This window comes from Argiope bruennichi, chromosome 11 (assembly GCF_947563725.1).
Source record: "Argiope bruennichi chromosome 11, qqArgBrue1.1, whole genome shotgun sequence".
NCBI classification, from domain to species: Eukaryota; Metazoa; Arthropoda; class Arachnida; order Araneae; family Araneidae; genus Argiope; species Argiope bruennichi.
This window is the reverse complement of record NC_079161.1, coordinates 89,904,777-90,023,616: the sequence shown is the minus strand read 5'-3', so window position 1 is coordinate 90,023,616 and position 118,840 is coordinate 89,904,777. Positions and strand designations below refer to the sequence as shown.

General features: G+C 31.0%; 2 protein-coding genes and 1 long non-coding RNA gene across 7 annotated transcripts; all 3 read right to left on the bottom strand.

Annotated features, from left to right (window-relative positions):
- Positions 1-1,677: 1,677 nt before the first annotated feature.
- Positions 1,678-12,953, bottom strand: LOC129957455 (uncharacterized). The gene is made up of 3 exons (XR_008782768.1): positions 12,514-12,953; positions 10,842-10,943; positions 1,678-2,130 (listed from the first exon to the last, which is right to left on the bottom strand). It is a non-coding gene; the product is annotated as an uncharacterized LOC129957455 (long non-coding RNA).
- Positions 12,954-41,224: 28,271 nt separating this feature from the next.
- Positions 41,225-86,488, bottom strand: LOC129957679 (putative methyltransferase DDB_G0268948). Of its 5 annotated transcripts, none has more exons than XM_056070129.1 (7): positions 86,415-86,488; positions 54,350-54,546; positions 51,920-52,080; positions 48,522-48,738; positions 47,579-47,676; positions 44,055-44,192; positions 41,225-42,934 (listed from the first exon to the last, which is right to left on the bottom strand). In XM_056070129.1, exons 2-7 carry the CDS (start codon positions 54,512-54,514, stop codon positions 42,829-42,831), a joined length of 885 nt encoding a protein of 294 aa, XP_055926104.1. In that variant the 5' UTR covers positions 54,515-54,546; positions 86,415-86,488; the 3' UTR covers positions 41,225-42,828. The 5 variants fall into 5 exon arrangements, with proteins under 5 accessions (XP_055926104.1, XP_055926103.1, XP_055926106.1 ...); XM_056070128.1 differs by lacking the exon at positions 86,415-86,488 and adding an exon at positions 61,741-61,966; XM_056070131.1 differs by lacking the exon at positions 51,920-52,080 and having other exon boundaries at positions 86,415-86,478.
- Positions 86,489-102,116: 15,628 nt separating this feature from the next.
- Positions 102,117-102,755, bottom strand: LOC129956750 (protein NYNRIN-like). The gene has a single exon (XM_056068689.1). The coding sequence runs from the start codon at positions 102,753-102,755 to the stop codon at positions 102,117-102,119; it is 639 nt and encodes a 212-aa protein (XP_055924664.1).
- Between the last annotated feature and the right edge of the window lie 16,085 nt (positions 102,756-118,840).

Here is a 118,840-nt window from a genome sequence, read left to right as displayed (position 1 = left end):
CACTGCGCATGTGTGCATAATTTTTCAAGCCAAACAAACTTTGCATCATTCCTCGACAAGAAGAAGAAGCCTCAGGAACCATAAATGCACAATAAAGCTTCCTATTAATAATGGATGGGGGGGGGGTCCCCAAAAGTAGAAAGAAGCTGGTATTGGCAACCAACTGCCATATCAACGTGTGACTGCTGTCATAAGGATGAGAAAATCCCCCTTATGACTATTAATCAACTTGTGACATTAACTGATTGGACATAAAAATCTGACCAATGTCAGTAGAACTAAAAGAAAAAGACAAATAAATAAATAAAAAAGATATTAAATATATTTTGGGAGATAAAAATATTTTTTGAGATTTTATGCGTAAGAAAGATTGAAAGAACGCATGCATAAGCTATATCATGCGACTAACTCAGTTCATTTTTCAGATTATAAATCAACTCAATGTAGTTTTAAAATTTAAGTCTAAAGTAAGCATTCTCAGTAAGGCTTAAAGTTAATTAATAATCATGTCTCGGAGATATTTAAAACACTCAGTATTGGTGAAGATCCCAGAAAAAATATGGTTACCAACCTTAGCTGCAGTTTCATCATAGTAATATTTAACTAATATAATAGTAATTTTTTAACAGTAATTTTTATAGGGTTGCAAATCATTTGTCATGCACGATGCGATAAGTATGAAAAAAAGGCTGCATCTCCCTAAATTTAAATTATTATATTTTAAAAATAAAGAATGATTTTCGCTTTTCTTTAAGTGATATTTTTAATGCTTTAGAAGCAGCTGTTCAAATATTTAATTTGGGTATTTTCTAATAAATCTTTTTTATACTTTTATGACTTTATTTTCTTACACAAAAAAGTATGCATTTTGCATATAATTTAAGAAAATTATTTTTTTAAATGCAAAATTTTTTCGTAAAATTTTTTAAAAATTTAAAATGTGCCAAATGGCAACATTATGAATTACGTAATACTCCATTGATACAAACCGTATAACGATTCTTCAATAAAAAATAAGCCACTTTTTATCAATATATTTTTTACGAAGCAAAAAAAAAAAAAGTATTTTGATATTATTTTTAAGGTAGAACTATTAATGCAACAGCCATATTGGTATTTTTTTCCTCCAAGTTTCCAATTATATTCTAATACCGCTATTACTGTTCCGTAGCTGGGGTCTAAATCGCCTTGGTGACGGAATTCTACGCCAATTGGCACGCCTTTTTGTGACACTCTCGGCAACGAATGTGGAGTAGGCTTCAACGCTGTAACGCATAACGCTTTAGCAATAAATCTTTTTTCAATTTATTAACTCAACTCAGAACACAGTGACTGACAGATCTTCTGCTTTTATACTAACAGGGAAAGTTCCAGAATACTTTTCTGGAGTCAGTAAGAAAAGTCTAGAACACTTATATGGTAAACTAAAGAAAGGTCCAGAATCTTCTGGAACATGAAATAAAGGAAAACATAAAATCAAGGAATTAAATATTTACATAAACTTTGAATCGCATTGTCTCTAGGTGGATTCGAACTTCCGATCTCTTGATTAAGAGACCAGTGCTATAACCATTCGGTCATGGAGAGTCGACTGCCTCTTTTCAATGTGGCAATATAATATTTAAATATCAAATGACCATTAAAGAAAGAAGACTGTTAATATGTGGAATTGTGATCTTTATTTTAAATTTCAAAATATTTGTTATCTACAAAGCTCTTACATAATTAAAAATATCACAGTCATTGAAGAAAGATTTGTATTTGTGTATAAAATCATAGAGAGCTGAAAGACAGTGGCTTTATTTGCCGCATTATATAAGCTCTACCATTTTCCTTTACATAAAAAAATCAGCTAAAGGTCTTCAGTTTGTCCTTGAGGTGGAGATCGAAATTCGCTCTCTTGTTATATAGGAAATAAAAACAGACTGTATGATATTAAACATCAGCTTGAAAACTTCATTCCGTCAGAATTCCAGAGCCTGGATCAACGATGTTCTGCGGCCATCGTTGCGTCACCAATACATGAGCATGTATCCGAAAACAGTACATGCAAAGCAGCTGACGAAAAGCAGCTCAAATGCTGAAACGAAAGTACATTCAAATGCTGATTCTCCCATGTTAACAGCCGGCCTGAAAAAGAAATTAGTATTAGAGAAATTCTGTGAAAAACAAAACAAGGCTATTCTTCTAAGACGGTCATTCACTCTCACTTTACGCCAAACAAATGGAATAGTGGACCTCCAAAATCCATTGCAAAGCAGCGTTCACACGAGGCCAACTATTGCGCGCAATAGAAGATCATGCTTTTTTCAAGATGTGACCGTAATGGGACAGTTGCAAATAGTTGTCCTGATGAGACAGCAGTTTGCCGTCCTCCCGTTGGGGTCACGTGATGTTCCTGAGGTAGGCGTGGCCTCCATCGTGCGCATTAGTTGGCCTCGTGTGAACTCTGCTTTGCGATGGATTTATACTCGGTCATTTATAAGATTCCAGTAAGTCACACATGCGCAGGAGAAAGATCGCGCCTGTGCTGAAAGAGCGGACAAGTGCTTGTCTGAAATGAACAAGCACTTGCTACTGTACAGTTACTGCACATGCGTGGTCTTACTGAATGGAACTAATTTTCAACACACTATTTAGAATGGCAGTTCAGTTAAAGTATGTGGAAAGAAGGGATCGTAATGTGCCTTTGAAACGAAGCTGGCGTGAAGTGCTCGTGAATGTCTGGCTTAAATGGATAGACTAAAGAATGGAAGGGTGCGATGTGCCACGATTCCATTGGCATTGCTAAAAGGGATTGTGAAATGACCATCTTAAATATGACAGAAATCACTCCATTACTAGATTTAGTAATAAGTCAACCATCTAACTCTCCGACCCGCCCTAAGGCACACGAATTTAAACCATAAAACTGAATGACCAGACCGCCGCTACAGCAATTGGCGGGAACTGTGGTTGAGTCCTAAGGGCCGTCACCGGCCACGGTACAACCCTCCCCGAAGGAAGTACGTCCCGTCATCGATGGGAGGAGCCAGATCCCCCACCTATTAGTGTACCCTCCAGGGTGGCGAGATCCAACCACCATACCGGAAGCATCTCATCCTCATTTCGAGGTGCCCCCCCGAGGGTCAGATTTAGTAATAAGTAGAATTTACAGTATTAAGTTTCAGTGAAAAAAATTATGACCCGTCAAATGAATTTAAATATGATCCAAATATGTATTAAACCAGCAATAGATTTCTACGACATTTTCACGAGTAAATTCCAAATGATCCTAGGAATTAGATTTTATTTTTCCTGTTTAATCTTTCCATTTGTTAATTATTTTTTAATGAATTCTTTCAATGTCCTTAAATTCTTTGTCGCCAAATTTTCTTACAGAAAGATCTTCCCATATTTTTCATTAGATTAAATAGAAACTGTTCAAAATTTAAACGTTTTTCCCCGTATAACTTATAAGGCATATTATAAACCAGCAAGTGAGGCGCTCTCGAAACTTTCTCGTATGCTTTTTATTAAATATATTTAAGTATTATTTACCGTAAGCCATTAAAAACAATAGAGCGAAAAAGCCTATTAGTGTGCGGTTTTTGGAGATTTTTTTTTGGGGGGGGGGATAAAATATGGAAACGTAGTTATACAAATACCGAAAGGCCGAATATGCATTTTATACTTTTTTCCGACCGTCTGAAACCAAAATCTAACAAAAACTAAAATTTCACTACAAAATCACACACCAAATTTCATATTTAAGTCATTACATTTTTTTTTAACTATCGTGTTTACAGCTTGTGAATGTACAGACCTACAAATATTCAAACCCATGACTTTTTTTTAAAAAAAAATATTGACACGCATCTATACTTTAGACATTAAATGTGTGTACCAAATATTACTCATCTAGTTCTTTTCGTTTTGTAGTTATCATGTTAACGTATATTTGAACAACTGGGCAGGCAGACTTCCTTTGAATCGATTTCGTTCAAAATATGACAGAAATTTACAAATTCAGTGAAGTCCATACACCAAATTCAATCCATCTAGCTCAAAGATTTTTGGCATTATCTTTTATAAGTAATTTTGAGATTAAAGATTGAAAGAATATTCACTTTTTAACACAATTAAATTACTTCACTATAAAGTTTGTCACAGTCGCTCATCTATGATAGAGTAAATGTATTATAAAAATATTCGGATCACATTAAATTGTGTAGATATAACTCAAATTTAGAACCAAATCTGTGAAATGGTTGAAACGGTCTGCGGTTTTACAAGCACGTTAGATCACTCAAAACTGAAAGACTTAAAAGCATTACATTTAGCATGTGATTTTGTGACTATAATTGTAGTTTTGTGTCAGATTTTGGTTATAATCAATATGAAAAAATAAAAGCGTCCAAAATGCACATTCAGTTTTCTATTACTTCTGTCAACGATTAATCGCCAAAAAATAAATTTAAATTTAAATTTAAAAAAATTACATCTTCTATTGCAAATTTCCAGTTATCATGCGAGAACATTATTATTTTTTAAGTTATTATTTGTCTTAAATAATTTAAGTCATTTACCAGTTTAAATCGGTTTGAAAGAATCACGAGGCTTCTCTACCGGTCTCTCTCTATGTAATGATATTTTAAACTCTAATTTCAATTTAATTAATTTCCAAGGTTTTATCTTAATTTAGCCCATAGTAACTTCATTCTAAAATACTCTTATTTCCTGATCCAATTCTACTTTCTGTACTTAAATAATTCTGTACTTAATCCGATTCAAAATTGCTGAATCGGCTAAAAACCGACACTTTCCCACACTCCGAGTGAAGGGACAAAATACCGCTGACGTGACAAATTCTTTTTTTAAAGTTCCCTGTGTTTCCCTTGCCTCGTCGGTTTGTGTAGCGAAAATCCCTATTGAAATATCCTTATATATAAGCACTATGGAGAAATATTTTCCCTATCAATATCTCAGGTTATGTAAGACAAGGGATAAAATATTCAAGAGATTTTTCCTCATTTCTTACTGTGTCGTTCTGTGTTGTGTGTTGCTCGTCGTTCCTGTTTGTACATAATGCGTGCTTCTCCAAGATGAAATAAAACGACGTCATGATATCGAGTCTCTTCACTGTCTTCGAAACTGCATGCTGCTTAAGATAAAAAAATGCTTATATATAATTTTTTTTACCTTTCATTTTCAATTTTTCTGGTTGGCAAACAAAGTTTTGGAGCTCGACCGATTTCGAGATGAAAAAAACGCATCGTTTTTCTAAATATCGACGCATGCGTAATCTGATAGTCTCGTGATTGTTTCAAACCGGTTTAAACTGGTTAATGACTTAAATTAAGACAATTCGTAAGAATTCAGAGAATGTATAATTTGGAAATCAAGTTGTAACTTTAGTTGGCGATAAATCGCCAAATGTGACAACCTTCTGCATTATTTTCTAATAACTTTATTTTAATTAGTTGAAATTATCCCTGAACCAACAATCTTTATGTATTAAACAAACAATATTTTAACTTGTTTGGTTTATTTTTTAAAATTGTTGCGCGAGTTGGGCAATAACACTGATTTCCAAGGGAAACACTACAACAGCAGACGACTGATATTTCTAAAGCTGTACTGTGAAATCCGACTCCAAAATAAAAAAAAAAGAGAGATAAATCGCCAATTTGTTGCCTACGCATTTTGTAGCTTCAACAATTTGTTGCCTTCAAATCGCTTCAAAAACCTCAAGCCAAAACCACATGTTATCACATGATAAAGATATTCTAAAAGGCCTAATGCATTTATTAGAAGGTCTGCTAGAAGGTTGGGATGACCACTTCTGCTATTTAGAGCAATAAAAATGAGCTATTGAGTTAAAATATGAGCAATCAAATTATTCATCCACGATGTTAAATATATGTGAAGTCCCTCAACAAATGGTAAAAATTTATGTAATGTAGCCATTTCGCAGAGGTGTTAGTTTAGTAGGTAACATGAACAGTAAGATTATAAGGAACTCGACAAAGAGCAATTTGATGTTTCTTCCACAAATCTCACATTTCTTACCATTGCATAAGATAATATCATTTCACACGGAGAGAAATATCACAATAAAATATGTAATGTTCATTCACGGATTCAAAAACCCTCCGCGCTTTTGTGCATGCGTCAGGATGTGCTTATTTAGTCAAAACAGGGTTTTTAGTTTAGTTCAGTTTAGTTTAGTTATATTAACGTTCAGTTTTAAAGCAGCACTAAGGCTATTTTGGGAACGGATCTCGTAATTTGAACCGCGGTCAGGTGACGAAGATGACACCTAGGCTGGCAATCCCTTCTCCAAACTTCCACACCACACCAGCGGGAGGACGTATGGCCCCGACGGATTTAGAGTGCTCTAGACCGGCTTAACGACGGTTCTTCAGTGGAATCGGGTCTCGAACTTGTAGCCCATCCGTTCCGAAGTCGAGATCTTACAACCGGACCATCTAGTCAAAATTGTTATAAGAGGAAATAAGAAAATGCGTGCATTTAGCAATTATACTGAACTCGGATTAGTTCCTGATTTAGAAAGTGAAAAAAGTTACTGATAATTCGTAATATTGCGGAAAATAGATTCTAATTGGCAATAAAATGATTTAGAGCAATTTTCATTTACTGCAAGGTGCCTAAACATTAAATTATGAAGAATAAATAGAAGATTTCTATTCTTAAAATATGATTATACACTTCTTTTTACAAAACAATAATTTATGTAAAAACTATGATTATTTGTTATTGAATTTTTTGATAACATTTTAAAGTTAAAACGGTAGATAATCTCGGTCATAGTAATCTATCTATCTATCTATACTTATATAAAGCACAATGTGTGTGTGTGTGTGTGCGTTGGCACTCTACAGGCCAGATCGTTCGACCTACAGCTACCAGATTTGGCACATGCATACCTTGGAAGTCGGGAATGTGCCCCTAGGGGTCCTTTTTTGAATTTTTAATTAGAATTTTAATTATTAATTAAAAACTACTTTCCCGCCCAAAAAAATCTTTTCATTTTTCCCACCGCCAAATGAGTAAGGCTTCATTTTTTCCTCCACGCTAATGAGGCTTGGCTTAACATTTTTCGGCCGAATATTTCAAACGTTTCTGTTTATTTTCTTAATGTTTGATGCATTTAAAATCAAACATTGTTAATTAATCGATCTTTCCGATTCATGAATTAAAATGAAACAGATGAATTAAAATAAAACAGAATAAAAGAAATTAAAAATTTCTAATCTGCATAGCGTTACCCCAACATAGCGTAGAAAATTCAAGAATTTGCTTTACCATAACTGGCGTTGATAATTCACGCATGAGCATTGTGTGTCCGGTTGTTGACAACTATTTTCAACGGATGAGGATTTCATTTAAATTATTTTTAGGTTAGTTTTATGCTTTTGTAATTAAATTGTATTTATGTTAGTCATATTTTTTGTATATGCTTATAGCTTTAAGTACATCGTTTTGTTTAAGTAGTTCTTTGAAACTGTTTTCGACCGATTATTTCAAACGATTCTGTTTAATTTCTTGGTGTTTGATGCATTTAAAATCAAGCATTGTTAATTAATATACCTGCTCATGATGATCTGAGAAAATTTTGTTGACAAATTCTTGAGATATTACATAAATTAAGAAATATATTCTTTAGTGCCCATAAGGTTTAAATACTCTGCAACTTTGTTTTCAGTAATCATATTATTAAAAAAAAATCCTTTGTTTCAGTAAAAAATCTAAGATACAAACGGTGTTTGTGTTCGTACTCCTCCGAAACGGCTCGACCGATTTTCATGAAATTTTTTTATGTGTATTTGGTAGGTATGAGAATAGGTCGTAAAGTATATTTCACAACTCTAGGTAATTAGAGTGTTCCTATCCACGTTCACCGTACACTGAGGAGATCAACGCTTGCTTGAAATCATCGCCACTGTGACGTAATGTTGAAAAAGTCCAGCTAAAAATAAACACGCGCATCCAAATGCTACAAGATCCATCTGCTGACACATTCTCGGACCAATTTTTAGATATCGGTGTTGGAAAAGCTGCTGTCTGAAAATACTGGATGCATAAAATTGCCCACTCATTTCTGCACTATCGTTGGTTGATTCGCAAAATGCTCTCATTGACCGCATATTTCCCGATGTACGTACACAATACATAAATCATGCGTGGCTGGCAGAAAGAGCTATTTTGGCAGCAAAAAATGTGGACGTCGACGATTTAAACTTCAAGAGACAGCAATCGTTCCCAGGTGACTTGGAATCATACAAATCGATCAATGCAGTTTGCGATGCTAACGGAGCGAGCTGTAAATTATCCATCATAGTTTTTGAACTCACTGGATTTGCCAGGCATGTTACCACACCTTCTACGACTGAAAGTTGGATCCCCCGTTATTTCACTTCGGAATTTGAACCCACCACGGCTGTGCAATGGCACGCGATTGGTCATTAAAAAATTGAGGAAAAACATTGTCAAAGTCACAATTTTGAATGGCAAATTCCGAGTCAAAAATGTATTGCTGCCACGAATTCCAATGATTCTCCCAGACGTGCCAATTGAATTCAAACGCGTTCAATTTCCTATTAGATTGGCCTTTGCAATGACAATCAATAAGACGCAAGGCCAAATAATGTTTGCGGCTTAGATTTGGGCACACCATGTTTTTCACACGTGGCATGTTTTCGCGTGGGCAAACTATCGAGCTTATTTGTGTTGGCTAAAGACGGACTGACAAAAAAAATCGTACACTCAATGGCTCTTCGAAATGAATATTGTTTTTCTTTATTTCATTTTTACACTTTAGGACAAGAAATATATTACTATTTTCACTTTACGTTTAACTTTTAAGAGATCAAACAATTTATATGTTCGTTACGTTAATGAAACACATTGTATTGAGAAAATGAATGGTTGGTGTTTTTTAGTTTTTATCGGCGATCATCGTCTACAGTGCTCCATTCCTCTTTCTGTCATAGATCCCATCCCTACACACTTACAATACATTCTTGAACAACCAAAATATTCAATAAAAATAATTTATAAGGCAGAACAACATTTGCCGGGTCAGCTAGTATTATTATATTAATTGCAGATTAATCCTTTCCACTATAATTTAAAGCATAAATTCTACGGGAGCTAACAGAAAATTAGAGAGAAACATATCACGTTATGACTGAAGGCCTTTATAATATTATGAGTAAATTATATGACTATCAAAATTTGAAGTTTTAAAATATTTTAATTAAAGTAGGAATTACATAAAATATTTAATTATTAAAATTTTAACAAACATTAGGATTGGCAAACCGGCTGGTCGTCAAAGGCGGCTAGCATTATATAAGATATTCTTTGTGAAACACCTGGAAGCATTTTTTGCCACTTAAATTATCCGTATAAGCAGTCAATACGCAAATTGGAATTAAAATAGCACAGTCAGAAACGACACTCGCATACATATGGGAAAAAATGAACGATAAAGTATTTAATGAGGCGGAAATCAAGGTCAAAGAATGACGAATTCCGGAAGTGCTCCTTAAAGTGGGTTCTATTGCGCGCAATAAAAAGTCACACCCACTTCAGGAAAATCACGTGACCGCAATGATACAATAGCACATAGTTGACATTTGCCATTGTTCCACCGACGTTGTCTCAATTGTTCACCCGAAGACAATACAGGGACAACAGCAGCGATACAACAATTGCGCGCAATAGTTGGCCTCGTGTGAACTCACCTTTAGAGAAATAGAATCGTCGAAAAGTGCTATAGTCTGTGTATTTTCTGTAGGCGGTTCAAGGTCACATTTCTACCTCGTTATTGGTTGTCTTGTGGCAGTAACGTGATAGAAAATACAGACTATAGTCTGGGGATATTGAAACGAACAATACAGTAGAGGCAAGTTTATTTTCATGGAATTCGGACGTGACTAGTGAACCAACAAAAGATTAAAGGAGTCTTAAGGAGTGGGGGGGGGTGAGAAACCACCTCTAAACCAGTTCTCACATCAGCCGGACAGAAGGGATTTACTGAAAAGCAAGTAGTTAACCGGACTTGTGGACTGAACAGTATAGAATCGCCGGGTGGATACAGGTGGAGAGGTGACCTTGGTTGCAGGTGGCCTTATATAATTGAAGGTTAGAAACGAGTTTCGACCCGGAAGGATCGATCAGAAAAAGATCAGAGAAAAGACGCTAGACAAAATTGGGCATACGAAACAATATCTTTTTGGTTTGCACATTAGTTTAAATACGCGATAATTCATTCATAAAATATCATAACAAAATGTATTATAACATGAACCGCAAATGTAATGTTAGTCGAATCTCGCATCGCTGTAAGAACTATAATTCATAATTTCCATACAATAAAAATATATTTATATGCAAATCGTAGAATTTTTTAAAGGTTCTCTCTGGTGAAGCTATTTTGATTCTTTGATCAAATAATTTTAAATAAGATCTATAACATAAAATAATATCCTTGCAATTACAAGCTATTGTTCTTTCTTGTTACAAAAACAATATTTTAATCACAAGCTTTCTCTCCAACCAACGATTAATAATAAAATCTGAAACTTGAAATCGATATTTATACCCAATTTATGGATTTCAAAAATAGAATCTTCTGCCTGTATTTCATACATTTATTTTAAAGGAAAAAAATCGTAAGAGCATTTTAAATTAAAAATATTTTTTAAAAATGTTTTTCAAAATTTAAATATAAATTGTAAAAACATAGAAACTATACATTCGAAACAATTTTAGTCGAACAAATTAAATTTTTCATTCCAAACAATACTTCAATAAAGAAAAGAATTAATTACCTTGAAGTTCTGATGTTCTGGTTTTTATTTCTAATAAAATCATTTACACAACTGCTGAACGACAATCTTTTCATAATGACGTCACTTCACAGAAATCGTTTTCTGAAAAGAATAAAAATATTGTTAATCGTGGAAACTTGCTTTTATTCAATCAGAAAAAAAAATTTAAATGGATGCGTTCGGCAAGAAATGCATCTGCTATTACTCAAAATAAGCAAACAAAAAAATTGTTTTTTCTATTATGTTTCTTTTTGCTCATTTAAAATCTGTTTTCAGATTAATATCATAAAAGAACTTATTAAATAAAACTTATTTAAATAGAATGCTAGAAATATTACACAATATTTTTATTTCTGTTTCTAGAAAACTGACAATTGTTTAAGAAAATTAATCAATTTCGAATAGATATGTAATTAATTTTTAAAAAACAATTTTAATGTTAGCTAGCAAATTACAGAGATATGATTTTTGAAGGAAATGGATTATTTCAAATACGGATTACACACCATTTAATTAACAAAGATTTGAAAGTAAAATAGATTTAAATGTCATCAGTTGAGTATTTAATTTGCTTTTATTTATTTCATTTTTTTTTTCTTGAATCCAATTCGTAAGCTATTAATGAATAAATTAGTAAACGAAAATTTTCATTTACTCATGTATGTGATATTTGTTTATATTACTGGTATAATCTACTCATTTATTTATAAGAGAAAAATTAAAGGCGTTTCGAATCTTTTATCCAAACGCTATAGCAGGGTAATGTTTTAAGATTGGAAGTTACGCCTTCGAATATTGCTTTTAAAAGTTCCTTCTTACTTTTAGAAACGATAACTTGCAAACTAAAAATGCATTTAGGCTTAAAAATACATTTAAAAATTTATAAGAATTAGAAGAAAAATCGTTTGGAAGTAAACTTGAAATTTCTGAAAAATTGTTTTGAATTTTGATATGATACAAAAATGATATTAAGCGATTATATGCTTTGGAGTTATTGAGAAAAAATTTTTAAACGCCAATTAATTTCTAATTAAAAATCTTTTTAAAATTTTGAAAAGTCTTTTCTCATTCAGTACTAACTTCTCAAGAAGCAATGATTAATTCCAAAGTTTGTAGCTCTAAATCAGACAGACTGCAATGCTGAACTTTTTTTGGACGATTTTTAAACATGCATGTTGGAATTTCCAGATAGCATGCCTATTTAAAAACATTATATTACTTTCAATTCGATTTATGGTTAATTTAATCTTATACAAAGCTAAATATAAGAATATTTACAAAAGTAATTTATTAATGAATGAATAAAATAATACTTTGAAATTAGTAAATTCTATTGAGTCACAAATATAACGAAACCATTTTTTATTTGCGATTCTAATTCTGAAAGAACTGGTTCAAATAATTGAAAATGTATGTGAAATTTTTTTTCATTTGGCGTAAATAAACATAAATAAATTCTAAAGAATTCAGAAATCAATTAATCCAAAAACGTGCAAGAACACGTGTTTCTACTTTGATAAAAGCATTCTTATCAACATAAACAGAATAGTATTTCGGTCAATATGAGAATATTATCTAATAAAGCATTTCAGTTCCTAAGAAACAGAAAACTCGGATACAACATGCAAAAAATTTCGAAAAGAAAAAATATTAAATAAGTAATAGTACTTACTTCAGAAGACAGCTGCCCAACGTTGTTCTGTCGTCCTGAACAATACCTGCACCTGCGCAGTATTTTGCAGCCCTTCTTGAAATGACCTTGTCCTGGACAATCTTGTTTACTAGATAAGTACAAAACTAGTTTAACTGTAAGGGGAAATTACGACCCATCCCCGGTTTCGTAGAACTTTCCCTAGCTTTGAATAAATATTTGTCATTTATCCTGCATAAGAGGAATAAGATACACAAGATATTCAGTCTGTTCCAATGAATGTTATACGACGAAACGGCGAATCTTAATTTCAAACTCCTCGCATTTGGAATTAGAAATCCTATTTGAAGTATATATCTCAATTGTGTATTCGAAATTGCGTCGGTACATGCTCTTGTGAAAAATAATAAATGAAAGAACAATGGAAATTTAATTTCAGAATCGTCTGCGCTTCTTGCAGATGTGAGATAATCGGGCAGATGGCATGAATTCTGATATTTGTATATGAATGTCATGTCACGTGATTTTCACTTTTGCAGATACTTGATTGATGTATTTTCAAATTTTGACTATAATTTTCTTGGATAATTGCGCCCCCCCCCACTCTTTGAGATATAACTATTTGACATGTTGATTTGTTAAAAAAAAAAAAAAAAAAAAAAAAAGAATGAACGCATCTTTCAACATTTTCAATAATCAACAGTTAAGTTGTTTAAGAAAAATAAACCAAATCAAAGAATTGAACCTTTCATTAATATGATAGTGTTTATAGATTTTAATTCTAGTAATTTATTGCGATATTCTTGCTGAAATAAATCGTTAAAAACGCTTCACAGAACAGACGATTTAGCCGAATGCTACAACACTTGATAAAAATCATTTCTTTGCTAATGGGTCCCACCAGAAAAGGACATTACAGAATTTTAATTAAAAATGAATCCAAATTTTAATGTTTTTACTTGATAAAAAAAAGAGCATATTTTTGCACATATATATAACTTTTTAATTCAGGAAATAAGTTTATTTCTATTAATATCAGTTTTATTTCTCTGAATTTTTTTTTAATTTTCATAAATTTTAAAATGATATCCGAGCATATTTTTTATTAACTCTTTTCCTTGTTTTAATTATTGGATTTATACTTAGAGCTTTGTGCCGATGTTAAATTCATTTGTTGTGAGCATGTTGTCAATGCAATTTAATTAAGATCAAATTTTAAATTTGGAATAACAGCTGACGAATCAAGTCGAACACATTATTAAGCTAGGATGTTTCGGGTTAGAACATTTTAACATTTTTTTTTTTTTTTCAAATCTTATTCCCAATACTGTTCTGTTCGAGATTCTCATTTTATTATGTTATTTATGAAAGTTTCATAATTTTTTTCAAATTAATCACAATCAAAATTACCTGAAAAATTTAGAAAATCCTTTAATTTACTCGATATGAAGCAAATAAGAGTTTACATTAAGTAAATTGAGATTAAAAATGGATATTAAGAGAGATTTAGATTTTTTTCCCCCTTAAGACGAAGTTTTAAAAAAAGGCCTTAGCTAAGCTAAATGCGATTGGATAAGTTAACCAGTAATCTCTCTAAAACTTTCTTGCATATTCTCTAATAAATCCCTCATGCCAGATAATACCTTGTACGACAGTGGGGTACAATAGTTAAAAAAATATGAACCTTTGGCGTGAATTCAGCATTTTTATTGAATATGTCGTGTCATCCGTGCAGAGACGTTTGGCGATCAATTGCTGGCATCCAATTAATAGTATTTGAAAATCGAATTCGTGTTTTAGACAGTTTCTCCCATCCGATTGATACCAAAATTTGACACAAAATCACATTTAAAGTCACAAAATTCCATACCAAATTTGATATATTTAAGTAGCTGCGTTTTCGAATTATAGAGTTAACATGTTTCTGAAAGTGTAGACGAACAGACAGTCAACCCATAGTTTGATTTGACTCAAAATTTGACGTCTACAATCTAAATTTGTGCACCAAATTTTATCTATCTAGCTCTCTTCATTTTGTAATTATCATGTTGACTTATATTAAACAGCCAGACAGACAGAGAACTTTCTCTGAAAATATTTTACTCAAAATTTGATAAAAATCTGCAAATTTGGTGGTAAATTTCAATCTTTTAGCTCAAAACTTTTTTGAGTTATCTTTGTCACAGATAGACAGAAATTTTCCAGAAATGTGTGTTTCGAACTCAAACGTGGAGATTCATCAGAATCTCGAGTTCGAATTTTCTGATGATTACTATACTTTCTCTCTATTACGTATAAGAGAAAGTAAAAATGATCGTATGTCACATCTTTCTCTCGAACGGGAGAACTTCAGTAATTGTAGCAAATGATATTCATAGCAACTAATCACCGTATCCGTGACTCTTTTTGAGACTATTTGCTCTATGTTATGCAAGAGAAGGTATAATATACTTACTTTTAATACGTCGCATAGTTTTCGAATTTTAAGAATACAATTTAAAAATGTCCAGGAACCTCAACTCTAATTAATAATAATTTATTAATTACTACTTTACAGATTCCAGATAAATAATATTCTTAATAATATCTTTTGGTGCATTTTGTAAAGTTTATTTAGAATATTCAAGCTATACAAATACAATGCAGGCAATCCACTCTAGAATTTGGTAGCATATAGTATGTGGCCGTAGGAGAAATATGAAATTTCTAAGTTGATACGGACAACTTTAAGAGGTTATATTTTAACTTGATTTTAACAATTTTAAGAGGAGACGGCCTGAAAGATTCTTTGGTATAATATACTAATTGATGATATTTTCGTCCATTTAATACTTGATATAATAAAACATGTAGATGTCCTAAAGTTTAGTTTAGTTATATTAACGTCCTGTTTTCAAGCAACACTAGGACTATTTTGGGACGGTCTTCGTAATTTTGAACCGTGGTCAGATGACGAGGACGACATCTTAACTAGCACCCCCTCTCTCCACACCATACCAGCGGGAGGTAGACGTCCTAAAATAACAGCTTCTCATTAAAAATAGAATTCCAATAATTACAAAAGTTATATAACTTTCAAGTAAATTTTCACGATTTGAGATGTAACATGAGCTGCACGAAATGCATGAAAACAATCATAAGTTTTAAAAATAATTCTCTAAGTCTGTATTAAATATTTATAATTTCGTGCAGATTTTATGGTCCGCATTCGCCTCCATATTATTTTTGGAAGCGTAATATTCAAATTTTCTTTAATGTTTGTTCAAATATTCATAATCCATCGACCAAATTTTGAGCCCCGATGATACGACATTAATAACAAACAAAATAATTTTTTTTTTTTTTAAATCCTGAATTTTAGATCCTACGAAATTGAAAAGGGATTAAAAATCTGCATTTTGTGAAGGTGAGAAAAAGGTTCCCATGGACGATATGTTTTTAAAACTATGATTTTGTAACCCGTGCGATAGAGTACATAATAATTCAATAAGAACCGAAAAAGTTATGAAAAGAAAAAAATGTCATTCAATGAGTTTAAACAAAAACATTAAATATATGTCAAATGGGTTCATTAAAAAATTGAAAATGCTAATATATGATACAAAATTAAATAAAAAAGTAAAAGAAATTGCAGTATTTTCAAATGATGGCACGAAAAATAAATTACAGTGCCCGTATATTCAAAGATGCTTAAAATAATGTCCGAAGAAAGCTACTTACTATTAACATTGGCTAAAATGAATAAGTGATAGATGCGATTAAATGATAAAACAAGTTTAATACCTCGAGATCAAAGGCCATGTTACAGGTTATGTTTAAATCTATTTTGAGAAATGTATTCAAATTAAAGAAGGAATAATTTGGAACCATTGGACTTATTTTGAACCATTGGTGTTACCGAAAAGCTAATTTTTTTAATTCTTAATTCAGCAGTTAATATTTCAAGGGGATAGAAACATGCCCGTCATGTTTCGTTCGAATCCGTCAAAGATATGGAATTGTCTTAAATTCAAACAAACAAGCAAATAGACATTCAGCGTTCAATATTGCCTATATATAGATTTTAAAACCATTAGTTAAATGAAGTTTATGATCTCCCCCCCTCTCCCCACAATAAGGAGTGTTTCCATGTTCGGAATCATCGCGCAGTGAAAAAAACAGATCGAAAATGGATTTTGATCTTTTCCTATAAGCATTTGGGTCCAAAAACTTCTATAGCTCTACGATTTTGATATTAAAACGACAACCAAAACAAACTTTTCTAGTTTATTTCGTTTGTGAGTTATCATATGCGCGAATAGACAAAACAATCAAACAAAGAATAGATTCGATTTAATATATAATCCAGATTCGAAATTCTGGTTTTAAAAAAAAAACGTACTAACTTATATTAATCTAGATCCTAGCGTTTATGAGTTCCCATTTTTCCATTTTTAGAAAAGGACAGATAAAATCTGACTCCATTGATGAATTATTTCCAAACTGTTAAAGAAATCTGCATTTTTTGAATCATTCCATTCATGGAGAGAGCAACAGACACACTTCTAAAAACGGTATTTTCAGACTCAGAAAAATCTAAAATGTGGAGATTCATAAAAATTAAGAAGTCGAATTATCGGGTTATTAGTATTATTTGAATATTTTGTGACAAAGAAAGTAATGAGTGGGAGTGGTCTACTAGACACCTTCTCGTAATTTTTTCGATAAAATTATTGTCTGCCCCCTCCCCGCATAAAACTGTGGAACGTAGGCAAGGCCGTAAACACCGCAAACACTTTTTTTTTTTTAAGTCTCCCTCTTGGAAACTGCCTGTTTCGTAATACAGTTTTTAAAAAAGCGATATTTCTGCAGTAACTGCATGTCATCGGCGTAAAATAGATACAAAAGAATTTTTAATGCCGGCATCCTGGCATAGGGATAGCGCTTCTTCCCCATGATCTGGGCGTCCCGGGTTCGAGTTCCGGTTCGGGCATGGTTGTTCTTCTGTACTCTATCGGTGAGATGGGTGAGTGTGCTCCCCTCCCCTATAAAAATGGGTTGTGCAAGCGAATGTGACGCATGAAGTAGCTAAGACGTACTCTTGGTCCGAGTTGGCGATAATGAAAAAACAAGAGACGCACTCTCGGCTTAAATCGCTGACAGATAATTTTCAGTAGGCTTGTTAAGTGCCATAAGTCACAACAACACACAGAATTTTTAATATCCATTGACCTTTGCTGGCTATTTATTGGTGTTAAATTATTGGCATGCGGTTAATACACAGGTACCAGGAAAACAAATAAGCATTTTGGACGGCTTTTGTTCCAATTTTTGACGATTACTATACTTTTTCCATAATACACGAGAAAGTATAGTAATCGACAAAAAATTCGAACTCCAATGAATCTCCGCATTTCAGATCTCCCTGAGGTCGAAAAACGCATTTTTAGAAAAATGTACGTGTTATCTCTGTGCCTGTGACAAAGTTAATTTAGAAATGCTTTGAGTTATACAGTTGAAAACTGCTTTACTGTCTTTACACCAAAATGGCAGATTTCTGTCAAAGTTTAAGTAAAGTCCGTTCAGAGGAAATTCGTCTGTCCGGCTATTCAAAACTAAGCTAACACGATAACTATAAAACGAAGATAGCTGTATAGATAGTGTAACATTCCCCGTTTCCCAGTATTGATAAGACATTTACAGCCAGCTGTGTCGTCGCTGTTACTTACTGAACTCCTCGAAATAGCCAGATGGTGGATCTTTTCACCTAGGTGGTCTCGCATCTGTTCATTAGCGACTACAGTGAAAGACCACATGTGGAATTCCTCGTCCAAGAGGTATTGATAGTACCTTCGAAGAGAAAGGGATGTCCAAATATTTGGATGATAGATGTTTCTCTTTGTGAAAGAACTTTCCCACGACCCACTGGCGCCGCTGCGAGAGCATATGGCTGAACCCCGATTGGCCGAAATAGAGCTCAAATGACCAATGTAAATTAAGAGGCGGAGATTGTCGCCGAAATAAAGTGCGGAGATTTTTTTTTTTTAGGAGGAGAGAAGAAACGAATTAAAGGCGGAGTGTTGGACTACCCTCACGAGTGCGGAGTCCGAGAACCAACGGAGTTTCAAGAAAAACCTTCGACTTTGACTGTTCTATCTCCTACTACAGGTGTAAATAACTATTTATTTAACCAAGATTAGAACAAGTTGTTCTTTGTACATATAGGGCTGTAAAATAAAGAATTGTCTGGAAATTCTGCTTCGTTATTTGATCAGTTTAGATCAGGACATTACAATAGGTTTCAGTAAACAGATTTATCACCTATAGTCTAGAGACGTTCCAAATTTAGATCCAAATCCAACAAGGAATTGACCAGCAAAAAATATGTCCGTCTTTACCTTCAGATACATGTAAACGTGAAAACTGAAAGACTCATCGACTTAATTATATAAAATTTGGTATGGGATTTTGTGATTATAAATGCAGTTTTATGTCAAATTTTCGTTTCAATCGATTGAATAAAACGTGTCTAAAACACAAATTCGATTTTCGGATAATATCAGCCACATGTCACGGATTAATCGCCAAATATATCGCCAAGCATGACTCGATGGAAACAATAAAAATGTTAAATTGATGCCAAAAGTTACTATTTTGTAACTATTGTACGCCAGAATCCGTATTTAATGATTGATTCTTTCTGTGGCAACAAAAGTCTAGTATTTTACAAAATTGATAACAATGCAATACGATTTTTTTTGTAAAAATAATAATAAAAAAAAACTTTAATAATCCACATATAAACTCCGAATATTTTCAATTGTAGCACATCTTTTTCCCCTTGAGCAGAGAGCGCCCCTGGTGGCGTTTACAGACAAGCAGTTGAACGGGAGACCTGCATCCTGAGGTCGACTTTTTCCTATGCGCAACCCTTGATCTAACGCCGAATGCTTTCGGTTGGAAACGGTGGAATCCCTCCACCATACTGTTTACTTTAACCTAATTGTCTTTGTGTGTTCGTAAATTTTGTAGTGTAGCTGTGTTTGTGTAGATTAAAAATATTATATATAAAAAAGGGCAGTTCATTAGAAAATCGCCACACACCCACTATACAATGTATTTTACAATGATATTTCTGCCTGAATGTTTTCTTTCTTAACCGTTTTGTTGATGAATTATTGAAAGAATAATTTTTAAAAGAGCATTTATTTTCTCATATACAAAATATTCCAAGATAATGTTTTGTAAACGTCGAAAAATTTAGTCTGAGATTGGCAAATTTTAATGTTTAAGATTTTCTTGTAGCCGAAAAATATATTTTTAGAATTATGTATATTTGTTGCGCTGCCTATAAAAGCGAAAGCTGAAAAACACCTTGAGCTAAATCTGTGAAATTTCATATGTGGCCTTTAAACCAAATTCAAATATTTTTGCCAAATTTTAAATATACTGTGAAAGTTTTTCCGTCTTACACAGCTTCATGCCCCTACAACTATAACCTTCTGGTTATTTAAACAGTGTTACGTCTTCCGAATATAAATAAGTACGATAATTATGAAATGCAAAGACCTAGATAAATCAAATATGACATACAGTTTTAGCGTCTAAAGTATAAATCTGTATCAAATTTTTAATTAGATCCGTCACAGAGTTGATTGTCTGTTAGATAGCAGATTCTCATCCATGGCAACTCAAAATCACAACAATTTTGGTAAATAAATTTGGCTTGTGATCTGGTCACTAAAATTGTAGTTTTGTGTTGTATTCTGTTTGCAAACGGACAAAAAAAGCCTCCAAAATACATATTCGGTTATTTTTACTATTTTTTCGAATCACAAAACACTTTTGTTCGATTCTGGAAATAAATATTTGAGCAGATACAATTACAAAAATGAATTTTTCGGACTCAGCGAAATCAGAAACGTAAAAATCCGTCAATTTTTGGTCGTCGATTACAATATTTTGAATACTTCGCCTCGAAAAAGAGAAAATTTATTAAAATTAGAAAACAATCACAGAAAAAGGAAATTAATATCATTCGAAATGTAATTTTTTTAAAAAAAATTAATGTTTTGCAAAAATAGTTTTTGTCAAAAAATATGCTTCCAAATTGTTCAAGAAATATTTAGTTATTTTTCATTCATAATCGAATGAAAATTTTGAAAAATATTCTTTAATGGATATTTACTATCCATTAAGTAATTTCCTGCCAAATTTGTAATTCTAAGTTCAACGATCCATCCTGTAGATTGCTTTGCATTATTTTTAATAACTTATATCATTTTGTTTGTTTGCAAATAGTATGCCAACCTAAAAACATTATTCTGATAAAAATTCATAATATTTAGCACATTAACCATGCAATAGAAATAATTCTGTTAAAATATATAATAAGCATTATTTGTGCCGAAGAAATTACATTACTTATTTATTGTCGTGCTTTTATTTATTTATTTATTTTTCTATTTATAATCCAAACAGGATTTTTTTCTTCCGAAGCTGGCAACGTTTACTGTTCTTGATTCAGCTCACGAGAGTGTCAAAAATAAATCGTTTGGAATTTTATATTGTTTGTTAAAAATATTCTTATTTCAGTTTTCTTGTTTTTGTCATACTTTGTTTATAAACAAATAGTTATTATTGCTATTTATATTAAATAAAAAAGTATTTTTGTTTATCAAGAGGATTACGTCCACAGACACATATTATAGCAGGAATTTTCCTAGTTGATTCTAGCATGTTAATTCTTTTCCTTTGTTCTGACCATAATTAAATTGAAATGAATTATAAAAGGGTGCCTTATTTAGAAACTAAGAAAATATCTAATCCGGATAAAATTCTGCAGATTTTTTAGTCAGGCTAGAAAGTTTAGTAAACATAGCATTCTATCATCTATTTTGAGCTCCATTAGTAAACGAATGTTTAGCATTTTCTCGCGTATTATTTAAAAACAATGTTATCTGCTTTCCTATGGAAGAAAATTGTGAACCTTAGGAAAGGCCGTGAGCATTACGAGTGCTCAGATTTTTATTTTCAGAGTTCCGTAAATGAAAGTTTTGTGCCTCGTAGGGGAAAAAAATGCATTTAAGGCGTCTTTTTTCCCCGATCATTTGTAATGCAAATTTTAAATTGGTCTACAGTTTTAGCAAAAAGATACTTCATATCTTAAAACTGTATTTGAAAACTTATTTCACTCTTTTCGTTTTTTAGTTATCGCATTTATATGTAATCGGATAGAAAGATTTATTTTGGAGAAAAGCCAAGAAAATGTCCAGAACTCGCCAAAATGGCTGCGGTGAAAAATGCTTTGCTAAAATACAGATCAACTTACCAGTTTTTTTAGCCTTACTGATTAAGATGACAGCTTCAGGATCCAACAAAGATTCTTCAATTATACGACGTTTTACACGATTAGGTCATATGTCCGAAAATTTTCAACTCTGTCAAAAAGACACGAGGACATTTGTTATTTATGCTCTTAATCTATATAAGATGAATTAAAGGAAGACAATTTCATCCGATTTAGAAAAGCATCCTCTTTAAAAATATGTAAATTGCATTCGCATAAGAAACCTTCTACATAGTATTTATGTCTGTATATTCATAAATGGCAGATTTCCAACTAAATGAACTAAGCATCCGAATAGGATCGCTAGTTTGAGAAGAGACCGTAAGCATAGTAAGCAAAAATTTTATTTTCCTTAATCTATACTTATAATAAAGCTCAATGTGTGTGTGTGTGTGTGTTGGCGCTCTACAGGCCAGGTCATTTGACATACAGCTATCAAATTTGGTACATGTATACCTTAGAGGTCGGGAATGTGCACCTGGGGTCCCTTTTTTTGAAATTTTAATTAGAATTTTAATTATTAATTAAAAACTAACTTTCCCGCCAAAAGAATCTTCCATTATCCCCAGCGCCAAACGAGAAAGGCTTCCGTTGTTTTTTTCTCCCAACAGTAATGAGGCTAGGGTTAAAATTTTTCGGCGGATTAATTCAATCGGTTCTGCTTATTTTCTTAATGTTTGATGCATTTAAAATTAAACATTGTTAATGAATCAATCTTTCAGATTCATTCTGAAGTACTTTTGAATTAAAATAAAACAGAATAAAGGAAATTAAAAATTTCTAATCCGCATAGCGTTACCCCAACTGGCGTAGAAAAAATCACGTATTTGCGTTACGTAACCGGCGAAGAAAATTCACGCATGCGCATTCTGTTCTGATTGTTGCCATGACAACATGTATATGCTTATAGTTTTAAGTACAACGTTTTTTAAGTAGTTTTTTTAAAACCTGTTTTCAACCGTTTATTTTAAACGATTCGTTTTATTTTCTTAGTGTTTGATGCATTTAAATTTAAACATTGTTAATGAATCGATCTGCTCATAATGAATCTAAGAAAATTTTGTTGACCAACTCTTGAGATATTACATAAATTTAAAAAGATATTCTTTAGTGCTCATAAAGTTTAAACGCTGAGTGACTCTATTTTCAGTAATCAGATTATAAAAAAATGCTTTGTTTCAGTAAAAAATATTATTATATTAATTGAAGATAAATTCTTTCCACTTTAATTTAAAGCATAAATTCTACGGGTGCTAACAGAAAATGAGAGAGATACATATTACATTATGACTGAAGGCCTTTATAATATTATGAATGAATTATATGATAATCAAAATTTGAAGTTTTAAAATATTTTGATGAAGAAGCTATTAAAGTAGAAATTGCATAAAATATTTAATTATTAAAATTTTAACGAACATTAAGATTGGCGAACCGGCTGGTCGCCAAAGGCGGCTAGTAGTCAAATAAGTTTGTAAAGTATAAAAATTATATTAATTAAAAAATGTTGGAATAATATTAACATTTATGAAGTGTAATTCACTGAGCTCCAATATGTTTCATTATGCTTACTTAGTTATTAGGATAGATATAAAATCGAATATTTGGTTCAATTATATATCTTCTATGTAGCGTTCTATATTTTCTACTTATCACACGGCCAAATACCGTCTACACTTTCGTGGACAAACGCGCACGGAAAAATGTGTGTAGTGACGTCACGTGGGGATTTGCTGTATGGTAAACCTAAAACACAGGTGTACTTTATGGCTCATTTATCGCTCTTTATTCGCTTTTTCTGTTTGGTGAATATCTGTAGTTTACACATTTCGTTAGTGGGATTCCTGTTCATACATTCCGTACATTATATCCTGGGATATATTGCTGTTCCATCAATTTTGTTCATTTTTCAATAATAATGATAGGTTTACGTACAAAAAAAAAATCTAATAATTGCATAATGTATCTGTATTGGTATTTTATAGATTAAATTGTGAAAATCAAATTGAACACAGAAATATGCTAAAAAAAACGATTTTGTGAGTTGGATGTGCAATTCATTTTAAAAATAAAAACTTAACTATTATTTATTAATTAAAACATTAAACAATAACAGAATCATTCATATTCTGCAGTTCCCTCAAATGTACTATATAATGTGCTGAACAATATTTCAACGGCAAGGAAATGAATTGATCCTTATTAACTTTCACAACAGCAAAGAATTAAATAATTTTTTAACTATATGGTAGATGTTAATTACATATTTTAGAAATTCAAAAATTATACCATTATTTAAAAAAAATTAAAGATTTAATCTGATCAAATACAGTTCACAAAAAAAAAGACAATTCACATAAACATTAATATTTTTTTTTTAATTCTGAAAATAAATTTTCTTGGTTTTGATGACTATCTACGGGTGTCAACATCTCTTCATCTTCTGATAATTATTGTACGAATTTCTTCGTGTAACATTTTTCTTTAATAATGAATATTCAGTGGATTCCAAATAGTCAGCTTTTCATGAATAAAGTCGATCAAAACCCATTTTTTATCACACGACCCTACAACATTTTTTGCCGTCTTTTAGGGAGTGATTCGGAAATGTGTTTACAAATTAGTTTCATATTGGTGTCAATCACGCCATTCTTGGCAACTACGTCACTATCAATGCCATGCACGATTGGTTGAATTTCGCTTGCAAACAATCTTTCCGTCGCTCCCAAATATGGGGGGGGGGCGACATTAGCCACTAACATCAAGAGGTTGCAAGTTTTTCAAAACAGACAACTGAGGAAAATAGTTAACGCACCCTGGTATGTCAGAGGAAAAATAATACATAACGACCTCAAAATTGAACCTGTTTCGGAAGTTATTAAAAGAACATCAATTAAGTTCTTTGAAAAATTACCCCAGATTCGCAACGAGTTACTGAAATTACCAGCACATGATCCAACGTTACCCAGCTCTAGGAAAAGACCTAGAGCTGCAATTGATAATGTTTACATTAATTTCCCAGCCGTAAAAAAGCTGAGAACAGCCTAACTCTGTTGCCAATCTGGTGGCTTAAAATTCTCAAAATTATTACTGTTTAGGCCTTAGATAGCTACGATGTGCTACACGCGTGAATAATTTTCTGTCATTTTTTATTCAGCCCAATTAAAGTCAGTCCCCATAGAAAAAGGTACGTGCAACGTAAATCCATTAAAATTATCTAGTTACCCCAGAAATAATCTCTCATTATTTTAATTAAATAAATTGTATCAAATTTTTAAATATATAAAAATTAATTACCAAATTTCATGACGTTAGAGCTTTACTGTGCTCGTCTAAACTAGTTTCAATTCATTTTAACTTTCCTTTAACTAACAAATTAAAGTATCTATTCCAAATGATGATGTGGAGGTGCTCATGACCACTTTGTCACATCGCGGAACTCCGAAACATCACAACGTTGCAGTTGCCGACTATCGTCTACAAGCCGGTTGAAAACAGTCCATGATGACGAAAATCCTGCATGACCGGTTGCCTGCGGGTAAAAACGGAAAACTATCCACGAAAGTGTAGACGGTATTTGCCCGTGTGATAAGGCCTTTAAACGTGTGATCTATAGGCATAATACAGTACTGTGCAAATTAATTGGGACAAGCATATTTTTTAAGAAAATTGTTCCTTTCTCGGAGATTTTCTGTCTCAAACCGGTTTCAACTACATTTTTTTACAACGTGCGACTGCCCTTGACTAGTCTAAACCAGTTTGACCACGTGATCATGACATGTCGGAAATTCTTCCCTTCAGTTGCTGTAAGAAGTGATTGCTTGTGTGAATTGTCTCCTTCTGGCGTGTATTTAAAAAATGGATATCACTCCCAGGAAAAGAACTAGAATTGTTATCCTTAGTCAGCATACTTCTATGACGTGAGAGATATTGCTGCAGCAGTTGGAGTTGGAAAATCTTGTGTTTCTAGGATTATTAATCAGCAAAAGAATTTTGGGACAGTCTCTCCAAAACGGAAGAGTAAATGCGGACGCAAACGCAAGATCACACCTCGAACAGAAAAATTTCTTGTACGAAATAGTACAATGTATCCTTACAAAACAAGTAGAGATCTTCAGAGAGAATTGTTAGCTACTGGTAGGAGAGTGGATTCATCGACAGTTCGACGAAGGTTTATTGAAGCTGGGAGATTTGCAAGAAAACCAATCCGAAAACAGTTATTAACACCTGCAATGAAGAAAAAACGTTTGGATTGGACCAGGAAATATCAATCCTGGACTGCACAAGATTGGAAGAAGGTTGTATTCAGCGATGAAACGCATTTTCTTGTGCAAGTGTTTCGACCTCGATTTGTCAGGCGTAACAGTGGAGAACCCATCAGGGAACAAGATATTATTCAAACAGTTAAGCACCCTCAGAAACAGATGTTTTTGGGTTATTTTACTTTCTGGCGGACCTGGCAGCTTAGTACCAGTTGAAGGGATGATGAACTCTAAACAATACATTTCTATAATAGAAAGTAAAATTGTGCCTTTTATGAAAAAGTTCGCTGGTGGTGTTGGTTGCTTTAAACAAAATATTGCTCCATGCCATACTTCTAAGCTAACAACGAATTTTTTTTCAAAAACAGAAAATAACGGTTTTGGATTGGCCTGGCAATTCTCCTGATGTAAATCCCACCGAAAATTTGTGGAGCATTGTAAAGAGACGTTTGAGTAAAGTGGACTGCTCAACAAAGAAAACAATGATTGAGAATGCTGTAAAAGTTTGGTTTCGTGATGACGAGATCAAAAATTTATGTTCTAATTTAGTGGAATCCATGCCAAACCGTGTACAGGATCTCATTCAAGCTAGAGGAGGACATATTTTGTATTAGATTGCTATACCGTGCATGCAAGTTAACCTACACTAATTAAACAACATTTGTGAAAAATTTTGTGTTTGTCCCAATTAATTTGTACAGTACTGTAGATAAAAAATAAAAACAAATATATATTTAAAAATTTAACCAATTAAAGCAGTGGAAGTAGTCTCCCCCAAACTTTCTCGGTCACTCTCTGATAGACTCGTTACGTCATAGGATGAATTGCATGACACTAGCGTATAATAGTTAAAAAATATTACTTTTTGAAGTGGATTTAGCATTTTTACTGAATCTATCTTGGCGAGTTATTTGGCGAATAATCCCTATGCATTAATATGCTTTAAAAATGTTTTCTTCAACCGATTGAAAGAAAAAATTGGCACCACACTGCATTTGTAGATACAAAATCCCATACCAAATTTGATAGATTTAAGTCTTTGCTTTTTGGAATGACAAGTTTAAGTCGCTGTGTTTATATGTTCCTGAAGTTACAGACCGGCAGACAGTCAACCTGTTGATGGATTTGGCTCAAAATTTGACAGGTATCTACACTATAGAAGTATCTGGATACCTAATTTTTATCTATCTAGTTCACTTAGCTTTGTAATTATCGTGTTAACTTATAACCGGACAGACATATTACAATCAGACAGACTCATTTCCTCTGTACAGATTTTACTCAAAATTGGACAGAAATCTTCAAACTTCTTGTAAGGAATGTATACCAAGTTTCATACGTCTAGCTCAAAGCGTTTTTGAGTTATGATTCCCACAGACAGACAGACGGACATTCTTCAAAAATGTATTTTTCGAACTCAGGGACGTAGAGATTAGTCAAAATCTCGAGTTCGAATATTTTGAAGATTTGACTATGCTTTCTCTGTACTACGTATACGAGAAAGTAATATTAATCTAAAATAAATAATTATCATATTAAAAACCACGAAGCTAAAATGCTTAACTCATTAAAAGCTTCATAATAAAAACTGCTCAAGGCCGCAAATTATTAAATCTGTCACTGATAATTTTCTAATTTTCCAAATAAACGTCTTATTTTTCTTCTTTTAGTTGATTCTACGTAATGAAATATCCTCAGATATAAAACTAGACAAATAGGCTCAAAATAACCAGAGATATACAAGAAAAAAAAACTTAGGGGCTGATTCAATATCTGCAAATGTAAAAAATAGGTCGTTTCGTTAGAATTTTCCTTTATTCCAGTTTTCACTTCAGTCATTAATACGGTAATTTCGCTCTGAGAATTTTTTTTATATATTTACCGTTATTAGCAATAAAGCAAGAAACTAAATAAAAAATTGATATCCTTGCTTTTATTTGTACATTTAATTACAATTAAATGAAAGATAAACAGTATTTTCCAGTTGTTTTGTTCAAAATAAACAACGTTTTTTGGATAAGTTCAACAATTAATAGTAGTAAAAAAATAAGCTTTCGTTAAAAGTTTTTGGAGCAGCTGTAAAATAAAAATCAGAAATTTGTTTTCTGAAGTATTCAAAACTTTGCTTGAATCAGATATTTGATATTTGCTTGATCAGATTTCTAAGAAACTATAATTCAAATTATTTTTATGAATTTATTTTTATACTCTTTTGTCTCTCTCTTTCTCTCTCTCTTACCTGAAAGCTTAACCTCCGGGGGGGGCACCTCAAAATGAGGATGAGATGCTTTCGGCATGGTGCTTGGATCTCGCCACCCTGGAAGGTACACAAATAGATGGGGGATCTTATTTTTTACATCGATGACGGGACGCACTTCCTTCGGAGAGGGTTGTACCGTGGCCGGTGATGGCCCTTAGGACTCAACTACAGTTCCAGCCAGTGTTGCTGTTGCGGCGGTCCTGTCATTCAGCCTCATGATTTGAATCCGGGTGCCATTGTGGCTGGTCGGAGAGTCAGTTGGTTGACTTACCTGAAAGCTTATTAACCCTTTCGGTCTTAATGGATATATATATACGTCACAGAGATTCGACTTCCTTTCCTATTTGGTAAATGAATCCTAATATTATATGTGTTATCGTAGAAGAAAACCATTTTTACAATAGATTTAAAACTACAATTTTGCAAAAGTCAAGTCGAAAGGATTAAATTTTAGAAAAATTATCGAAACATTTATAAGGTAATAAAAAATACCTGTTATTATATTTAGCTGTTATTACATTTAACTACAAAACATGATTTTGATTTTAAAGTAAAAAAAAAAAAAAAATGACAAAAGGCATTACTCCAAACTAAATTATTCTGGAACGAATTTTACCTTTTCAGATTATCCGCAAACGAAGGTAGTTAACCCTTTCTAGGGCCGTGGGAAGTATGCTTCCCACCAAATTTATCAATCTTTGTATGGAATTATGTAGGCTGACATCAGTTCTGACACATTTTTTTAGAAAGACCGAAACTTAGATGCTTCAGTTCTTTATCTTACACAAAATGATTTGTCATTTAATTATTAATGAACCCAATTAATTAATTAATCAAATTAAATTTATCTAATAAGCTAAATGAATCCCTTTTCTTATTCTAATTTCAAGCCTAAAATTATTTAAACATAATATGACTAGAAAAAAATGGCCCTTTAAAGGGTTAATGGCAACTGGAATGTGAAGATTGGTTGAAAATTGGCCTCTTGTTACAACGCAATTATTTTCTTATGGGGCAATTTCTGCATGGAAAATAAATTGGTCATTACTATGAATATTATCCTATTACATAAAATCCAGTTTAGCGACTGGATTAGGAAAAAAAAAAAATTAATAATGAACAGCATAAAGAAAAATTTGGAATCAGAGTCTGTAGCATTTCCAAAAATTTTACTTAATATAAAATAATATCAGAAACTTAGTGGTAGGAAGTAGATAAACAACTTGTGTATTTCATTCAATGAAATACATTATTTTCCTTTCAAAACTGATTGATCCTTTCATAGAAAGATTGAATAAAAAATTAAATTAGTTTTTTTTTAATTAAAGCTGAAAGCTACTCTGAGAACAGTTTTCTAATTTTGAGGTGTGTCGAACAAGATATCTGAGCTAGTATTGTTAAAAATAAATTACCATAATAATCTAATCCTGTTCTCTTTTTCAATAGGAAATCCACTAACGAGTCTATTTCATTGTTGCCTACCAATGAGATCGGAAAATCTTTACCTTCAAGTATACATAGTGTTACGGAATTTCCGGGGTTTGTTTGGATAGTGGGAGTTATATGGTGTGGAGAACACTCCATCAGCAGGCGGCAGTAGAAAATGAAACAACGACGTTTATTTACACGAAGACACACAGGACAGCACAAAGACGGCAACTATATACAGCACACAATTATCTTCAGCCGAGACTTGCAGCATACAACAGTGTACACAGCAGCTCTACTCCGTCGCTGCTCCGCTAGTCCCTGGACGACGAGTTCTTCTCCGTCGCTTCCGACTACTTTTCGACTCCACTGGTCCACGACTCCATTCACCATCGGTTCACAGCTACGACGACTCCACTGGTCCACGACCACTCCTCTCTGTCGCTTCCGACTACTCAATTCACCACTGGTTCACCACTCAACTCACCGTCGGTTCACGATTACTCTTTGACTCCACTGGTTCGCAACCCAATTCACCGCTGGTCCACCAACTCGGCAGCGGCAGGACTGCTTCCTTTTATAGGCATCAGGAGGCGGGGCTAGAAGCCTCTCAACCAATCAGGAACGTTCGAGGCGTATCTCCGTTCCTACTGGGCGGATCGGGAAAATTCTCGATGTTTCGGGTATAATCTATTTTGGCTCCAAAGTCGCCAAATTCGTCGCCAAATGGTCGCCAAGCTCTGGGACCTCCTATGGAACCGACTATGCTGGGAAGCCGCCTCACAGATTCGTAACAATAGTATAAAGAAAGTAAAGAAATCGTCAAAAAATTAGAACACGAGATTTTGACGTATCTCCACGTTTTAGATCTTCCCGAGTTAGAAAAACACATTTCTGGAAAATGCCCGTTTGTCTGTCTGTGACAAAGATAACTCAAAAGTGCTTTAAGTTAGATAGCTCAAATTTGGCATACAATTTTTACATAAAATATGCAGATTTCTATTAAATTTTGTGTAAAATATGTTCAGAGGAAATCCGGCAGTTCAAATATAAGTTAACACTATAATTACAGAATATAGAAAAGTAGATAGATAAATTTCGGTACACAAGTTATCATCTATAGTGTAGGCACCTGTCAAATTTTGAGCCTAATTCAACAAGGGTTTGACTGTCTGTCTGTCTGTACTTTCAGAAATAATTAAATGCTATAATTCGAAAACGCAATGACTTAAACATATGAAACTTTAAATGGGAATCAGTGATTACAAGCGCAATTTTGTGCCACATTTTTGTTTCAATCGATTGAGAAAACGTATCTAACGTATCTATCTTTTCGGATACTATTAACTGCATGCCGGGGATGAATCGCCAAATAATTCGCCAAGAATGACATGATAAATTCAGTAAAAATGTTAAATTCCTGCTCAAAGTTAATATTTCGTAACTATTGTACGCTAGTGCCATGTAAGGCGTTCTCTACAATGACAAATTTATTAGAGAATATGCGAGAAAGTTTTGAGAAGACTACTCCCTATGGTTTTAATATTACAAACAAATTCCCTAAGTTGAATCAACTCTAGTAGACTCATACATAACGTAAATTTGTATAAAGTTAATTCAGAAATGAGACTTATACTCAGTCAGTACCATAAATAATCCTAAATAAAGCACAAGATAAATTTTCTGTTTTAGCTTTGCTCTTGAGTTTTCATTAGAGAAATATATGCATATGTACTGGATTTTTGTTTACACAGAATATCTCTGTACCGATATTAAAATTTCTAGGTGGTGCAGAATACATTTAGAGAACTCAGAATCCCAAGCAAATGCTGGGTCGGAAATCCTTGCCTCCCGCGGTAGATGGCATTTCACGTACGCAGGATTTTCAAGCGTTTCCTTCATTTCACTTCAATATTCCATGGCAAGATTCTGTGATCACAACCTATCTCGTCATAGTTTTTCACATTGAGCAAAGCATGGCTATTGACTTATGACGTAGAAATAATGTCAGAATTGACGTGAGCAGATCAAAAACGTGTATTTAATATCATTTTTTTAAAAAAAGCCTTTACAGTTGATTAAAAACACCCCGTACACTTTGATGTAGACGATAATAAAAATCCTGATTGGAGAGATTCACTGCTCAAATATTTTCCCCAATTAAAAAAGTAATAAAGAATGAGAACGAGCAAGCGGACATCAAATTTTTTTCTTTTAATAAAAAAAATAATGACGTTCTTTCACTCAAACACATAAATGCAGAAGGAATAGGTTTTTTTCCACACATGAAATAGGCATATTGTATCTAAATTTTCAGTTCCCTTGACGTCAGCTGTGATTCCTAGTCATCTAAGTTCCCCTTGTAATGTCTTGATTCAGACTGATAAAAAAAGGAAGAAGAATTTCCAGACAATTATTTATTTTACAGCCTATATATACAAAGAACAACTTGTTCTAATCTTGGTTAAATAAATAGTTATTTACACCTGTAGTAGGAGATAGAACAGTCAAAGTCGAAGGTTTTTCTTGAAACTCCGTTGGTTATCGGACTCCGCACTCGTGAGGGTAGTCCAACAGTCCGCCTGTAATTCGTTTCTTCTCTCCTCCTAAAAAAAAAAAAAAAAAAACCTCCGCACTTTATTTCGGTGACAATCTCCGCCTCTTAATTTACATTGGTCATTTTAGCTCTCTTTCGGCCAATCGAGGTTCAGGAATATGCTCTCTCAGCGGCGCCTGTGGGCCGCGAGAAGGTCCTTTCTCAAAGAGAAAATCTAGCATCCAGATGTTTGGACACCCCTTTCTCTTTGAAGGTACTATCAATACCTCTTGGACGAGGAATTCCACATGTGGCCTTTCACTGTAGTCGCTAATGAACAGATGCGAGACCACCCAGGTGAAAAGATCCACCATCTGGCTATCTCGAGGAGTTTAGTAAGTAACAGCGACGACACAGCGGGCTGTAAATGTCTTATCAGTACTGGGAAACGGGGAATGTTACACCCTTCTACAAGTTTGTAACCCTAGTGCCGAGACCCCCTGTATATAAATCGTAAATCTACAATTTAAAAAAAAAAAAATTTCAATATCGATATGCGCATTTACAAAGTGGAAACATAACTGAACGCGTATAAACTCGTTCATTAATGTAGTGAAAGAGTTTAATCCCTGCGTTACTCGATTTCCTATTACACTGATCATATTCCCAATCGTATTCCAAAGATTTCAGACAGAAAAATGTACAATGATACTGTTATTGTTTTACTTAAATATTCTTTAAAGAGCAAACAGTAAAACATTCTTTGCAGATCATTTATGGTTCTTGAATTCAAAATGACGATGTTTTTTTTTTTTTTTCCTTTCCCTTTTCCCCTTTTTTATATTCTGATTTTTTCCCATTCATTCCAGTGTAAAACTAATTTTTGTAACATTGCAGGTTCATGTTAATAAATTAAATAATTAATTATGTAAGGAGATAATATACTAATTAATTATGTTGCCTATTATAAATTACATAACTATGACATAGTTAATAAATTACATAATTAATTAATTAATTTACCTGAAATCACAGAGGAAAATAATTATCACCATGCAATTTAGTTTTCTTCAAGCAAAACTTAAAAGCATTGTCATTTAGATTTTACTGAAAAAGAACATTGAAGTTAGAAAGGCAATCATTCTATTTTTATAAAATAATCTATTATTTTGAGATATATATCCAGTAATGGCAATTATATTGTGTTACGTATTTTCTGATAAAAATGAAACAAAAACAGAAATATTTACTGTCTGTTTTCAGGCACAGAAACCTTCTGCCTTTGCGCTTCTGCGCATGCGCCATTTGGTTATAATTTCAACTACACAGGTATGAGATGAAGTTAGAAAGGTATGTTTAGTTAGTAGTTATAAAGGATATATTTATTTTTTACAAAGCAATACATCAAAAAAAATTTTAAAGTCAAGATGTCTTACCAAAATTCAAAAAGAAACTAAAAATCAACATCGGAAAATAACAACTAAAAGGAAAACCTGCCTAACTTATGCTGCAATATATCACTGTTTATTACCTCCGACCCTTGTGAACTAAAAAAGTTTAAAAGACTTGAATTTCTTAAAAAAACAGTACGTTTGTCTTGATATCACCAAATGACAATATTTAAGCAAAATTAAAAATTTAGAGCTTTATTACAAAGGAAAATACAGGGAGTCCCATTAGATATGCAGCGTCTAATATCTATAGATTCGGATAAAACACGTCAAGACGAGCATTTTGATGTATAACATGTGGGGTCCCCGAAGTCCAACTACACAAAAAATGTTAATTCTGAATCCGACAGTTTGTATTCCAAATTATGAAACATACGACGATTGCCCAACATGGAAGCTTAACTAGGTGATTATGCAAATTCGCGGCAACCAATAGAAAAGCGTGTCTGCAAGAGAATATGCAAATTCCTGTAGCTGCATATAAGGCTAGAAAAGAAATTTGATTAAAATGATTCGCTATTTACACGCTAAGAAATTACTGTGTACTGTACGTAATCGTTGTAGTTCTAAAATGAGCTGAACTTCGATTCCAGAAATTCGTCATGCCATTTGTCCGAATGGCCGATATTTTGAAAATCTGTTGTATTGAAAGTTCTCAATAAATATTGATTTTCACTTAGTTTTTTTCTCATTTCTTGAAGTTTTTCATAACACAAGATTCACACATTAATTAGACTATGACGCTATATTCAAGGACCCAACATGTTGTATATCAAAATGTTCATCTTGATGTGTTCTGTCCGAATCTGTTAATATTGGACGCTGCATACCTTGTGGGACACCCTGTATTTTCTTTTGTAATAAAGGTCTAAATTTTTAATTTTGCTTAAATATTGTCCTTTGTTAATATCAAAACAAAAGTACTGTTTTTTTAAAAAAATTCAAGTCTTTTAAAATTTTTCAGTCCACAAGGGTCGGAGGTAATAAACAGTGATATATTGGAGCATAAGTTAGGCAGGTTTTCTTTTTAGTTCTTATTTTCCAATGTTGATTTTTAGTTTCTTTTTGAATTTTGGTAAGACATCTTGATTTTAAAATTATTTTTGATGTATTGCTTTGTAAAAAATAAATATATCCTTTATAACTGCTAACTGAATATACCTTTCTAACTTCATCTCATACCTGTATAGTTGAAATTATAACCAAATGGCCCATGCGCAGAAGCGCAAAGGCAGAAGGTTTCTGTGCCTGAAAACAGACAGTAAATATTTCTGTTTTTGTTTCATTTTCATCAGAGGATACGTAACACAATATAATTGCCATTACTGGATATATATCTCAAAATAATAGATTATTTTATAAAAATAGAATGACTGCCTTTCATGTAAACGTTTGGAGCTACTTAAGCATTGGGAAATCGATTTGCAAGGAAAAAATATAGTTTAAATTTTCATCCGCCGAAACAAAATGGCTCTGAAAATTTAATATAAAGAAGCAAAATGGTCATAAAAATTAAATAAGGAGAAATTTTATATGATTCGTGAATTTTTAATAGCACTATTATCAAAGGAATAAATTTTGATCAGTTACATTTCATTTTTTTAAAGAATGAATTGATTTTTTAAAACAAATTTTTGTTTGTTGACTTTGAAAGTCGCAACTTATTTTCGAAATCTTTATTTCTTCTATTTCATAATTTAGTTTACAAAATAAGTTCCTTTGGAACTTCTTCTTCTTGTAACTTCTTGGAACTTGTAACTTCTTCTTCCATTGAAAATGAAAAATACTATCGACTGCAGTTGTGCTATCGATTAACTGCATGCAACTCTACCTGACATGCAATGCTAACTTTAGATGCTAAAAAAAATAAAATGTAAGGATTATCTGTACATCAGCAGTTCTAAAATTATTTTTAAAGAGCATTTGTCGCATTTCAAATATAATTAGTAAGCAAAATAGGAATTTTGTTAAATGGAAGATTCTTACCACTAAATATTTCGGAATAAACACTATATGTAAGACGACTGAAAGCGGAGTTGCAATTTCTGGACTCTTAAGATATTCTTTTCACGTAGAGGCACCTAGTTTCTTCAGTGCCTGTTATTGGAAGCTTCTTGATCGTGTTTTCCTTTAAGCTCTCATTTTTCTTCGTAAAACAAAATCCGCTAAAGGTTTGATTTCGATGCTGAAACACTGCAAAGAACGAAGTAAATCTTAATTGGATTTGGCGTGCTTTAAGGCATTTTCTTCCAGTTCCGTGATGCCATAAGAGACAAAACAATAATTCCTATAATTGGTAGACATTCCCCGCTTTTCCTCAGCAACAAAGTCAGATTATACAAGTAAGTTATTCGGCCTATCCTAACCTATGCAATTCAAATTGGGGCCTTGCAGTAAAAACACATAGGAACCGAATCCAAATACTGCAAAACAAAATTCTAAGAACGATAACTAATGCACCTTGGTATGTTCGTAACGACGTCATTCGTAATTATCTTAATATTGAGACCTTCATATCCAAACCGTGGCGAGATGTGATGAGCGAGGATATAACCCAGTGGTTCGCAGCCCAGTAACATGACAACAATACAAAAGCAATTGCTCGTGCAGTCACTAACTGGCTTATAAGCTTTCACCACAAAACTATCCAGAAACATGTTTTCGAAAATCACATATCTCGCCAATTCTACAATTGCACAACCAACTTACTACGCACATTGCAATAGCAAATACAAATTCCCTTATGCTACCATTCAAACCACCTGAACGCTCTTGTCTTTTCACCTGGTGTTTTTATTCACCCCTTCTTGCTCAATCATTTACCCCATCGCAACTATTTATACGTATATCTACATACCATCGTCACCTCTCTCGGTCCCATGACCAAATCTAAATCGCTTTAAGCTCTTTTTCCCAGGTCTCGCCAATCAAGTTCCATAATAATTCTCGCACTGAGTAGAAGTGCGCCAGCATTGACATTCAATAAAACGATCTAATATCAGTCAGTAGAGGGAAAAAATGAATTTATATCAACTGTTGTGTATAATTATGTTTAGTTTTAGATATAATCGTCGTATATCAAGCGTCAAGATTCAAGCATTTGTCATACAGGAGGGCCAGATTTCTTAACCCTGCCTTAAAGAACATTGCCCTATCGAAATGAGATGGGCCTGAATGCTCCTCAATTGTCTGGTGGAAGTTCTTTGGATTTTCTTTTGAGAAAGCAATATGGAACAGGAATGTCTAGACATTCCTGATCAGCCAGGTCATAGCTTGGAATTACAATATTCACTGTCTCTTTCAAGTCATTTGATCAGCACATTGAACAAGGTCTCCCTTTGCGACAGTTTTGAGCTCTTGTCCACCTTTGTGGAGAACATGGCTTAGAGCCGAGTGATTTTCTTGTGTTCCCTCATTTGAAGAAACGGCCAGGCAGTCAAGACTTTAAGACTAACGAGGGACTTCAAAGGAATGTTACAGCTTTTCTGCATCACTTTCAGAAACATTTTTACTTTTTCATATAAGTTGCATAAAGATAATATGTATATCATATAAGTTGTATATAGTAATTGTCAAAAAAATCGAACTCGAGATTTTGACGACAACATTTTAGATCTCACCAAGTTAAAAGGAAAAAAAAAAAAAAAAAAAAAAAAAAAAAACGTAGTTTTGAAAAATTTCCACCTATCTGTATGTGGCAAAGATAACTCAAGCACAATTTCAGCTAGATGGTAAAAATTCGGTTCAAATTTTTTCGCACTAAAAAAAAAATGAATAACTTAATTTCTAGAAACGAGAAGTGAATATTTGTGTTCAACATGCATACGATAATTTTACAGAAGACTGAATTATTTTTTATCTTCACAAATAATAAAGATGGATTTTTTTTTTACTTTTTTCTGCCTTATTAATAACAATAAATTGCATCGTCGCCATGAAAATAAAACCGTTTTTTATGATTTCATCAAATATTTAGTCCTGTGAAGTCCTCTAGTTGTCCTCTAGTTTAGTCCTCTATTGTTGAACCCTGAAGAAAAGAAGAAGGAGTTTGTTTAATGCTTGGATAATTTGTAAATCGAATAAAAAATAAATATAAAATATTATTAAGTTTAGAAGTTATACGAATCATACATTTGCTTTTTTATTAGTGCTATGATGTCATGGGACTGGTCTTCATTACAACTTTTCTTGTACTCAATGAATTGAACATCTGTAAGACAATCAAAATAGCAAATTTGTTATCTGATAATTTAACGAAATCACGGACCTGAAGTTTAACGATCTGAATGAAGTTAAATATAATCAATATCCCTAAACAACCAGCTCGTCGCTAAAGGCCACTAGTACTCTATAAAAATTTTAATAAACTCTGAGCATTCATTCTACGATATATTTTTTACCAGCCTATATATTATTTGAGATTTCACCTTAATCTGATGATTAAGTACTCAAGTAATATTGAAGTTAATTTTGCTTTGTTTTCTGAATGTAGATGTTACATAACAGTAGTCAGCTGGTGAGAGCTTAAATCGGAACTTTCAATGTAAATTGACAATATTAAGAGTTTTAAAATATTAAAAATGTAATTTATTTTCAAATTGTTGCAATTTTTAATTCTTCATTACAGTGCTGATATTCTTCAAATTTTTGCCGTGATCAAATTCGATCCTCTCTAAAGGACTAAAAAAAATTTTAATAATTTAATATTTATTCTTATTATTGTTGTTGTTTATAATGGCACTTGCCATTATAAACTCCTTTTTCGTTTTCAATAATTAACGACCCCCTGGTTCATCAAATCGGCATGTTACTTACATGAAAAATAGCCTTTAAGAATGCGCTTTCACTTAAAAAAAATCATGTTTGAAACAACATTTATTATTTTTTTATTAATTTTTTACAGTTTCCAACAGTTTTCCGACTCCCTATATTTTTGCGATTTTCACCCCTTAAACGTCGTTTGGGACCCTATGTTGTTTGGGGATTCTTTATCCTCTTGATGCCTGCTTTCACCCCTCTGAGTTTGTCGGTCGAATTCAGCAACAACCTGTATATATACAGATGTATACTGTTTTCATTTTAGCATATTGTATTGTATCTTATTTGAATTTGAAATCTGGCACCCTAGTTTGAGTTCCATTATGTTCATGCCGGGTTTACATTCAGCTAGTTATAAGACGGCTAGTAGCCAGCACATGCGTAGAAAAGTTGAAAAATGCTGTTCGATAGATGGCAAGTAATTGTCCCAATGAGACACCAATATGCCGTTGTACTGTATTTTTCTTTCTTACTGCACATGCGTTTGTGGAATTTGGATTTTTTTTTTTTTTTTTTTGGCGTGAAAAAATTGATCACTTATCATAGATTAATTTTGACATTTTATGCTCTTTGTTCTTCCTGACGTGAGGTTGTGTTTTTTTTTTTTTTTCATTTTATTTGCCATTTTTTTTTTCTATTTTTTTCCAAATTTAGGTATGTTGACCTATTTTTTTTGTTTGTTTTATCTTGTTTCTTTGGGTAAAATATTCATCATTTTAATACGATACGCAGTGGAAAATTCAGGGATGCCAAAATGGTAATTTATAGCCAAACATGGAATGCCTGAATTTATCTTATAAAATTATGGTAAACATAAATCAGTTCTTTTCTGCACGTGCGCTGTCTACTGGCCATCTTATAATTGGCCGATTGTAAACCCAGCATTAAGTTAAAGAAAAAAAAAAGAGAGATTAAATATTCTTCTTCATGAATCGATCATTTTATCAATTTTTGTAGACTTTATTTGTAAAATCTGATCAAACTTTCTATCTTCTGCTGTAAAATAAATTTATTTTAAAACGAAATTAGAGTTCTGAGTGATACACTTATAACTATTTACTTCCAATAGTTACTTTTTACCTAATTTCCCAATGTATAAGTTAACAGTAAAATTTGATTATTTTTTTAATATCATCTAATTTAATAAGCTTTTTGCAAACGATTTTCGTTGGTTTGCTTATGCAGTTGCGCTATTTTCAAAATATTTCTTTAAAAATATAATTTTTTCATATTGGATAACTTTGCAGTCATTCCATGATTGTAATTTTATATTCGTTCATACGATAATTTATCACCAGCTATTGAAATAAAGAATGGAAATGGAAATTTATAAATAAACGTATATAGTTTAAACCTGCTTATTTTTGTAACCGCATACTTGCCCTAACACCACATAAAACTTGCTCGTTTCAATTATCCAGAGGTAACGAAAATAAGTGGAAAATTAGGTAATAATTAAATAGCAATGTAAATTGAATGGGAAAAATAGATTCGATATTTATTTTTTCTGAAGTTAATATTATTTAGACTTCAGACCGCGGCAGAATCTCATAGAAAAGTTTATAAAAACGACGTTATTTGTAAATTGCAATAAATTAATACCAGATTTGACAAGTTATTGCTTTCAAAAATTCTCCTTCGGTTTCTATACCGTGCCTTTACTATTAAAGGCTAGATTTAAAGATTTAAAAATTTATTACTATTGATTTAGTGTATCTTGTTTGCATAATTTTAATTCTAATGAGGCAGCATAATTGAACACAATAATCATTCACTTCATAAGACTCCAAGTTCAGAGAGAAATATGAATTTATTAACTAAAATATTTTAATGAAAGTAACATCAACATATAGAAATTATAACAGATATAAAACAAGGAAAAATCAAGGGTGCTTTTATGGGCTGTTTCAGGAATTTGCATACGAGTCATGTTGTTCCAAAAATATAATTCATCCAGCCAGGAGCACTGCATTGTTGAAAGATTAATGTAAATTAATGTCACATTAATGTAAATATCTAAGCTATCGTCCCAAATAACACAATATTGTATATATTACTGAATATTTGTATATTAACAACATTCCAGCGAATAATATCCAAAAGAATCACCAAAGATATCATCTTTATTGCAACCAGCGATTACTAAAAAAAAAAAAAAGTCTCTAAAGATATCATGTTAGTCATAAGAGATTCTGTTCACCAATTTCATCCGGTTAAACCATATGTTCACCGGTGACTTACTATTAATATAAATATACTTAATAGTATAGAATTTGGAAGAACAATATTGTATTTTACAATGTTAAAATAGAATAAAATATCAGAATTTTTGAAATATTTAATATTGCAAAAAATAGTTTCAGGCATTCAATGAATGAGTTTTCTGAATCTCTACTAATAATAAATATGAATGTATGTAACTTGTGTGTGTGTTGCGCTCTACATGCCAGACCGATTAACCTACAGCTTCAAAATTTGGCATATATATATATATATATATATATATATATATATATATATATATATATATATATATATATATATATATATATATATATAATTTAATTCTATATATATATATATATATATATATATATATATATATATATATAATTTAATTCTATATATATATATATATATATATATATATAATTTAATTCTGATTAATTCCCCAATGTTTATCCTTATTTAACCCATATTAACTTAATTCTGAAATTTTTTTCTTATTTCCGGATCCAATTCTACCTTTTTCGATTTAATTCATTCAACACGAGCTCTGTAAAAACTGATGAAATCTGCAATTCCCACACTCCGAGTGAAGGGATAAAAATTTGTCCATCTAACACATTCTTTTAAAAGATCCCTATAATTCCCCTTACCTAAATTGACACCTGTAAAGAAATTCCTATCAGAATCTCATGATATATAATCACCGGGAAAAATATTTCTATCGCTCTTTTCGCTTGGGAATGGACGCCAAGTTTTAAATTAAAAAATTTAATTAATTTAAATCAAGTTTTAAAATTACAAAAATGTCTTCGACCACGAAACTGCTCAAAAATATATGTGCTTACGTATACATGTAAAATGAAATTCTTTCTAAAACAAAGATTTTCTTTTTAAGCTTTTAATAGTATAAACATAATAATTTTGGCATGTTTTATCTATTGTAAAAATAGAATGGAGAATTTATTTCAAAGGTAATTATTTTACATCTGTATCTATTTTTATTTTATTTAAATAATTTTCCTTATATAGTTTTTTTATTACTTTCTATCATTAATTTATTTTATTTTAAATGAATATAGAACAAACTAGGGCATTTAATTAAAAAAATAAAAAAATAGGACAGCGATTAAAAACGAAATATTTAGAAATGTATCCAGATCGTCTGATCACTCCAGATCAAACAAATAAATTATTTTATTGCATTTTTAAATGCAAAAATTGATGATAACTTCCTTCTATGATAGAATTTACGACATAGTTTCCACAGCATTACTCAAAGTTGTTCAGTGGCGAAATTTTAATACTGTTACCGCAATATTGTAAACCATTATATAATATTTGCCTTTCAATAAAAAAATCATTCCAATAAGTTTTTGGAATGAAATTCAATTTAAATGACTTATTAAGTTAAAACTAATGCTTTTCCATCAGAGAGATATGTAAGAATGCTTTTAAAAATTTCGGTGAGTTTTGAATATTGCTTCGTGTTGATACGGTTTTCGATATTCATAATATTATTCAATATTTTCCAAAATATTGCACAATAGTGTGATGCTACTAGGGTTGCGAGTTTTTATTTCAAAGCTATTTCATATAAGTTTGAAGTGTGGAAATTCATTTATCGATTTCTGTTTCTTCTTGAAATTCAGTAAATCAATAATTTCTTCAAAGCTCTAAATCAACTATATATACATATATATATAAGTATACTATAAGATATAAGCCAAAGCAACGCCAATAAGCTTCGAAGAGTAATTTGCAAACAAATAAAATAATTATTGCAAAACAACTAGGTAATATTTCTGTTGAAATCTACATTAATATGCCCTTGGAGTTATCACCAGTATGGTAACATATCATTAATAAAAAAATCGGTGGGAGTTTTCTAGAAATCTTGTTGCTGATTTGTATACTAATTTTATGCCTCGTATGCACATAAAGCTAACTTGCACTCTTGACTTGCATGTGAAAAGAAAATTAAAGTACATTTCAAACAGAATATTTTCTTTTCATTATCATTCCTATTATTTTCGTTGTGCTCTTTTTCGACAGAGTATCAAAAAATATTCCTTCTTGTAGGCTAACGTTGTGCTTTCGGGACTAGTGTTGACGTTCAGGATATCCATAATGCTAAAAAATTGGGAAAAAACATCAAGTAAGTAACAAGCAAAATATACAACACATTATGTAGATATATAGATACATATTCTTATTACAGCTCATTTATGTATTTTTGAAATTTCTTTTTATTAAAATGCTAAATGAGCAATACGTTTTGCTTCCTAAATTAGATATAGACTTTTATTAAAAAACATTCGTGAATCCCCCCCTGATTTTATTTCACTTCATAGGATTCCTATTTGTGAGGAAAGAATTTTGCAACCGACTTCAATTTTTTTATGTGCTAGAGATTTAAGATTTTGTACAGTTTTGTGTTCTCGATGACCATATGCTATTTTAATATTTTCATTCTTTAATTAACAATTCATCAATTAATATAATTTAATTTGGATTCTACACATGGGACGCTATCAGACAGTGAATTACAGAATAAATTGTAAGAATCCGTAACTTTTATAACGATGAATTATAAATTAATAAAATAGGTAATAAAGCATGGTTAAAATATGAAAACTTCAAAATATTTGATGCATTAATAAAAGTATTTTTAATTGTTTTGATTTTGATCAACACTCAATCAGAAATTTCCAAATGCAGTGGATTTTTACAGACGCCTTCGGGAACCATTTCTTCTCTTTAGGAATGCCAACCAGCTTTTATGAACTTTATCTTATCACACCAAATAAAACGTTATTATAAGTTATCCTTACACAATAAACATAGAGAAATCTAACAGATTACCTAATCACATCAAGTGACGAAATTTTTTTGGCGAAATCCATCCAATTGCTGAAGCTGGGGTTGAAACAAGATTTTATTTTTCGATATCTTTAGAAAATAGAGGTCGAAAGGAGACAGGCTAAATTGATAACAAAAACTTTCAAATAAAAAAAAATTGGCGTAATGGGTACAGTGATGAGAGGTGGAGAACTCTTCTGGGACTTTTGCTCACAAAATACATAACGAATTAAAATTTTAAAAATTTGTTTCAAAAAATGGGGATGGATTAAGGGACATAACATGATATCTTTGTTAATATATCTAGGAAATATAATCTTTCATGTGAAATAAGAATTCAGTTTCTTCATCGTAATTACTTTTTTAAAATCCTTTCTACTTTAAATCTCACCTGTTCTGGTATTCCTGAACTAACTTGTCTGCTCTTCGGGAATCGGCCGCACAGAAAGTCTGAAATGAGGACGTGGACTGAATGTATCCGATAGCGTCTGCTGCTCTTCCCCAGTATGTCTGACTGATGTCTTGGACCCTGCGTAAATTATAAATGAAAAAAATCTTTATCTTTATCCTCACGTACATGAAGTACAGAAAGATTAATTATTGCAATCATTAAAAAGGCTTAACAGGAGATGTTGGCATATTTTAGACATGAGACTTTCGACACCATTAATGGAATTGTATATGCCAGTCGGTCAGTCTACCTGTCTGTATGCGAACGTCAAAACTGAAAAAGGAGTAAACTGTTTATTATCTCTGAGCTAAACTGAATGCCTCATAGTAAACTAACATACAATCTCACTTAACTCAATTCCGTTCAAGGGAATGAGCGAGGATAGAACCTGGGACCTTGTGGTTTGCAGTCCAGTAACATGACCACGATACAAAAGCAATTGCTTGGGTAGCGTAGTTGTTAACTGGCTTATAAGCAATTCACCACAGACTCTCCCTCCAGTGAGTCGGTGGTGAGACGAACAATATGACTATTGAGTGGTGATGTATTAGCTGTTGATTCTAATGCGCCTGTACCCCTTTGAGCAGCCCCCAAGCGTTATGGCGAGCGTGTGTGGATGAGTGGTTGCTGATGCTGTTGCTGCGTCAAGTGAGTCTGACGACTTTGGTTGCGGGTAGATGGCGCCACAACAGTTGTCGGAAGGTTCATCGTCCTAGGTCACCAATGTGGCGAATTGGAATGAGCTAGGATAGAACCTGGGACCTTGTGGTTCGCAGTCCAGTAACATGACCACGATACAAAAGCAATTGCTCGGGTAGTGTAGTTGTTAACTGGCTTATAAGCTATTCACCACACAGTCACAATCATCATTGAGTCGCACCCATCATTAGCAAACGAATAAACAAAGGAACTCATCACTGCAGTTTTTTTATCACCAACTAATACAAACAAACGCACAGCAATCACCGCTAATGAGCAGGCAGAAACCAGCTTGAGTTGTCTCATCAAAAGTTTCTCATATACCATCCAACTAGTTGTGCCAGAGAATGCCACGCATAACATTGGCGTACAATAGTTATGAAATATCAACTTTTGGCGCAAATTTACCATTTTTACTGAATCTATCGTGTCGGCGAGTTATTTGGCAATTACTCCCTGGCATGCAATCAAAACTGCACGAAAATCGAATTTGTGTTTCAGAATAAGTTTTTTCCCAATCGATTGAAAAGAAATTTGCCTTAAAACTACACTTGAGTCACAAAGTCTACTACGAATTTTGATCTGTCTAACTCGATGCGTTTTCCAACTATTGCATTTACATGTTTCTGAAATTACAGATCGACAGACGATCAACTCCTCGTTGAATTTGGCTCAAAATGTGATAGGTTTTTATCCTATTCATGTTAAATCTGTGTACTGAATCTTTTTTATCTAGCTCACTTCGTTTCGTAATTATCGTGTGAACTTGTATTCAAACAGCTGGACAGACGGACTTCCTATGAGTAGATTTTACTCGAAATTTAATAGAAATCTGCATATTTGGTTTGAAGATTACATACTGAATTTTACCTGTATAGCTTAAGGCGTTTATTATTATTATTATTATTTATCTTTCTAACAGACAGACGGGAGATTTCCAAAAATGTATTTTTTTAAACTCAAGGAGGTCTAAAACGGGAAAATTCATCAAAATCTCGAGTTCGATTTTTTTGACAATAACTATATTTTCTCTGTGCTAGACATATAAGAAAAAGAAAAAAGAACTTAGCTCTGAGCAGTATTTATCGACAGCGAATTAAAGAAAAGAAAAGAAGACACCCAAAAGTCTGAAATGCAATTTTAATAGAATATAAATCTTTGATGTATATGCATGCATGCGTGTGTGCGTGTGCGTGTGTGTGTGTGTGTGTGTGCGTACGTGCTTGTGTGTGTGTGTGTGTGTGCGTGTGCGTGTGAGTGTGCTGTAGCTCAATAGGATAGACCTTTAGAACTAAAACTACAGAATGTGATACAAATAAATTTTCAAAGGAGAAAATGGATCTTGAAATAGAAATTTAATTAATTAAAAATTAACCCTGATAGAAGTTTGCAGCAATCACTTCAAAAAAATATTATAGCACAAAAGTGATTTTTAAGTTGTTTTTTTTTAAATTCAAAAATTTATCTATTCTGTGATGCCAATTTAGCTACCATGCATTTTTAATTGCATAATTTTCAGCAATACATCTCATTAACCCTAATTAATAACTATTAATTGATTATTACACTAAAGCTTTGAAAAAACAAAAATTTTTAGCTCCTCTGCTTGGCCTATAACAAATCTATAAAAAAATAACAAACAAATCAAGCAAAATTGAATCGTATTCATTAAACTCAAGCGAAAAAAAAAAAGATGATAAACCAACTAAACGCATTAAATTTTTTTAAAATTACTCAAATATGAGACAAAAATTATATGAAGCATTTAATGAAATTACAGTAATTTTGCAAGACAGTCAATTACTGTATGTGCATTTTGAAATTTTTGCTTCTATTCGTCATATTAAAAAATAGAACTAAAAAACTCATTAACATAAATAAATATTAACATTAGTAAAAAGCTCCCGAATGACATATTTGATTAAATAATGTAATAGCGTTTCAAATTTCGGCATAAAAATGGAATTGATAAAAATTAAACTTAAATTACCTTTGAAAAGGGATTAAAATAGTGAGGTGTAAAATAGTTCAGCGATGAATTTTACGTCATGCTAAAGAGCTAATTTTTTTGAATTTTAAGATGGAGTAAAAATATTTTTGTCCAATGATTTGTTTAAAAATTATAGCAAAAAAAAAAAAAAAAATATCATTTCTCAACCGCCATTTCAGACAGTCATAGAAACTTTTTAACAGCGTCAATCTTCCTTATTGCTAAGGAACAATTACGCCATATTTTTTTTTAATCTGTCAGTTATTGTGAAATTTATAAGGTTCAAACAACAAACGGTCTTCCAATTTTATATCAATATCTTTAATCGCGTAATTTTTTCATTTTTGAAAGATATGATAAAAAGATCATCTTTAATATCCATGCACTTTAAATGAGGAAGAGAAAAGTGAAATTATAGCACCACGAAAGTAAACGAGCAATTAGAAAACCTATCTTAACATCACACGATTGACTCCACTAGGAATGCACAAAACAAGCAGAACAGCTGTAAGTTTATTAAAATAACGGTTCTTTTTGTGTCCATTTCGATTTTACAGGGCAACGTAATCATGAACATCAAGAATTTTTCAGGCAGACCAACAGACAACGTGGCGAACTTGCAGCGAGTCAAAACATACATCACATAATTTAAACGAACCGCATGTTATAATTACAAAGACTTCACATTATAATTTATTTAAACAACACTGGATAGTGATAGTAATCCAGTGATGTGCAAAATATTATTATGAATATTGCTAATCCATGTACTCACCTAGTGACTTCATCAAAAGGGAATTCGATGTTGCTAAATCGATCCCTTACTTGTTGCAATTTGGAGGACATGTAGGGTGCCAGGTCTTTGCTGAGAAGCTGAAAAAGATAATCAATTGATCGATACAACATGAAAATTTAATTAAAAGTCAGATTCTTTTTTTGAGTATCTCATTTAAGGGGAATTTTATTACTCCGGAAGTATGTATATAGTTCGAATATAGCAGGAATTTTCGACATTCGAAATTTCTGGATTTGTAGACATGGTATATTTCTTAAATTCTGATATAGAATGCTTATAAAATTATGAGATTATTTATGCGGATGATATTATGACAGAACAATGCCTCCCACATATTGGATTAATTTTCAGATGTTATTTATTGACAATCAGCATTAATAAAAACTAAAAAGTTTAAAAATTCTTTTTTAGAGATCTCAAGTGTAGAAATATTTTTTTTTTAATGAAACATCTTTAAAATCATCTGAATGCAGCTAAAGATCTCGCATCGCATCTTTCTCCAAAGATAGAATTCTCCACTTGCTCTAACTTCTCTATATACCCTTTATATAGGCTCGTTGACAATGTATCAAAAAGTTTAGAAGGACAGGCAACTCTCAGGTCCTAATATAGATAACGCCTTAATTCCTGTGTTTTCGAGAACCTCCATTTCTTCTTTGCTAAATTTGTTATCAAGTCAACAAATGGCTCCTTATATTTCCATGAAGGTCAGAAATCACTGATCTGCCATCCAGTCAGCACTTATTTTTTTAAAAAAATATGTCAATTTTTCTTTCTTATTATGTGCCTAACCACGCAAGTAAGCAATAATACAGATTGTTTTATATATTAGCTAAATTTAACAATATAAATTCTGATAAATTTAATTTAATATAACCCAGATAAATCCTATTTTTGAATGATTCCAGTTAATGTTTCTTACTTTATCAGTGAGGCACTTGAGTTGGTAGTTCTTTTCTTCATCTTCGGACACCGGGTAGTTGCTATTGCTGCTGTAGATAGCCAGAACCCCATCGGGAGCCAACACTCTGTCTGCTTCTTTAAAAAAGACTTGAGCATCAAGCCAGTGCAAGCAAGTGCCCGCTGTCAGCAGCTGAGTGGAGAGATCAGCAACAGGCAGATTCTCAGCTGGAGAAATACTGGAAAGCAGAGAAATCATAAGTGACAAGTGAACACCGGAAAAGATTTCAGAACATGCAAAGAGAGTGTTGCAATTAAACCGGCATTCTTCAGAGTCATCTGTAACTCTCGCTAACGACTTTATTAAGTAGAAAATGAAGTGATAGGAACTAGCAACATAAGTGAATAAAAAGAATTTAAAAAATCTTTCACTTTGTGTAACCACGTTCTAAAAATATAAATAATGATTTGAATAACATAATTTATAATTATTTTAACACATTCTAACTATTTTAGTCAACATAATTTATAAGGATACAGATGATTTTAATGCCAAAATTTATAAATATACCAACGACTTGTATAGCATATTGCTAAACATGCTAATAATTTTTTTAACGTAGCAGATTCCAATAATAAAACTTAAAAAAAATAGTAATTATTTATGTTCACATAATTTCTAAATACACAAATGATTTGCATTATAATAGCAGTATCTGAAAAAACATAATTTATAATATACTAACTATTTATATCCATCAATCTGCGATAACATAATTTATATACATTCTAATGAATTTTTATAAAATTACTCATAATTACCTAATAAATAAACATGTTAAAAATTTTCAACAGTATATATTCTAACGTATATATATATATATATATATATATATATATATGTATATTTCATACAATATTATTATTTAACGTATACATACAATATATAAACTTTATGTATATACACAGCGTAAAAAAAAGTAAGACAGTTGTTTCCTTCAAATTTTCTTTCATATTTTTATCCTGATTAATAGATAATTATGTAGATTTTGTTTAACAATGTTTTCTTTATTTTCATGTAATAATGAAATTGCTAACACAATTTATAATTAGAAAAACGAGATTGTATGATTTGCAGTGTGTAAAAAATGTAGATTTACACCTACTACGTTTTTTTTATTTAGAGGAATATGCGTGAGTAGAAAAGTAAGTGTATACTTTTTTTAAACAGTTTTTTCTCAGGAAAACGTATTTTGTTAAAAATTTCACTGATGCTTAAATTTCAGAATGCCTAGTGGTATGCCCTCAAAATGATTTTGAAATGGGTCAAATTGTTGCATATAAAAATGAAGGTAAAGGTATTAGAAAGATCGCTCGTATACTGCCACGTCAGCCCAATACAGTTTCTAACTTTATTAAAAATCCAAAAAGAAACGGAATACAAAAGAAGACTGGTAGGCCTAAAAAATTAACGCCTCGTAATGAAAGAAAACTTGTTCATAAGCTTCAAAAGAGTAGTGGAAGTGTTTCAAAAGTTAGAAATCAAGCAGGACTTATACTTGTGTCCAAGCAAACAGTATACAACTACATCCAAAAGTCCAAAAGATTCGTTTTCAAAAAAATGGAGGCATCATCTAAAGTGGAAACAAACACATATTAATAATCATTTGTCTTGGGCTAAGGAACACATGTCATGGACCACAGAATGGACTTCTGTGATATTTTCAGATGAAAAAAAGTTTAACTTAGATGGTCCAGACGGTTATCAATACTACTGGCGTTGTCTGAAGAATGCGGAACAATATTCATTTAGACAAATGGGAGGAAAAAGTTAGATGGTCTGGTTAGCAGTTGGTTATGGAGGAACAACAAATTTAGTTTCTCTCAATGGTAGACAGAAGCATACAGACAGAGCTTCTTCCTTATGGCCCCGAATTAGGAAGAGAACGGTGAATGTTTCCACAAGATGGAGCCTCAATCTACACCGCCAATGGAGTTAAAATTGGTTCGCTGCAAATAATGTACAGGTTTTACCATGGCCAGCTAAAAGCCCCGATCTGAATATAGTAGAAAATATCTGAGCAATGCTTGTTCGTCGAGTATACGCTGGTGGGAAGCAGATTGAAACGCTCTCCGAGCTTCGAGTGGCATTAAATACCTCATGGCATAATTTTTGTCAAACAGAGATCCAATTTTTGTATGATTCACTTCCAGACAGAATATTCGAAGTCATAAAATCTAATGCAAAGAGTATTCTTTACTAAAACCGATTATATATTGTTCTTTTTTCTTTCTGCCCTTCTACTTTTTTTACACGGTTTCAAATGAAAGGAATCATTTTTGTTGTCATTTATACTTTATTTTTGAATATCATGGTAATGATACTCATAATTTTTCGGTGAATGATCTAAACAATAATTCTTATAAAAATAACTGCAGTAAAAATTTTAAAAAATCCTTATTTTTTTTTTTTTTTAAATCTAGTGTCCTTCTACTTTTTTTACACAGTGTACTAACGATTAGTATTGGCATGGTAATTGGAATAATGTAATTTCTGTATGTTTGCACTAATATAACGATCTGTAATAACATTATATATATATATATATATATATATATATATATATATATATATATATATATATATATATATATATATATATATATATATATATATATATATATATATATATATATATATATATATATATATATATAATGATATTTTAAACTCTTAATTTAAACCATAGTAAGACATTCTCCTATTTCGTGATCCAATCCCACTTTCGGTTTAATTAATTCCTCTGTAAAAAAATAATGCGCCATCAGAACTACGTTTCAAATGAAAGTGATGCTTCGGTATCCTTGAAAAGGTATCAAAGGTCACCACGTGTATTGAATTGGCGCCTAGCCAGAAATCCTATGTTATGTAAGACTAGTGATCATTTGTTCCTCCCTTTTTTGCCTTCTGCTTACTTCTGCTTTTGTGTCGCGATGCGCCTTCCTGTAAAAAATCATGCCTTCTACTCGGAATATAATAAAACGAAATTAAAGATACCAAGTCTCGTCTATGTCTTCAACCAAAATAATGTTACATATTATTTAGCCGGCAGGATTCGAAAAATTCTTTACATATATATATTCTAACAATTTATATAATTAAGCGATTCTTCATGACATAATAAATAAACATGTTAAAAATGCATAACTCTAAATAAATTTGTTTTTACTTAAACTTTAAGAATGCTAACTATAGTGACTTTAAAAGTATTTAGATCGATCAAATATACAAACCTCCAACTAAATATACTTAAACATTCAAATAATTTGCTGATCTAACACAGGAAATGTCAGCTATATTGAAATCAAAGTTCTTGATAAATTTTTCACACTTTTTATGAAAAATTTACATTACAATACCTATAATTAATATTTCTGGCTTTCCTGTAATATGCAGCTTCTTTTAACTGAGATTTGCTGATGTCACATCCGATGACAGAATTGAAATAAGGAGCCAGTACAATGGTACTCTGTCCAGTACCACACCCCACATCGACAGCCAAGTCGAAAGGCTTTGGGAACTGAAAAGTAAGCAGGGCCGTAATTCGTGTGCATGTACGTAAAAGAATAAATTTTATATATTTAAAGGCAAATTGAAAAACTTCTATAATATTATAGAAGCATTATTCTATAAAGTTATATATCAAATTAAATTTCAATGTATACAGCTATGGAATATGAAAAATCGTCAGACGTTTTTTGATATGCTCTGTAAATGAAAAATAATAGCTGATACAGTTGAAATTTTCAAAGTTCCAATATCCAAAATATCGAATAGAAACTGATATCGATAGAAAATTAAAATGAAAAAATAATTTTAAAGGAAATCCAAAGTGAGCAGAATGGGACAGTAGTAAACAAGGGAATTAAAAAAAACAGAGGCTTTTTCTGATTATCCCTGTGTGAAAGAATGGGGTTTTAGCATCTATAGCCCAAATAAGGATATAACATCTTATTGGGCTAACCCATTGCATTTGAGTGAAATAGAAGGAAGAATTTTTTTTTCGAACTCTATCAAATATTCTTTTTACCTTTAGAAACCTTCGGTCAAATATCGGGGCCTCCAGAACGAAAAGAGCAATAACAGTTTTATGGGCCTGGAACAATGACCCTTTCCACCATTACCATTTTTGAGTAAGCGATGGACTGTCTTCAGCTTTGGTCAGTTGCTGTCCATCGTCCTTAGAGCCCGTTCGTTTTTGATTGTGAAGATTTTTTGAGTATTTTTTACATAAAAATTCTATGACATCGCCTCTGGATTAGTAAAACGAAATACCGTATCATATGTGATTATCATGTGAATAATTATGACTATTTATTTTTCTTTAATAACAGTTTTTTTTTTCGAGTTATAAGATTTAATGTGAAATATACATTAAGCCTAGAAGAGAAAGATTCTTCTCGGAGGCCCTGCAAATACCCCCTGACAACTGAAAAGTTCCCACCTTTGAGGGGGAGAATGTTTTCCCTTTCTCTTGCAGGAGATATAGAAAGAGATAATGAATCTCTAGTGGTGTGTGTGTGTTGGTGCTCCACAGACCAGAATGTTTGGTCTATAATAACCAAATGTGACACATATATACTTTGGAAGGTGAGAAAGTCCAACTTGGAGCGACTTTTTTTAAAAACTATAATTAGAATTTTAATTGGTTAAAAATTAATCTGAATTTCGGGTTTTAACACCAATAAACCTTTGAAAATTTTATCGCAGAAAAAATAAATATGATGCCGTTTTAAAATTTTGAAAATTGTCTTCTTAATTCTACTAGCATTCTACTTAATTAATTCTACTAGCATGTCTTCTTAATTCTTCTAGCATTTTTAACAGTCGAGTATTTTTTTTTTTTTTTGAATTTGGCAAATTTTTTAAAAAGTATTGTTTTGTCTGATTGCTGACAATAGACATATACATACATATTTAGGAAAAATCATAGTTGTAGCTTGCAACTTGCTTTACTATTTTAGCAATTTTGCCAAGTCTACGAAGTTTTAGCATACATTTAGAAACTCCTGTTGACCTTTCAGCTTTTGATGTGATCGTTTTTAACTTCTAACCATATGCATGGCGCAGTTTAGCCAAACAAGGCTCTTGCGCCAACCCCCCCCCCCAAAAAAAAGCAAAATTCAAACCACAGTTGTAACTTGTTTCATAAGCAAGATATAACCATTTTGAAATTTAAACTTTTTCCCATTTTAATGAGGATATAAATGGAAAAGCTCTCTCCTCAAAAATGGAAGCTTTTCTGTTGTCAATTCCTGGAAATCAAAGGAATTTCTGACCAAAGTTTAAAAACTTTATGAATTTTTTTTCTCCAATTTCTCATTTTTCTGTCTAATTGCATAGACAAATGGATTCCTAGTGAATTACGCACTGCTAAAAACCATTCTGAGCTTCAGTAAGAGACTGTGGCGGTAACTTCATAAGTCAGATAACAACCTCCGGAAAGGAGCGTACACTTTTGTCTAGTGGCTTTGTTACTCGGCTATGAACCCTAACGTTGCGTGTTCAAACTTCAAATTTTCCACACATTGGTGACCCGGACGTGATCTAAACACGCAACCTTCTGATAAGTTTCTGAATTTAAAAAACAACAATACCACAACCTTGCGGTTAAAAGATGTGATCAAAATATTTTCTTTATTTTTAATTGCATAAGATAATCGAACATTTTTTCGGAAGAATCTTCAGATGTTGCAAATAAAGGAAGAAAGACGCTTTATGCAATGTTAATGCAAGTTCCTGCAGTTTTGGACCCCTATTAGAGTCTGTAGTGCATAAAAGAATCTTACCTTCTCACTAAGATATCTGATGATGATATCCAACAACTCTTGAGGTGGCTCTGGCCTGTATCTGCTGTAAGCCCTTGCCTGATTCGGCTTGTCGTAGAGTTGGTTGCAAGTCTTCGTTTTTCTTGGATTCCGTAATATATCGTTGCATTGTATAACATCAGCCATTTTATGCAATGATCTATAATCAGGGATTATTCCTGTTCAAGAAAAAATTGATGAAACCAGATTAATTCATTATGTATAACAAGTGATATGTCATTAAAAAAGAAAACCCGTGAAGTGGTGTCCCCAAAACTTTCTCGCATAAACTCTAATAAAGGTGATATCCCAGAAAACGAATTGCATAGCATTGGCGTACAATAATCACGAAATATTAATATTTGGCGTGGATTAAGTCTTTTTACTGAATCTACCGGGTCATCTTTGGTGAGTTATTTCGCGACTGATTCCTGATCTACAGTTAATAGTATCCGTAAATCGAATTTGTATTTTATATGCATTTTTTTTCAAACACATGAAACCAAAATTTGACTTTAAACTACACTTGTAGGTACAAAAACAAATACCACATTTGATATATTTATGTCATTGTGTCTTTGAATCATAGCATTCCTGAAAGTTCCAGACCGACAGATGATCAAACCCTTGTTGGATTTCGGTTCAAAATTTGATAAGTGTCTATACCATGCATGTTAAATTTGTCTATTGCATTTATCCATCTAGATCTCTTCGTTTTGCAGTTATCGTGTTAAATTATATTCGAACAATCGGAAAGACAGACTTTTTTCAGAGGATTTTGCTCAACATCTGACAGAAATTTACAAATTTGGTATAAGGAGTGTATGCCAAATTTCAACTGTCTAGATCAAAACCTTTTTTGGTTATCTTTGTCACAGACAGACAGACCGGCGGACATTTTCCAAAAATGTGTTTTCCCAACTGAAGGAGGTCTAAAATGTGGAGATTCGTCAAAATCTCATGAGTTTGAATTTTTCTGACGATTTCTATATTTTCTCTATACAACATATACGAGAAGATAAAAGTTATTGAATTCTTTTTTACTTTCTCCTATATGAAGCATGAAAAGAGGAAAAATTGTAATCGTCAAAAAAAAAAAAAAAAAACTGAACTCGAAATTTAGACAAATTCTCAACGTTTCACACCATCCTAAATTCGAAAAACAGATTTTTTGCCATTGTGTTTGTTTATGAACACAATAGATGCTCTGACATAGAAGGAAAAAATTTGGTATATGGTCTTAACGGATTAGACCAAATTATTTGTAGATTTCTATCAAATTTTGAACCAAATTCTTTCAAAGGAAACGACTGACAGATTTCTGAATATAAGTTAACACGGTGCAAAACAAAATGAAGAGAGCTAAATGGATAAAATTTGGTATATGGTCTTAACGGATTAGACCAAATTATTTGTAGATTTCTATCAAATTTTGAACCAAATTCTTTCAAAGGAAACGACTGACATATTTCTGAATATAAGTTAACACGGTGCAAAACAAAATGAAGAGAGCTAAATGGATAAAATTTGGTATATGGTCTTAACGGATTAGACCAAATTATTTGTAGATTTCTATCAAATTTTGAACCAAATTCTTTCAAAGGAAACGACTGACAGATTTCTGAATATAAGTTAACACGGTGCAAAACAAAATGAAGAGAGCTAAATGGATAAAATTTGGTATATGGTCTTAACGGATTAGACCAAATTATTTGTAGATTTCTATCAAATTTTGAACCAAATTCTTTCAAAGGAAGCTTGACTGACAGATTTCCGAACATAAGTTAACACAATGGCAACAAAATGAAGAGAGCTAGATGGATTAAGTGTGTTACACAGGTTTAGCATCTATAATGTAGATTCTTATAAAAATTTTGAACCAAATTTATCAAAAAGTTGATTTTCTGTTCGTTTGTATTTTTTCGTTCGTATTGTATTGAAGGCGCAATAGCTCAAAAATGCGATGACTTAAATAAATAAAATTTGGTATGCCATCTTGTAACTAGGAATGTAATTCTGTGTCAAATTTTGGCTCCATCGATTGAAAAAAAAAAAAAAAAGATGACAAAATTACATATTTGGTTTTTCAGTACATGTTTTTAATTTCAAACCAATTAATTTCTTCAATTAATACAATAAAAAATATCAAATTAAAAAATTCGATATTTACTAAAGTTCAATAAAATTTTCAGATTCACACCAAGGATTAATATTTCATAATTATTGTTTCTCCAGTGTCATTCAAGGTATTCGTGGCCTTACCCAAGATCAAAAATTTTATGCGGGAAAAGGGGTTGAACACCTTTATTGAAGCGAAAAGGCTTTGCTTAGACTTCTCCCCTTGGTCTTTATTAATCCCTGATAAAATTAAAGTTGATATGAGCTGTGTTTGCATACAATTCAATTACATCAAGTAGCAAGAAATTCTATGAAAATCTTTTATTAATAGTTGAAAGTTACAGAATTTCTCAAAATTAATTACTTTATTATCTAGTTGAGAAGTAAAAAAAAGACTTTTTTATATAGTGTCCAATCATCACTCCGAAACGACATTCTATCGAATCTGAGTTTAAAATATGATATATTAATTTTAGTCATATTGTATAATAGTATAGGGTTAAGCAATAAAGTTTCAATTTAGTATATTTTTATATTTCCAGTATCGACCGACAGATATTTTAAAGTTGTTGAAATTATGCGTGAACTTTCAAATAACTGCATAATATTTCATAGTAATTGTGGCATTTTCATTGGAATAGTCTCTCTGGAATTATCATTAAAGAATTTTTTTCTTCTTTAATTTTTTTTGCGAAACAAATAATAAAATATAATCTACATTATCGTATATGTATAAATATTTCAGATAAATTTATCATAATAGAAAAAAAAATGACTGTTATTCTTTTCTTCTTCTGCAATTTTTTCGAAGGAAATACTCGAATTATAGGCACGTTTCGAAAAGAATTCTGTTAGTCTTGTCTGACATCTGATTTTATTTAGGGCTTTTAATTAAATGACTGGGAAATGGATTTATATAATTTATTGTTTAGTATTCCGAAAGAGAACAATATATCACAATGGATATCTTTGATGTCTTATTGACAAAAGATAAATTCCAGTATCTTTTTTTGCTCAAAGATTTCATTCCAAAAACATTTTTAAAAATTGCCATTAACTTAAACCGGTAGCCTATCCTAATGCCCTAATGTTAAATTTTGAGTCACAGAATACCTAAAAAAATTAGTTCAGTTTAGCTATATTGCCACATTTATGGGAAAAAATTATCCAATTTTCTCTACATCATTAAAGTTATGGAATTAAATGCACGTCGTCCTGATTCCTAATTTAATTAATTTCTTTAAGTTATTTCGAATTCCAATACAAGAGTATCGGCTCGTTGCTTTCTCGACTTTTAGTCGCTTTGGATTATAAGACTTGGAGCTCTTGCAGACACAAAAGTTTATTTTCACATTTAAGTTGAAGACGGCACAAAAAAAGACAGAAAAATATGCCTGCATCACAGTGGATATAGAATTTTTTAGCGCAACAATGTTGCCATTCCCAAAGAAACAAACTCATTAAATAAAATGGGTTGCTAGATACAATAGTATAATAAAATAATAACCAAATACACTGGGACAACACACAAAATGAAAGTAAATATTATTAAAATAACAAATATATTCAAACACAGACTCTATAAATTTATCATCACGTTTCAACATACAAACAGGAAAACGTGGAAGGATTAAATACCTTAATGCAAACAGCTTAAAATATTTCTCAAAATAATATGTACATATATTCCTAATGTAACATACCTGATATATTAAACATATCCCTATATTACACACTGAGCAAGAAATAGAAGAAAATTCTTCGTTACCTCTACACGTATCACCAAAGCTATAATAACGCCAAATCTTCTGAGCCGTTTTAACTTACATAATACACTTTATTACCACTACAGCAACTTCAATGATATTGATCCTATCTTATTGCTCTACAAAAAGGTTTGTTTACTGCAGAAACAGGCGAAAGTGCTTCTCCGCTTGTTGTATCACATTTCATTCAAAGATCGTTGGCCATTTTCACAGATATTAAATCTACCTTTTATGTTTAGTAGCAACAGTTAAATTTTTGAGTGTCTCGTAACAGTAACTGCTTTGGGAAAAAGAAAAAGACTGGCATTTTTGCCTCATCGTTTCAAGAGATGGCAGGATTTAACCTTTTCTAATCAAAGCTTCCTCTGAGTAGAATGGGAGGTAAATTATTTTGATAAGTATCTCTATTTGGTCGAATTTGATTCCGACATTTAAACTTGTCACCCCCTTTCCCCAAATAGGTTAAATCTTTTCTCTAGTCAAATCCTCGGGATGATAATCATCACCATTTCCTGTTTCAACCCATCAAGACATTTAAATCGATTGAGATAAGTCATATCACTGACTCTCCGACCCACCCGAAGGCACACGGATAAATAAATACTGAATGACCGGACGCCGCAACAGCAACCACTGAACTGTGGTTGAATCCCAAGAGCCATCACCGGCCACGGTACAACCCTTCCCTAAGGAAGTACGTCCCATCATCGATGGGAGGACCCAGATCCCCCACCTTTTCATGTATCCACAGGGGTGATGAGATCCACCCGCCATGCCGGAAGCATCTCATCCTCAGTTAGAGGTGCCCCTCGGGGGGATGATCGATTAAGATAAATCTGGTTTGTACGTATCAAACGGCCAAATAAAAAAAGTAGTAACCATCAACCTTCAGATGATGAACTGATCCATTAAGATGATGAATGGATGGAGAATACTCATCATCAAATTCTCCAGATGATGAGTATTCTCAACCCATTTTTCTATGTCATTTAACTGTTTCAAAGAGGCTATGAAGATAAAACTTGATTCCAGTTTTTCAACTTGTTGAACTTAAAGCATGATGAGGTTAAATTTTTCTGTTAAAGAAATTAAGAATTATTATCCTTAAGATAAGAAGAGATATTTGTTCTTAAAAGCTGGATCGAAATTTTTTTATTACATTTTGATTGTATGTTAAGTGTTTATTGGATATCTTAAGTCTGTTGTGTTTGTTTAAAGTGAGCTGCATTAATAGATTTTTTGTACTTAATTCATAGATATTTACAAATTGAGAGACTCAAACGTTTAAACACATTTTTTTAAGAAGTTACATCTATTCCATTTAAGTTACCTCTATTTCGATGATTACTTTCAACTCATCATCGCCAGCAAGTTTTGAAAGATTAATTTATTCTTAAATAATTTCCACAAGAAAAAAATTGAAAGATGATAGTCTCATCGTCCTATTAAATCAGCTTTGGAACCCTTCATCTTCTTCATATTTTTCCGAATGCACTCACAAAACTCAGTTATCCTATTTGAATTATTTTCATAGAGAACATGTGCTCATATAGGTATGTAGCTTTCCACTTTAAATTACTTCAAAATATAATGACATTATTCTATAGAATTCTATTGGAAAATATCTTTTTTTTCTTTGAAATCTTTCCTATAAATAAAACCTAAAAAGATGTCAGTGAAATAAGAATTCAAAAAGCTTGTATAACAGATGCGCCCACTCGCGTTTGCTAATACCATATGGGCTCATCATTATGACTGCAAGTATGTTTAGCTTTAAATCTCAGTTTCAGTGATGTGAATATCTAAACTAATAATATGACTGGAAGTATGTTTGACTTTAAATCTTGGTTTCAGTGATATGAATACATAAACCAACAAAAAAAAATCGAACTTAACTTATTTATAAATAGAAAATTAGTGCATTGCACAGAAATTAAAGTTCCATTAGAATTAGAACAGAAAATTCCATTACAATTACCATTTCAGAATTAAAGCTTCATTAACGAGAGTTCTATTGGAATATCTTAATGGAAAAAAATAGTTTGATCTTTTAGAAATGTTTGACTGCTAAAAATTATTACTAAAATGACAAAAATAAAAAAGGTTTACCGTATTTGAACCACTTAATTTTTTTTTATTGAAAATAATAAAAAACTCATTTTAATAACAAAAAAGCAATAAATTTTCTTGTAATTCGTTTTTTTAAAAATAATAATTCTAAAAATATTCATCAAACCTTATTTTCAAAATATTTTAACAAAGTTATTATAATAAATTGTTGCCAAGCGCGTTTCCCCTCTGAGAATATAATTTACAAGCTGAGGTTTTATTGCTTATTTCCAAGCAGTGCAAAAACTATTGTTAAAATGTTATATATATATATTAGTGATAGTTCGCCAAGTCACCAAAGAATGCATTCAGTCAGAGGAAACAGATGTAAAAGAGATCAAGAATTAGGTTTCAAACAAAATATTCAATTAAGCGCAAATATAGGCTTAACCATTGCCAGATAAGTAATCCTGGTAAGACTAGATTAGTGTACCAGTTTTCTCGCCAAGCACATCAAAATCGCGCCAATCGTCCAAAATGTCTGTTAAATTCTGCAACACTGAGTGTATACAGAAATACTAACAATTGGCTTTTAAAGTTGCAATAAAAAATTGTCACGATTTTATTTGGTGAGCAATAGCTCACCAAATTTCTTCATTTTTGGAGACAGTATATTAATCTTAGTCTAGCCATAATCGTTTGATTTGATACTCATATCTTTTAAAACAATTATCTTACAAAAATGCTTTATCTTAAGACTAAAAAATTTTGTTTTTAATTATATACATTTCATTTTCGTACAATTTTTCATTTAACTTTGATAATATTTTTAATTCCATTCGATATACTATCTGAAACAATGTTTTTTTGAGGGATTCAAACTTTCCGTCAACACATTCAGGCACGTGCTTTTGCCTTTCATTCAAACTGTAGTAAGATTTCCATTTGTTATTTGTAATGAACTTTTTTAATCGAATTCAAATGTTTTAGATGTATCAAATTAAAAAGTGAAATTTTTTATTAAAAGAAAGTCATCCCTATTAATAATTTAACAATCTAAAGAGTCAATAATTTGTACGAACAAACTGGTCATCAAAGACGGCTAGTTAATTATATCTAAATATAAATTTTTTTCTTAATGCAGTCTTATAGCGCTCCCCCCGAAAAATGATTCCACAAACCACACTTACATCATTGTGCTAAATTTACAACCTAAATATTGAATGGAATTCAATATACGTTAAGCCAAATTCATCATAAAGGTCCAAATTCAATGACTCTCCGCTATCGACAAGAAATCAAGAAAAGGAAAATATAAAATAAAATACAAAATAATTATAAAATTATTAGACATACATTTATTACATGAATTTTAAAAAAATAGCATAAAACCATACACAAAACTTTTAAGAAAATAGATAGTAATTGCCAATACTTTACCTTTGAATAAGACACTAGCTTCTGGCACTGTATCAGAGAATCAAGCGTTACGCGTAAATGTTATTAATAGTCGGATGTTGATTACATGTACATGGGTTGATGCATTTCAGCATGATGTGAAAGAATCTCATTCCGAATATAGTATGCGCATATCTGTTTGAACAGGTTTTTTTTCCTTAAAATAATGTAGCCTGTTATATATAATTTTCAAACCGACACTTTCGAATTTTAATCCCGAGCAGTGCAGAATATGTCAACTAGGTAGATACAGGATGACACAGAAGAAAAAAATATGATAACCGTTTATTTTCCAAAATGTTATACTTAGAAATACATTTTCATTTACAAAGTTTCATTAAATAAAGTTGGCAATTAAATGAAAGGGCGTTTGCTCCCTTCTGTGATAAAGTTTAAAATTTTAGAGTTTAAAAAAATTTAATTAAATTTTATAAATCCCCCATTTCGTAAAAGTATTATTAAAATGTCTCTCTTACCTGCTCTTATGCACACACAAAGTGTCATGCATTCACCTATAAAATCTGCTGAAGTATGCATGTTTTAAACTTTAAAGAGGTTTATCACAAATGGAAACATTTATTACATTCAATTTTCAATAAGACTCTTTGTTATCTCGGCATTGAACATTTAAAGTTGGCAACTCATTATTCAGACATTGAACATTTAAAATATTAGAAGTAGAACACCGAAATAATAGAGAAATATTTTGCTTTCAATTGTGTGCGTGATATTCAGATTTCCAAAAGAATGATATATTTCAGAAACGATAAACGTTTTGAAATGCTGATGCCTTATATTTTAAGTAATCGTTAATACTGGCCTTGAAAGAATATTAACTTCATTTTCTAAATTTCTAGAAAAAATGTAGAAAATGTATTTCCAGAACGATTTCGATTGCAAATTACAAGATTCTTACATCCCCAGGAATGACGAGACTTTATAGAAGTGATGAAGAAATTGGTATTTCAACTTATTTATCTTTCAAATTGCACTCGTGTTAGCATACGAATTGTCGATTCAAAATTCATTATTCTAAAACGATAGTGCAAAGAATACTTTAAAGTAATATTTAGCATTCATATATTATTCACGGAATTCATGAAGATCTATAACCAAATCAGAATCTGAATCTATGAGTTTTACAACTAGGCCCAGCTTGAAGTGGAATCAAAATTTTCATTTATGAAGAATGTAATTTGAACATATGAACATGACATTAATCGAAATGGAATAAAAAACTATCATTTTTTTAAATGGAAAAAAAATTGCTTTCTTCATACAAGATAATCATTATCAATTAAAAATTAATAAAAAAATTAATAAAAAAATAACAATTAGTGTTACAACTACGAATTTTTTTAAGGGAAAGCACATTCTTAAAAGTTTTTTTTTCATGCTGGTAACATGTGGATTTGATGAACTAGGGGGTCGTAAATGACTGAAAACAAAAAAATAGTTTAGAACCCATATTTGCAAAAATGTTAAAACTTGAAGAAAAATAAAATCTTGAAAATGTAAGGAATTTTATAGCCTATGATTTGAGATAAGCGTGCAGAGTGAGAACTGGAGAGTTTTTAAGATATTTAAGAAAAACTAAAATGAGAACCAGAAAACATCGCTGTAACATCAGTACCGATGTTCGCAGAGAGCGTTGTCAAATTCGAAAGACAAATTCAGAGCAAGGATAATAGGCGTTAAGTAGATGAAAAATTACGAGAAAAAAATAGGGCTTCAGATAACGTTTATTCAGTGTAAATCTCAAAAACAGACGTCGAAAAAACAATGAGTATAGCTAAGGAAAAAGGCCCTATGAATGCGAGGATTAGGAATAAGGTAATCGAGAAGAAGCCTTCTCGTATGTAAATTTTTCAGGCATTCGTGAAAAATAAAAGCAGCGAACAAGTATTCATTAATGATCATTGTAGAATTGTTTTTCGTTATACTTCATTCGCAAACAAGTCAGATTTCACGAATGTAACTAAACTGCACTGGGGCTCCATCATGCATTAACCAAATTGTCGGTGTTCCCTGCAGTAAATCCGGAGGAACGTGCTGGAAGAAAACAAGGTACATTTTGCCGCTGAGAGGTTCGGGCAGAAGATACGCTCCAAATAGATGACTCTGCCCAGATGTTAATATCAAACTTGAGCTGCACGTTCGAGGAGATAGTGATGTGGGGATTTTCGAAAGACTGAATAATCGCGTTATGTGTATTGAAGAGATCTTATCTCATAAAGCAGGCTTCATCTGAGAATAAAACTCTAGCAGAAAAGTGTGCATCTTCCTGTGTGGCATTAAGCATCCACGTGCGAACTCCACCCGATTCGTGATTTTCATTGAGAAACGTTACCTACGACCCTATGTTTTATGGTAATTTTTCATCTACTTAACGCCTATTATCCTTGCGCTGAATTTGTCTTTCGAATTTGACTGCGAACATCGGCACAGATGTTGCAGCGATGTTTTCTGGTTCTCATTTTAGTTTTTCTTAAATATCTTAAAAACTCTCCAGTTCTCACTCTGCACGCTTATCTCAAATCATAGGCTATAAAATTCCTTACATTTTTAAGATTTTATTTTTCTTCAAGTTTTAATATTTTTGTAAATATGGGTTCTAAACTACTTTTTCGTTTTCAGTAGTTTACGACCCCCTTGTTCATCAAATAAACATGTTACCAGCATGAAAACAAACTTTTAAGAATGTACTTTCCCTTAAAAAAATTCGTAGTTGTAACACCATTTTTATTTGTTTATTAATTTTTTGCAGTTTCCAACAGTTCTCCGACTCCCTATATTATTGCGATTTTCACCAATTAAACGACGTTTGGGACCCCATGTTGTATGGTGATTCTTTATCCTCCTGATGCCTACTATCACCTCTCTGAATTTATCGGTCGAATTTGGCAACACCCTGCATATTATATATATACATATATATATATATATATATATATATATATATATATATATATATATATATATATATATATATATATATATATATATATATATATATATATATATATATATATAATTTCAATTCTAATTAATCTCCTATTTTTAGCTCAATTTAGCCCATATTAAATTCATTCTAAAATTTATTTCCTGATCCAATTCTACCTTTTTTATTTCATTAATGCAACAGAAGCCCTGTAAAAATGCTTAAATCTGTACTTTCACACACTCCGAGTGAAGGTATAAAAAACTGTCCAGCCAAGCACATTCCTTTAAAAGATATCTTAATTCCCTTTACCAAAATCGGCACGAGTGCAGAAATCCCTATCAGAATCTATTTTGTCTGTCTTGCAACTTTTTACGCTCCTCCGCTGTTGTGCCGAGTTGTGAACAGCCTTATGGTTCTCAACGTGTGATGTGATAACTTCTCATTCTTTCAGCATATTCCTTATTTCAATGGAAGATTGTTGTTCTTTTCCATTCATTATATCTTCCAAACCAGATCAAATCTCCACCGCAGGTCTTTGCTGTGACACAGAATGAAGTTCCGTAATTTCTTTGGTAGTTCTGGTATATTCTTCCGCCATTTCATCGATGTCTTGCTCTTCACATTTGGCCCCAAAATCTTGGTTAGGAACACAATCTTGTTGATTGAGTCTCCACAGGCATTTGCCCAGCCCCTGGAAATTACATTCGACAATACTATCCAGCGAAAACTTCTTCCGTGTAGACATAACTGTTCTTTCCAAATAAGTTCTCAACACAGAGTGATCATGCCAATCCAGCACAAGACACCCCCGCGTGTAGCTAACACTTTTTCTTCAAAACATCGCTCGCTAAGAGAGTCTTTTTTTTTTTTCATTTTATTTTGATCATTATGTGAATTATTCATTATACCAGGTGCTCGTTAAGGAATGTTTGACTGTACTTCTACAAAGTTAGTCGCAAATAAATGGTACTCTTTCAAATCATATTTTATATGTAAGACGATAGTTGGCTGTTGAATTCCTTGAGTTTGGCTAACAAGGATAGGCTGAATTTCCTACTACATCACCTGATTTGACATCTATTGACTTTTATGAATGAGGTTACTTACATTCTTCCATTTATCATTCATTTCCTGTAAATACAGATCTTTATTAACGAATTCATTAAGTTTGTCTTGATATTACAAGTGATGAACTGAATCGCGTATACGCAAGTATTGTTAGAAGCGTGCAACCTTGTATAAGTGTCCAAGATATTTATTTTGAACAATTTCTTAACCATACTTTACCAATAAGAAGTTTTCACCAATAAGAGGGTTTTTTCCATACTTCACCACCAATAAGACGATGGTTGGCTACGAAATTCCTTGGTATGAAGATTGGCTAACGAAAGTCAGTTGAATTTATCACCTGACTTGGCGTCTATTGACTTTCATGTGTGGGGTTACTTTCACTCTTCTATGTATTATATATCTCCTGTAGACAGTAGCATAGCTTTACTGACGAATTCAAGAAGCTTGCCTTGACGTCACAAATGACGAACTGATTCGCATGTATGGTATTGTTTGAATAATTCAACTTTGCACAGGGGTCGAAGATGTTTATTTTGAACAAATTTTTTAAGTACTTCGATTAATGTTTCCTTTGACCATTTTTTGAAAATTTAATGATAGTGTATTATGATGCAAATGTATTAAGATTCCGATTTTTTAATAACCCTTTATGATATGCATATTATCCCTGAAAAAAAGATTACCGAAAACTCTCTGAAACATCAGTCTGATTGAACTGGATGGCGGGAATTCAATGGGCGCAAGATACATACATTTGACTATACTGTGTCGAACATACTGTTAGAAAATAAAGAGAATAACTTTAAATAGAGTGTTTCAAAAAGCAAAACATGATTAAATAAGCAGCTGAAGTAGTCTTCCAAAAACTTTCTTGCATACTCTGTAATAAAGATGTCACTCCAAAAAATGCATTGCCATCAGCATGCAATAATTATGAAATATTTAGCTTTGGCGTGAATTTAGCATTTTTGATGAACCTATCATGTCATCCTTGGCTAGTTATTTGGGGATCACTTCCTGGCATGCCGTTAATAGTATACAAATTTTGAATTTGTGTTTAGGACATGTGTTTCTCGCCCGATTGAGACACAAAATATGATGCCAAACTTGATATATTAATGTCGTTGCATTTTTGAATTATCGCGTTTACATGTTTGTGAGAGTACAGACGGACAAACGGCGGTCACCCGCTTGTTGGAATCGACTCAAGCTTTTATGAGTATCTACCATAAAGATGTTAAATCTGTAAACTTAAATTTATCCATCTAGTTCTTTTCATTTTGTAGTTATCGTATTAACTTATATTCGTACAGCAGGATAGACAGACTTTCTCTGTACGGATTTTGCTCAAAATTTGATAAAAATCTACTAATATGGTCTAAAGATCATATACCAAATATCATCCGTGTACATCAAATCGCTTTTGATTTATTTTTGTCACAGATAGACGGACAGACATTTTCTATAAATATGTTTTTCGAACTTGGTAGATCTAAAAAAAACTTGGGAGGTCTAAAACGTGGAGATTTATCGAAATTTCGTTTTCGAATTTCTTAACTATTACTATACTTTCTCTATATTACGTATATGATAAAACAAGAATTGCAAAACAATGACTTAACAATGTAAGCAAGAAGTTAAAAATTAGGGCAAAGTGAAATCTATACTTATATAAAGCTCAGTGTGTGTGTGTGTATGTGTGTGTGTTGGCGCTCTACAGGCCAGGCCATTGGACCTACAGGTACCAAATTTGGTACATGTATACCTTAGAAGTCGGGAATGTGCACCTGAGATAACTTTTTTTGAATTTTTAATTAGAATTTTAATTATTAATTAAAAACTAACTTTCCCGCCAAAAAATCTTCCATTTTCCCCACTTTTTCCCTTGGTTAAGACCCATGTGGGTAGCTATTAGTAGATAATTCTCGGGTTCCACCATTTCACCAACGATGTGCTTCGTGCACGGTATTAAGGTGGTAACTCCGTACCTTAATGCCAAACGAGTAAGACTTCAATTTTTTTTCCCCAGCAGTAATGAGGCTAGGGTTAACATTTTTCGGCCGATTATTTCAAACGATTCTGTTTATTTTCTTAATGTTTTATGCATTTAAAATTAAACATTATTAATGAATCGATCTTTCCGATTCATTCTGAAGTACTTTTGAATTAAAATAACACAGGAAAAAAAACCTGAAAAGGATGTAGACTAAACTCTGGACATTCAATTAAGATGTGACTAACTGTTATGTTCATCAGGCATCTCAAGCAAGTAGGGGCTTGGTCACCGAATGAAAAATGTTTACGCTTAAAATGGATGTCGCCATTGCGGAGTACTTAGATTTGATACTTAGCTCTCACACTGAAAAACAAGGCCAAGATGTAATAATAGGTTTTACGGTTTGCAGTTTATTATTAATCCGATTATTCCATAATTCTTGCCATAATAAGTAAAGACAACACACAAAAGAAGTCTTCGCATTCGCATCTTTGTATGGGATGCCTCGTCCAAAGACCCAAGATTTCTTGGCAAGATTAAAAGACCCAAGATTTCCTTGGCAACTGGATAAATCTGATTATGAAAACGGGAAAATATTTTCAATGAACTCATGTTGCGAGTATCCGAACAAAATTTCCGATCAGAAGAGAGCGAAATCCTTTCAAGAGCATAAAAAAAACTAATAATAATTCAGTAGATAAAGCAGAATGAGATGTATCAAGATAATGTAGAATAGATGTATCAAGATAATGTAGAATAGATGTATCAAGATAATGTAGAATAGACGTACAAAACAGAATAGACGTATCAAGATAATGTAGAATAGATGTATCAAGATAATGTAGAATAGACGTACAAAACAAAATAGATGTATCAAGATAATGTAGAATAGACGTACAAAACAGAATAGACGTATCAAGATAATGTAGAATAGATGTATAAAACAGAATCGATGTCTCAAGATAATGTAGAATAGATGTATAAAACATAATAGATGTCTTAGGATAATGTAGAATAGATGTAAAAAACAGAATCGATGTCTCAAGATAATGTAGAATAGATGTATAAAACATAATAGATGTCTTAGGATAATGTAGAATAGATGTAAAAAACAGAATCGATGTCTCAAGATAATGTAGAATAGATGTATAAAACATAATAGATGTCTTAGGATAATGTAGAATAGATGTAAAAAACAGAATCGATGTCTCAAGATAATGTAGAATAGATGTATCAAGATAATGTAGAATGGATGTATAAAACAGAATAGATGTCTCAAGATAATGTAGAATAGATGTCTCAAGATAATGTAGAATAGATGTCTCAAGATAATGTAGAATAGATGTCTCAAGATAATGTAGAATGGATGTATAAAACAGAATAGATGTCTCAAGATAATGTAGAATAGATGTATCAAGATAATGTAGAATGGATGTATAAAACAGAATAGATGTCTCAAGATAATGTAGAATGGATGTATAAAACAGAATAGATGTCTCAATATAATGTAGAATAGATGTCTCAAGATAATGTAGAATAGATGTATAAAACAGAATCTATGTCTCAAGATAATGTAAAATAGATGTATAAAACAGAATAGATGTCTCAAGGTAATGTAGAATAGATGTCACAAGATAATGTAGAATGGATGTATAAAACAGAATAGATGTCTCAATATAATGTAGAATAGATATCTCAAGATAATGTAGAATAGATGTATAAAACAGAATCTATGTCTCAAGATAATGTAAAATAGATGTATAAAACAGAATAGATGTCTCAAGGTAATGTAGAATAGATGTATCAAAATAATGTAGAATAGATGTATCAAGATAATGTAGAATAGATGTATCAAGATAATGTAGAATAGATGTATCAAGATAATGTAGAATACATGTATAAAACAGAATAGATGTATCAAGATAATGTAGAATAAATGTTTAAAACAGAATAGATGTATCAAGATAATGTAGAATAAATGTATAAAACAGAATAGATGTATCAAGATAATGTAGAATAAATGTTTAAAACAGAATAGATGTATCAAGATAATGTAGAATAGATGTATCAAGTATATCAAGACTGAGTGAATTGACATCAAAAACTATACAAGAGCCAACAGGACCATTTGACTTATTCGAATTAACCTGCATAATAATTTTTTATATATAAAATCTTGGAAACCATAAAATTTAAATCAGATCTTCAATAATGTTGACTAATATTTTGCAAAAATTCTAAATTTTTGTCATCTATACTTATAATAAAACTCAGTGTGTGTGTGTGCGTGTTGGCAGTCTATTGTCAGACCGTTTGGCCTACGAAATTCGGCACATATATACCTTGGATGTTGGAAATGTGTCCCTCGGAGCGATTTTTTTGAATTTTTGATTAGAATTTTAATTAGTTAAAAATTAAGCGAAATTTTGGCGGGTTTTTTTGGCGAAATTTTGACGTATAACTTCCGAAATTATTACAGTACAAAATTAGTTTTTACATCATATTGAAGATTTTTAAAAAATATCTTTTTAATGATACTGTATTTTTAACCAACAAATTAGAATTCTATTTTTAATGAATTTTTAAAAAATAATTTAGTTATATTTTTCAACAATTTATTTCGCATAAAAGGAAAATTTAACTTCCACGAGCACATTATGAGTGTGTGGGAAAAATTAGTTTTTATCCACTTGTTGCCATCACATTTATGAAAGCTCAAATTAAAAAACAAATTAATGGTTGCTGGAAATTAAATCTAGAAAAGTGTAATTTTAAACACGTTCCTATATGGAAAGAAATGAATATAAAAAATGATGTTTTCTAAAAAATAAAGGCTACAAAAACTTTTTCCACGACTTTTTATAACATCTAAATTATTAATTCTATAAATCAGTTTTAATTCAGGCAGATATGGTTTATTATATACATTATATCCTCTCTAATCAGGACCCAGCAGCTGTTTTTTAACTTTTAATAATAGCCATAATCTGTTAACAAAATAGTCTAAATAAAATAAATAATTATTTTTATGTAACTTCAGTCAATAAATGTTCTTATGAATTATGAATTTTAAAGTTTTATACAAAGCTTGTTCTGTGATATATATTTAATAATATATTCTTGAGACACTAATTTTTAAAAAAAGTTACATTCTTTTACAATGAAAATATATTGAGTTATGAAAATTTGAATATCTCTATCCTATAAAATCGCGCGATTTTAAATCTCTCTATCAACCGTCTTGAAGAAAATAGCTAACAGCGCTTGGAATTTCCGGAGACTGATAGTCTAAAATAATGAAATTGTTGATTATCCTAAAATAATGCTTTATAGCGCGAGTTCGCAAATTGGACAGACTAACTCTATGGCAAAGGATACCGACGTGCTCTGATTGGTTTAAGCCTTGGCATCGTTTTGGCAATATTTTGCACTCATAGTAGTGTAGTTATCGCTTATTTGGCTCAAACCCTGCAAAGTTTTGCCAAACTTTTTCCGATCTTTGTTGATATTCTCGAATCCATTCCTAAAATATGTGTTCCAGAAATGCAAGAAATAAGTATTCAAAAGAAATGTATAAACTGTTTATATATTTATAAATCTTAATATTGTTAATTACAAATATCAAGATTAATAATTAGATTGTTAATAAGTATATGAATCTAAATATCTTAACAAATATAGCACATTTGCAGATAGACATCTTATGGTAATAATTTGAATACGAAATTAATAAATATCTCCTTGTGTTATTTTATTTTGCATGAATATTCACTAAGAATTATAATGATTTCTATTCCGTTTAATATCATCTAAATATCATAATAAATATAGTATATTTGCATATAAATATTTTATGGTAATGATTTTAACATGAATCTTTAATTAAAAAAATTGGCATATCATTTCCCGTAAAAAAAAAGTTTAATTTTCAAGTCTTATTTTAATAATACTTCACAGAAAAATTGCTACCTGTGCTAATTCTTTATTTACAAGACCTGAAATACGAAAAATAGCTCTATTCTCATCAATCTCAATTATTTTATAATTGTATTTCTCTGGAAGATTTAATTCCTCCATTTTGAAAAATGGCAGGCAAAAAAGTACGTAGAAACTAAACAATGCAACAGGGTTGCAGCAGCTACAGCATAGAAAGTCTGGGCAAAAGAAATCGACCAATCAGAGCACGTCGGTATCCTTTGCCATAGAGTTAGTCTGTACAATTTGCGAACTCGCCTTTATAACGCGATAAAGTTTGATCGCAGATGATTGAAACATTGTATCACCATGATAGTTTTACTGAGTGATTCATAAAATTGAAGGACCGCATAAACTGTAGATTTCATAACTGTTTTCAGAAATGCATTTACTGTTTGATATAAAATACCGCGTTTAAATCTTTTTGAAAGTAAAACTGAATTTTATGACAGAGAAACTTTTATTGAATAGTTCTTTGAAACGTTGGAAAAATTATAAAAAATATATATATATTATGTTATACAAATAAAATTTCATTGATGAAAGAATCAATTTTCTATAGATATATTTTTATGTTTGATTTCAGCAAAAAAAAAAAAAAAAAAAAAAGCTTTCGTGTTTATAAGAAATTTATCTTATCCATTTCAAATTCAAATTCAAATCTTAAGGTAATTTATAGCATATTAGAGAGATATACGATGAACAAAATATCGTAAACCTTCTATAATAATATGAATTATGTGATCAACGAAATTTGAAGACAAAAAATATTATGTCGAAGAAGCTATTAAGAGACCAAGGTACATAAGTATTTAACTGAAAATGTTTGAGACTGCTATTATTCTTAACGAAACAGCTGGTCGCCAAAGGCGGTGAGTACGTATAATAAAGCTGAATTGTGTGTGTGTGTGTGTGTGTGTGTGTGTGTGTGTGTGTGTGTGTGTGTGTGTGTGTGTGTGTGTGTGTGTGTGTGTGCTGGCGCTCTACAGGCCGGACCGTTCGACCTACAGCTACTAAATTTGGCACATGTATACCTTGGAGGTCGGAAATTTTCATCTTGGAGCGATTTTTTAAAAATATTTAATTAATTAAAAATTAAGCGAACTTTCGGCGTTTTTTCGCGATAACTTCAGAAAAAAATTATCGCGCAAACATGATTTTTGCCTGAAGTTAAAGTAACTGTTATCGTTAAAATTATCTTTTTATTGATACCAATGTTTTAACCTATAAATTAGGTTCCTTTTTTTAATGAATTTTTCTAAAAAATATTTTATTCATATTTTTTAATAATTTGTTTCGCACAAAATAAAAATAAAATTTAATTTACACGAGCACGTTACGTGTGCGTGGGTAAATAATTAGCTTTTATCTTTTTATGTTATTGCCATCACATTGACAAAAGCTCACATTTAAAGTTATAATATTACTGAAAACCTAGAAAAGTGTAATTTTCAGCCCGCGTCTGGATGAAATGAAATAAATAAGAAATACAATATTTTCTAAAAAGTAAATGCAAGACAAAATTTTCTATGACCTTTTACAGTATCTTCATTAGTAATTCAAAAATTCAATTTTTTTTTAAAGCAAACATGGTTAAATATATATCCTTTCAATTCAGGGCCCAACGCCTAATTTTTAAACCTTTAATAATAGAAATGCATGTATTAAAATGGTCTAAATGAAATAAATAAATATATTTTATGTATTTAAGTCAATAAATGCTCTAATAAATTATGAATTTTTAGCTTTTATCTAGGTCTTCTGCTCTGTGAATCATATTTAAAAAATATTCTTGAAATACTAATATTTTAAATAAAAATACTTACAGTCATTAAAACTGGCTAATTTATGAAATTGAGAATATCACTATTTAATAAAATTGGACGATTTAGAACACTTCCTCGACTGTCTCAAAGACGATACCCCAATCAGCGCCCAGGGTTTGTCGAGACTGATTAGTCAAAGATTATGAAAATGTTGATTGTTCTAAACAATTCTATTCAAAGCTTCATAAATCGATCAGATTTTGTAGCAGAAGATAGAAACGTACATTTATTTATTTAAAAGTTGAAGTGTCAAGAATATTTTCCAGGATATGATTCCTTAGGGACAAAATGTTGTATAAAATGTAGACTTCATAATTTTTTGAAGTACCGGGTGCTGCATAAATTCGTGCAAACTTCAAAAAATCATAATAAAAAAAGTAATGCTCGAAAAAAATTGCGGTTTGCGGGATTATGTTCAGCCTTTCATATGTAAGAGCCTTTGAATTTTGTTATTTCCATTAAAAAATGTATTTGAAAATGACCGATAGATGGCGCTAAATTGTTAATGAGCTAATAAGAGAAACTGAATAGAAAGAAACAACAGCTTGCGTGAATTCTTTTCAAGTTCTTAGTTTATGGTTTAAAGTTCAGAATTAGAATTGGAATTTTCGGATGAATTCCATAAATATTCTCCTTCTTGCTATTTTTTTCTTCGGTTGTAAATGATTTTTCACATTTTGTACATTTTTTGTTCTTTGTTTTCTTGTGCGGTACTTACTTGTTTCATTAAATATCAAAAATTTTTTGTCCTTTTATTAAAATTCAGAAGTTTCCAATTATATGGTACAAATATGACTTTATCCTGTTTTTTCAGATGTCATATGGTTTATTTTTTATTTTGTAAAGAACAAAAATATAGAAAGTTCTTTCATTTGCAGCACATATAATACATGTGCTAAATTACACAGAGCCTCTTCAGCTATAATAGCAGTGCCATTCTAACCTCGTTAATGAAAGACAAATCCTCAAGTAAATCAGATTGTTTTTAATCGTTTCCTTGAGTCCCCGGATTTAAAATTTTAAATCTCAGATGTAAAAAGGAGCTATCAAATTATTTCTTTTTTAAAAAACTTGCCATGAATTAACATTTCTGTAACCTTTTACTTTTTCGTATATTTAGTATAGAGAAAGTATAGTAATCGTCAAAAACTTCAAACTCGGGGTTTTGACAAATCTCCGCGTTTTAGACTTCCTTAAACTCAAAAGACACAGTTTTGGAAAATGTCTATCTATCTGTCTGTCTGTACGTGACAAAGATACTCAAAAACGATTTGAGCTAAATAATTGAAATTTGGCATAGGGTCTTTACATCAAATTTGAAGATTTATATCAAATTTTAGGTAAAATCTGTTTAGAGGAAATCCGTCTGTCAAACCTACTGCTCGAATATAAATCAAAATGATAATTACAGAAAGTAGAGAGCTGTCTGTAGACATCTGAAAGTAGACACCTGTCAAATTTTGAGCCAATACAAGAAAGAATTGTGTTAGTTAATAAATGAAAATTCTGAGGACTAAATGAAGGAAAGAAACAATATAACATGGATAACTTGAACATAAGTAGTCTAAATATAGTGGAAGAAAATGTTTTATCATATGTATCAGTTTTTTTAGCAAAAAAGTTTTTGGCTTCTCATGAATGTATTAAATGCAGAAAATTACTGGTAAATGATGAAAAAAATGTAGATAATCATACATTTTTTTTGTATTTTAAAAAATATGACAAGTGTAAATCAGCATTAAAATAGGCAACTGAATATTTATTACAATATTTTTCTAAATTACATGAATGTTTTTCTGATAATTTTAGCCTATTTTTCCAAAGAGATGGTATAAATCAGAAATTTAAAACTGTTTTACACCAAATTACTTTAGAGTTTTTTAATAATCACATAGAACACAAAAAAAAGCACAGTTTTTTTAATTTTTTCTTTTATACGGATGGTAATTAAACATGATATCAAAAAAAAAAAAAGAATAATGAAATAACAACCTACTATTCTCGAAAAAAAAATTTAAAAATGTTTTACATGTAGTTTTTTTTAATTTTATTTTTTGAAAATTAATAAGTAATAATTATGTCAGTTTGTTATTTTCAATTTTCCATTTTTTAAATTTACCATCTGAAGCATGTTAAAAATGTGACTCAAGCCAATTGTATTTTTATCTTGTAAAATTAGCCTTTATTTTTAGCCTTTATTTAATTTTAGAACCTTTTTCTCATAGATTTTAAATTTATAAAACTAATAATTCCTCACTTTTAATTGAAATTTCTTTTTCAAATGAGTTTATATTAATATTTATATTAATATTTTTTGCCATGTAATATGTGGATTATTTTCAATTTTTTTTTTGAATAAAATAAGACAACATTATTTGGGTTGTTTGTTATTTATTACATGATTATTCTGTGATATTAAATATATGTATTTAATTTTATTAAAATTTGTAAAAAATTTCTGAAATTAATTTTCATTCTTAAAATAACTTAGGTGAAATTAAATTAGAGTAGCCAAACCTGATATATGACAGTGATTAAATCTAGCATAAATACAGAGTTAAATTAATTAGAAGTGATCCAAATTGGAATAAAATATTTTAAAATTCATAAATTGCCGTTTAAAATATACTGATATATATTATAATGAATAGAAATTGAAAATTAATAATCAATAATAGAACTTAATATAATATGCAATTCATCCACTGTAAAATTTCAAATTGGTTCTTCAAATAGCCAAAAGCAAGTATTTACCTTACATATTAACTTTATAAAATCATTTCTGATGGAATAGAATTTTGTTAAATGATTTGTTGGAATTTCATAGTGAAGGGTAAATGTAATTTAATTAATCTGAAATATGGTAATAAGGCATCTGAATTTCACTAGTACTCAACAAACAGAGATGAAATTTTTTGTTTTTATATAAGAAGGGAGAAAAAATTGGAAAAAAAAATCCTTTCAGATAATAGTTTATTAGGGGATATTATCCCGAGGTTGAAATTTGGCCGAGAAAAGTCAATATAATAAATGCAGTTGCTTTGTTGACATCCGTATCATGACGTCACGAAGAAAGATGACGTCATTCCACCGCGCAATAGTTCCAAGTCGCAAGTATCAACAGAGATGGCGCTACTGTCTATGTGAATGGACATGTTAAAAAAGTTGCCTTTAGTGTCTATGAGAGAGACCTCTGGATCTCCTCCTCTGTGTCTTTGGCATTTTAAACATATTTGAAGGAATTAATTATCGTTTGCAAATATTGCTCTTTCAATTAAATGCAAACAATTAATTTTTATGATAAAAAGTACGAATTTATCATTTGATTTTTCATTTATATTGGAAAGAAAATATCACCTGCTTTTCTTAATTAATAGTTTCATTAAGATCTTTTATGCTGCGCATTTCAATATTTCAATTATGACTATTAACTAGAGTAACAGAAAATTTACTATCATTTTTTAAAAATATTCTTGGGCATTTTAGTATTTATTAATAGCTGCATGCTATTGACAAACTGTTCGCATAGCATTGGCGAACATAGTCAATCTTTGCCAATCTTTTTTGGCAATTAATTGCAATTAGTCGGTTAATAAAAGTATCCATATTTGGGTTAAAGCTATGATGATTATTTTATACTATTGCAATATATTTATTTTTAAGCTGAGCTACATAATGTTGCCATTAAATCTTTCTCTTCTTTAATTTAATTAATTTTATTCAAGCTTTTAAACTTTACTCCATGTGCATTTAAACTATTTAAAACTATGGAAATGGAAGAAAAGTAAAAGACTTATGTCATTTTTTTCGCAACATAAATTGTTGATGTTAGAAACTGACAAAATTAGCGCTTGAAAAACATTTTTTAACCTTTAACTTCTAAGGTATTGTAGTTATAGAAAAACTTTAAATACGGAAGTTCGTCTTAGTGAGGTGCTAATTTGATTTATTTCTGTAACTTCAGTATTGAGGAAATTATATCGGAAGTAGTTGGACAGTGGGATCAACCCCCACTATCCCCTCCATGAACTAAATAGCCCATCTACGAACTCATCCGATATTTTTACATTTCTAACAACATATCCCAAAACAATTAAAATCCAAACAAAATTACTCTAGCTATCTTGTTTACAAGATAACATGGGCAGTAATAATATTTTCGGTTCTAGGGACCATAATAATCGAAGAACAAGAAATTTTCCCGAAGTCATGCCATGAGAACCATTGCAAAAGGTAGTCTTTATATAAAAATCTACTTAATAAAAGAATCAATCCCAAATAATCACAACACGAACAATGAAATTCCATTAAATACAACATTTTACCATTAATAGTTTTTAATTATTTTAATAGAAACTCAAATTTCTAAAATGTTTAAGTAAATGTCGACGTCAATTTTATACGCTTCTCTAAATTATACCAATTAACTTTTTTTTAAACACGAAAATTTCGTATCATTATCAAATGTTTTCAGAGATCATATTTACATGACTTAGAATGTATATCTTACGAATGACGGCAGACTTATAGATTTAAAACAAACTTTGATAAGGATCTTGAGATTCCCAAATTTCTATTTATCTAAATCGTTCACTTTTTAGTTATCGCGCTTAAATGTAGGCGCATGGCGCAAACATACGTGAAAGCATAGATCGAAAGATAGATGGGCAACAGCATGGCAAATAGGTTCAAAATTTGATAAGCATTTACACATCAAATTTCAAAAAGTATTCTGAATTTCATTAATCTAAATAATTTCATTTTTTTTAATGACGCCGCTTACATATTTGCAAACGTATAAATAGATGGCTAGCACTGTTCCAGATTTGTCTCAAAATCTGATAAGGATCTACACTGGAGATTCTAAAAAAATATTCCGAATTTCCTTAACATAAACAATTGCGTTTTTTTCAATTATGGTGCTTATATATATGCGAAAGTACAAATAGATGGCTAGCACTTTTGAAGATTTGGTTCAAAATATGATAAGAATCTACACTTCAGATTCCAAAAAATATTCCGAATTTCATTAATCTAAAAAATACCATTTTTTTAATTACGCTGCCTACATATATGCAAATGGCTAGCACTTTTGAAGATTTGGTTCAAAATCTGATAAGGATCTACACTTCAGATTCCAAAAAATATTCCGAATTTCATTAATCTAAAAAATACCGTTTTTTTAATTACGCTGCCTACATATTTGCAAATGGCTAGCACTTTTGAAGATTTGGTTCAAAATCTGATAAGGATCTACACTTCAGATTCCAAAAAATGTCCCGAATTTCATTAGTCTAATCAATAGCGGGTTTTTTTAGTTAATGTGCTTACATATAGGCGAAAGTATAAATAGATGGCTAGCACTTTTGAAGATTTGGTTCAAAATCTGATAAGGATCCACACTTCAGATTCCAAAAAATATCCCGAATTTCATTAATCTAAAAAATACCGTTTTTTAAATTACGCTGCCTACATATTTGCAAATGGCTAGCACTTTTGAAGATTTGGTTCAAAATCTGATAAGGATCTACACTTCAGATTCTAAAAAATATTCCGAATTTCATTAATCTAAAAAATACCGTTTTTTTAATTACGCTGCCTACATATTTGCAAAAGTATAAATAGATGGCTAGCACTTTTGAAGATTTGGTTCAAAATCTGATCAGGATCTACACTTCAGATTCCAAAAAATATCCCGAATTTCATTAATCTAAAAAATACCGTTTTTTTTAATTACGCTGCTTACATATTTGCAAAAGTATAAATAGATGGCTAGCACTTTTGAAGATTTGGTTCAAAATCTGATACGGATCTACAATTCAGATTAGAAAAAATATCCCGAATTTCATTAGTCTAATCAATAGCGGGTTTCTTCAGTTAATGTCCTTACATATAGGCGAAAGTATAAATAGATGGCTAGCACTTTTGAAGATTTGGTTCAAAATCTAATAAGGATCTACACTTCAGATTCCAAAAAATATCCCGAATTTCATTAATTTAAAAAATACCGTTTTTTTAATTACGCTGCTTACATATTTGCAAAAGTATAAATAGATGGCTAGCACTTTTGAAGACTTGGTTCAAAATCTGATCAGGATCTACACTTCAGATTCCAAAAAATATTCCAAATTTCATTAATCTAAAAAATACCGTTTTTTTTAATTACGCTGCCTACATATTTGCAAAAGTATAAATAGATGGCTAGCACTTTTGAAGATTTGGTTCAAAATCTGATAAGGATCTACACTTCAGATTAGAAAAAATATCCCGAATTTCATTAGTCTAATCAATAGCGGGTTTTTTTAGTTAATGTGCTTACATATAGGCGAAAGTATAAATAGATGGCTAGCACTTTTGAAGATTTGGTTCAAAATCTGATAAGGATCTACACTTCAGATTCCAAAAAATATTCCGAATTTCATTAATCTAAAAAATACCGTTTTTTTAATTACGCTGCCTACATATTTGCAAAAGTATAAATAGATGGCTAGCACTTTTGAAGATTTGGTTCAAAATCTGATCAGGATCTACACTTCAGATTCCAAAAAATATCCCGAATTTCATTAATCTAAAAAATACCGTTTTTTTTAATTACGCTGCTTACATATTTGCAAAAGTATAAATAGATGGCTAGCACTTTTGAAGATTTGGTTCAAAATCTGATACGGATCTACACTTCAGATTAGAAAAAATATCCCGAAATTCATTAGTCTAATCAATAGCGGGTTTTTTTTAGTTAATGTGCTTACATATAGGCGAAAGTATAAATAGATGGCTAGCACTTTTGAAGATTTGGTTCAAAATCTGATAAGGATCTACACTTCAGATTCCAAAAAATATCCCGAATTTCATTAATCTAAAAAATACCGTTTTTTTAATTACGCTGCTTACATATTTGCAAAAGTATAAATAGATGGCTAGCACTTTTGAAGACTTGGTTCAAAATCTGATCAGGATTTACACTTCAGATTCCAAAAAATATTCCGAATTTCATTAATCTAAAAAATACCGTTTTTTTTAATTACTCTGCCTACATATTTGCAAAAGTATAAATAGATGGCTAGCACTTTTGAAGATTTGGTTCAAAATCTGATAAGGATCTACACTTCAGATTAGAAAAAATATCCCGAATTTCATTAGTCTAATCAATAGCGGGTTTTTTTAGTTAATGTGCTTACATATAGGCGAAAGTATAAATAGATGGCTAGCACTTTTGAAGATTTGGTTCAAAATCTGATCAGGATCTACACTTCAGATTCCAAAAAATATTCCGAATTTCATTAATCTAAAAAATACCGTTTTTTTTAATTACTCTGCCTACATATTTGCAAAAGTATAAATAGATGGCTAGCACTTTTGAAGACTTGGTTCAAAATCTGATAAGGATCTACACTTCAGATTCCAAAAAATATCCCGAATTTCATTAGTCTAATCAATAGCGGGTTTCTTCAGTTAATGTGCTTACATATAGGCGAAAGTATAAATAGATGGCTAGCACTTTTGAAGATTTGGTTCAAAATCTAATAAGGATCTACACTTCAGATTAGAAAAAATATCCCGAATTTCATTAGTCTAATCAATAGCGGGTTTTTTTTAGTTAATGTGCTTACATATAGGCGAAAGTATAAATAGATGGCTATCACTTTTGAAGATTTGGTTCAAAATCTGATAAGGATCTACACTTCAGATTCCAAAAAATATCCCGAATTTCATTAATCTAAAAAATACCGTTTTTTTAATTACGCTGCTTACATATTTGCAAAAGTATAAATAGATGGCTAGCACTTTTGAAGACTTGGTTCAAAATCTGATCAGGATCTACACTTCAGATTCCAAAAAATATTCCGAATTTCATTAATCTAAAAAATACCGTTTTTTTTAATTACTCTGCCTACATATTTGCAAAAGTATAAATAGATGGCTAGCACTTTTGAAGATTTGGTTCAAAATCTGATAAGGATCTACACTTCAGATTCCAAAAAATATTCCGAATTTCATTAATCTAAAAAATACCGTTTTTTTAATTACGCTGCCTACATATTTGCAAAAGTATAAATAGATGGCTAGCACTTTTGAAGATTTGGTTCAAAATCTGATCAGGATCTACACTTCAGATTCCAAAAAATATCCCGAATTTCATTAATCTAAAAAATACCGTTTTTTTTAATTACGCTGCTTACATATTTGCAAAAGTATAAATAGATGGCTAGCACTTTTGAAGATTTGGTTCAAAATCTGATACGGATCTACACTTCAGATTAGAAAAAATATCCCGAATTTCATTAGTCTAATCAATAGCGGGTTTTTTTTAGTTAATGTGCTTACATATAGGCGAAAGTATAAATAGATGGCTAGCACTTTTGAAGATTTGCTTCAAAATCTGATAAGGATCTACACTTCAGATTCCAAAAAATATCCCGAATTTCATTAATCTAAAAAATACCGTTTTTTTAATTACGCTGCTTACATATTTGCAAAAGTATAAATAGATGGCTAGCACTTTTGAAGACTTGGTTCAAAATCTGATCAGGATCTACACTTCAGATTCCAAAAAATATTCCGAATTTCATTAATCTAAAAAATACCGTTTTTTTTAATTACTCTGCCTACATATTTGCAAAAGTATAAATAGATGGCTAGCACTTTTGAAGATTTGGTTCAAAATCTGATACGGATCTACACTTCAGATTAGAAAAAATATCCCGAATTTCATTAGTCTAATCAATAGCGGGTTTTTTTAGTTAATGTTCTTACATATAGGCGAAAGTATAAATAGATGGCTAGCACTTTTGAAGATTTGGTTCAAAATCTGATAAGGATCTACACTTCAGATTCCAAAAAATATTCCGAATTTCATTCATCTAAAAAATACCGTTTTTTTAATTACGCTGCCTACATATTTGCAAAAGTATAAATAGATGGCTAGCACTTTTGAAGATTTGGTTCAAAATCTGATCAGGATCTACACTTCAGATTCCAAAAAATATTCCGAATTTCATTAATCTAAAAAATACCGTTTTTTTTAATTACTCTGCCTACATATTTGCAAAAGTATAAATAGATGGCTAGCACTTTTGAAGATTTGGTTCAAAATCTGATACGGATCTACACTTCAGATTAGAAAAAATATCCCGAATTTCATTAGTCTAATCAATAGCGGGTTTTTTTAGTTAATGTTCTTACATATAGGCGAAAGTATAAATAGATGGCTAGCACTTTTGAAGATTTGGTTCAAAATCTGATAAGGATCTACACTTCAGATTCCAAAAAATATTCCGAATTTCATTCATCTAAAAAATACCGTTTTTTTAATTACGCTGCCTACATATTTGCAAAAGTATAAATAGATGGCTAGCACTTTTGAAGATTTGGTTCAAAATCTGATCAGGATCTACACTTCAGATTCCAAAAAATATTCCGAATTTCATTAATCTAAAAAATACCGTTTTTTTAATTACGCTGCCTACATATTTGCAAAAGTATAAATAGATGGCTAGCACTTTTGAAGATTTGGTTCAAAATCTGATCAGGATCTACACTTCAGATTAGAAAAAATATCCCGAAATTCATTAGTCTAATCAATAGCGGGTTTTTTTTAGTTAATGTGCTTACATATAGGCGAAAGTATAAATAGATGGCTAGCACTTTTGAAGATTTGGTTCAAAATCTGATAAGGATCTACACTTCAGATTCCAAAAAATATCCCGAATTTCATTAATCTAAAAAATACCGTTTTTTTAATTACGCTGCTTACATATTTGCAAAAGTATAAATAGATGGCTAGCAGTTTTGAAGACTTGGTTCAAAATCTGATCAGGATTTACACTTCAGATTCCAAAAAATATTCCGAATTTCATTAATCTAAAAAATACCGTTTTTTTTAATTACTCTGCCTACATATTTGCAAAAGTATAAATAGATGGCTAGCACTTTTGAAGATTTGGTTCAAAATCTGATAAGGATCTACACTTCAGATTAGAAAAAATATCCCGAATTTCATTAGTCTAATCAATAGCGGGTTTTTTTAGTTAATGTGCTTACATATAGGCGAAAGTATAAATAGATGGCTAGCACTTTTGAAGATTTGGTTCAAAATCTGATCAGGATCTACACTTCAGATTCCAAAAAATATTCCGAATTTCATTAATCTAAAAAATACCGTTTTTTTTAATTACTCTGCCTACATATTTGCAAAAGTATAAATAGATGGCTAGCACTTTTGAAGACTTGGTTCAAAATCTGATAAGGATCTACACTTCAGATTCCAAAAAATATCCCGAATTTCATTAGTCTAATCAATAGCGGGTTTCTTCAGTTAATGTGCTTACATATAGGCGAAAGTATAAATAGATGGCTAGCACTTTTGAAGATTTGGTTCAAAATCTAATAAGGATCTACACTTCAGATTAGAAAAAATATCCCGAATTTCATTAGTCTAATCAATAGCGGGTTTTTTTTAGTTAATGTGCTTACATATAGGCGAAAGTATAAATAGATGGCTAGCACTTTTGAAGATTTGCTTCAAAATCTGATAAGGATCTACACTTCAGATTCCAAAAAACATCCCGAATTTCATTAATCTAAAAAATACCGTTTTTTTAATTACGCTGCTTACATATTTGCAAAAGTATAAATAGATGGCTAGCACTTTTGAAGACTTGGTTCAAAATCTGATCAGGATCTACACTTCAGATTCCAAAAAATATTCCGAATTTCATTAATCTAAAAAATACCGTTTTTTTTAATTACTCTGCCTACATATTTGCAAAAGTATAAATAGATGGCTAGCACTTTTGAAGATTTGGTTCAAAATCTGATAAGGATCTACACTTCAGATTCCAAAAAATATTCCGAATTTCATTAATCTAAAAAATACCGTTTTTTTAATTACGCTGCCTACATATTTGCAAAAGTATAAATAGATGGCTAGCACTTTTGAAGATTTGGTTCAAAATCTGATCAGGATCTACACTTCAGATTCCAAAAAATATCCCGAATTTCATTAATCTAAAAAATACCGTTTTTTTTAATTACGCTGCTTACATATTTGCAAAAGTATAAATAGATGGCTAGCACTTTTGAAGATTTGGTTCAAAATCTGATACGGATCTACACTTCAGATTAGAAAAAATATCCCGAATTTCATTAGTCTAATCAATAGCGGGTTTTTTTTAGTTAATGTGCTTACATATAGGCGAAAGTATAAATAGATGGCTAGCACTTTTGAAGATTTGCTTCAAAATCTGATAAGGATCTACACTTCAGATTCCAAAAAATATCCCGAATTTCATTAATCTAAAAAATACCGTTTTTTTAATTACGCTGCTTACATATTTGCAAAAGTATAAATAGATGGCAAGCACTTTTGAAGACTTGGTTCAAAATCTGATCAGGATCTACACTTCAGATTCCAAAAAATATTCCGAATTTCATTAATCTAAAAAATACCGTTTTTTTTAATTACTCTGCCTACATATTTGCAAAAGTATAAATAGATGGCTAGCACTTTTGAAGATTTGGTTCAAAATCTGATACGGATCTACACTTCAGATTAGAAAAAATATCCCGAATTTCATTAGTCTAATCAATAGCGGGTTTTTTTAGTTAATGTTCTTACATATAGGCGAAAGTATAAATAGATGGCTAGCACTTTTGAAGATTTGGTTCAAAATCTGATAAGGATCTACACTTCAGATTCCAAAAAATATTCCGAATTTCATTAATCTAAAAAATACCGTTTTTTTAATTACGCTGCCTACATATTTGCAAAAGTATAAATAGATGGCTAGCACTTTTGAAGATTTGGTTCAAAATCTGATCAGGATCTACACTTCAGATTCCAAAAAATATCCCGAATTTCATTAATCTAAAAAATACCGTTTTTTTAATTACGCTGCTTACATATTTGCAAAAGTATAAATAGATGGCTAGCACTTTTGAAGATTTGGTTCAAAATCTGATCAGGATCTACACTTCAGATTCCAAAAAATATTCCGAATTTCATTAATCTAAAAAATACCGTTTTTTTAATTACGCTGCCTACATATTTGCAAAAGTATAAATAGATGGCTAGCACTTTTGAAGATTTGGTTCAAAATCTGATCAGGATCTACACTTCAGATTCCAAAAAATATCCCGAATTTCATTAATCTAAAAAATACCGTTTTTTTAATTACGCTGCCTACATATTTGCAAAAGTATAAATAGATGGCTAGCACTTTTGAAGATTTGGTTCAAAATCTGATAAGGATCTACACTTCAGATTCCAAAAAATGTCTCGCGTTTCATTTATCTAAACCATTGCGGTTTTTTTTTTTTTAAGCTACGGCGCTGCTTACACTTATATATATGCGAAAATACAGATCAATAGAATTTTATACGGATCTTCACTTCAGCTTCATTGTGAAATATATAATTAAATAAAAATATTACTACTGATCCAATAATTTTATCTGCAAGGTATATAGAACGACCATAACGAACGAACATAATTAAATTGTGCAATAAATGACTTTTTAACAATAAATTTGTGTATTTTCCCAGAATCTTATTCATCTCCATTTGTATTCTTGTTCGTGATGCCTTTAGCGTTCGTTCAGAATTCTTATGTATCATTAATAAAAATAAATGGATGGTTGATTACTGAAATGGTGTTATATTATTAAGATCCTAGTTTTCTTTCTACGATTTGGATTTTAATAACTTTAAACATTTTCAGGACAATGCGGATCATTTTGAAAAAAAAAAAAATTACAACTCAAAACACAATAACTTACATACACGAATACATAATACATATACACGAATATTCCTTTTACATAGAATAATAGTTTAGAATACTCACCTCCAGTAGCAGAATTGTAAAGAACAGAATGTCTTGCAGGAATATAAATAGGTTGTACATGATTGTTGACAAAGAATAAAACAGTTTAGGAATGCTTCATATAAACGAAAACATTTTAACGTATTTATAACCTTTTACTTATCTTATAGTTTTTATATTCTAATATTTTATATGTTTTATCGTTTAATCAGCTTGAGTACAGTAAGAAAAGTTATCACAGATTAAATAAAAAAGTCATCAAATACATTTTTTAAATGAGCATCTTCTAGATTTTGTTTAACTTGAATTAACAGCCAAACGTAGTTAAGCTGGCTATGACTGGTTTCAGTATAGTTGCGTTATAAACTAAATTTCTGACAATTGAATCAGACATGTGAGGAAGTATGTTTATGATCGATATAACCGACACATACATCTTTCAATAAAATAAAGAATGATAAATATTCACAATAAAACTAAATTTAACAGCTTCTCTTATTTGGAGTCTTGCTTGAAACGGAAGGCGACAGATAAGATGTAAATAAGCCACCTAGAAATCGCATTAACTTTCATTCATTGAAACCTCTATTAATAAAATGGAAATTATAAGCAACAAAAATCTATATTGTCATTTAAAATAACGTAGATGTAAAAACCAATTTACCACATAACTTTATTTCTTTACTTTTAAATTATGTGAAGCAATTCTGCTGATTCTTTTAACAACAGCAACATCAAGTTCAGAAAATTTTTTAGTTAACTAAAGCTTATATTTTCAACCTCATAATTTTAGTCTGATATAAAAAAAACGATAAATTTAAAAGGGTTTTTTTTCCATCTTTTCTTTAAGTAGAAACGGACTTAATAAAATTATAAATATCTTCGTATCGACAAAAACGGAGAGAGCGAATTTATAACATTTACGATATTTAAGCCATTAAAATTTTTGTGGAATTAATTTATTTCTTTTTATATATAATAAAATATTTTTTCTAAAATTATAACAAACTGCAATTTTACATGTCATAGACAAATTAATAATCTGTTACTTTTAATTCAATTTTGAATTGTCTCTTGAGTTTTCGTATAATTGCATCTTTTTTTTAATTCATGTTAAGCATTTTAACTTTGTCACAGAATGATAGAAATATTATTAAATGTTATTTATTGTATATTTTATTAATAAATTTAACGATATTCGTCAAATAATTCTTCATGTTATTATAGATATAAACTTAATTACCAAGATCTTCTTTTTAACAATTTTATATTTCTTAGCAAAGGATTTTACATAATTATATATATAATAATATAATATATTAAAAGGATATTTCTTAATTTAATAAGAAATATCATTATAATAATTCATATCATTATCATGTTATACTATCATTATAATTTAATTATACTAATATTTCTTAATTGATAAAAAATAGGAAATTAAGTCCTAAATAATTTCCTATTTTTTTTTATCTTCACTTAGCCGATATTAATTTCATTCTAGAATTTTCTCTTATTTCTTGATAAAATTCCCACTTTTTATTTAATTAATTCTACACGCGCTCTGGAAAATTGGTGGTCTCAGCATTTTCTTACTCTCCGAGTGAAGGGATAAAAATTCTTAATACAACATTCTTTCAAAGATCCTAAAATTCCCTTTCCTAAATCGACACGTATCAAAGAAATCCCTATCAATTCTCATAGCAAAATGACTGAAGGGAAAAGTTTTGTTCTCTTCTGCTTCTTTGTGCGTTAAAGTGAAAAAGTGAATACAAAAATAATATAACTTGATAAGTGAAAAAGTTATATATAAAAGACATCAGTTTTTATTTTTATTTCTCTTATGTATTAAAATTTGTATACTAAAACAACCATTTGACTTTTCATTTTTGCCTTATTTAAATTATTAAAATTAGAATGGGGAAAATTCTCTGTCTAAGATTAGCATAAATCTTTCGAAATAATTTTAATAAATCAAAAAATCATTTATTTTCCAAACATTTTTGAAATATTCTTATGATACATCTTATATTCAAGGGCTGTCCATTACTTAACGTGTGAAATCATTGTGAAATTATTTGTAATGCTAAAATCATATCAGTTACAAAATACCTATCTATTAGATAAAAAAAATTATGCAAATATTGCGTTTTATTCGATTTGTGATTTGTAAATAGCGAGTCACCTGACCCACGACATTTGTGGTTTGTTTTGCCAGTAATGTTTGAAATATTTAATGAAAATTATTATTACGCCGTAGTAAGAATTTATATTGCACTTGACGGTGAAATAGGGGGGGGGAAGGGAACATAAAGCTTTAATTAATGAGGATGATATTAAAACGATAATATTTGCCAATTTTTCTTTCAGACACAACGTTTGTGGCAACACTAATGAATAGCTTTCCAGTTAGTTTATTTTTTCGAGTAACGGAAATTGCTCGTCTCTCGGCTACGATTGCAATATCTCTTCTACACTACTATTAGGATGAAGTAAAAATGAAATATTACACATCGAAACAACCATAGGGAATGTTTATATTGCTATGGAATAATTATTAAGTATTTAATGAAAAATGAAAATATCAAAGTGCAACTATTATTAAAAAATAATGTACAAATCTAGGCTTATAATTGAAAAACTTTGCATTTTTTAGCAAGTGCCAAAAGTTCGTAATATTTGGCAAAAACTGGAAATTTATCTCTGTATTTTAAACATATTTAAAGAAATTAACTATCTTTTGCAAATATTGCTCGTTCAATTAAATGCAAATAATAATGTCTTCTGGTAGTAAGTACGAATTTATCGTTTGATTTTTCATTTATAATAGAAAGAAAAAATCGTCTGCTTTTCTTAATTAATATTGGAATTAAGATCTTATAGTTGTCCATTTTAATATTTCAATTATAATATTAATCGGAGCAAAGGGAAATTTATCGTCAGTTTATAAATATATATATTCTTCGTCATTTGTGTAATAATTATTAAATGTATACCACTGGCAAATTTAAGGCTTAACCGCATGTCATTGACGAATTTAGTTAATAGTAGAGCATAATTAAGCATAGTGTAACATTAGTAACGTGATATCTTTGGGATTTTTTTTTATGGTTCGGCTAAAGCCTTTATGATTGTCTTTTATCATTACAATATTTTTTTAATACAGTATTCTCTCAGAAATACAGCAAACACTAAACTAAAAGATCACCATATTAACAATTATTATTATTGAAATGGGCAAGTTGGGATTTTTATCAGAAAAGGCTGTCATCTCCTTTGAGAATCGGAGTTAATAAATATCAAAAGACTTCAGTGAACGAAGAAAAATTTGAAGAAAGCGCTCATGGAAAAATAGCTTTTAGGATCAGAATTTTAAGAGACGAAATTTATTAGTGACTGATTATGAGCTTGCTCCAAAGGTATGTTATTTGAGTTGAATACCTCGAAAAGCGTACAAGAATATGTCTTGGTTACAGGAGAGACAGTCAGGGTTATTATAAAGTCCAAATTTATTCAATGGAGCTGGGGTGATAATCACCCGATTAATTAGAGGTGCTCTAATCACATCTCCTTTGCAATTTTGAAGCCATGAAGTAAGGAATATCGCCTAGAGCTTCTTGGTACCTGCTATTTCGTTAAATTTGGCGCATATTTCGAAGCGAGGTTTCTTTTATAATAAGAGATTAATTCTTCAATAGCAATCCACTCAAAGATATGAGTACGACTCCGTGTCCGTTTTTGCGAGATAATCTGCCTTTTCATTCCAAGTAATGTTTGAATACCCTGGAGTCCATACCAATACAATTGATCAAGATTAGTTCTAATTATAATTTTTTTGGCTGTTCTATAAACAATTTAATAATTTTTTTAATAATTTTCAAGTTTTGAAGAACAGAAAAACCATCTGTTAACAATAACGTAATTAAGAACAGTGTAGATTATTTTATTATAGATTATTTTTTTTTATCATGCGCGAACATGATGTTGCTTTGGTTTGGGGTTTTTGAAGCCTCAAAAAATCCAGGCAGAAAATAAAGTTGCTTCACAAAAGCGGAAGTGGGGAAGAAAAACGAAATAAATTATCCTTCGTCTTATATAACCTGAGATTTTGATAGAGAAAATATTTCTTCATAGTGTTAAGATGTTAATAAGATTCTGACAGGGATTTCTGACGCATGTCAACACATGTAAAAGAAACACAGGGAACTTTTAAAAAAGAACGTCAGCGGTATTTTATCCCTTCACTCGGAGTGTGGGAAAGTTGGGCTTTTAGCCGATTCGGCAATTTTATAAAGCTACTCTTGAATTAATTAAGTAGAGAAAGTGGAATTGGATCACGAAATAAGAGAATATTTTTAGAATGACGTTACGATGGGCTAAATTAAGATAAAACTTTGGAAATCAATTAAATTGAAATTAGAGATAAAATATCACTACATATATATACTTTTTTAATATTCATTTTCCATTAAGTTTTAAAGCTCGAATAATTTTAAGACAGGGAAAGAAAAAAAAAAAAAAACCATCGATTTTCTAGAAGTTAACTGTGCCATGCAATAGTCACGTGATCAGTCATTCCAAACCAGTTTTACCGGATTAATAAACAGGAATGACGTCACGATATATATATTTATATAGAGATGTTAAATATGATATAAAGAGGAGTACTTTTATCTTTGACGTAATTTTATGATTCGTTGATTCGATATGTTGAAATTGGAAAAAAAGAGTGAAACATCCATATATCAATGAAGTTGGAAATAAAATATATATAATAAACGCTGATGTGGAAATTGATTTTCAATAAAAAGGCATTTTTTAAAAAAAGAAATCACTGAGGGGCACAATGGTGTAACATGATATTATGATAATAATCAATTTCAGTTTAAATACAAGAAACTATTGACATTATATTTTTCACAATAGAAACAGCTGCCTGACATAAATTTAACTTGGATCCATCACAAATCAGTATTTATAAAATCAGTAATAATGCCTTCTGGAGCCTTCCATTTCATTTCATCATTATATTGTGATAGTATTGATAATTCACATTTAGGCAACCATAAACAAATACAAAACAAGGGAAATTTGACGACCGGCTTTGCTATCAAAATATCAATTTGATTGCTCAGCAATGAAAAGTTACAGTTAGTAAATATGGCTGCAAATGATACAATTGTTACAAAAATATGCTAAAAAATTATTTTTTGACTAATGTAATAAAACAAAAATGGAAATTATAAGAGGAAAAACACTAATTTTTTATTAGACATGATTACTTAGCAATAACTAAATAATATCAATTACTAAAAGATTTAAAAAAATCTTTAAGGTTCATAATACAAAAGTAGAACTTCATAATGCATTTTATTATAATACCAAAAACTAAAAATCATATACAAAAATTATTTGACGTTATTTAATAGTATTTGAAAACTACACAACACGCAAGTAATAAAAAATACGTAATGAGCATTATACAAACATGCATAAGGGATAGCCACTATAAAATATTTCTACATTTTAATTCTTGAAATAGCTCTTTCCTTTGTATCTTATATATTATGTATCTTTTGTATAGCTCTTTCATTTGATATCTTACATTTATCAATTCTCTGTATTCAATGACATTAAACTGAATACAGTCCTTTAAAAATTTAGGACATTTCAATTTATATCCTAATTTTTGTAGTTCCTGCTCAATTTGGAAACCTTTATCTGCCATCACAACATCATTCGGTTCTAATACATCCATCAGATGGTTTTAAATAAAAAGTTCCTCGTCAGATTTGCTACCACAGTATAATGAAGAAATGAAGCTGACAGCTCCTGAAGGCATTGCGACTATCATATCTTTTAAAGTATTTGTTTCCTTATAAAAACTGAACCGTCCTCGTCATCTGATCGCGGCTCAAAATGACGAGGTCCGTCTTAAAATAGCCCTAGTATTGCTTTAAAACGGGATGTTAATATAACTAAACTTGTGGAATGTTGTGAATGCCTTGCATAGCACTGGCGAGCAATAGCTACGAAATAAGCACGAATTTTTACTGAATCTTTGATCAGAATGTGTATTTTGGACGCCTTTTGTCTCACCGATTGAAATTCAAATTTTACACGGACCGACAGTTGTTGGCATAAGATCACATATCGAACTTTATAGATTTAAGTTATTGCGTTTATGAGTTCTTGCGTCTAAGTGCATGTGAAACAACAGATGGTCAACCCTTCGACATGTCTGATGGAAAATTTTGCAAAAATCTGTATTTTAAATGCTAAACCTGTGCATCAAATTGTATATGTCCAGCTGTTTACTTTTGAAGCTGTCGATTTCCCTTTTACTCATACAGCAAGGTTTACTCTGGATAGATTTTGTTCAAAACTGGACTTAAATCCAAATATCTAATTTCATCTGATCAATTTCAGGGCGATTTTGAGTTATATTTCAGGGCGATTTTGATTTATATCTTTATTATCACAGACAGACACAGGTTTAGCATAAAAATCTGTATTTTAAATGCTAAACCTGTGCATCAAATTGTATCTGTCCAGCTGTTTACTTTTGAAGCTGTCGATTTCCCTTTTACTCATACAGCAAGGTTTACTCTGGATAGATTTTGTTCAAAACTGGACTTAAATCCAAATATCTAATTTCATCTGATCAATTTCAGGGCGATTTTGAGTTATATTTCAGGGCGATTTTGATTTATATCTTTATTATCACAGACAGACACAGGTTTAGCATAAAAATCTGTATTTTAAATGCTAAACCTGTGCATCAAATTGTATCTGTCCAGCTGTTTACTTTTGAAGCTGTCGATTTCCCTTTTACTCATACAGCAAGGTTTACTCTGGATAGATTTTGTTCAAAACTGGACTTAAATCCAAATATCTAATTTCATCTGATCAATTTCAGGGCGATTTTGAGTTATATTTCAGGGCGATTTTGATTTATATCTTTATTATCACAGACAGACACAGGTTTAGCATAAAAATCTGTATTTTAAATGCTAAACCTGTGCATCAAATTGTATCTGTCCAGCTGTTTACTTTTGAAGCTGTCGATTTCCCTTTTACTCATACAGCAAGGTTTACTCTGGATAGATTTTGTTCAAAACTGGACTTAAATCCAAATATCTAATTTCATCTGATCAATTTCAGGGCGATTTTGAGTTATATTTCAGGGCGATTTTGATTTATATCTTTATTATCACAGACAGACACAGGTTTAGCATAAAAATCTGTATTTTAAATGCTAAACCTGTGCATCAAATTGTATCTGTCCAGCTGTTTACTTTTGAAGCTGTCGATTTCCCTTTTACTCATACAGCAAGGTTTACTCTGGATAGATTTTGTTCAAAACTGGACTTAAATCCAAATATCTAATTTTATCTGATCAATTTCAGGGCGACTTTGAGTTATATTTCAGGGCGATTTTATTATCACAGACAGATAACAGACATACTGACAAAAATATGTTTTCCGGATTTAGAGATGTTTGAAACAATTTTTTTAACACTTACAACACTTTCTGTATATTTCTTACTAGTCGCCCTTAGCGACCAGCTAGTTTGCCGAGGATATTGATTTTATTTTAGTTAAATCATTTAGATTCATTTTCTTGTCTATGATTTTCTAAATGTACAATATTTAGGCATCAAATTGTTAGGCAGCAAAGACGTATTATTTTAACCACTTGCCTGCTGCGGGCGTATATATACGTCTCCCTAAGTCAATGTGTTAACTGCCCCTGGCTTATATATACGTCTCGTAACTATATACATATATATACGTGGCACTGGAGATCGAATCTCACAAGTTATCCTCAGCAGGTAAGGGGTTAATAGTCTTACATATGCTATGTTCGTTGTATACATGACTGTTCCTAATGGAGACCAGTCTCATGCGATTCTTATAAAGTGCCTTATGGTCATGTCTATCTTATAAATTTCACTGTATTGCAACCACAATTTTATTCGTCTTGTAGACTATATAGATATTAAAAAGAATTTATCCTCTTATAAATAAAGAATAAATTGTTGTTATACTAATAATTTTTAAGATCTATCATCCTTTAAAGGCCTGAATTACCTGGTTGGTAGGGCATTGGATTCGCCTCCCTTGGGTTGTGGGTTCGAACCCGCCAACCAAAGACTCTCCGTGTGTGGTGGTGGCCGGCGCACGTATAAATCGGTCGCGTTCACAAAGTTCTCCATGTCGAGAGTAATAACACTGGGGGTACTGGATCAGAGGTGATCGTTCTCTGGTTCAGGTTTAAATTACGACCTGTGGTTGAATGAATGAAATGCATGAATGAAGACCGTCGCGTAAAAAGGGTTGTGACGCGTGAGTAACTAAGTCGTACTCTTTACCCTAGATGGCACTACTAAAAAACAAGAGACGTAAAATTTTCTGCTTAAATTCTCTAACTTAGTCAGCGGGCTTGTCTATGACAAGTGCCATCAGAAACAACAACAACAACAAAGATATACCCTTACTTATGTTGCTCAAATTCGGGAATTTGTTGCTAAAACCACCCGAAACAAAATTCAAGTTTGACAAAATAAAATAGTTCGAAAAATTTGCACAGCTAACAAATTAGAATCGTAAAAAAGACAATTTTTTAAAATTTTTAAGATGCTGTAAAAATAATTTTTGTGTTGTAATATTTTCAAATGTTTTGGACGGAAAGCGTCAATATTTCACTAACTTTTTAAGTAACTAAAATTATTATAAAAATTTCAAAAAATCACTCCGAGGTACGCGTTTCGACCCTCTATATATGTCGTATAAAGTGAGAATGTATACCTCGGTCGCATTTCCACCTATACGATGATCAATGTGAAACATTCTAAAAGTAGGAATTTGATTATATTACACACACACAAATATATATGTTACGGCCAAAGCCCGAAATCGGCCAGATCGCGAATTGGCCGGCCAATTCGCGATCTGGCCAACGTTGCTGTAAACTTACCGGCCAATGTCCGATATTTTCTTGATTTCGGGCTTTGGCCGGCCAATTCGCGAAATGGCTGGGGTCGATCGGCCAAAGTAGAAAGAAAGGCATCAAGAGCACATTGTTTTACACCCTGTTAAAAATGAAGTATTTAAAAATGAGTACTTCTGTGTACTGTTTTTTTTTTTAAGTGCAACTGTTTCAGAAACGAGTTCAAATATAAGTGACACCTCCGAGTTAAAAATAAGCTTGTAATATATAAAAATATGATCTCGTGTTATTCTGTTCTCATATTAAAGCCATAATAGAAATTATTCAGTGAACGTGTATACTTTAACAACGTGATAGCGTGAAGATTAGATTTGCGCCCTTCAAAATGAAATAATTATATCTTGAGCAAAGGCGTTGCGTATCATGTATGAATACAAAGGCAAATTGAGTATTCAGTTTGCAATTACCTTTAAGGGTGATCCTTAGTCTTTTTCTGCTCCATGGACCTAATGTTAAAGATCCCAGATCACATTGTCTCCCGAAATGTCGCTTCAAAAAATATGAATTTTTTTGCAAAGGCAAATAACAAAAATAAGGGCTAATTAAAACAAATATGAAGGACAAATAGTTTTGTTATTAATATCATTTAAAGACATTTCTTTGTTGGCGCCATCTGTCCAATTTCACCTACAACATGTCCTTATTTATATTTTATACATGAATGTCATTATATTTATTTACCACTAGTCGCCTTTGGCGACCAGCCGGTTCACCAGTATTAATGATCGCTAAAATTTTCACTTAATGTAAATTGCTCTCTTAGTAGCTTTTTCTGCAAAATATTTTTGAGCTTCATATTTAGGTAGTTATATGATTCAGTCGTACTTTTACGTAGGTCTTAAACAGTTCTGTTTCATTGTACTACTTTCCCTAATGTTCTGTCAGTATCCATAAAATTTCTACTGTAAACTAAAGTGGAAATGTTAAACTGCAATAAATATAAAAGCTTTTTATATTAAAGCTAACCATGTCTTTTTTTTAAATATGAAAATTGAAATCAGAGTCGTCCAGCAGTGAAATCTGACCGATTTATGAAGTTTTTATGCATCATTTTTATAATCACAGGCCAATCATTGTCTAGAAACCCTGCAGAGGATTAGCGTATCTTCATTGAGACAGTCGGTGAAGTGGTCTAAAATCGCCAGTTTTTATAGAAGTGTGATATTGAAATTTCATAAATCAGTCAGTTTTAGTGATTGATTTAGTTGGTTGGAGTTCAACAATTTTTATTAAAAATATTGGTGTCTCAAGAATATTTTTTTAAATATGATTCAAAGGGTAGAGGACCTATGTAAAAATTTAAAATTCCTGATTCATCGGAGCATTTATTGACTATAGTTATATTAAATATAATTATTTAGTTCATTTAGACCATTTTGTTAGCAAATGTATGCCCCAAATTAGCTGATGGTAGCTGATTAGAATGATTATCCTAAGTATATTAAACTTTGTTTGCCTTAAATTAAATTGTTTTATTGAATTAATAATATAGGTATTGTCAAAGCTCATAGAAAACTTTTCCTCCTTTTAATTTCAGAAAATATCTTATTTCATTTTTTTTTTTTTTTTCATTTTATACAGACACCTGCAGAAAATTACAATTTTGTTTATTAAATTTGCAATAATAGTTGATTTATTTTTTAATTTTAACTTCTATCAATGTGATGGCAACACGTTGATAAAAGATATTTTTTTAATTTGACGTGCTCGTGCAGATTAAATCTTAGCATAATTTAATCTAAGCATAATTTATAAATTAAAATTTAAGCTTTAATTAAAAAAAGCTTTAATTTGATGCAAAAATCGATTTTGTGCTGTAATATTTTCTGGTTATAGGGATAAAACGCCGAAATTACGCTTAATTTTTAATTAAAATTCTAATTAAAAATTTTAAAAAATCGCTCCAGGGTGTACATTTCCGACCTCCAAGGTATATATATGCCAAATTTGATAATTGTTTGTCAAACGGTTTGGACTGTAGAGCGCCAACACACACACATACACGCGCGCGCACAACATACATTGAGCTTTATTTATAAGTATAAATTATGACATCGGGCTTTGGCCAAGGATGTCCGGCCACTTCGCGAAATGGCCAGCCAAAGTAGAAAATACAATATTAATTGCAAGGATTTCGGACTTTGGCCAAACCTCTTGGCCAGTTCGCGAATTGGCCGTATTTCGGGCTTTGGCCGTAACACACACATATATATATACCAAGATTGGAAGCTACAGGTCAAATTATCTGGCTTGCAGAGAGGAAAAACACATGCGTAAAAGTATCTTTAAAACTTTATATTAAAAGGAAAGAAAAAGAATTGCTTGAAATAACATTGATTTCATACAAAAACTCTTCACTTTTTTTTGTAGTTTTAAAGTGCAGTGAAAATTATTTGAGTAAAATAATATGTTCTGAAGTTATTGAGGAAAAAGTTAAAATTTCGATTAATACTTAAGTAAAAATTTAAATAAAACTTTAAAAACCTTTTCATAGTGGAAACCTATTACCTAAATAGTAGCCACATGCCAATTCAATGGTTTTTATGCCCACCAAATTGCTTTATAGGACATTTCGGATGCTTTTTCATTACACATGACGGAATTTACAGATAGAATGATAGTCTATAAATATTATTACATTTAAAACATGCTGTTTTTTTAATTATTTAGTAATACATTCTGCTGCTGCTGCTGCATGCAATCATGCGTTCTGTGCAACGAAAGCTCTTTCTTGAACAGTCATTAATGAATTCCCTAAATTTGCCTTATTGCTGATTCGACGATTTCTACTGTATAATTAGAATTATTACAAAAATGAACAGGATAGAAAATGCATTAAAAAATGTAGATTCGAACAAATAGAGCATTTAGATTATGAATGCAATAAAAGTTGACCAATCCAAATATCGTAACATTATAAAAGGTAATATTTTTCAGAAGGAACACGATTTTTGTTTGAATACACTTTTTTTAAGTTAATTTTTTTTTTAAATATTAAAAAAAAAAAAAAAACAGCAGCACCAATTAATAAATATTTAAAACCGATTGACTCAGGCAACAGCTGATTAAACGGGAATATTGGTTACATTTGATCGCATATAAATCGTTTGGATATAATTTCATGTCCATGATTCCGTTACTACTTCCGTCTGATAGTAAAGACGTGTTATTATTTTACGTTTATTACTTACTTAAGCTCTGTTTATTGTGTACATGGACTTTTTTAATGGATATTCTTGAAATATAATAGCGCTATTAAAAATGTAACGATACAATTCATCTATTTACTGAGTTTCACAGTGTTATAGTTTCACTATTTTATTTGTCTTGTAAACATACATTGAACACTCAGGAGGAATGGGACCAATTCACGATCACGTGCAGGTACCAAACAAACCGCTTCTGTTCAATTTTCAACCGTTCTGCGCATGTCGGGATGTCTGCCGATAACGTTGATGAAAGCAATGAAGTTGAACGTTATGCTAGCCGAATAATTATTTAAAACTTTTGGGTTTTTTTATAAATAAATTAATATTTTGAATTATTTTCTCCAAATTTTCGTAGTAATTTTATTTTGTTTCTGATATTAAAATTTCAATTAGTATTTTCAATGTAATTATTGTTTTTGCATAATTAATTAATATCATTTTTTAATTAACTTGGTACTATTTTATTCTTTACTTCCCCATATCCTGTTTTTTTTTTTTTTTTTTTTGTCCAAAAAATACATTTTGACAAATGACTATGGAAATGTTTTTGAAAAATTACATTTTTACATATTATTTAAATGTTATTTAATGTTGAATTTTATGAATATATTTTTTAAGTAATTATAACTCTTAGATAAGTTAAGGTTTTGAAGCTTACTAATAAAATTATTACTTTTTTTCTTATGCAATGATTTTTATTGAAATTGAGACTTTGATGTTTTTAGTTTGCTCATGAGGAAAGAACATGAAACTCAAATTTGTATATATTGAATAAATAATTTCAAATTTTGAAATATAAAAGGTATATATACCATTTTTTAATCTATTCAACTTATGAATCTGTTATTTCATTTTAATTTGTAGAAATCATTAAAGGACAAGAAAATAAAATGATACCTCCATAATTTTTATTTACACATTACAAAAAACATAGATAAAATACATATGATAATTATTTGAAAAAACATGATAAAAGGGATGTTTCAATGTACTCAAACTCAAAAACTTTTTATCAACTTTTGTTTTTCTAGACACAATGAGCATAAAGAAAGCAGGACAAGAATGTCAATGATGAAATCAGTTTTATTTAACAGAAACATCCTAGATACTAAACAACAATTGTTTTAATCACCAATAAAAACATAATGTTGAGCTCTTTTTATATAGAGGAAATAGCTCTTTTTACTGTACCCCCTACACTGGATACCTTGGAGTTATTAATTCTTTCAAGCAATATTAAACTAAATAATCCTTTAAAAATTTATGATATTTCAATTTATATCCTATTATTTGTAATTCTTGTTCAATTTGGAAACATTTATCTGTCATCACAACATCATTTGGTTCTAATACATCCATCAGATAGCTTTTAATGAAAAGCTCCTCGTCAGATATGCTACCACAGTATAATGGTTGATGGCTCCTGAAGGCATCATATTGTTACAAATCTGTAATTTTGCTATCCGGCACGGCGTGCTGAGCTTGGCGACCATTTGGCGACTTGGCGTTGAATTTGGCGAGTTTGGCGACTAAATGGATAATACCAGAAAGTTCGCGAAGTTTCATGATCCATCCAGTAATAACAGAGATACACCCAGGTACGCCCTGATTGGTCTGAAGATTCCAGCCCCGCCTCCCGGAACTATAAAAGACAGACCTCTGAAGCTGGAGAAGTAGTCGTGTGGATCGTCAAAAGTTGTGTGTGTGAGAGTGGTCAGAGTCGCCGATGAGTAAGAGGTCTTGAAGGATTAGACAGCAAGAAAGCTGCTGAACTATAGCAATTAAATGTGCTGCGTCATTACGATTGATAGACGGTATTCTGCTGTATAGAAAAATTTTGAAAGATTTTGGAGGCACCGGCGAGATTCGAACTCGTGATCTCCTGTTTTACAGATTTGTAACAATATCTTTTAAAGTATTTGTTTTCTTACAAAAACTAGAAGTCATTTGCTGTTCTACTGGATTGCTAGGTTTCTATATAGGAAATTCAGTGCAGTTAAGAATGACTCTGGAGTCTTTATTTTCAGAACCAAACTGTTTTATCAAGGTTTCTATAATTAATGACTTTGGTGTAAATATAGTTTTTTCATAAAAAACTGTTGTTACAAAATTAAAATTCCTTGAAACAGCAGAATGTGAAATTTCAAACAAAATAGATGATAATTCTTATTATTAATTCCAGTCCTTAACTTAAGAAGGAACAGAACATATAAATCAACTGGACATTTCAACAAATTTAATTTTTGAAGATCTGATTCAAAATTCAAAAAAGAACATATATAGAGAAAACCTTTCTTTAGTGAAACATGTCAATGCACTCAGTTTAATATCATCAACGGTATTCTCTGGAATGAATCTCCATCATTCTCACAGAATCCTGAAATTCTTGCAGCTCATTTTGCAAATTGCTGATCTGGTCGATTGTTTTGCTTAGTAATCAATTCTCTTGCATTTATATACTTAATTAAATGACATGTGTTTTCAATATATATATATATATATATATATATATATATATATATATATATATATATATATATATATATATATATATATATATATATATATATATATATATATATTTCTTATATGTAGCATTCAATTTATCAAATTAACATCAATTATAAATGCTGATAACATTCAATAAGAAAATTGGATTTTCAGTAGTTAGTAAAGGATTCACTTATTAAATAAATCTTTAAGAAATTTATTCACTTCCATATAAGTTTGGCACTATATTTTTTAATTTTAGGTTAGGAGTGATATTTTTTTGCAACAGGTGTTTGTTTACTTACATCAATTAAATTTAGATAAGATTTTGCAGGTAAAATGTAATAAAATATTCATGTAAACATTTTAAAACCTTTTAAGCATATTCAAAATTATCAGAAGCTTCATCAAGTGTCAATAAAATAAATTAGAAACGCACTCAAGATTTTATTTGATTGCCCCCATTTGTTTTTGATGGCAAATCGCTTTCCGATTTCTTTTCTTCGAAGGGCTTTTCTAAAAATTACTGGTACAACTTTGAGTTTAAATTTCCTATATTTGGTAAATGGACACACACTAAATGAATTCTTCAAAATGATCGGAGCATATCCCCGACTTCGAAGAAGGCGTAAAACCTTCTAATTCAAAGCTAATAACCCAAGTCACCATTGTTGAAAGGCAACTAAAGAAAACGTTTTATCAAGACAATCACTCTTGTGTTTCGCATTAGAGCATCCAACAGCACACCAGTATTTCATTTTTTAACATATAATAAAAGGAAAGAAAACGACTCAAAATTATAACTTCAAATGTAAACAAAAAATTCGCTTCATACTTGGCGGAGAACGTTAATGGCAGACTGATAGATGAAAGCGTTGCGGATGAAAACTCAAATGTCATGCGCATAAGTTCCTGACATGTGACTTTTACGTCACATGAATTAACCCCATTATAAAAGCAGGTTTCAGACGGTCTATAGAAATGGTATGAGAAGCTCCCTTGATCTAGAGATCAAGCTTTCTGTCGCCTGAAAAGAACTTTGTACGGTCCCTCATATGGTGCTTGTAGGGGTTTGCGTACACCGTCATGTCTCATAAATACATGTGAACACACGTTGAGGTGAGGATGCACAGAGATTGTTCTTTGTCCATGACAGGAAGTTGGAACTGGCCTCACCATTGCGAAATGGCGTTTTAAGTCCTCCACGACCTGCTTGGGTGATGCGTCTCCAGGTGTTGGATCTAACAATTTTCCCAGTAGTCGCATACACTTGACATATACCGGCTCAGCTGTCGTCTCTTGTAGACCCTCTTTGAAGACGGACCGGAACCCGAGAAACAAGGTGGGTAGTGCTGCAGACCACTGATCCGTGTTGTAGGCTTTCAAAGCTGCCTTTAATGGGCGGTGGAACTCTTCGATCAGGCCATTGGCCTGAGGATGATAAGGAGAAGATCTGATCCTTTTAATTCCGAGTAGCTGAGAGAGAGCACGGAATAAATCACTCTTAAACTGTCTGCCTTGGTCAGTAGTAATTCTTACAGGACAACCAAATCTGGCTAAACAGTGCTTAAAAAAGTTTTGTTCTACTGTCTGTGCCGTTATGTCTGGAATTGGTACGGGTTTTGGCCATCTCGTGAACCTATCTATCATTGTTAAATAGTAATAGTTTCCTTGAAAAGGAGGTAGAGGGCCTACAAGGTCCAGGTGTACATGCTCGAACCTCTGTGATTGGTCTACAAATTTTCTTACTGGGGTCTTAGTATGGCGAATTACCTTCGATTTTTGACACAGGATGCAATGCTTAGCCCAATTGTTGCAATCTTTTTGAATGGAATGCCAAAAAAAAAAAAAAAAAAAAAAAAAAAACGATTGGAATAATTTTGAAGTGCTGCGAATGCTAGGATGAGATAAATTATGTAGTGATGCAAAATTTGTTGACGAAATGATTCAGGAATAAAAAGTCGAACTGTACCTGTTGATACATTACAATAAATGAGCGTTTTACAATTTAGAAAAGCAATTCTTTTAAACTGTAATGTTTCAGAATTATCGATTAATTTTTTTAATTCAAAATCAATTTGTTGCTCTTGTGCAATTTCGTTATAATCTATTTGATTTGGCATGGTTATAGCGTTTATCATCGAAAGTGCATCTGCTAATATATTCACAGAGCCCTTTATGTGGTTAATATCGGTGGTAAATTGGAATATAAAGTCTAATTGTCTAGCCTGTCTCAGAGAGCATTTGTCCAAGCTTTGCTGGAAAGCGTAAGTTAATGGCTTATGATCCGTAAACAAAGAGAAATTTCTAGCTTCAAGCATATGCCTAAAGTGTTTGATGGCAGAATAAGCTGCCAATAACTCTCTGTCGTAAACGCTATAGTTTCTTTCTGCTGGGGAGAGTTTCCGAGAAAAGAATGCGAGTGATTGTAATTCTTCATCTACTAATTGAGACAATGTCCCTCCGATTGCAAAGTTTGAAGCATCGACTTGTAAAATCAATGTGGCATCTGGTTTTGGATGTGCTAATAAAACAGCATTTGCAATTAATTGTTTGCAATTTTGAAATTCTTCTTCCGATTTATCTGACCAATCCAATTCCGTTTTATCATTCTTTTTCGCTCCTTGTAAATATGAAGTTAAAATGTACCTGAGGTTTTGCTATGTTCGGTAAAAATCTACGGAAAAAAACTTTAAAAAAAACCCTAAAACCTAAAAATTTCTGAAGATCTTTTACTGTTTTTGATTGTGGATACTTGAGAATCGGTTCAACTTTATGAGGTAAAGGTTTAGTTCCCGAACTAGTAATTAAATGACCTAAGAAAAGAATTTCTGAGACTCCAAATATGCATTTTGAAACATTTATGGTTAGTCCATATGTGTTTAATCTCTCCAGTACGATTCGAAAATGAGCTTTATGTTCTTTTTGGCTGGCACTAAATATTAAAATATTATCCAAATAGACATAGTAAAATTTAATATTCCCAAGGATTTCATTCATGAATCACTGAAAAGTGTGTGCCGCCCCACATAGTGCAAAATTTAAAAATGGGAACTCAAACAGTCCAAATGACGTACAAACTGCGGTTTTTTTGTATATAATCCGGATGCACTGGTATGTGAAAATAAGCGCAGACTATATCACGTTTCGAAAAAATATTTTTTCCGTGGAGTGCATTGGAAAAATCCTGGATATGGAGTATGGGGTAACGGTCCGGTACAGTACAGGCATTCAATCTCTTATAGTCACCCACAGGACAAATGCTGCCTGAACTTTTGAAAACGACATGAAGAGGAGATGACCAAGGTGATTTTGATGGCCGGCATATGCCTTGGTCATCATGAACTGAAACTCTTTTTTGACGGCGTCATACATTTCTGGATTTAGTCTTCTAAGTTTACTATGAAAAGGCGGGCCGGTTGTTTCAATAAAATGCACCGTATTATGTTTAATAGGTTTTACCCCAAATGTTAATTTTGTTAATTCTAGGAATTCTTCCAAAATTTTATGGTATACTGATTCAACAGAAATAAGTTTTAGAGACGCATAATCTGTTGATTTTGAAATTATTTCGGGTTGGGTAAATTTAGTAACATTATCAGTAAGTTTGCGCCGTTTGAGGTCTATTAATAGGTCAAAGGTTTGTAAAAAATCCCCCCCCCCTATAATGGGAACAGGCATATTAGCAATTAAAAATTTCCATGGGAAATTTCACCTGAGACCTAAGTCTACATCTAATAATTTAGATCCATAAGTATGAATTTTGGAGTAGTTAGCTGCAAAAAGTTACAGAGAATCAGGCTTTAGATTTTTTTTTTTTTTGAGCGGTATGCACGAAACATCAGAACCAGAATCTATCAAAAATTTGAAATGGGACCGCCGATGTAGGTTGATCGACAGCCTCTATTGCGAGTTTTCCTGGTCCGTATTAGTTGGGTACGAACACAGCGAGCGGCACTTCAGTGCCTTTTCTCCGAAACGCGAATGAAAATAACAATATTTTCTCCCACGATCACCGGGATGCCCGCGTGAAAAACTGCGCTGTCTATCTTTCCGGTGGAACGGGCCTGTGCTTCTGTCGCGGGAAAGCCATTGTACCTGCTTACTTAAAGCGGCGATTTCGCTTCGGAGTGCAGTAAACTTATCCAGAGTGGAAGCTTTCCGAATAGCGGTACTTTCTGCGCCTTGGCTGAAGGCAAAGACGCTGTTATCTGTTGAGGAAATACGGACCTCGGCAATTTTGTCAGCCAAATTGTTCAGGGATTCAGAACTTGTGGATAAAATTGCCTGCATTTCTGACGGCAGTCTTTGCAGTCATAAAGTTTTGAGGAAATCGTCTTTTATACCTGTGCCACCACCGAGTTCGCGCATCTTTCGGAGTAACTGCGATGGTTTATCGGCGCCTAAATGTAGTTCAGAAATATAAACTTAGAATACTATTCAGGATTACTGAATATTTTTCACCAATATTGAAACTGAGTTATTGAATTTTTTTTAAAGTTCCAGTTGAAAAATCTTATTCAAAGACTTTCATCATGTATTTAGAGATTTGTTAAACTCTTTCAATTTGTTCAATTTTCTCTTAAATAACTTTTCCCATTTCATTAGATCATTTTAGTAGTAGTGAAAAATTTCTGACAATGCTGAACAAATGCATTGGCCTATTTTTAACGCTGCACTTAATTATTAAATCTTTATCAAAATTTATAAAGCATTTCCAGAAATCTGCACAATCAGTTTTGCTTGTACAAAAAGGTTTTAAAAGATTTAAAAATGCTTTCAAATTAAATAAAAATTTATGCAAAATATTCAGCACATCTGTTAACAAAAGAAATATGATCTCTATATTATTAGAAAATAAAATTCAACAAAAAATGGAACTTAAAATAAAATGAGCATTATAATATTTAGGAAGACCTCTTTTAGGAAGACTGAAAATCCTACCAAAAAAATTCTTTATTTGCATAATTTATTATTTTATGAAAAGCTTAGATAATATATATATATGTAAACATATAATTGTTGAAGCAGAGTCGCGGCTTAAGGAGAAGAGCAGACACTTTGAATTTTTAAGTTCGTTTTATTTCCATCCCAGGAGACATGATTTATGAACAAGTTGAAGCGATGAGCACAACACAGAACAAAAACGAAATGAGGAAAAGCTTAAAGAGAGGCAAAATATTTTTCTTCAGTGCTTATATACTGTCAGGTTTTGATAGGGATTTTCTACACACATCGACCACAGGCAATCATAGGGGTCTTTTTAAAAAGAGTGTTGGAACTTGTCGGCTTTTAGCTGATGCAGCAATTTTAGAACTTGTGTTGAATTAATTAAATAGATAAAGTGGAATGGGATCAGGAGATAAAAGAATATTTTAGAATGAAGTTAATATGTGCTGAAGTATAAAGAATTAGGAAATTAATTAGAATTGAAATTAGATTTGAAATATCATTATATATATATATATATATATATATATATATATTGTTACGAATTTCCTGCGATGTGCTTAGAGTAAATTCAATAAGCAGAATCCTTTTAAAAAAATAAATAAAGCTATTTATTTAACGAAGACTACAAGAATAACACTGCGCATTCAATAGCTCAGTCACCAGCCTACAGCTTGCTTGCTGTCTAAGGCTCCAATACAACTCCTATTGATGGTTGGGTTGACGGGGCGCCAAGCCCCGGCAGGGGCTTATCCCCGGTAAGGAGAGACTTCACAGTGCTTTGCTGTCTATACTTTGCCGTGGCCGTCTTCGACGAAATTTGGAGATGACGAGTGTCAGGACTCATTGTGATTGTCTGATATTAGGGTGAGGGTGGGGTGGGGGGGTACGCTGCCGTTGGGCTTAGTAAGTTTTTACTGCTTGTGAGCTAGAATTGGCTATTGAGATACTGTTTAGTTTGAGTTTGAAAAAATAAAAGTTAGGAAGAAAAACTAAGGGGCTGAGATAAATTAAAGTAGTATATTACGGGGTCTTCTAGAGTTTGTAGATGGTTTATATTTAGGGATTTTAGCTATTGCTTCATTTTCATTCTTATCCATGTTTTTAAAGAAGTTAGTGGCTAGATTTTTAATGAATTTTTTAAGAGGGGGATAGTCTAGGCATAAGTACATATTTGTATTGGGCATGTAGTATTTCATATTGCAGAAATTTGTAATTAAGTTATTTTGCTGGCGTTCAATAAGTCTAAGATTAGTCTTGGCAGCATATCCCCACACAGGGCAGGCATAAGTTAATACTGGACGCAAGTAGGCAGAGTAAATAAGCATTTTATTTTGTCTACTCATTTTGGAGTTTCGAGAAATTAAGGGATAAAATTTACGAGTTAGGTCTCGAAACTTTTTAGCTGTGTAAATAAAGTGGGGTTTCCAAGTTAATTTACTATCTAGAATAACACCTAAATATTTGCATTCCTTAGACCACGGGATAGTTTGATTTTTAATTTTAATTGGGGAGAAATTCTTTTTACAGTTATTTTTATTAAAAACTATAGCTTCAGTTTTACTAGCATTTATTTCAATTTTCCATTCGACGAACCAGTCCTCAAGAGATTTAATATGTCGGTTTAAAGCTATGGTAATGAAATTTTGATTTTTGTTTCTAGCTAGTATTGCAGTGTCATCAGCGTACATGCACAACATAGTGTTAAATTGCTTGGGGATATCATTAATAAACAAGGAAAATAAAATTGGCCCTAGTTTAGATCCTTGAGGTACACCTGCAAGAATAGGTTTTACTTCCGAAAATTCATTGTTTATCTTGATTTTAAAGGATCTGTAACTGAGGTAAGAAATTATAATTTTGATAAGGTTTGGGGGTATGTTGTAATTAATTAGCTTGTATATAAGACCATCTTGCCAAACTCTGTCAAAAGCTTTCTGAATGTCAAGGAAAACCGCTGCAGTTTTTTGTTTATTTTCAAAACCTTCCTCAATGAATTCTACTGCTCTAATTAATTGGTGGGTTGTAGATAGGTTACGGCGAAATCCAAATTGTTCAGGTGTTAGTATATTATGTTCTTCTAGGTAATTATTTAATCTATTGAGAATTATCTGTTCAGCAATTTTGCTGACAGAAGAGAGTAGGGATATGGGTCTATAACTGCAGGGATCAGTTGGGTCTTTTCCTGGTTTTAATATGGGGATAACTGCAGCTGTTTTCCATGACATGGGAAAATATCCTAATTTGAGAATGCTATGAATTATATTAATTAAAAATTTTAGGTAATTGTCCGGAAGTGTTTTTAACATTTTGTTGTTAATACTGTCAAGGCCAGGGGCTTTTTTGATATTAAGTTTTTTAATATGATCCTTTAATTCATCAGTTGAGGGAGGGGGAATATCAATAAATTTTTGTGGCAATGAGTCGAGAAAGCCTTTGACTGTATTATTTACATTATGTTCTGTGGTGAAATTGCTCAATTCATTAAGTTGAAATTGTTTCTCAAGGCTAGCCGCCAGGCAGTTTGCTTTTTCTTTATCAGTTATTGCAATACTAGCAGGGCATTTAAGGGCCGGAATTTTTTGTTTTTTACTTTTAAAAGTTTTGACAAGTTTCCAGATTGAACCGTCTTCTGTGTTAACACTAATTAATTTGTGTATAAATTCATTGCTTTGGATTGTATTGTTAAGTTTTTCAATTTCCTTATTAATTTGGTTCATTAGTCTCTTGAAGACTGGGTCTCTGGTTTTTTGAAAAATTTTCCTGGCAAAGTTCCTGTCCCTGATTAGGTCTCTAATTTTAGGGTCAATAAAATTTTGACTATTTATAATGGGGGTGGAGGCTAGATTTTTTGCATTAATAATTTGCGATTCGAAGATGTTTACAAAATGGTCAAGTTTATCTGGGTTTGTAAATTCATCAATGTTTGGGGTTTCTGATTGACTGAGGGTTAATTTAAAATTATTCCAGTTTGTTTTAAATTTATTAAGATTATTGGGCAGGGAATATTTAAAGAAAAAATTTAATAAGATGGGATTATGGTCAGAGCTAAGTTCAGGTAAGTAGTGAATTTCATATGGGTACAGGAAGTCTTTAATTAAGGTGAGGTCTATTGTATTGGCTGACTGAGGCCCAAATCTAGTGGGGGTGGACGGTGCTATAATGTCTAATCCGGCCTGAAGGGCGAATGATTTTAGGGAATTACCTTTTGGGCAGTTACGCTTACAATCCCAGCTAACGTGGTGAGCGTTAAAGTCTCCGCAAATTATTTGATTAGGTCCTGTTTGCATCAGGATTTCGATGTCGAAAATAAAATTGGAATTATCTGCACTAGGGGGGATATAAATAGAGATTAAGGTTATTGGATCTTGATTTTTAAAATTTAATTTTACCACGCTAGCTTCTACATGTTGTAGTAAAGGTGGGGGGACCTCACTGTGAGGTAAACCATTTTTAATTAAAATTGCAGTACCGCCGCCAGCCTGGTTAGCTCTGTAACTGTAATATGAGAAATAGTTTGCCAGGAAAATTTTTCTTTGTGGTCTAAGGTGGGTTTCTTGCAGTAGGATTACATCGGGGTTATACTTATTTACAAAATTACGAAGGTCAATTATTTTATTGTTAATGCCATTTGCGTTCCAATAGACTATGCGAAGGCTATTGCAGGAGAAAACTAGTTAGTGACAGGTAGACTTGGGTTATCGAATGCCTTCATGAATATATCCAGTTTTTCCATAACAGTGTTTGCGGTTTTTAGTTTTTTAAGCTGTGAAAAGAGTAAAGGGTACTCGGTCGTTAGCTTTTTCAGTTCTTTCATTGCTTCTATAATGTCAGCGAAATCATTGCCTTCTAAAACGGTGTTGTTGGCTTGTTTGTGACCATAGGTTTGTGGCGCCAGCTCTGGTGGGCTTGTGTGGTAAGAGTGTAATGGAGGCGCTATCTCATGATGGCTTGTGTTTTTAAAAAGACCTGCAAAACTGACATTTGGCCTGATCAGAGCTTGATTTTTGTGAAAATAGTTGTCCCTATTTTTTCTCGCAGACTGAATTTTTGGGAAGGCCTCGCAGCCGCGGTAAGATGCTATGTGCCCTTGTTTGCCGCAATTGATGCAAGTTGGCGTTTCAATTTTTTCTTTTATCACGCAAGCATTAGTTTCGTGGCTTTCGCCACACTTCAGACATCTGGGCTTTATGTTGCAGTTATTCGCTGCATGGTGAAAAAAGTTGCAACGATAACATTGCGAGACTAGGTTGCGACCTCTGTAGGGCTCTACTGTGATACTAAGGTAATCCAGATGTTCTATTTTAAAGATTTCCTCGGCTTTTTCAGTTTTATTAAGTTCAACCATATAAAATGGAAGAGGTCTCTTAGTTCTTAGCTGGGTAAGTTGAACAACCCTAGTCACTGGGAAACCACTATCAACTAGGTTTTGAGCTATTATTTTTGTGTCGTATTCATGGGGGAGCCCTTTGATGACTGCTTTTAATGGTATTTTGTTTTGGGGGGTTATGATATAATAATCATAACCCTGCTGCCTGCAGAAATTTTGAATGGCTTTGTGTTGATCAGCCGATTCTGGGAATATTTTTATGAACCCTTTATTCAGTTTGTTGACAGTTTTGCCGCAGGTTTTGGCAATTTGGGATAAAATTTCATTAAAGTTATCTGCATATTTCAACATTATTGGTGGTATTTTATGTTCTGCAGTGTTGGGAGTTTCATTTTCAACTGGAATATTATTGAGGACTTGAAATTTATTGCTTATGTTAATTACATTTTTAGGGGGTTCCGGTTTATTTCTGGCAAGTTTCCTCTTTGTAGGAGAGACGAAATTATCATTACTCAGGTTCAGGGAGGGTTCCTTAGAGTGTTCACATTTCGAGTCCTGACAAGAACTAACAAGGTTCATCTTACCCAGAAGGGTCTCCATCTCCTGAATCGCTTGTTTTCTTCTAGACTCCATGGCTGCAAGATGCGGGTGAGCATAATCAATCTGCTCCCTCTTGGCATGCCTTGTGGCTTGGTTGATACCTTCAATTTCAAGTCTTAGGACTTTTACCGCATCGCGGATCATCAATCTTTCCTTGCAATGGATGCAAGTGTATTTCTCTTTAGTTTGAGGCAGATCACTATGATTGCCATCAATGATCATTTCTTCATTCGTCTCCGCGCATCTGCGCTTTCCACCTTCTTCGCAAACGCTACCGTTCATGACGGAAGCTAACACGAGAATGAGAATCAATACAACGAATACAAGAACTCAATACAACTCCTAATCTTTCGTGCTTGTTTTTATATGCTCTCTGCCGGAAGTGACGTCACTAACAGGAAGTTATGTCATATTAGAAAAATCCAGAACCTTGGAGAGAATTCAAGAAATCAGGATCCCTCTAGAAAATTCTCTCTGTCGCCAAGGTTTCCAACTTCCGTCGCCAAACTTGGCGAAATGGCGCCAAATTTGGCGACAAAAATTAGTTGCCTAAAACATCGCCAATGAGCCAATATCTCGGAAATTTGGCGACTTGCTATTGAAATACAATGGGATACATATAACATTCATTATCATAAGACAAATTACACCAATTTACAGAATTCGTAACATTATATATATATATATAATGAGCCAACCATTCATAATTATTCCATACTAAAACGAAGAAGTCAGGGCACTCTAAATTTGCTTGTGAAAGTGAAAGCAACCAGAATTGGACTAGTGAGATATAGAAAGTTGAATATCAAATCCAGCTCCATTTTCCATGATACCATTACAAATTAGTATTCAACGAATGTGGCCAGGGAGGTAGAGAAAGACAATTTGCAGTGTACTCTGGCAAGGTATTCATCGAGGTGATTGAAGTAACCTGGCATGAAATGCTTACAAATGACAGGCTTAAATAGATAGGCTAAATTAAGAAATTTGTGGTCACCATTCCAATGGTGCATTATAGATTTATTTTGAGTTTTATGTTTTTAAGGGTTTTAAATAATTTATTATTATAAGCTTTCCAAAAATTATGATCAGGCTAAACAGATTACCAAAACTGTTTATAAATATCTTATTGAAATTAATTGCATTCAGTACTTGGCAAATTTTTGAGACATTCAAATGGAGTTCAATTGCATATGCTTTTACAGAAAATGCTAAGGAATAATTTTTTTTTCTTTAAAGAGAGAATTTTTATTAGCATTGTCATTGTTACCATCATATTTGTTTTTCTTTAAAGAGAGAATTTTTATTAGCATTGTCATTGTTACCATCATATATTTTTTTTTCTTTAAAGAGAGAATTTTTATTAGCATTTTCATTGTTACCATCATATTTGTTTTTCTTTAAAGAGAGAATTTTTATTAGCATTGTCATTGTTACCATCATATATTTTTTTTTTCTTTAAAGAGAGAATTTTTATTAGCATTGTCATTGTTACCATGATATTTTTTTTTTCTTTAAAGAGAGAATTTTTATTAGCATTGTCATTGTTACCATCATATATTTTTTTTTTCTTTAAAGAGAGAATTTTTATTAGCATTGTCGTTGTTACCATCATATTTGTTTTTCTTTAAAGAGAGAATTTTTATTAGCATTGTCATTGTTACCATCATATATATTTTTTTTTCTTTAAAGAGAGAATTTTTATTAGCATTGTCATTGTTACCATGATATTTTTTTTTCTTTAAAGAGAGAATTTTTATTAGCATTGTCATTGTTACCATCATATTTGTTTTTCTTTAAAGAGAGAATTTTTATTAGCATTGTCATTGTTACCATCATATATTTTTTTTTTCTTTAAAGAGAGAATTTTTATTAGCATTGTCATTGTTACCATGATATTTTTTTTCTTTAAAGAGAGAATTTTTATTAGCATTGTCATTGTTACCATCATATTTGTTTTTCTTTAAAGAGAGAATTTTTATTAGCATTGTCATTGTTACCATCATATATTTTTTTTTTCTTTAAAGAGAGAATTTTTATTAGCATTGTCATTGTTACCATGATATTCTTTTTCCTTTAAAGAGAGAATTTTTATTAGCATTGTCATTGTTACCATCATATATTTTTTTTTTCTTTAAAGAGAGAATTTTTATTAGCATCGTCATTGTTACCATCATATATTTTTTTTTCTTTAAAGAGAGAATTTTTATTAGCATTGTCATTGTTACCATCACATATACTTTTTTTCTTTAAAGAGAGAATTTTTATTAGCATTGTCATTGTTACCATCATATATTTTTTTTTTCTTTAAAGAGAGAATTTTTATTAGCATTGTCATTGTTACCATCATATATTTTTTTTTTCTTTAAAGAGAGAATTTTTATTAGCATTGTCATTGTTACCATGATATTTTTTTTTTCTTTAAAGAGAGAATTTTTATTAGCATTGTCATTGTTACCATCATATTTGTTTTTCTTTAAAGAGAGAATTTTTGTTAGAATTGTCATTGTTACCATCATATATTTTTTTTTTCTTTAAAGAGAGAATTTTTATTAGCATTGTCATTGTTACCATGATATTTTTTTTTCTTTAAAGAGAGAATTTTTATTAGCATTGTCATTGTTACCATCATATTTGTTTTTCTTTCAAGAGAGAATTTTTATTAGCATTGTCATTGTTACCATCATATTTGTTTTTCTTTAAAGAGAGAATTTTTATTAGCATTGTCATTGTTACCATCATATATTTTTTTTTCTTTAAAGAGAGAATTTTTATTAGCATTGTCATTGTTACCATCATATTTGTTTTTCTTTAAAGAGAGAATTTTTATTAGAATTGTCATTGTTACCATCATATATTTTTTTTTTCTTTAAAGAGAGAATTTGTATTAGCATTGTCATTGTTACCATGATATTTTTTTTTCTTTAAAGAGAGAATTTTTATTAGCATTGTCATTGTTAACATCATATATTTTTTTTTTCTTTAAAGAGAGAATTTTTATTAGCATTGTCATTGTTACCATCATATTTGTTTTTCTTTAAAGAGAGAATTTTTATTAGCATTGTCATTGTTACCATCATATATTTTTTTTTCTTTAAAGAGAGAATTTTTATTAGCATTGTCATTGTTACCATGATATTTTTTTTTCTTTAAAGAGAGAATTTTTATTAGAATTTTCATTGTTACCATCATATATTTTTTTTTTTCTTTAAAGAGAGAATTTTTATTAGCATTGTCATTGTTACCATCATATATTTTTTTTTCTTTAAAGAGAGAATTTTTATTAGCATTGTCATTGTTACCATCATATTTGTTTTTCTTTAAAAGAGAATTTTTGTTAGAATTGTCATTGTTACCATCATATATTTTTTTTTTCTTTAAAGAGAGAATTTTTATTAGCATTGTCATTGTTACCATGATATTTTTTTTTCTTTAAAGAGAGAATTTTTATTAGCATTGTCATTGTTACCATCATATTTGTTTTTCTTTCAAGAGAGAATTTTTATTAGCATTGTCATTGTTACCATCATATTTGTTTTTCTTTAAAGAGAGAATTTTTATTAGCATTGTCATTGTTACCATCATATATTTTTTTTTCTTTAAAGAGAGAATTTTTATTAGCATTGTCATTGTTACCATCATATTTGTTTTTCTTTAAAGAGAGAATTTTTATTAGAATTGTCATTGTTACCATCATATATTTTTTTTTTCTTTAAAGAGAGAATTTGTATTAGCATTGTCATTGTTACCATGATATTTTTTTTTCTTTAAAGAGAGAATTTTTATTAGCATTGTCATTGTTACCATCATATATTTTTTTTTTCTTTAAAGAGAGAATTTTTATTAGCATTGTCATTGTTACCATCATATTTGTTTTTCTTTAAAGAGAGAATTTTTATTAGCATTGTCATTGTTACCATCATATATTTTTTTTTTCTTTAAAGAGAGAATTTTTATTAGCATTGTCATTGTTACCATGATATTTTTTTTTCTTTAAAGAGAGAATTTTTATTAGAATTTTCATTGTTACCATCATATATTTTTTTTTTCTTTAAAGAGAGAATTTTTAGTAGCATTGTCATTGTTACCATGATATTTTTTTTTCTTTAAAGAGAGAATTTTTATTAGCATTGTCATTGTTACCCTCATATTTGTTTTTCTTTAAAGAGAGAATTTTTATTAGCATTGTCATTGTTACCATCATATATTTTTTTTTCTTTAAAGAGAGAATTTTTATTAGCATTGTCATTGTTACCATGATATTTTTTTTTCTTTAAAGAGAGAATTTTTATTAGCATAGTCATTGTTACCATCATATATACTTTTTTTCTTTAAAGAGAGAATTTTTATTAGCATTGTCATTGTTACCATCATATATTTTTTTTTCTTTAAAGAGAGAATTTTTATTAGCATTGTCATTGTTACCATCATATTTGTTTTTCTTTAAAGAGAGAATTTTTATTAGCATTGTCATTGTTACCATCATATATTTTTTTTTCTTTAAAGAGAGAATTTTTATTAGCATTGTCATTGTTACCGTCATATTTGTTTTTCTTTAAAGAGAGAATTTTTATTAGCATTGTCATTGTTACCATAATATATTTTTTTTTCTTTAAAGAGAGAATTTTTATTAGCATTGTCATTGTTACCATCATATTTGTTTTTCTTTAAAGAGAGAATTTTTATTAGCATTGTCATTGTTACCATCATATATTTTTTTTTCTTTAAAGAGAGAATTTTTATTAGCATTGTCATTGTTACCATCATATTTGTTTTTCTTTAAAGAGAGAATTTTTATTAGAATTGTCATTGTTACCATCATATATTTTTTTTTTCTTTAAAGAGAGAATTTTTATTAGCATTGTCATTGTTACCATGATATTTTTTTTTTCTTTAAAGAGAGAATTTTTATTAGCATTGTCATTGTTACCATCATATATTTTTTTTTTTCTTTAAAGAGAGAATTTTTATTAGCATTGTCATTGTTACCATCATATTTGTTTTTCTTTAAAGAGAGAATTTTTATTAGAATTGTCATTGTTACCATCATATATTTTTTTTTTCTTTAAAGAGAGAATTTTTATTAGCATTGTCATTGTTACCATGATATTTTTTTTTCTTTAAAGAGAGAATTTTTATTAGCATTGTCATTGTTACCATCATATTTGTTTTTCTTTAAAGAGAGAATTTTTATTAGCATTGTCATTGTTACCATCATATTTGTTTTTCTTTAAAGAGAGAATTTTTATTAGCATTGCCATTGTTACCATCATATATTTTTTTTCTTTAAAGAGAGAAATTTTATTAGCATTGTCATTGTTACCATCATATTTGTTTTTCTTTAAAGAGAGAATTTTTATTAGAATTGTCATTGTTACCATCATATATTTTTTTTTCTTTAAAGAGAGAATTTTTATTAGCATTGTCATTGTTACCATGATATTTTTTTTTTCTTTAAAGAGAGAATTTTTATTAGCATTGTCATTGTTACCATCATATATTTTTTTTTCTTTAAAGAGAGAATTTTTATTAGCATTATCATTGTTACCATGATATTTTTTTTTCTTTAAAGAGAGAATTTTTATTAGCATTTTCATTGTTACCATGATATTTTTTTTTCTTTAAAGAGAGAATTTTTATTAGCATTGTCATTGTTACCATCATATATACTTTTTTTCTTGAAAGAGAGAATTTTTATTAGCATTGTCATTGTTACCATCATATATTTTTTTTTCTTTAAAGAGAGAATTTTTATTAGCATTGTCATTGTTACCATCATATTTGTTTTTCTTTAAAGAGAGAATTTTTATTAGCATTGTCATTGTTACCATCATATATATTTTTTTTCTTTAAAGAGAGAATTTTTATTAGCATTGTCATTGTTACCATGATATTTTTTTTTTCTTTAAAGAGAGAATTTTTATTAGCATTGTCATTGTTACCATCATATATTTTTTTTTTCTTTAAAGAGAGAATTTTTATTAGCATTGTCATTGTTACCATCATATATATTTTTTTTCTTTAAAGAGAGAATTTTTATTAGCATTGTCATTGTTACCATCATATTTGTTTTTCTTTAAAGAGAGAATTTTTATTAGCATTGTCATTGTTACCATCATATATTTTTTTTTTCTTTAAAGAGAGAATTTTTATTAGCATCGTCATTGTTACCATCATATATTTTTTTTTCTTTAAAGAGAGAATTTTTATTAGCATTGTCATTGTTACCATCACATATACTTTTTTTCTTTAAAGAGAGAATTTTTATTAGCATTGTCATTGTTACCATCATATATTTTTTTTTTCTTTAAAGAGAGAATTTTTATTAGCATTGTCATTGTTACCATCATATATTTTTTTTTTCTTTAAAGAGAGAATTTTTATTAGCATTGTCATTGTTACCATGATATTTTTTTTTTCTTTAAAGAGAGAATTTTTATTAGCATTGTCATTGTTACCATCATATTTGTTTTTCTTTAAAGAGAGAATTTTTGTTAGAATTGTCATTGTTACCATCATATATTTTTTTTTTCTTTAAAGAGAGAATTTTTATTAGCATTGTCATTGTTACCATGATATTTTTTTTTCTTTAAAGAGAGAATTTTTATTAGCATTGTCATTGTTACCATCATATTTGTTTTTCTTTCAAGAGAGAATTTTTATTAGCATTGTCATTGTTACCATCATATTTGTTTTTCTTTAAAGAGAGAATTTTTATTAGCATTGTCATTGTTACCATCATATATTTTTTTTTTCTTTAAAGAGAGAATTTTTATTAGCATTGTCATTGTTACCATCATATTTGTTTTTCTTTAAAGAGAGAATTTTTATTAGAATTGTCATTGTTACCATCATATATTTTTTTTTTCTTTAAAGAGAGAATTTGTATTAGCATTGTCATTGTTACCATGATATTTTTTTTTCTTTAAAGAGAGAATTTTTATTAGCATTGTCATTGTTAACATCATATATTTTTTTTTTCTTTAAAGAGAGAATTTTTATTAGCATTGTCATTGTTACCATCATATTTGTTTTTCTTTAAAGAGAGAATTTTTATTAGCATTGTCATTGTTACCATCATATATTTTTTTTTTCTTTAAAGAGAGAATTTTTATTAGCATTGTCATTGTTACCATGATATTTTTTTTTCTTTAAAGAGAGAATTTTTATTAGAATTTTCATTGTTACCATCATATATTTTTTTTTTCTTTAAAGAGAGAATTTTTATTAGCATTGTCATTGTTACCATCATATATTTTTTTTTCTTTAAAGAGAGAATTTTTATTAGCATTGTCATTGTTACCATCATATTTGTTTTTCTTTAAAAGAGAATTTTTGTTAGAATTGTCATTGTTACCATCATATATTTTTTTTTTCTTTAAAGAGAGAATTTTTATTAGCATTGTCATTGTTACCATGATATTTTTTTTTCTTTAAAGAGAGAATTTTTATTAGCATTGTCATTGTTACCATCATATTTGTTTTTCTTTCAAGAGAGAATTTTTATTAGCATTGTCATTGTTACCATCATATTTGTTTTTCTTTAAAGAGAGAATTTTTATTAGCATTGTCATTGTTACCATCATATATTTTTTTTTCTTTAAAGAGAGAATTTTTATTAGCATTGTCATTGTTACCATCATATTTGTTTTTCTTTAAAGAGAGAATTTTTATTAGAATTGTCATTGTTACCATCATATATTTTTTTTTTCTTTAAAGAGAGAATTTGTATTAGCATTGTCATTGTTACCATGATATTTTTTTTTCTTTAAAGAGAGAATTTTTATTAGCATTGTCATTGTTACCATCATATATTTTTTTTTTCTTTAAAGAGAGAATTTTTATTAGCATTGTC

What these genes read in the sequence shown, in the direction of transcription:
- LOC129956750 (XM_056068689.1), bottom strand. Translation starts at nt 102,755, where the DNA reads ATGATAGATAGGTTCACGAGATGGCCAAAACCCGTACCAATTCCAGAC.
- LOC129957679 (XM_056070129.1), bottom strand. Translation starts at nt 54,514, where the DNA reads ATGGCTGATGTTATACAATGCAACGATATATTACGGAATCCAAGAAAA. An exon ending in TCAGATATCTTAGTGAGAAG is followed by an intron (nt 52,081 to 54,349) that starts GTAAGATTCTTT and finishes CTTACTTTTCAG; the next exon opens with TTCCCAAAGCCTTTCGACTT. An exon ending in GTTCAGGAATACCAGAACAG is followed by an intron (nt 42,935 to 44,054) that starts GTGAGATTTAAA and finishes CCAATTTTTTAG; the next exon opens with CATTATGGATATCCTGAACG.